This window comes from Lactuca saligna, chromosome 1 (assembly GCF_052625555.1).
Source record: "Lactuca saligna cultivar CGN05327 chromosome 1, ASM5262555v1, whole genome shotgun sequence".
In the NCBI taxonomy this organism is placed as follows: domain Eukaryota; kingdom Viridiplantae; phylum Streptophyta; class Magnoliopsida; order Asterales; family Asteraceae; genus Lactuca; species Lactuca saligna.
The window spans coordinates 9,033,980-9,178,158 of NC_136417.1; the positions used below are offsets into that span (position 1 = coordinate 9,033,980).

Consider the following 144,179-nt stretch of genomic DNA (forward strand, 5'->3'; position numbering starts at 1 on the left):
TGTAGAAATTCTTATAGATGTGAGGGTAACGATGAAAATTAAAATGACGAAAAAGGGCTAGTCTATATACAAGAAATATATTATTTATTGAAATGGCAAGGAGAATTGACATTTCAGGAATCAATATTGGATAGATGCTTTGTTGTGCTAGGTCACTGACATATCATTTTTTGTCTTGATTTTTTCCCAAGAATGGATTGGATCGAAGCCCTCCTTAGGTAGCCACCGACCTATAATTATCCTTAAACTTCTGTTCTTGGTGGAGAAGAAGCGAACAAAAGGTACGCTCGGATTTTGACGCATTAGTAGGATTCATTATTTTCTTCTCCACAGATACCGAGATCTATCCTTAGATAGACACACTAGAAAGTTGAACAAGAAAGTTGAGACTGGCTTGTTCATGAGGTTGGTTCAGGAATTTCTGGTTGGGTAAGGGACGACCACTCAGTTCAGAAGCTCATTGGCATTTGGTGATAGTTAAGAGTAAGCATTCAAAGTGTGTGGTTAATTACTTTGGTTACAACATCAAATCCTTATCAACTTGATAGAGGGAAAGACATTGTATAAACTAGAAGTGTTTAAAGTTTGATAAACTAAACTAAAGGGATCAAAAAGAAACAATACGGAAAACCTTGATGTGCTAGCTCGTTATAGTTATTTACTGTAAAATCAAATTTGTCATGTTAATCTAACTTCATCTATTTTAGTTTGCTGTAAAATTCAACAAATTTTGTAAATATCTAAGATTTCATATATTTCTCAACATATTATTAAATCATGTTTTAGTTTTTTAATCCTTTTTTTAAGATTAATTAAACTATAAACATTAATACAAAACTATAATAATAAAAAGTTGTAAAAAAAATGTTTTATTTGTGAGGATTGTTATAAACGAGGTGGTCAACTTGCATGCAACTTCTCGGAAGATCACAGCAGACAACCTTTGCTTTGGGTACGTCTTTCATGACGCATTTTGCCAAGCAAAAACCATGAAACTTCAGACGTGGCACACTTCTCACCTTCTCATTATTTAATCTATAATTTATTTATTTATAATATATAGAGTTGGTTAAAAGAATATTTAATTTTTTTCAAAGGTTCTATGTACAATTGTTTTTTTTTTTGCAAAATGAGAATTCGGATCTAATTAAGTTTCTACAAAATAAAATATAATTTTAATTTATAATTTTAAAACACGAATAAACATTCAATTTTCTGTTCAAAAGCTATAAAAACTTCAAAATATTAGCATAACTCATAGCACAAAATGATAAATGATAAACTGGTAAATGGTAAAAGATATAAAATGACAAATTTATTCTTTTTAATATTGAAAAAAAAAATCAAGGGAATATAGGATCGAATCGGATCTTGATCCTACGATCCTACCTCAAATACGATCCGACTCGTCTTTTATATCTAGAATTGTAGGATTTTTACGATTTTGACAACTTTGATTTTACCGTATATACATTCTATTTAGTTTTTGAAATATTTTTCCTTATATAGAGAGATTGATCAAAACAAACCCATTATTTTACCTTTTATATAGTATGGACGTGTTTGGCACAGAGCTTTTAGAAGCGTTTGAGAGCTTCTAGCTTTTAGCTTTTGACAAAACGCTCTAGTTTAAACAAAAATCTTCGTTTGACAGTACGAACGTTTAACTTTTAGTTTTAACAAAACGCTCCGATTCTAAAAGCTACTTCATGTAGCTTTTAACAAAACGCTTCGGAGATTTTGAAATCAATTTCCATAATTACCCTTAAAGATATATTTATATATTTTTTTATTTTTAATCAATTGTCCTTTTATGTAATTTTATATATTTCAAAAGCTTCCAGCTACTTTTGTCAAACATTCATATAACAAATAAAAGCTACAGCTTCCCGCTACCAGCTATCAGCTACACGCTACCAGCTACCTGCTACCAGCTAACCGCTACCCGCTTCCAGCTAATGGTAAACGACATCGATCTTAGGATTAATAATAATAATAATAATACTTAAACAAAAAACTTCACTTATAAATTTTAGTATGTTTATCATTAAAACAAACATACAAAAACAACTTTACCTATAACGTACATAAAACAATATTATTAACTTTTATAACATAAATAAACTTGTGATTCAGTTTAAATGGAAAGTGATGTTTGCGTCTTGAAAATGTTTGTTGAAATTAAATAATAATATATAATTATACCGTCTTTCTATTTTTAACGTGACTTTATCATCCATTTTCCAATTGTCATAAATATACAACAATCGATGCCTGCAATAATATTGTTCTTAAAGTTAAAACTTGTCAGATTTAAACTATTTTTAACATATACTTATGAGTTTGCCGATAATATCTTATCTTAATCTTAATATTATATATACATACTCCAATGATCAAAAATCTCTTGGAAAATCTCATGCCACATGCCTTATAAGATTCCTATGCTAAATCGCATTTAACTAGATTTGTAAAGTATTTTAAATATTTCATTTTCGTATATTGATTTTTAATCAAAAAATAAAATGAAAACTAGGATTACTTGGTAGTATGATACTTACGTCCACATAAATAACTAAATATTATTAAATAAGAAATTTATTACAAAAAGTATACAAAATATAGACCTTACACTTTGCTTTATCTACAAGTATTTATTTCATTTTGAAGTTTTCTTCGGACTATATTATATTTATTTATCAAAATTTAAACTAACACTCATGGGGAACTTAAATTATATACATGTAATCGTCATCTTTAACATTTCTTATCAACTAGTCTCAATCCCAAAGACTATATAAAGGGACATAAAATGTTCTTAAAATAATAGATATGATCTCCATTACAGAATTAAGACAACATTTATTTATTTATTTTGATCTTCCTACTAACCAAACAAATATTAAAAAGCAATTATCTATGATGTGACAAAAAGGTTATATTTTCATTATTTATTGCTTTATTTTTTGGATTTTTATTATTACTTCACATCCAAGTAATATTACTCGTCATCATGTTTTATTTATATATCAAGTTATGTAAAATGTAAATGGCAAGATGTATGTTTGGGGTTCTGGTATCTATTATGATATGTTGGTGGGGATAAGTTGTAAATAATGTAAGGTATAATCCAATATAACGTTGCAGTGGCACATCAAGTAATTTCTATATAAACCAGGGGCATTCATTTATCACATGTTACACCCTATTCACTCTAAAAAACTGCTCAGAGATTATCAAAAACCCCGCGCTTCTCTTCTCTATTACATCTCACAATTCTCCAACAATAACACACACCTATAGATACACATATACATATACATGTATATATTACAATAACATACACAGCAAAAGTGAAAATGGAATTGCAGAAGGGATTTAAGCTATTGCTTCAACAATACAAAGCTTTGTTCACGAAGAACTTGCTGCTCGCATGGCGGAACAAGAGAGCCACATTCCTTCAGTTATTTTCATCAATATTCTTCATTTTTTTGCTTTTCATTATACAAAAAGCAATTGAAGCTCGATTCGGCTCTTCCACTGCCTTCAAGGCTGTACGAGATCCTGAGCCGCTAATCGATCCTCCGATCCCTCCGTGTGAGGATAAGTATTACACTAAGCTTCCGTGTTTTGACTTTGTTTGGAGCGGCAGTGATAGTGCCAGGATAGGATCGATTGTTGATCAAATTAGGGCTAATAATCCTGGTAGGCCTATTCCTTCTACCAAGGTAATCATCATTGATTTTCAGAATTTTACTTTGTTCAAGTAATTATTTGGTCAGAGTTATTCTGTACAGGTTTTCAGTAAGAAACTTTCTAGGATTTAGAGATCGTCGCTACAACATAGGCATTTTTATCTTCAACAAAGATAGAATCATAGAATAGAATGGCATTTGTTCTCATTGAAATGGCATTCATGATCTTGTGAATAGGTCAAATCTTTTCGATCAAAAAATGACGTGGATGCATGGTTCGTTGCTAATCCTATGAAATGTCCCGGAGCTCTGCATTTTCTAGAGAGAAATGCTACTGTAATTAGTTATGGTTTACAGACAAACTCTACACCCGCTGCAAAACGAGGTGATTTTGAAGATCCGACATTCAAATTCCAAATACCACTCCAAATTGCTGTTGAACGCGAAATCGCAAGGTCATTAATAGGAGGTATACAATATCATTGTTTTGTTAATCCCTTTCTTGTACTTATGGACTGTCATCTCTTCTTCACTTCTGGAAATAACTGAGCACCATTTCAAAAAAATGTTGCAGATCCTAGTTTCAGTTGGGTTGTCAATTTGAAGGAATTTGCACATCCGGTAGTTGAAACATTCTCTTCTGTGGGCACAGTAGGACCAAGTTTCTTCTTGGCCATTGCCATGTTTGGTTTTGTGTTACAGATTAGTTCCTTGATCGTTGAGAAAGAACTCAAGCTTCGCCAGGTATTTAGATTTTCTATTTTTTTATATTCTGTTCTGTTTACATTATATGAAGTTATATCTCAAATTCTGTGGTGTTACCTTACAGGCAATGTCTATGATGGGCCTTTATGACACGGCTTATTGGTTATCATGGCTTACATGGGAGGGAATCATCACCCTATTTTCCTCTCTTTTCACAGTTCTGTTTGGAATGATGTTTCAGTTTGATTTCTTCATGAACAACAGCTTTGAAGTTGTGTTTCTTGTGTTCTTTCTCTTCCAATTAAACATGGTAAAAGTCTTTCCTTTTCCAAGTTATATAAAACAAATTCCATTCCATATGTTGGTGGATTAACCTTTTCTAGCTTTTGCTGACAGATCGGTTTTGCGTTCATGTTTTCATCATTCATCACAAAATCAACTTCATCTACAACTGTCGGTTTCTCCGTGTATATAGTTGGCTTTCTGACACAGGTAACTTCATTATTAATTTCATTTACCAAACACTATCATTTTTCGGATTCAAGATTTAACTTTTTTCTTTATGCAGGTGGTTACTGTATTTGGATTTCCCTATAGTGACAGCTTCTCTAACACATACAGGACCATCTGGTCTTTCTTCCCACCTAATCTTCTTGCTAAAGCCCTTCAGTTGCTTTCTGATGCTACTTCCACTCCTGAAGACCCTGGTATCAGCTGGAGCCGTATAGGGGAGTGTGCACCAAATGACAATGACTGTCTAATAAATATGGTATCTACTTATTTGATAATCACTACTTTTTCATTCTTGATATCTCCACTGTGCAAAAGACGAGAATGCCCTCCTCATCCTCATCATAAAAAATCACCCTAAAAAGTTTGTTTAGTCCCATCCTGTCCCGTGTAACAAACTCATCCATACTCTTTCCATTTGAAGTTGACCCATTTCATATTTTGTATGTTTTGCAGAGTGATATCTATATTTGGCTTGTATTAACATTTATTCTGTGGGTTGCCCTTGCAATATACTTTGATAATATCTTCCCCAACTCATCGGGTGTAAGAAAACCAACTTTCTACTTTCTGAACCCTGGATACTGGTCAGGGAAAGGTGGAGACAGGGTGAGAGGTAAATGAATGAACCTGTAACTATATATTCTTTCTACACTTGCAATGGCTATTAACTTTACTAAAAAATCTTAATCTGTGTTTTTTCTTAAGAGGGATCGATTTGTAGTTGCATGCGGTCTGTTCCAACATCAGAACATACGTCTCCAGATGATGAAGATGTACTCCAAGAGGAAAACACTGTGAAGCAACAACATAGAGAAGGTGCTGTTGATCCAAATCTTGCTGTTCAGATACATGGGCTTGTGAAAATATATCCTGGAAGAACTAACCTTGGTTGCTTTAAATGCAAGAGAAGTGCACCTTATCATGCACTCAAGGTACAAAGCTTACTGTTTAGGCTCTGTTTGATTGCAACTTTTTCTCCCACCAACAAGGTGGGACATGACTCGTTTTTGATCTCTTGTATGTGAAAAGACTCGAATGCCCTTCTCATTCTCATCATTGAAAATAGCCTTCAAAAGCTTGTCCCATGTCCTGTATAAGAAACAGAGTCTTAATGGTCGCCATGCTCTTGTACAAGTGTTTTGTGTGTGAATAAGCTTTAAGTTATTTTCAGGGGTTATGGGTGAACTTTCCAAAGGATCAGCTTTTTTGTCTTCTAGGACCAAATGGAGCTGGAAAAACTACTGCAATCAATTGCTTAACAGGAATTACACCAGTCACTGAAGGAGATGGTATTCTGTTCTTTTTGTGTTGATGTTTACCTGTTGCAGTTATTTATTTATTTATATTAAATGAGATTACATTTGTTTAAATGTCTTATGTTTAACAGCTCTCATATACGGACATTCCATCCGAAGCTCTGTTGGCATGTCAAATATCCAGAAAATGATAGGTGTTTGCCCCCAGGTGAGGGTGACTACTTTCTTTTTGTATCAGTATTTCATTTGAAGTAATTATTATTAAGGATGAGAATTGAGAAAGTAAGAATTTGTGTGTGTATGGATCTGTTTTGCAGTTTGATATTCTTTGGGATGCACTATCTGGTCAAGAACACCTCTATCTTTTTGCCAGTATCAAGGGTCTCCCCCCTGCTTCACTTAAAACGGTGCGCCCCTAAAAACCACACATGTGTGTGTTTCTTTTTTACTTAATGCAGAAAGAACGACTTAACATAGGAATTAGGGAAATGAGGGCTTCCCCGCTTTTTACAAATTTGCCCTTATCCCGCCACGCGTGCCCTCATTATGCTGTAAACATCGTTTACTAAGACATCACTTTATCCTGATATTAAGGTTAAATATTATGTTCATTCAAGTGAATGTTAAATTCAGACAAAGGGTAAAATGGTCATTTTCCATTGGTATACAGGTTGTGCAAAAATCATTGGCAGAAGTGAGACTCACGGAGGCAGCCAGAGTGAGATCTCGAAGCTACAGTGGAGGAATGAAACGCCGGCTGAGTGTTGCAATAGCTCTAATTGGTGAACCAAAATTGGTGATCTTAGATGAACCGGTAAATAAACTTTATTATTATCATTTTTTTTTCCACAATCATTGATCATCTTTCCATTTTGGTCTAAACTTTATTTCTTCAGACTACTGGTATGGACCCCATAACTCGAAGACACGTTTGGGACATTATTGAGAATGCAAAAAAAGGGAGAGCCGTTATTCTAACAACACATTCAATGGAAGAAGCTGATATTTTAAGTGATCGAATTGGAATCATGACAAAAGGTAAGCTTCGTTGCATTGGAAATTCAATCAGGTTGAAGTCAAGATTTGGTACCGGTTACATTGCTAATGTAAGCTTCTTGGCGACCAATGATAACGTGACACATCATGAGGACGTGAAGCTGTTCTTTAAAGATGTACGTTACATTATGCAACTTTTCTCAATTGTAATAAAAAGAAATAAGAATAGGATACCATTATACACAAATAAATAAAAATATGGTTGCTATTTCTTGCATCTAACTTATCCAACACTTATTGCCATAATCAAGTAAATGCTTTAATAAAAAAAAAATTGAAAGTAGAATGGTGTAATAGAAAGAAATAAAAGTAGGATGCAATAATACTCAACAAATAAATGAAAATCCGTTGCTATTTCTTGAATTTAACCGTGTGATATTTTCTAAAATTTGATGTTGGGATTGTTTTTACAGCGTTTAGATGTCATTCCAAAAGAGGAAAACAAGTCGTTTCTCACTTTTGTTATCCCACATCACAAGGAGGGTTTACTAACTGTAAGACTTTTGATTTTGTTGATTATTTTTTATAACCGTTCAACCGATTAATAACATATGTGAATAAATTATGTTCTAATTCAGATCTTTTTTTATTAGAATTTCTTTGAGGAGCTAGAAAATAGAGAGGAGGAATTCGGTATATCAGACATCCAACTCAGTCTTACAACTCTTGAAGAAGTCTTCCTCAACATCGCAAAACAGGCAGAATTCGAAAGCGCTGCAGCGGAAGGTAGATTCACCACATTGACTTTGACCTCAGGAACTTCTCTTCAAGTAAGTGTCTTCCACAAATTTAATTTCATTGAAATTAAAATTAATCCTATGTAATCCCTGATTAATAAATATTATGATGATCTCTTATATAGATACCGGTTGGAGCAAGATACATAGGAATTCCAGAAACTGTTTCAACAGAGAATCCACATGGAGTTATGGTGGAAGTTTATTGGGGGCAAGACGATGCGGGTGCACTGTGTATTTCAGGGCACTCGAATGAAACACCGATACCATCTCATGTCCAATTACCCGATGCCCTTTCTTCTTCACATACCTCTCGAAGAACCTTTTTGGGCCGATCTGGGCCTGTCCATGGAATCGTTATTAATCCTAATGAAATTGATACATCTTGATGTGATTTATGTTAAAAGATCATATAGGGGAGGAGGGGGTTCGACAACTTTTGTTTATTTGTTCAATATAGTATGTATAAATTGTTTTACATGTATTTACGTAGTATTATCACACCATATCTTTCATACAAAATATATTATCCTTTGTTCAATATCCACATTCTTACAAAATATATTATCCTTTGTTGAATGTCCACATTCTTACATACCAAAAAAATCTTACATAATGACATTATCGCAAAAGGAGTTCTATTATGTGCTTCTCTATAAAATACATTCGTCTTCTTTGCCTTAGATGATCCTGATTTTTTTTTTTTCCAAAAAATACATTTTTGCCATGAGTGCACAGCTCACTTCATTTAGTTTTATATTTAAATTTTATTTTAAAAATATATACATATCAGCTAAATATCACACAATACGTCATATATAATATGAACCTATGCCAACTCGGGAAGAATCAACTTGCAAGTTATTTTTTTCCAAAGATATAATATTTCAATAAGTTAAATCACCTTGTTTGCCATAAAAAACATCATCAACAAATATATATATATATATATATATATATATATATATATATATATATATATATATATATATATATATATATAGTAGCAGTGTACCCGCGCAAAGCGGCCGGGCGTGTAAATTCTTTCGGTGATATGTTTCATTTACAAAAATGTTATGTTACAAAATAAAGTACATGTTGAAGACAAAATAATCAAACTATGGTGTTATTTGGAAGATGAAGTCATTTTTTGTTCCTGTATGGTGGGTTTTATAGCAGCATGCTAAATTTAAGGATATTTGAATCAACATGCTAAATTTAAGGATATCTAAAAGGGTTCAAAATTTGAATGAATCTGAGATTTGAGGAAACCATATCAAATTGCTGAGAAATATAACGAGATTTGATGATAAATATTTGAATTCAAAATGTGGTTAAAATTTAATATTATTTTATTCATGGTTACTTGTACTATCAGCTTCATCATTTGGACATCTTAAAAAAATATTATTATTATAATCAATTTATTTTTAGAAATAGTTAGATTTCTTTTATAAGATAGTAAAGATATAAAGGTTTGTTATTGAGGATGATGTTTGGTTGGTTTAATCGATTGTCTTGTTACCAGTTTGTTCGGTTCGATTCAATCGGTTTTTTGACAAAGCAAAATATTAAGTGAAAACGAACCAAACAAGGTTCGATTTAAATGGTTTGGTTTATTTGGTTCAGTTCTTGGTTAAATTCAAAAAATAGATATCAATATTTCAAATGTATTAAAAAACATGAATATAATTTTAAAAAAAAATAAAACATACGACATAATATTAATATTTTTAAATTTTTAATAAATATGCAACAATTACCCTTAAATTTTTAATAAATATTAATATTTAGGTCCATTCTAATCAATATAGACACAAAAAATAATAATAATAATAATAATAATAATAATAATAATAATAATAATAGTAATAATAATAATAATAATACCCTTATTTTTATTATGTCAACTCAATGTTATTTCTTTTCACTCTTCTTGAGAATATGATCACCCTTCGACCTCGTCTCATTTCTATATATTAATATTTTTAAATTTTTAATAAATATGCAACAATTAGGTGTTGAGAGAGAGTGTGTGTGTGGTGGTTTTGCTTCTCATGGTTGAGATTGCCACACTCCTCTAGTCTCACCCAATGGTGTAGTGTTCCCCCATCTCACCATTACACTATGTCACAAATGCATATCACACTTCCTTCACTTGTACTTGGTAGCATAGTCTTATGGATTGAGAGTTCCAATAAGATTCTTTCATTCTCAAAGAATTTAAAAATAAAAAATTTGTTTGTTTTTCATCCTCATACCAATCCCTTTTGTATTCATCTTCTTACAGGTTACAGTTTATTGCCGATTTGTTTTGGGAAGCAAGCTGGTAACCCTTTTTGTTCATCTCCATTTCTTATAACCCAACGCATGAAAAAATACTAAACAAAGTTCTCCTTCAATTTTTTCATATTCAATCAAACGATTTAATATGTATTCTTTTAAACATGTTTACAGAAAAAACTATTTGTCCAACCATTTTGCACAGATAACTAATGTTATATGCTTGAAAACTATAACCGCAACACAAACGCCACTAAAAGTTGGTGTTGTACGATGCTCCTTAGGCTGGAGGGAGTGGTGCCACCGAAACCGCACTTCCTCTCCCGCCACGTAAGCGTCATATCACTTTTTACCACTCAAGTGTGGTTTCTTGCCACACCAAGGGTGTGGTGCCACAGTTTTACTTTTATTTTTTATTTTTTGTTTCTTTTTTTGTTTCTTTTTTGTTTTGTTAACTATTTTAATTTAATAAAACTTATTTTTTTAATAAAAAAAACATAATTTTAAAAACATAATATTCATTAATTAAAATACGAATACCATACATTACTTAATTAAAAAAAAAAAAAAAAAAAAAAAAAAAAAAACCTAAAAATTTAGAAAAACAAAGTAGAAACATAAAACCTACAACTTAAAAAAAAACATACAAGAAATCATTAAAAACTTGAAAAAAAAAAAACTAAAAATTAGCCACGATTGATATAACGGTTTTTCACTTCCTCCTTCATCGCCAAAACCACTTCAAGCTCGGCTCCGGTTATATTGGACGTGTCCATCGCTAGTAATCGCATGTCGCTCTCCTTTTGTTTTCGAAGCTTTCTTTCAGAAGCAATTTTCAAAATCTTGTCCATTCTGTCTTTTATACACTTCATGTCGGTTCTCATTTCTTTCAAATCATCTGAATCCGACGCTTTGCCTTTGCCTTTGCTTTTTGATTTGTCTCTTCCCAATGGTCGGGAAGGTGGTGAAACTGGAACAGGTTCATCTTCGTTCAGGTCAAATGGAACACGAGCATCTGATGCAGTGTGGTCGGACTCAAATGTTCTGCTGCGTTTTGACCCACTGTCGATATGTTGGTCAGATGTTTTGCTACTCAGGCATTTCCTGTTATCTTTCAAAAAATTCCAAACTTCAAGAAACTTGAAAGCCTTTAGATTTTCTTTTTGATACACTTTCAGCGCACTCTTCAAAATGACTTCATCGCTTTCTTCACTTTTCCATTGACGTTTCATGTTGTTCCACAAGTCATTAAACAACATGACTTCCTTGTTCATCTTCCCCCATTTTTAGCACACTTGATGTTTTGAACGGTATTCTCCACGGTTCATTCTTTTATGGAACTTGTGTAAAACGCGAATCCAAAAACGGTCATGCTTTTGGTCTTTTCCAACCGTTGAGTCTTCTGAAATATCGATCCAAGATTGTGCCAGCACTAACGCTTCCAAAGGTTCCCAACATCTAACATCTGCCTTCTCTTTTCTTTTAGTCGCTGCTCGAGTGGGCTGAGTTTCTGTAACGACTTCTGATTCAGAATCAGAAACGACCATTTCTGGTTGTGTTTGTGTTTGTTGAACAAACTCGGGTTGGGACAAAAAATCAAATGGATTAAAATCCGAGTCGGGTTGTGGTAGTGGTGGTGTTTGTGGTTGTGGTTGCCCTGGTCGTTGTGGAAAATACGGAAACATACTGCCGTAGTGATAATATGGAGGTGAGAAAATCGGTTGATCAAACGATAGTAATGGGGTGTTGGTATTTCTGACTGGAGTTTTTTCATTGCTAGGTCGTTTGGAAGATGACATCTTCCTCTCACTCTACACACTCAAGATCGCTAGGGTTCTCACTTATAGGAAAAGTAGTCGCAATTGAAGGTCATAAGTTCCTTTAAATATTGCTCGGGCCCAAAGATTTAGGGTTTCTGCTAGCAGCGCGGACTCGTCGAATCGCCTCACTGACTCGTCGAGTCCATTCATTAATCTGAGTCATCAGTCGCGACCTTACTCGACGAGTTGAGGCGTCAACTCGTCGAGTCTCTGTTGTTAACTCAAAAGAAAAATACTTAAATTATGATACCTGGAAATCCGGATGTTACATTTTGTTTTTTTATTTCATAGATTTCTTCATCAACAAATGTTGCTACAATTAAACAAAAATAAATAATTTTGCTAAAACATAATACAATAGGAAGTTTGTTCACATTTAGTCATTGAACTTTTTAGAGGGAAACGAACTTTCGATTTTCTTCACATTTAGTCACTAAACTTTTTTTCGTTATCTATTTGTCACTAAACTATTGAAACTGTTCATATTTTACCCTTATGACCGGTAACAGCCGGTCATAAGGGTAAAATGTGAACAGTTTCAATAGTTAAATGGCAAATAGATAACGAAAAAAAGTTTAGTGACTAAATGCGACAAAAATCGAAAGTTCGTTACCTTTTCAAGTCATTATCCCTTTTATAAATTGTAATAAGACGCCTTACTCTAGATGTTTTACATTTGATACCCCTGTATAATCTTACTATATATTGTTTCTCTCCCTTGGGTCTTATGGTAGGTTAACACCAACAGTGCCACCCGAAGATACAATCACTAACCAACTCCGTCGTACTCAGAAGTGAGAACAATGAATCAAGAGGCGGGCGGTCGCAATCGAAAGCGTAAGAGGAGAAACAACCACCGGAAAACTGAAAACCCCTCAAAAAAGCAGACAGCCACCTCCACCGCCACCGCCACCGCCACCGCCACTGCCAGTTCGGCTGTCAAACAACCGCCTCCAACCTGCACTGTAGCTAAAAGTTCACCGAAACCATTATCTTTTCTCGAAAAGGTGCCCCCTATCTCGTGAACTGTTTCTATGTATTATACCAGATGGAATATGATTATTAATTTGTGTATTTCAGATGAAAGCTAAATTAGCAGGAGGCCATTTTCGTATGATTAATGAGAAGCTTTATACCTGCTCGTAAGCCCTAAAATTTCCCCTCGTTTTATCGTATACTTAGAATAAAACCCTATGTCTGTGTTCAGAACGTTTATCTTGTTGATTAGGTTTTTGTACTTTGTAGCATGGATCATATTTATATGAATTATCAATGGCTGTATCTGATAATTGATATGTATGCAGTGGAGATGAAGCCCTCAACTACTTTAAAGAAGACCCTTCATTGTTTAACATGGTAAGATGTTTTGTCCCAGATCAGAGAACGTTCTTACAGCCTTTCTTGCTACATTGAATCATGAAAGAGCAAAATACAACTAATATTCAACTCACTGGACCAGTATCATACAGGATATCAAGAACAAATGTCACGTTGGCCTGAACAGCCAGTTAATATCATCATGAAGTGGCTAAAGGATCACACCTCTTCTTTAGTTGTCGCTGATTTTGGCTGTGGTATGTACATCTGTCACATTTATATTTAAGGGCTAAATGCAAGAAATAACAACGAACTTGCTTTCATTTATTTATTTATTTATTATGCCTCCCAATTTTATTTCTTTTTGTATTGTTTCTTATCAACACATTATACTTAATAAATCTACCTAACTAGAGCATTGTACTTCCAATTCTTTTTCTCATTAAGACATTGTATTTTGATTTTTGATAATCATAGCAGTGAAAATTGCTTTGAATCTGGATGACATTGCAACAGTTGGGTAGAATTTTCAAAGTACAACGCTTTAATAGGAATAAATGAAAGTAGAATGCCACAATAAACAAATAAATGAAACAACAACAAAACCCAAAGCTCACAAGGATATAAGGTAAGGGGAAATAAATAAATAAATGGAAATACATTGATATTTCTTGCATTTAATTTAACCCTATATTAAATGTGAAATGTTTGATTCATTTAAGTGTAGTTTTTAGCTAATAATCTACAAGTGTTATATGTACAACAGGGGATGCTCGTCTTGCAAAAGGTGTAAAGAACAAGGTCTTTTCAATAGACCTTGTCTCAAAGGATCCTTCAGTGATCGCTTGTGACATGTCCAATGTAAGTCTCGTAAAAAATGCTTCAAAACTCTGAAAATTTCATAGATTTTAAAATAGTTTAAATGACAAGATTTAAGAACACATGTATTATGTATGTTTCCTTGCAGACACCCCTTGAGACTTCATCAGTGGATGTTGCTGTTTTCTGCCTTTCACTAATGGGAACCAATTTCCCAAATTATCTTCAAGAAGCACACAGAGTACTTAAACCAAGGTACCTCATCATACCTTTTTATAATCCTTACCTGTTTCATGAAAATAGATCCCAAGTTATAATTTTTTTTTTTCAAATAAGTAATAGTTTTGTGTCTCAGTGGTTGGCTTTTGATAGCAGAGGTGAAGAGTAGATTTGATCCAAACAACGGAGGAGCCGATCCGGATACGTTTTGTGAAGCCGTGTGTGAACTAGGGTTTACTTCTGTATCAAAGGTTTGTTTATCTTCTCTTGATACCTTTTAGTAAATTATAATCATGTGTCCATGTTAATATGTGTGTCCATTTTTTTTTGCAGGATTTCTCAAATAAAATGTTCATACTTTTATACTTCAAGAAAAAGGTTTGAGTTCGACAGCTTTGTTTGGCTGATATTCTTTATTTGCGATTGTACCTTTTTCAAAAGAAGTAAATGATTGCAATAGGACTTGCATATATAGCTTAAGTCAAAAGGAAAAGTTATATTATAGCTTAGTGGGTTAAGTCTTGTTCTTATGTTGAAACTTTTTGCAGCCAAAGAACAAGGCGAGCAAGGGGATTAATTGGCCTGAACTGAAGCCGTGCTTGTACAAGCGTCGCTGACCTTGCCACAAAATCCTTTGACCGAGGGATTTAAACATATGGGATTTAGTTCTTAGCATTTCCTCCTTGTTAAAATATATATACTCAAATCCTATTTTAATCTTAGATTTCACAAGTATTTGTCTCTTGCTTGCCCATCTGCAACTCAGTCTTGTAGTTATGTTTGTTTTTTCTTTTAATATTTGTGTTCTTCATTGACCATGCTGCAAAAGAGATCTTGTTATGTTCTTAAAAAAAAGATGCTATGAAAGTAGGAACTTTTGCTTGGATTTTTTTTTTCTTTTTCTAGTTTTTCAACATAAAATCAAACTTGATACAAGAAAGTTAACATTTGTGTTTTGGAAATTGTCGAGCAGACTTCTTTGACCATTTTTGTTACGAACAAACAACTTTGTATGTGTATGTGAAAACAAAAAAGAAAAAGAACAATATCACATCGCATGAATGAATCATTTAATATGAACGTGTTAAATAACTAGATCAATTGGAGTTAGTTAGAATGTTTTCCGTTAGAAAGGGCATTTTTGTAATTTTGTTAATTATTCAGTTAGATTTGTTTCTTTTGTATATGTATCGTAGCAGCTTGTAGTCTTTATTGATTCAGTTGAAGAAATAAGAACAGCAAATCATGAATCTCTCTCTCTTAATTTTACTTTCTCATCTTTAACATGGTATCAGACTTATTGATCTGCTTTTCTGCATTTGTTTTTCAATCAATCATTTGTTCTTGATTCTTCAATCAATTCTTATTTTCTTCAATTGTTACTCTATTTAATCGATTCAATTTTGGGGGTTTTTTTTTGCAACGATGTCTTAATCTGGTAATGCATCAATTCAGTCCAACATCATTGATATTTCAAGTCCTTTTTATGTTGGATCATCTGACAATCCAAGCACTGCTCTTGTTACTAATGTGTTTAATGGAACCAGTTTTTCTGCTTGGAAGCGTTCCATGACTATTGCTCTCTCTGCGAATAACAAATTAACTTTTGTTGATGGAGCAACACCAAAACTTCCCGCTGGTTCATCATTATTTGCGAATTGGTCCTGAGTAAATCCCATGGTGATTAGTTGGATACTCAATTCACTTCATTACAGTATTGTTGAGAGCTTAATTTTCCTTCCAACCGCTGCTGACATTTGGAAAGAACTCGATCATCGTTATGAACAAGCAGATGGAGCTCTTATTTATCAAATTCAACACCAATTGTATTCTTTATCACGATCAGACAATTTCTCCACATATTTCATGAAATTAAGCAAAATTTAGAATGAAATTTGAATTGTTCAAAGCATTCCTGACTGTTCATGTGTTGCTGCTTCATTTATTGCTATATACCTTGATGATCAACGATTGATTCAACTCCTCATGGGATTGAATGATACTTTTAAAATACTTCATGGTCAAATATTGATGATGAAACCACTTCAAAGCTTATCCACTGTTTATTCTATGATTGTTCAAGAAGAAAGACAGAGAGAAATCTATATATTCCTTCAGCTGTTAATCACGAGACAATTACTATGAATGTTTCACATGATTCTTCTTCCAATTTTTCTAAGAAGTCATTAACCTACACTCATTGTAAAAGACAGGACACTCCAAATCCTAGTGTTACTAATTAATTGGATATCCAAGCAATTTCAAGTTCACAAAAGCAAAGAAAGAGGGGCCAAAATCTACTACTCAACTTGCTACTTATATCTCAAGAATAGTATCATCAACTCTTGCACCTTCTCAATCAACATACTCTGCCATCATCCAGCCAAGCAAATTCTTCTATTCTTCAAGAAGCAATGCCATCTGATGGTAATGATTTGTCTTACACTCATTTTGTTGCAAATATATACAGATCTTCTACATTCCTTAAACCACATCTTTCATTTATCATAGACACAGATGTAACTGACCATATGTGTTCCAATCCTCAACTTTTCTTGAATCTAACTCCTTTTACACATCCACATTCGATTGGGCTTCCTAATGGCCATTCCTTGTTCGTCACACATTATGGTGATATTCAAATTCATGCATCAATCATTCTAAAAAATGTGTTGTATGTTCCATCTTTCAGATACAATCTTGTGTCAATCTCCAAGTTAACTTCACAGATGAAAACTTTTATCTTATTTATTGATGAGACATGTCTCATGCAAGACCCATCGTTGAAGAATATATTAGCTCTTGGAGTCATTGGAAAAAGAATAAACAATCTCTATGTGTTTGAGTATCATGAACTCAAACAACATTTATCTTACAGTTTTTCTGTTTTCAGTCTAGTAATCAGTTCCCCTTTTCCATCTGTTTCTCATGTAATTCATAATCATTCTGATTCAAATGTTATGATGTGGCATAAACGTTTGGGACATGTTGCTATAGATAAATTCAAGCAATTCTTAAATTTGCCTTTGAAATACACTAATGATGATATTGCATCTTTTTTAACTTGTGCTCAAGCTAAACAAACATGATTGTCATTTCCTCGTAGTACTTCAGTTTCCATGGCTTCCTTTGATCTTATTCATGTTGATGTGTGGGGTCCTCATAAACACAACACATACGATGGTTATAAATACTTTATCACCATTGTTGATGATTTCACAAGACACACTTGGATTCATTTGTTAAACAACAAGAGTTATGCCTTCTTTATAATCCAAGCCTTTGTGAATCTTGTTAAAACTCGGTTTCATAAAACCATCAAGTGCATTCAAAGTGATAATGCTAAAGAACTTGGTTCTAGTCATGATGGGGTTGCTTATTTCAAAGAACAAGGTATTATTCATCAAAAGTCAACGCCACATACACCTATGGGCTTGTTGAAAGGAAACATACACACATTTTGGAAGTGGCTAGAGCATTATTTTTTCAATCAGTAATAGGAGTACAATACTTGGGAGAGTGTGCTAAAACTGTTGTTCATATCATCAATAGGACATCTTCTAAAGTTCTTCAAAATAAAACTCCATTTAAAGCTCTATATGGTGCTAAACCTAATATGCATATGCTAAAAGCCTTCGGATGCTTGTGTTTTGTTTCTTTAACAACAATTGCTAGGGATATGTTCATGTCTAGAGCTCATCCATGCATATTCCTTGGATATCCATTTGGACAAAAGGCTTACAAAGTTTTGAATATTGTCACTCAAAAAATACACATTTCACGAGATGTTAAGTTTTTTGAACATCTTTTTCCCTTATATGCTCTTAACTCCGTTGAAAATTCTATCCCCAACACTTCGTACATTCTAAATATTTCAATAGAAGATCATGTTTCAAATGACTTTCCTTCCCCTTTCTGGCCCAATTCAACCTTTCAATCCTTCATTTCCATCAAATTCCCAAAATACCCTTTTCTCACCCGTATAACTCATAAGATCTTCAAGGAATCATATCCTTCCCACACATCTTCATGATTATGTATGTAATGTTGCAATATATTCTGATCTGAATTGCCCTCATACCATTACATAACTGAACCAACTTTTTATCATCAAGCCAAGGGCGTACCTAAGTAGGAACAAGCTATGCAACATGAATTAATTGCTTTAAAAGAAAATGAGGCATGTGACATTGTTAAACTTCCTAAAGGAAAAAAGGTAATTGCTTGTCGATGGGTCTACAATATTTAGCAACGTTCAGTTGGGTCTATAGAAAGATATAAGGCTCGTTTGGTAGCCAAATGATTTACTCAAAAACAAGGGATAGATTTTCATGAGACTTTTTCTCCTATGGTCAAATTCACAATTGTTAGAAGTCTTGTTGCTATTGCAGTCAAACGAAGATGAGACATACATCAGTTTGATGTAAAAAATGTCTTTTTACATGGTGAATTACATGAAGAAGTGTATATGCGATTACCACCTGGTCATGAAGCTTCTTCTTCCCCTTCTCTTGTTTGTAGACTAAAAAAGTCTCTTTATGGGTTAAGACAAGCATCAAGGTAGTGGTATGCTAAACTGTCCACTGCATTGAGATCTAAATGATACTCTCATTCTCCAAACGATTATTCTCTTTTCTTAAAGAAATCAAATTCATCAATTACTATTATTGCAGTTTACGTTGATGACATTGGAGAAATACAAAGCTTAAAAAAGTTCATAAGTTCAAATTAAAGATTTAGGTCTTTTACACTTCTTTCTTGGAAAAGAATTTGATAAAATTGATCATGGCATGGTCATAAATCAAACCAAATTCGTAACACCCCAAAATTTAAGGCCAAAAATTTTGTTTTTAAATAAATTATAACATAAAAACCATTGATATAAAAACGTTCATAATGATATCTCATGTCCCAATTGTAACACTCGTGTTTCTTGCCTAGGCATTTATATTGAGGTGATAGTCTAGGTTAACCTTTGTAACTCATTTTGAAGAAATTAAAAAGGAATTATGTGAATATTATGTGAATTATGTGTTTGTGTTTTATGATTAATTATTAGGGTTTAATTAATTAAGAAAAAAATGAGCGTCAAAAATAAATATTAGATAAAACTGATATCTTTACATAAAGTTGTAGTGGTCGAAACAAGGATTTCAGGGATATAAAGAATACCAAAATCCGAATTATAACGAAGAAGTTATGACATGTCGAAGTGAGTTTTTGATAAACTACTTTTTAGCCTTAGTGATCTAAACAAAAGTCGTAGTATTCGTTAAACCGAGAAGTTCGATAAAAAGAACGCCCAAATCTGACTTCGTATGAGGAAGTTATGATTTTTCGAAGTTTCAGCTTAGCAGTAGACAGCTAAAAACTCGAATTTTAGATCGAGTGATTTTTAGCCGACACAACATAAACGAGAAAGGTTCAGGTTTTGCGACTAGACTCGCCGAGTCCAAGGCAATCTTCAACAGACTCGCTGAGTTGTTCTTCAACTCGTCGAGTCCACTACTCATGTTTATACAACTCCCCAAGTACACCCATGTGACTCACTGAGTCTATCAAGCTCTCAATCCATACAGTGGCTTTTCGATCCATGCAGGGGCTCCAACCCATAGATCCACTGTTCTAAAGTCTAACCCCTACGTAAAGTTGCAAACTTTACGTGAAACCAAGGAGCTAAAGGCCCAAAACACTCTAGGGCTAGGGTTTAAGATAAATGGGCTTCACCACTAACTCACTTATTGCTGCTTTAAGACATTCTGGACCATCACAACCCTAGATCTGAAGTATCAACCTCAGATCTAAGCCCCAAACCCAAAATAGATCTCAACCTTACCAAAATAGCCCCAAAATCTCATTCAAGAATAGATCTAGATGAAAAAGGGTGAATGTAACAACTTATTACCTCCAAGATGACCTCTTACTGAAGAATAATCCAAATCTCTGTGAACCCCCTTAACACAAGCTTCTTGATCTTCAAGATATCTTCACAAAAACCACTTATCTAAGCTCCAAATTGCTTCCAAGGACTCTCACTCACGATTTACGGTTTCTGGATCTCAAAAGGGTAGTAAAGAGGTTGGGGAATGGATGCAATGTTCTTTAAATAGAGCACAACCCCCAGGATTAGGATTTTTCTCATCCAGACCAAACTCGCTGAGTCCAATAGCCGACTCGCCGAGTCGATCACTTACTCTATGCCTCGGATCCCGCTCCGACTCGTCGAGTTCCTCCATGGACTCGACGAGTTGACTCTTGACTTAGAGCTTTTCCTTTCTTTTCTTGGTCTTTCTGATTCTGGGTGTTACACAATGACCCATATGGAATCCACCCCCTGCGCGATCCTGGGAAGTTTGTGTTGGGTTATGAGCATTCTAACACTCCTAAGTGTACATGCAACCCTAAATACCTTGGATCTATGTTTTCTCTATTATACATGCAAATATGAACATCCAAGGTATTATCCTAATCTAGCATACAAAATAATGGATATAACAAGATAGAATACATACCTCATTGATAGTGCTTGTCTTCATGAAGCTTGAGTGCTTAGTGCCCCAAGTGTGACACCTCAAATGGTTCACACAACACCATAAGCACTTGGAATAACTTAGAGAGAAATTAGAACACTTCATGAAATCGTGTAGCCCTCATACATACACATAGTGTTAGTCATAGTCCCGATTTCTTGAGCCATGGGTTTCTTTTATATGGTGGCTATTAGGGTTACACCATGTAACTCATGACTTTACCCATTCCTTATGCTCCATGGATTTTAACCTCCATGGAGTATCCATGGGTCACCCCATGGACTTAGTCCAACATAAGGAATCTTGGATCACAAGCCCACATATATAAGAATGAATGATTTACACAATCAACCCATATATTTAATTAGTCTTCTTTTGATCACTTAATTAATTCTAGATTAATTCTTGATCAATACTAATTAAATAATCTCATTATTCTTATTATTAATATACTAGAACTTATAATATATTAATAACCATAAGTGTCTTATTTCTCTCATTATAGTCTATCCAAGTGCATGATGCCATGCAACCCAAATGGACCATGCCGGGTCGGGTCAAGTCTTACCAATTATAGTTATGGACTTAGACATTAATCCAACAGTCTCCCACTTGGATAAGTCTAAAACTATTATTGCGTATGACTTCAGGAACCAACTAGCAATCGTAGCTCTCAAAAGCTTCTGTCGAACTCTGACCTTGTAGATGAACTCTGATCTTTGTCAACGACTTTTCCATTAGATAAGGGATCATATATTCCTCCATTCTAGATATCATATGGACTGAGACATGGATTATAATCATTCTCTCTGTCCATTTGTTGTTTCCCGATTTCCGATTTATGACGACTAACTAATTGAACAAATCAAATCAGTCCTGGCCCGGCCGAGCACTTCCATTTGTCATCATCAAATCATCGAGGGGCCCACAGATATCGCTTTCATCCCGAAGGTAAAAGGAATGGATAAACTTCGACTCATATGGCTTGTTCTACTACTTGTTGAATCATACACAAAGACACGTTTTATAGCACCGAGTTACCAAATGCAGTTTCGTGCAATCAATGTACAACCAACTCATAGTAACAACTCATATCTCTAGGTTTGAAGAATATAAGATATTATCGTCTCATGATCACTCGTGATAAAATCCATGAAGTGATTCCAATGAGCGCGGGTTGAATCCAATACTCAGAACTTATGAGCACTCATGAGTGTTGTAGCCATTTGTCCAACAACTTAGACCTCTACAAGCCAACTCATGACAGTCTTAATTCATATCTACTTCCAACATATGACCGACTGTGGATGGTTTGAATAACTTAGTCATTCCGGAAGAATAACCTAGTTTATTCGGGAAGTCAAAACATGCAAAGTGAAACACAATAATAATTGAATCCAATATGGTCTCAGAACTTATGAATATAAATAAAACTCCTTTTATTTATCACCATATGATTACACATTATTCATTGTATATTGTTTCAACTATCAACATTATTCTTGAATTTAAAACAATAGTTGTCCCATGCTCCAAGCATGCACACTATGTTTTCTAAACAATAGTCATGCCATACACCAAGTATGCATAATATGTTTGACTATGATCTTTATTTTGTGAACTAGATCAAATGAACATAACTTCAATGATTCTCTTTTCACACTCCCAAATCCTTACTGCAAATGCAAGAATTCCAAATTCATGTCATTTACTGAAATCTGTTAGATTCTAAACTTATATGCATCGATCCTCTTGTAATGATTATGCACAAAGTCAAAAAAGACTTAACAACAATCATTACAGAGCATTCCAAAGGAGATCAACTCCTTGGAACCATCCTTCTTGCATTAAGTTTCCTTAATCTTACACAGATTGAAAATTCTAACTTTGAAACATTTCCAGATTCCATTTCGACTATCACTTCTGAACAAGAGTTGCCTCCTTACAGATTATGTCAATATGGTCCTTCCAGAATTATCACTATACTTCCAACTGTCCTTGAGTAACCAATCTTTGGTAAACCTTAGATTGTCCTCGACAATTGTTTAATCCTTTTAGTCATATCCAGTTCTAAACCTTTTCCATTCTTAATGCCCCAGGCATTTGGAAATTTTTAGAAAAGATGAATATAGCACATGTAATCGATCCTATATCCGAAGCATATGGGACACGATTCATGATGTCTCACATAAAGACTAAACCAGTCTTTTGCTATAACATTTCAGTTTCAATTTGCCAAGTTCTCATAATTCAGATTATGAAAAGGGATGCCGTAATCATAATCGAATTTAAGAACGCAAATAATGGACCCATATACAGAATTTCCTTATGTTGAGCCATTCCAACATGAAATTCATATATATCCTTGACTAAATGATTAAAACCTCACGATCTAAGCTTATAGATTTGAGATGAAGTATAATTTCCTCTCCCTTAATTATAGCAAAACAACTTTTTCCCAATTGAAACCTTTTGTTTTCTATAATTAACATTGCTAGCATGCAATACTTATCGTAATTATCATGCTCCCACTAACATGATGATTATTAGCATAACACTTATGCTCCCACTAGCTTTGACATGTACTCAGAAAGCTCGACTTCTAGAAATCAATACTTTATTGACTTTCTGACCAAAGTTCAGATTTCTGATACTAGATTGTTTTGATAAGACTTTATCAAAAAACATACACCTTCCCTTAGATAGCACATTTGTGTGTCTAAACAATTATGAAGAGGGATGCCGTAATCATAATGGTTAGACCTTTTTGCTACTTCTCACAAGTCCAGGTTAGTGTGCCGGTAAACCACACACGCTCCACTAACGACTTTGAGAATGCAAATATCACAATTGCTATCTAGCTAAAATCTACTTAGTGGAAGTGTTTCCTCACCATCATTTTCATGAATCGGAGAGAAACTCTATGACACTTAGATTTAATGGTGTATGTGTTCTTATCCACGTGAATTGTCAAAACCATAGTCACAAGACAAGGATAATGACAAATCCAAACTCATATGGACTGAACTCAATCTTAATTTCTTGCCACCTGGTAGCTCAAGGGCCTACCATTGCTTCCAAGTTGTTGTGCAACACATTGAGAACTCTAAGAACTCATATGCAAAGCCAACTTTAACTAGAATGGGCACAGAATATGTCAACACGATAGGTTATAAACCTCAAGTCGTGTGCTAGTGAAGAACTTCAGGTTTCATTCTTGATTAGTTCTTGAGACTTTCAAGACCTTTAAGACTCCCACTGTCCTCTTGACCTATAAGACTCCCTTGTCAAACATCCAAGAGATAGTGTGGTTTCTAATCAAGACAAACACTTCACACAATTGGCCTTAGTTGGTCTTTGTTTTATCCAAAACATCACAACTTACCAATTTCAAATGTACAAGAGTAGAAAACTTTTACTCTTACATTTGACAAGTGTTTTAAACCTTCTTTGAGACATGTCACTCATGTTACAATCTTAGAGTATAACTCTAAAAATTGTTGTGGAACGAAGTATGATTCATCTTCTTGATTTAACCATTTCAACAATTCAAGATCCCTTCTTCCTAGTCATAAAAAATGAACTAAGACTTCATTAGAGAACTAATTTTTGATATGGTTTCTTAATCATTGAGATGATCACAAAGCTGATACTAAAGTACTCTCCCATCTTTTCAGATTTGAGAGACTTTTATCCTTCTACCTAATTTGATTCTTCTTATCCGCTCTGCCATGCATTGGAACCTTTTCCAATGTCTCAGAGTTACACTTAAGCTTGTAAGTATAATCATATTTACTGAGCTTTAGTAAACTATGACGAATAGGCTTACATCTTTTGTGGTGGACTTAATCAGTGCACATGACTATGTGCTCGATCCCTTAGTCCATTACTTGACTCACACATCCATGTGAACAAGTAATTAGTCTTAATTTTTCCAATACTTGAAAGTTCTCATTCATCATGCTATACAACTCGCATGATTCCAAGTCCCGGTCCAATTGAGACTTTGGATGATGAGAATCTTTCCTTATTTGGTAAATTTTGACATTACCACAAATGAAAGAATCAATTTCATATTTCCACTCTTGCTATTAATGGAATCATATAAGCAACAAATTTTCCTCAAATGCCATTGTAAGGATATTTTTTAGATAAAATCAAAAATTTTCCTTTTATTTTAAAACTATGCGGAAAAACTTATCCTTACAATCCATATGAAAACTTGTTGTTATCTATTCCTAAGCAATATCTCATAACTCCTAAGAAGTAGCTCAAGAATCCGATTTTTCAAACTACGCGATAGAAATCCATCTATGCGATCAGATTCAGCATATTCTTTCTTTAAGTTCCTTTACTTTTCTTTGATTCTCAAAACATTACCATGTGACCCAGTCACATCATGTATCAGGAATCTAAAAATAGAAACTTAACAGAGTTAGATTAGTGGACTTTTACCTGAAGTAGAGTCAATCTTATTGACTTTAACATCCTTAGGTAAATTAGGCAGCTTCGCAACTAATGACCCCTACTTTGGCAATATAAACATATGGACTCTTTGATAATGGTACACGGGACTATCATAGACTTAGTTTTTCTCTTTACCATTTGTTCAACCGAGTTGACTATGGCCGATCCCTTTCCATTGGGAAGAGAATGCTTTTTCTGTATTTCCTGTGTCACATTGTCAATGTCCATAAAGTTTCAGGAAGTTGATCTTAACAATAGATAAGATCATTAAGGGTTTTTTTTTTTTTTTTTGTCATAGTCTATTTCATAGGTGTTCCAAAAGAACTCACTATGTGACTTAGAAAGTGATTGAACCACCAACTTTCTCAAGACTTTGACACCCAACTCTCCCGGCTTGTCAATATGTGACTACATCTCCAAGATGTGATCACACCTAGACCTTGTCTTGCCAATAGGGTTCGAGTGACCTTAAACTTTTCAAGAACTTGTGGGTTAGGGAGAATAATTGGAGGAGGAGAGAGAAGTATGATATCCATGGAACATCATCTTCATTTAGGAAAGCTTGTTTCAAGAGATTTGGGAAGATCATAAATGTCTAATTCAGACATGTTATGGGAGATATTCAAGATAGTTGATCTTTGAGTCCTTAATATGACACCCAATATGAAATATTAAGGCTAGGACCCAACAAACTATTTTATAACTTAGAAGAGGTATGCCGTAATCCAAGCTATAAAACAATTTGAAGGTAGGTGAATGACGATTCACCAATTTCCACCAAGATAAACGAAATGTATTATTAGGTTTTAATTGGTTTTGAAACTCCTAGATCTTTTGAGATTCATTGAACTGTTCAATGGCATGTTTCAATCTCGAGTGTGCCCTTCAGGTTTTGTGACTGGGATGCCGAGAATCACAAAACAAGGTGTGAAGTAACCATGCAAATTACTGGGTACCCTTAAGTGTTTATCCCTCAATCGATGTGCCGGTTAACCACACACGCTCCATCGATACTATGATAAACATTAAGTTACCCTTTGCCTACCTTGTTAAATACGAGTTAGTGTGCCGGTTAACCACACGCGCTCCACTAACCGACTCAAACAAAGTGCAAAGTGTAATTTCGTGGATTAGCACCTTATTCACATTTTTCTAAGTAACTAAGATTGGGTATTATTAAAAGTTTAGTTACTTAGTATTTATCATTAATACTTTTAATGAAGGGAGAATTATATTCATGTCAAACCCGTTCGGCTAACGACCCTCCACCAGTCAAGCGAGCGGTGGGTGAGAGTGAACACCCATTAAGTTGCCATTTTATAGGCAACAACCTTATACCCACCTTATAGACCGGCTTCGTGAATGAGGCGTATTAGCGGTAAGACCGACTTTACTCTTATACATATAAATATTATTAACTTATAATATTATAAAGTATAAGGGTTGAATTTTAACTTTTAAAATTCTAAGGGCTAACTTGGAATTAAAGTATTCATAAGAGAAAACTTTACAAATTCCAAAACTTGAGGGCAAGTTTTGAAACTATTCAAAACTAATTAATTCCATAACTTATGTATTTAAAGTAGTTTTAATCCAAAAACTCTTCAAGTTCCATAACTTGTGGACAAATTATGGAAGACTTTAAACTAATAAAGAATTAATCTTTTCTTTATTTTATAACTTATGGAATTAATTAAGGTTACATATTTTATTTATTTATTTATTAATGAAGTGACTCTTGAACCTCCATAACTTAAGGACAAGACTCTTCATCCTTTTGTAACCTTTGCCAACTTTATGAGTTTTATGAGTCTTTAATGTGACTCTTCATGTAACTTAAGGATAAGTTACACAAACACATTTTATACTCAACTCTTAGATTAATTTGGATTGAAAACAACTTTTTCACTCAACTTTTCTATTAATCTAAGCAACTCATAAGAACAAGATAATTCAAATCAAACTTTTTCATGTAATTAGTCTAACCTTTAAACTAATACAAAACATGAATCTATTGACAATTATCTTTGAAAATGGATTAGCATGAACATTACCACATTTAAAAACAAGTTTATAAGTTCAAAACAACTTAGGGTAATGTTCCTAGTCCATTTCTAGCCAAAAACCTCGAAGATATGCTGTCTGGGGTCCAACTCGTCGAGTGCATGAACACAACTCGGCGAGTTGGATGCATTTTGCCTTGGACTCGTCGAGTCCCTTCATGGACTCGGCGAGTCAGCTGGGCTGACAGCATCAAAACTCGATTTTTTCAGCTTCTATTGCAGGTATAACAAGAAAACAAGCCTAGGCTCTGATACCACTGTTGGGTTATGAGCATTCTAAAACTCCTAAGTGTACATGCAACCCTAAATACCTTGGATCTATGTTTTCTCTATTATACATGCAAATATGAACATCCAAGGTATTATCCTAATCTAGCATACAAAATAATGGATATATCAAGATAGAATACATACCTCATTGATAGTGCTTGTCTTCATGAAGCTTGAGTGCTTAGTGCCCCAAGTGTGACACCTCAAATGGTTCACACAACACCATAAGCACTTGGAATAACTTAGAGAGAAATTAGAACACTTCATGAAATCGTGTAGCCCTCATACATACACATAGTGTTAGTCATAGTCCCGATTTCTTGAGCCATGGGTTTCTTTTATATGGTGGCTATTAGGGTTACACCATGTAACTCATGACTTTACCCATTCCTTATGCTCCATGGATTTTAACCTCCATGGAGTATCCATGGGTCACCCCATGGACTTAGTCCAACATAAGGAATCTTGGATCACAAGCCCACATATATAAGAATGAATGATTTACACAATCAACCCATATATTTAATTAGTCTTCTTTTGATCACTTAATTAATTCTAGATTAATTCTTGATCAATACTAATTAAATAATCTCATTATTCTTATTATTAATATACTAGAACTTATAATATATTAATAACCATAAGTGTCTTATTTCTCTCATTATAGTCTATCCAAGTGCATGATGCCATGCAACCCAAATGGACCATGCCGGGTCGGGTCAAGTCTTACCAATTATAGTTATGGACTTAGACATTAATCCAACAGTTTGGTGATGAAGTCCATGGTGATATCTTCCCATTTCCACATGGGAATATCCAACGACTGCATCTTGCCGTGTGGCCTCAGATGTTCGGCTTTGACCTTCTTGCAGGTCAAGCACCGCTCCACATACCATGCTACGTCACGCTTCATGCAGGGCCACTAATAGTCAAGACGAAGATCCCTATACATCTTCGTCGCCCTGGGATGGATAGAAAACCTGGATTTGTGCGCCTCCTCCATCAATTTATAATGCACGCCTCCATGATATGGGACCCACACCCTACTGTGGAGGGTCAACAACCCTCGGCTATCATAGTCGAAAGAGGAAACCTGACCCATAATACGCTTGCTCTTCCGATTTTCCTCCTTCATAGCCTCCTGTTGGGCCTCTCGGATCTGCTCCAGCAACAGAGTCACCACGGTCATCCGCATGCAGATATCCCTAATCGGTGCTGCCTTGCGGCTAAGCGCATCGACCACCACATCGGCCATCACTAGTCTTAGGAGGAGGTTTAGGGTACAAAGAAAGGCCAAAGCTTGATAAAATCGAGAACTTTATGTCCATGAGAGCCTAAAGGAGTCCAGATCTGAACTCTTCACTTCAAAATGTGCTCAAAACTAGAAATGCCTCGAGAATAAGCTAGAAATGACCGTAAACATGAATGCCCAAACGAAGTAGATAATGGATTTACAAGCTCCTTCTCATTCCAAGCTTTTCAATATTCAAGTCTCTTCAAGAAATGCACCAAACACACACTCTTTAGCCTCACAGACACTAAAAATAGGTGTTAGCTCGATTAGGGTTTGTTTATAAACATGAAGGTGATAAGGGAGGCTGGAGGAAGGACTTAATATCCTTTAAATAGGGTGCAAACCCTAAAAATTAGGGTTTTCAAGCATAGCCTCAACTCGTCGAGTAGGTCCTAAAGCTTACGTGGCATGATTAGTTTCTACACAACGAGTTGGGGCAGCCAACTCGTCGAGTAGATCTAAAAATATGAATATAAAAGCTTCAAATATATACTTGGAAGTCGGGATGTTACATTTCATGGCTAAGTCATCTTCTTGATGAATTAGGAATTGAAGAATTTACTCCTATACCCCTTAAATGTGACAACATGGCTGCAATATACATTGCCTCAAATATGGTATTTCATGAGTGTACGAAACACATTGAAATTGATTGTCACTTCATACGAAACAAAGTCCAAGAAGGGTTAATTTGGGTGTCTCATGTTGATACTTTTAAACAGTTAGCAAATATTCTTACAAAACAAGTTCCAAGTTCTCGACATATACAAGCAACATTCAAGCTTTGTTTAATTAATGGTCACAAGCTTGAAGGGGGTGTTAACTAACAAGATCAGTTGGAGTTAGTTAGAACGTTTTCTGTTAGAAAGGGCATTTCTGTAATTTTGTTAGTTATTCAGTTAGATTTGTTTCTTCTGTATATATGTATCATAGCTTGTAGTTTGTATTGATTAAGTTGAAGAAATAAGAACATAAAATCATGAATCTCTCTCTCTCTCTCTCTCTCTCTCACACACACACACAATTTTACTTTCTCTCACCTCTAACAGAACGTGAAAGAAAACGACAATAATTTTGCCAACCTATGTACAAATCTACGCATGTTGTGTGTATGAAAAGGTGGAACTTTACCACCCGAAACAAACATCTGACCTCCCTTTGAAAAACTCTAAATAGAACATTTGAAATTAGAAATATGAATAATATTATTTCAAAAAAGAACCCTCACGAATCCCGTAAACAACTCCCATGAATTGGCAATATCACTTTTTTCAAAAATTAGATTCAATAAGTTTTTAGATAATGCCAACCTTTCATCGTGCAAATTCAACAAATAATAATCGTGAAGTGGCCTAGTAACATGTTAAATGGTCAAATTTAGATAAATAATAATAATAATAATAACTAGATATGTTGCCCATGCTCAGTATGGACCGTATGCATCTGATTTGAGTGTTGTTTTTGTTTGTAGATTAACGGGCGTCGTTGTTGATTCTTTTATTTGACTTTGTATTATTTTTATATAGATAAATAGTCGGCGACGGATAGATAAATGGTAGGAAAAAAACAAAAAGTTAAATATGAGAACCAATATACAAAAAATATACAAAAAGAAGAAAATAACAGATACAGAAAGTGCAAGGATGAAAACAATTAAAAAAAAACGTGATTTTCACTATTCCTAACTCGTTGTTAACTCTTTTAGCGAAAAAAACCCGGGCTTTGCCCTAGGCCATTTTTTTGTGTTTTTTATGAAAAAATGTAAAAGTTTTGACTGTAAGGACCAAAAGTATCAAAATGACTAAAAAATTAAATGGGTTGGAATTAGCAAGTTTTAGAAAATGGATCAAAAGTTTTACTATTCTTAACTTTAAACATCTTTAATATATATATATATATATATATATATATATATATATATATATATATATATATATATATATATATATATATATATATAATAATAATAATAATAAAATTATGATGACTTTTTAGTAGGAAAATAAAATTATGGGTAAAGGATGAAAAAAAAAAAGTTATGTCTAAAATGAAATATTTTATAAGAGGGTAGTTATTTCACCGTTTGCTCTTAAATATTACTACATATTTTGGTAAAAGAATATCACATAACTATATATTTAGTCTAAAAATTACCTGTATGCCATAAAATATAGCAAAAGATGAAATTTTATTATACAAACAAATAAATTATAAATACTAGTATTAAACAAACAATTGTCTGTGTTTGTGAACACCACGTGTAACTTTATGCTATATCACTTGTAAAAAACGTCATAACAATCTTATTTTATAGAAACCTATGTATGTCTTTGTGTCTAATATTTTATAATAAAATCATAAAAAATTAAAATAAAAAACAATCAATTCAAGTCTCATACGTGTTAAGCAATATGTGGAAGACTATAGCAAGAGAAAAGGATCTTGTCAATGTATGCTTGTAATGTGTCCAAATATGACAGTATGACATGTCATCGTGACTCAAATTAGCCACTATTTTCAGCCTTGATTTACCCGATACGCATCGTCATCATTAATTATGCACTTTCCATTACCAAAACCCTCTCGCTGCTCCTACAAATCACTCTCTCACTCGGGTTTTTGCAAGCAGAGGGTTTCGAGTTTACACAAACAGATCGTCAAGTCAAAGAGAAAATGTCTCTACTTCGGCTCTGCAAAGGAGTCAACCCAAATGTTTCTCGTAAAACAGCTTCAGATTATTTTTCTTCACTCAGATTCTCGAGGTAATGTCGACATTTAATTTTATTTCAATGATTGTTGCATGCGATGAATACGTTTTTTCTCTTTCTCCCTTTTTTTTTTTCTATGGATTTTGCGATTTTAATAGTCCGATTGTATTCTGTTTCTTTTTTTTCCCTATCAATGTGATTCGATAATCGAATCTGTATTCTTTCGTGGACGGCATTTTCAGTTGTAGTTCGATCATCATGTAGATGTATATGATTGGCAAATTAGGGCTTAAACTGAGTACTATAGTATATGTCTGGATACACATGGCAGGATTATGATTTAACGTTATAAAGCGTTGGTGGATTACTTGAGGGCTTGGTTGTTTTACACCTTTTCTTTTCTGAATTAAAGCTTTTTTGAAGTATTATCGTCCATTGATTTTCTTAGGAGTATTATTATTTATCATGGGATAACTTTTGGATATTATGAAAGCGCTTTTCTGAGAAAAAGTGCATACATTTTTAAATTTTTTTAAAAAAATTAAATTACTTTCGAGCTCTACTTCTGTGCTTGCTTTTGTTCCACTTGGAACAATGTACTGTAGTTTCAAAGAGTAACATATATTTTGTTTTAACCATTCCTATCTATTTGACTGTATTTTCTCTTTTTGTGTTAAGAATGTTCATACGTGTTAGTTGTTATGCAGACTCATTCATTCACTGGGATTTACAACCTTGAAAGCTGAAGAGATTTCTGGTTCTCAGCCTGCTGAAGTACAAAACTTGGGTAAACACTTCAATTTTGAGTAGCATATCTTGTAGGTTTTGGTTTAAAGTTTTATATGCCATGAAACAACAAGTGTAATGATTTAAAAACATTAGTTTTGATATAATTAGTTTTTAAAATTATACTTAAGCATTTGTGGTGTTAATTAGAGCAAATATTTTGTGTGGCATGATGCTGTTAAACTATGTCTTGAGCAAGTAGTTTTGATTGTTATTTCTTATTCTTGTAAACCATGTAGTTTCAGTCAGACATAAGTTGTCAAAAGGTTTACATAGTTTGTCATGTTTCTTCCAGTCCAGGGCAAATGGATTAAATCAGCTAACTGGAATACAATCGTGGATCCCTTAAATGGAGAATCATTTATCAAAGTCTCAGAAGTAGATGAAAGTGGAATCCAGGTATGTATCTTGATTCTTGAATGTATTAAATGTACTTTTTCTTCGTATGCCCTTTAGTTGTCTTATCAGAAGATATATTTTGACTTATTAGTTAATAAATTATGCAGCCTTTTGTAGAGAGCTTGTCCAAGTGTCCAAAACATGGCATGCACAACCCATTTAAATCCCCAGAAAGGTTTGCATCCTGTCCTCTGATTATCAATGTAAATTTAACATTTATCTGATTATATTTTTTTTACAGATACCTTTTGTATGGGGACATATCTGCTAAAGCAGGCCATATGCTTGCTCTTCCTGAGGTACAGCATTTATATTGAGAAAACAAAGCGCATCGATATTTTCCCATTCAGTTTTTCTATGTGACTTGTAAAAAGCTTAATTAGTTTATAATGATTTTGCATTCTTTTTTCTATCTATCCAGGTTTCTGATTTCTTTGCTAAGTTGATACAGAGGGTTGCACCTAAGAGTTACCAGCAGGCTCTTGGTGAAGTGTATGTTACAGGGAAGTTTCTAGAGAACTTCTCTGGTGATCAGGTACATTATTGTTATCTATTCTAGGGTTTGAAATTCTTCTGGAGATATAAATGGTTCATGTAAAATCTTAGTGTTTTATCATCTGCATTTATGTATTTTCAGTCATGGCACATACAATCTTCCTGAATTGATTCCAAATCTCCATGTTTAACATTAACAGGTACGTTTCCTAGCAAGGTCCTTTGGAGTTCCTGGGAATCATCTTGGTCAACAAAGTCATGGTTTCCGCTGGCCTTATGGACCTGTAAGATTTTCTTTTATTTATTTATTTATTCATTTTTTAGAATCTCAAATACATGGGCTTTGAAAATGTAAAATCACAATATTATCTCTTTCAGGTGGCAATCATTACACCTTTTAATTTCCCTTTAGAGATTCCTCTACTCCAATTGATGGGTGCACTTTATATGGGCAACAAGCCTGTTCTTAAGGTTGATAGCAAGGTGGGTCCTATCATTTATGACATATCTTTTGGATAAGTTGACTTATGTATAGGAATGTGCCTTGTCACTTTTTAGCACCCTTTCTTGATATTTATAAACTCTTTTATTTTTTTATGAGGGCTTAGTTTGTATGCAAGTCTAAGCTAACCGAAAACCCTTTTCTGAGTTTAATCTAATACCTTTTTATGAACAAGTTAAATGTTTAATGAATGTCATTATGTATGTTTTTTTTCCTGATATATTGAAGCATTTTTGTAGGTATGCATTGTTATGGAACAAATGCTTCGGTTACTCCATGACTGTGGGATGCCTTTGGATGATGTTGATTTCATCAATTCTGATGGAAAGACAATGAACAAGCTACTGCTAGAGGTTGTTTTTTTATGGTGCACATTCACTGTTATAAGTAGCAGATCTTCCATTTTTTTTGTCTAATAATGTCTTTTGCCCTTGTAAATTTATATAAGTTTGTGACACCATATTCAGGCGAAACCACGGATGACACTCTTCACTGGTAGCTCAAGAATAGCAAACAAGTTGGCTGATGACCTAAATGGTAGAATCAAGTTGGAAGATGCAGGATTTGACTGGAAAATCCTTGGCCCTGATGTTCATGAGGTACATAAACATCTATTTTAAGTATGCATTCTGTGTGACCCTTGTTTTGGGTGCTTATCAGTTGTTTTTTTTTGTGCTTAAATTCACAGCATACTTCATTATAATACAAATATGTCAAAATTAGTTCATAACTGTAGTATTTTTGTTGATTGGCAGGTGGATTATGTTTCATGGGTTTGCGATCAAGATGCATATGCATGCAGTGGTCAAAAGTGTTCAGCACAGTCGATGCTTTTCATGCATGAGGTTAGCTGCCACATATGCTTCTGTTTCATTACTGTATCTTTCCATAAGATTTATCTCTTCTGTCCCGAAATGCAAGGAATAACAATGTACTTTTATTTGTTTGTGTAGTATAGCATCCTATTTTGATTTATTTCTGTTACAGCATTCTACTTAAAAAAAAAAATCTTATCAAGAAACTGTACATGAAAAATCTGTTGTCTACCCTATTATAGAATCGTACCTTTATTTTTATTTTTCTTGGAACTTTTATTTGGGTAGATTTTTTAAGAGTACAATGCTGTAACAGGAAGATCTGAAAGTAGGATGTTACAATAAACAAACCAACAAAAATAAAATTGCTATCTTTTGCATTTAACCCAAATCTTAAAGACAATCTTAGTCATGAGTAAATAATACAAATTAACTAGAAGTTGTTGAATCAATCTTTAAAAAAGAAAGGATAATTTGTGAACATTATTCATACTATTATATTTAGTGTTAGAATTCAAAATATGTGTTTTATTTTATACTGATTATTTGTAGAATTGGAGCAAAACATCACTCTTGCGTCAATTAACTGACCTTGCTGCAAGGAGGAAGCTTGAAGACTTGACCATTGGTCCAGTTCTTACTGTAAGTGTGTGCTTAATCTGTAATGTCAAAAAAGAAAGTTATCCATCTGTATTTAATCGATTATATATATATATATATATATATATATATATATATATATATATATATATATAACCACTACAAAATTGTGATGTTTTGATGTTTGCAGTTCACAACGGAAGCTATGCTAGATCACATGAAGAAATTGCTTGAGATTCCTGGATCAAAGCTACTGTTTGGTGGTGAAGAGTTGCAAAACCATTCTATTCCTTCCGTATATGGAGCTATAAAACCAACAGCTGTATTTGTTCCTATCGAACAAATACTCAAGCCTGAATATTACGACCTCGTTACAAAAGAAATATTTGGACCATTTCAGGTAATATTGTTGTTGTAAATGCATTGGATTGGATTGATAGAAACATTGCTTTTTCTTGATCTCTCTCGTTTGTTAAAAAGACGTGAAAGCCCTTCTCACTTGGTTTTGTTTGTCAGGTTATCACTGAGTACAAAGACAGTCAACTCCCACTGGTGTTGGATGTCCTTGAAAAGATGCATGCACATTTAACAGCTGCTGTCGTTTCAAATGATCCATTGTTTATTCAGGTTTCATTCATGGAATTTTCGTTCTGAAATTGCTTTTATTATATATATTTTTTATATGGCAATGTATTGTTTAATCTGATTCTGATGATGAGTTGTTGAACTTGGTTTCCAGGAGGTGATTGGGAAAACAGTGAATGGAACCACTTATGCTGGACTTAGAGCAAGGACAACAGGGGCACCACAGAATCACTGGTGAGTGGAGTAGAAATAAATGGAATTTCCTTTCCTTTTATAAAACAAAACAAAACAAAACAAAACAAAACAAAACAAAACAATGTGTGTTGTGTTCATCAGGTTTGGGCCAGCTGGAGATCCAAGAGGAGCAGGAATAGGGACTCCTGAAGCTATAAAACTCGTCTGGTCGTGTCACAGAGAGGTCATATACGACGTTGGTCCGGTCCCACATAAATGGCAAGTCCCACCCTCCACTTGAGAAAAGACATCAATACCCCTGTGCATTGCATTGCATTCAGTGATGACCCAAGTTGACCACACCTTGACTTGTAAAAGTAGGTAGTTTTCAAGGCATCAGATATGTATGTAAGAGTCTTTTGCAGACGTCTAAAGTATTGGGAATTTGGGATTGTATCATGGACATGGTAGTAGTATGTAAGCAAACATGAAGGCATCCTGATAATAAAACATCACCCACCCTCATTCTATTTCTATCTGTATTCTCATTGTTGATTTTGATTACATGACCAGATGCATTTGTAGTGCTATTATCTATAATCAGTGTCCTGTATGGGAAAACTAGCTGGGAGCTGATAGTATACATGTTGATTTTGGTTTAAAGCAAGTACATCAGAATCCATGATCAAGCAACAAACCCGTGCACATGAGATTTTAAAAGTATGCATAATTGGTTGTTGGATCAATACAATATATTCTCTCATTGCATCACATCTACTTGAAACTATTAGTCAAGCATCTCATATACATTCTATCAGTTCAAAAAAATATTCATATTACTATGATTGTTTGTCTATATCAACCGGTCTCACAACCAACATGGAAAAGATAAATCACAATGTTTTTGAAACAAAGAACATGATGCCTAAAGTGAACCTAATATATTGTTTATAATTCTCATCTCTCTAATGACCATTAAGATAGTAATAAAAAACCATTCTAATGGTTATTCAAATAGTAATATGGTGAGAATTAATATTACTAAATCTTTTTATGGCGAGAATTATTTTTTAAATCTTCTGCATATCAATTAAATTTACATAAATTAGTTGATGACTTCAAATATTTTTGTTAAAGATAAAATATAAGAATACATTAATGATCAATGTTAGTAAATAATGAAAGCTAATGTAACATCAAAACTAAAAGTTATCATATAAAATATTATATGTTTCAGTTTGTTATCAGTTTTTTTATCAATTCTGCACCATAATTTTTTTTTTTTTTTTTCTAATTTATCTACAAAAATTGACAAAATGGTAACACATAAGATGTAAATACTGAATACATGATAAAATGATAAAAATAAAATAAAAAATAAATATGGACGTAAACTAAATCGTAGCCCTAACCTAACTCCTAAGGCCCAACTGGAGCCCTGCCCATATTTCACGTTAACGTTGCTTACGTGCTTCTTCTCACAAAGTGAAAGTCTCCACTCTCAGAGCCCAAAGCAGAGCATTCCTTTACGTTGTAGGCTTCAAAACCTTCTCCACAGTCGCCGACTCTCCGCAGCTCCGCCGTCCATAAACCCTTCTTTGTCTCAAGGTTTGTGTCTCTACGACCTTTATTCACGATGTCTATGCTCGAACTAATTACCAAAGCGTCAGCTGCACACGAACAGCTACCTTCAGATTCACAATACCCGATAGTTCTTAATCCAGACCCTATTCTGCTCAACTTGAAACCTCAAACCCAAGAATCGAATGACGCTTCGTTCGTTAAACGTGTTGAAGGATGGAAATTTTCTCAAACGGATACGGAGATTATAGAGTTAGGGCAAAACTTCTACAAGAAGTTGAAAATTAAGCTAAAAAACCTGAAGTCGTTCACTAAGGTTGAGTTCATTAGCATGTTGACTTCGTATCTGAAGAAGAACAGCGAGAAACTCGGAATTTCAGTAGTGATTGAACAGAAGGACGAGAGTTATACCAAGGCGCTTGTAGTTTCAGTAGCGATTGAACAGAAGGGCGAGGGTTATATTAAGGCGCTTATACAAAAAATAGGTTTTTTAATGGGTGAAGCTGTTGTAGGTTTAGTATTGGAGGCTTGTTTTGCATTCGAAATTTGGGAGATATTAGAAACTCTGATCGTTGGTGGTCTTATTGAGGGTTCGTGTTCTAGGAAGTTGGTTCATAATTTGATTGAGAAAAAGAGATCTGATTTGGTTTGTTTGTGTGTCAAGCATGTCTCTGATCTTCAATTTTCTGACATCCTTTCCGTTTTGAAGTTCTTCCTTTCTCCACCTAAAGATGCTTACGACACCATGGCTTTCATAAGGAAAGAATGGGAGACCGAAGCTTTGTCCGCCATTGAAATGGCAAAAGACAAAACCCTTGCTGAAAAGACATTCAACTTGGCAAAAGATGCTGCTATTTTACTCATGATGGCTCATGATGAGTTTACAACCAGTGAATTGTGCTTGCATTATCTTCTTTCATCCCCAAATCTTGATGATGTAATATTCTCAGCTTGTATCGGTAACTTAAATGGTTCAGAGATTATGGGTTTTGTGCGTTATTTGAAGAAATGGTTGAAGAAGTATCAAAAGTTCCCACAAGCATCTTCTTCTTCAATTCCTAAAGCTTCATCTTTACATTGGCTTAAAGCTTTTGATTCAGTTCCTTCACTTGAAAATGTTACCAAGTGCTTTGGGTTTGTTCTTGATGAACATTTCTCTTCATTGGTATTGCACCCGGAGTTTTGCGAGGAGGTGAAATCAATAGAATTGGTTGTGAATTCTTTGGCCTCAGAAGCAAGGATTTGTTGCAAGTTGGCAAATTTGAGTAAATTGATGTTGAAGGTGCGTAATATTAATTTTCTTGCATTGAAATTGTTCTTTTCATTCACAAATCATATTCTCGTAAAGCAATGCACTTTTTAATCCATTTATGGTTAGGTTTGATGTTTCTTGTATTATGATAACCAATTTGCAGATATGAACCATTAGGTTTCTGAAGCAAGTATCATCACAACAAACAGGAGGGTATAAACGTCAGATGGAGCTATTTTGTGTTTTGGCCATACAACTTTTTTGTTTGTATTAGTGAATTTTGATGAGAGTTTAGAGTCACAGAATGTAAAATGGAGAACACAATCGATTTTTTTGTCAAATTTCTAGATTTGTATCGAGGATTTTTCAAAATTGAAACGTTCTTTCCTTGCCTTTCTTTGTTAACAAATTCTGATATGAACCCAAAATTTGACCTATTAAACCTGCTACAGGAGGTAATCCAGGTATTTTCTGAACATTTAAAGTTATTTGTTACCTTTTGATATATATATATTTCTTTCCCCCATCTTTTTTTTTAGCATTATAGATAGTTTGTTATCCTGACATCGACCCTTGAACTGAAGACTAGTGGTGTGCTTGAAATTGTATTGACATAAGTTTCGGCAACAAACATATGATTATTTAACAAAAAAGTTGTTAATATTTTTCCTGTCTAAAAGAAAGCTTCATGATTTATTAGTACAACCCTCCTTTAGAATTTCATTTATTCCATTTTCAATATTATGACGATTACCTTATGTTGGTATGAGATCAATACCAAGTTTTGCTACCATCAAGGCTTAAATCATCATTTAAAAATTCTAGAAACCAGATCCACTTTTGCTTGTTTTCCACATCCAATAGCTTGGTTATTTTGCCTTTCTATCTACTGTTGTCGACGTATCACCCTTCCCTTTCCTTTTTGGAAAACATCCATCCAGACCAATTACTCTTCTACCCATTTCTTTCCATCTAGATGTATTACACCAACCTTGCAAGTATACCAACGGTCTAATCTTAACAACTCATGGGCATACTCTTATATCCTTGCATAATGTTAACTTTCCTTCTATCAACTATTTGGCCTATAGACACATCACACCTAAACTTTTGTTTGATATATGCAATCATCTACCTAAGTTTAATCTAAGGTTTATTTTCAATTAGACGAATCTTCGCGCATTGCGCAAGAATATATATTTATATTGTATTTTTAACGGCAAACACACATCTACATAATTATTTAATCCTTCTCCTAATTTTGTAAGTTGTGATTTAATATTTATAAATGAAAAAACAATGATAATAAATGTATATAAAACATATATTGATTTCTATATATAACGAATAACAAATAGTATAAAAAATAAATATTTGATGATTTTATTGATCATTTTAAGGTTTGTAAACTGTATATAAATTGTATGTTTAATTTATGTATTTAATGAGTAACAAATATATGAAATACATAAATACTACAACTTTTAATAACATAAAAACACTACAATGTCTACTATAACATTGTAACAAAAAAAAACCTTATTAAACACTCATAAATCATACAAAAAATATATAGAAGACATACACGCTACTAAAATAATCATATCGCATTTATTAACTTTGAAATAATTATATTTATATGAAGTTTATATAAAAACTTATTATATCATGTTTGATGCCTTTAAGGCTTACAACAAAAAATTATTTATAACATTAAACTATTTATAAAAGAATACTTATTGTCAAAGAAAAATCCGCATAGTAATAACCATGATGTGACAAAACATTATTTTTTTCAACTTTTCATATTATAATTAAAAATATCTTAAAAAACGTGATTGTTTGCGAAAAAACTTATTTACATATTACTAATATGGATACAATGTATATAAATGAGAGAAAAATAAAAAGTCATTATTAATTACTAACCATAAGTTACAAAAACTTTTGAGTTGAAGTGATTAAGTATACACTAATTAGAAAAGCCTTTTGTTGTTGTGAAAATTTCAAATGAATTTGATTTAAGTAAATTTCTCGTGTTGAGCAGAGTATATATATATATATATATATATATATATATATATATATATATATATATATATATATATATATATCATTACTGTATATAAAAGCGTTGTTCTTGTGGTGTCTTCTGCATCAATTTTAGAGGGTTCTTATGACGCAACGTAACCTCTCTGTTTTTGAACGACGCCATAGACATCCAAACTTATTCCCACCGCCTATGTTAACTATGATGCATCTATTTATTAGTTAGAATTTTTTACTTTGAGCGAAGAGTTGAGATGGATTTGGAATAGGTGAAGTGCGAATAGACACACCTTTTTTTTGAGATGGTAGTTAGATTCGGATTTGGTGTCGATTCCGCTCTATATAATGCGAACCCTAATCGTGAATTTACATCTGAACGTTTGATCTATCGACAACCCCAACATTTTGCCGCCTCCGAGAGTCAGACTCCTACCTCCCCCGTTTGCGATCCCAAATTTACTAATCATGAATTTTGTTTTTAAGGAGGCTAATTAACCCTTGTGTCATCGACTTCTCCTTGGTAATCTCTCATTCTTCACCAAAAACTTAAAGCAACCCACCATCTTTTTCTTTGGACTCTTGGTCTGTTTTGTTTTTCAAGATGCTTCACCTGTACGATCTCTCTCTCTCTCTCTCTCTCTCTCATACACACACTCTTTCTCTGTAGAAGTCACTCCGTGTCTGATTTGGAGGTCAATTTTGTTTTCGTGATTTTGACTTAAAACTCTTAGCTGGATTTTTTCCTTTTCAGGCCACCAATACTTCGTGAAATGCAGTAGGATGAGACAATAAACCACTATTAAATTCTTCAAACTAGACCAATAACCAATATTGTTAACAGGTTCTTGATATTTAAGTCATTAATTCTTAAACCAATTAGAAGAATAACAAGATCCTTACCTATTATCCAAGTAATCCCTGTTTTAATATATAATGGATCCGTGTTTTAAAAATCAATGATACTATATCTCTATTTATGTATTAATGATCATTTTTTTATTGTTATTACAATTTTAAATCTCTTTAATTAATTTTGTAGTTTTTTGGGTTTCTTTTGTCATGATTAAGCCTATAATTAGGATCTCGTTTGCGCTCCTTGTTTCTAGGGTTGTAATTCAATTTATTTACATTGATACTTTGTGTATTCTCCTCTTACATCCTAATTCTTCCATAAGTACACTTCTTCATGCAGTTTCGTTGGATAATAAACCTGATCAAGTTCCCCTTGTAAGTCTAATTTCGTATATTTATCGATTAGATCAAGGATGCAATTTAATAATCCATTATTTTGTAGATGTCATCTATCATATAATCATCAATTTTATTCTCCAAGACAATTACTTCTCAAGCCTATCAGGATTAAACAGTGAAAAACTAGGCTGTGAAGGCATGAATTCTAGGAACAAAAACAGCAAAATGGCAGCAACTCTTTGATAGCATCACCAAGTGATCTGATTGGACTTTTTCCATGTCTGTTATTTTGTAGAGATAGCAATCTACTTAGGTTGTAATTTCAAATTTTTAACATTGCACTATTGATGCATCCTGGGATGATCATGAGCATTATGACTTCACTTTAACGACTTCTAATTTCCGATCTTCAAGGGTAAAATAATTAGTGAACATCACTTGTTAACTATCCATCGGTCTTCGAGGGTAAAATGGTCCGGGTTACTTAATAGTGGCAAGACCTTTAGATGTACTCCAAAATGCTAATAGTAATAAGAAAGTTGATCTTCATGAAGACAAAGTCGATGTGTCAAGACTTGAAGCTTAAAAAATCTGCATATAACTTTGAAAAAACAGCAAGAGATAACAGTGTAGGTTTTTCTTTTTCAGTCATTGTAAAATGAGAGCAAATGTGTTTGTTCAAGAATCACACAATGGAAGGAAATACCCAAATTACCTGTCATGGGTCGTGCTTAGCACGAGCCTTTTTTATTTGGAACTAAGTTGAGTTCTTTTTGTAATTTCTCTCAATCGTTCCATTTTTGCCACTGATTTTACTAAATGGTTTAGTTTTTTCTAAAACAATCTTACAATTGGCAAGGGTTGAAGAAGAAGGTTGTCGTTGGTCAGACTAGAGAAAAATGTAGGGTTTTTTGCAACTAAGTTGAATGGAGTAATCAGAGCTTATTGCTTACCCTTGGCATGGTATCAGTTCCATCTCCATCTCTATGTTTGTTTGCCACTATATGATGTACCCCACACCATAGTTGAACATTTCTACAAGTTTTCATCTTGTTGGAATATAGGATAGTTAATGCACTTAATTGTTGAACACGACTCTTTTATATGGGAAACAACAAGATTTTTATTAAGACACTTAAGGAGAACTTACACTTTGTGAGACTACTACACACTTTGCTTTCTTTGAGGCTTTCTTGGATACTTAGATGTTGGATTGTTTGGAGCAAATGAGCTCCACACCTATTTATAGGTGTTTCCACCTCCTTATAGGAAGTTTCTAGGTCTACATACATTCATGGCTATTCTAGAACTATCTACCATATTCTATATCTATTACAAACTTTTATATGTTTCTAGAATGTTCTATAATGTCCTAGATAAGTATAGACATTCTTGTGTCTTCCATAGTGTTCTAGAATGTTCAATAGCCTTCCAGGGTCTTCCATCTCGTTCTAGAGTATTCTAGAATCTTTCGGCATCTTCAACACTCCTCCATCGTATTCCATAATGTTCTAGAATCTTCCAGATCATTCTAGAACATGCTAACTTCTTCTAGACAATAACATGATTCTATTGGGCTAGTGATGACCTTCAACACTCCCCCTCAGCACTAGCCCCTATTCGTTGTACCATGTTGAGCTGATAATTAAAGCCCTCATATTTGTCAGTACTTAACCCTTTATGAACTCCATTTGCTACTTGGTCGTTAGTCTTGATATGTTTCATATTGACTTCTTCCTTGAGAACTTTTTCTCTTCCACATGTTTTGTTTTTCCTTAGTTGTTGCAGTCGTTGCTTCGTATATTGTTTACATAGCTGACAATGACATTCGTGGTTGCCTTTTGTTGCACCATTCCTTTCGTTGCACCATAATTTTGAACTGTCTTGTGTAGTTTCTTATGCCTCCCTTTGAGAAACTTGTAAGCATGTGAGTTGTCCCTTTTACAAGCCTTGGAAAATTCCCACAATATTAACATGTTATGACGTGATCCCTTATTGATCTGCTCATCTCGTTTAGATGTTGCTCTGTTGAGAAATTCTACTTTGCTCTTATGAATTAATGTGTTTTTCTTCTTTTCCGCCTTATCCAGTTTCTCCATCACATGTTCCATTTTTCGTCTAAGATGAGACTTTTTATGCAACTCTGGTGATGTCATGTTATTAATCTCCTTTGGCGCATCCATCTTCGAATGAACATCTTCCTCCTTCAAGGTTGTCATAAACTTTGTCTCGCTCTTCTTGATACCTTTGTCGAGTTTCATAGTTGATAGCATTCGGGATCCAATCATATTTCTCTTCAAGGGTACAATGTGAATTATTGAACCCTTAGTGATACGTATGGTATCATCTCTCTCAAATGACCAGGGTCGTACGTTGTCTAGGAAATCCATTCCCAATACCATACAATAGTCATCCATATGCACCACTGTCAAGTCTATGGTGCCTTCCCATTCTGCTATCTTAAGAGGTACTCCATATACAACACCAATGATAGGCTTGGATAAAGAGTTGATGACTTTCAACCGGCCTGGATTTTTGGTGTATTTGATACCCAACTTTTTAGCTTCATCTTTATCAAGGAAATTATAGGATGCACCTATATCTACCAATGCCTTGGTGTATCCTCCATTTACCCTGGCATCCATGAACATTAGCCTTCCTCTTTTAGTCTTATTCTCTTCTATAGCACATAGTGCCTCAACATCCCATTCATCCTCTACTTCCTTTTTGGAAGTTAATATATTGCTTTCCACAGACTTTTTCTTTGACCAACAATCCTTGGACATGTGGCCCCACTTTCCACAATTGTTGCAGTTGCCTTCAAACCTCCTCCCCCGAGAACTCTTATTGTCGGTATTTTGAGATCTCCATGGTTGTGAGGTTCCTTGCTGACTCTTCCCTTTGTCAGCATTTTTGTATCATTCTTTAGAAGGTGGCTTGAAATTCCTTCGACTTTTACTTGTGTAGAGTGCTTCTTCTTCACTTTTCAGCGTGATGCCTCCCATTTGCTTAGCCATAGCTTCTTGGATGGACAACAAATTCTCAAACTCTACAAGTGATGGTTGAGCAGGCCATCCTTGTACAGCAGTAACAAAGCTTCTATATTCCGGCCTCAGTCCATGGATAATGATCCTCTTCATTCGAGCTTCTGCAATGACAGATTGCGGATCTAGTTCAGTAATCTCCCGACATATCGACTTGACCTTGTGGAAATATTGAGCAATCGTCATGTCACATTGTGAGATTGGTAATAGCTCGTTCTCAAAAAGTTGTAGTCTTGTATCATTCTTCTTTAAGAAAAGCATCACAAACGTGTCCCAAGCTTCTTTCGGGGTGTTCTCATCCCGAATATGCTCCAACATCTCTTCTTCAATTGTCGTCTTCAAGGAAAACATTGCTTTGCCTGCTTTGATTTTCCATTTGCGCAAAGCACCATTAACGTCTTCCTCTGGTGGCGTAGTTTCGCTTCCACCAACGACCTTCCACAGATCTTGTCCTTGTAAGTAGGACTTCATACATGTTTCCCACGTTTTGTAGTTGTTGTTGTTGAGTTTCTTGATTCCTCCGAAGACTTGGAGATCACCCATCGTGTTGGCAGTACCTCGGTAATACCAAACAAGCTAGTTTCGACACTAAACTTAAAGAGTCACAAACTACTCACGATACAACAAGAATCACTTGTTCTCACTATCAAGAAACCTCGCTCTGATACCAGATTGTTGAACACGACTCTTTTATATGGGAAACAACAAGACTTTTATTAAGACACTTAAGGAGAACTTACACTTTGTGAGACTACTACACACTTTGCTTTCTTTGAGGCTTTCTTGGATATTTAAATGTTGGATTGTTTGGAGAAAATGAGCTCCACACCTATTTATAGGTGTTTCCACCTCCTTATAGGAAGTTTCTAGGTCTACATACATTCATGGCTATTCTAGAACTATCTACCATATTCTATATCTATTACAAACTTTTATATGTTTCTAGAATGTTATATAATGTCCTAGATAAGTATAGACATTCTTGTGTCTTCCATAGTGTTCTAGAATGTTCCATAACCTTCCAGGGTCTTCCATCTCGTTCTAGAGTATTCTAGAATCTTCCGGCATCTTCAACACTCCTCCATCGTATTCCATAATGTTCTAGAATCTTCCAGATCATTTTAGAACATGCTAACTTCTTCTAGACAATAACATGATTCTATTGGGCTAGTGATGACCTTCAACATTAATGACATCAATTGCCATTGGGTACCATGTTTGAAGAACATGTTGGTGTGTTTGTTTAACACTATGCTGTCATGGGTTCTTGAATCTTGAAGCCCTAATTATAGTTTTCAGTCTTGAACTTATCTTATTATCATGTTTTTTTTTCTTTTGTTTTGTCATCCACAAAAAAAAAAAAAAAAAAAACCCAAATTTTGCAACCAAAGATCTCACCGATTCATCTTTGCGGATTGAGGATTTATTGGTCTTCCTAGATTCTTCTACATAATTGCACATACTTAGTCAACTTTTGGATGTTTTTAGAATGTTGTCTTTCTACTTAACCATAGGTGTTTACTATGTGTGCACAATGGTCCTGCTATCTCAATTCATTTTTCTTATCATTAGAAAATAGATAAACAATTTTTTAATATTTTGTGAAGTTTATGGATTTATAATGTGCATTTTCATGTTTTTTCTTGTGGTGATGGTGTGAAGGAAGAATTTGTTTTGAATATGATTGATGGAGAAAAAAAAAAAAAAACTTCCTGCAAAACTCATAGTAATATACGAAATCCAAAAGATATGTTCTTTAATTGTATTTGTTGTTTGTAAACAAAAAGGTTGTATTATACTAATTATAACTCTCAGTTAATTTTATTGTTTATTATTTTATATAAATATAAATTACATAATTAGTTATGTATTTTGTTGTTTGAATGCTAACATAGTAACTTTAATTAATGGATATAATCGATCAAAATGAAATATGTATTTAACTTTATCACCTTAAGTAATCGGAATATGCTATTACACAATTGATTCAACCAAATCCCTCTTGACCACTTTGTGATGATTTATTACATTTCATTCATGTATGCAAAGTTTATCACTGTTAATCTGCATACAGGAAAATATAAAGAATTCTTTATGGTTGGTACCATTAAGCTATGGAGCAAGAGAATATAAACATTAAACAATCATCCCTTCCAACGGTATATTGTACAAGTTGGTCGATTTCTTTCGTATTTTTTTTTTTCTATTTTGTGTTTTGGTTAGAATTTTTTATGTAAATATAAGATGTTTTTAGATGATTAATAGTCAAATGTTGCTCCACTTATTTAGATTGATGAAAAACACAAACATTTTTGGATATCCAAATTGATTCCGTATCCAAAATTTTGGATACAGATTTGGATATCCGAGTCAACTATCCAAAAAGTCCAGATATCCGAATTTTTGGATATCGGTTATTACATCTATTGGTGGATGTTGACATGTTAAACAATTTTATTCATTATCTGTAATACCCTGATGGTGAATCAGCACGACCTAGCAATATAGCTTATTGAAATGTATGTTATATTACTAAATTTGTTTTTGATATATTTCTTGTTTGGCTTTGAACATTTCTTTGTTTTTTAACCGATATCATTAGACCATCATTTTTTGATTTGTCAAATACTAAAACTTGAAGAAAAAAAAACATGCCATATGTTTCCTCCGTTCTAAAATTATTGTTCACGTTTGATTTTTTAAATCTCTTTTGTTTAACTTTGACCTTAAATAATATACTTTTTGTTATATAATTTTTTTGCAGGATATATAAATTAATTGTTTTTTAAATATATTTTCATTGTTATAAGTTTTATCAAAAATTATATAACACAAATAAAGTTATTTATGGTCAAAGTTGACATGAAAAAACTTCAAAAGTCAAATGTAGACAATAATTTTGGAACGGATCGAATATAAACTAAAGATTACTTAACCATATAAACATGCAAATTATCAATGTAACAAATTTTATACCTATGAATGATTACAACGATCATGCAAAAAAAGAATAAAGAAATCCGACTTTCATTTAATTGTTGATTTAATTATATACTTCTATTTTCTTTTTCTTATTCATGCTTTTACATTGAAAATCCAAGCATAAAAACATACATAACAATACCTAAATTACTCTTCATGGGGTCGTGCTTAGCACGGGCTTCAAACTTTTCTAGTATATATATATATATATATATATATATATATATATACACACACAGACGTACACGCTATTAAAATAATCATATTGCTATTATTAATTATGAAATAATTATATTTATACGAAGTTGATATAAAAACTCATTATGATATGTTTGTTGCCTTTTAAGACATAATATAAAATATTATTAATAATATTAAACTAATTATGAAAGAAACTTTGTTAAGCTCGTAAACTTCTCATTTTAGGTCACTTCATATAAGATTTGTACAACTTGTTATAACGATGGATTTGAAATTAAGCTTTTATAACACAAATTATGGAGCATGTCAATATACTTAACATGTATTCCTTTAATCAATTACAATATATGGTTCAAACAATCTTTTATACATGTAGAAATGTAAATATAAAAGGAAACAAAAAATTAAGAAAAAACAAAACATATTGAAATATTCATAACAAAAAATGAAGAGATAAAAACAAATAGGCTAATGATGATGTTCTCACATGTAACTTCGAAAATTGCAAACCACAACTCGAATTGCACATCATTACTGGAAAATAATATAACACGATCAAACTATGAGTAAAAAATGATGCATTCATCCACAGCCTTGACGTATAGAGTTCTTTTAGGGACTCCATCACCGCTAATACGTTCTAAAAGAATTGTAAATATTGAAATTTTTTCTTTTCATTTTCTTATAACATCCTTCTTACATGTAAGAGTTCATATAGCATGTTTGGTGTTTAATACTAAATCAATTACTTAAAAAACATTTGAAAAGTTATTTGAGAATCTGAAAAGACAAAGGAGTTTCAAATTAATGTGGTGATTAGAAATATAGTCATTTGAGAATATGAAACGACAAAGGAGTTTCAAATCAATGTGATGCTTAGAAAAATGTTTCTATTATAAGATATATAGATATAGATATAGATATAGATAGATTTCAGTCATGTAGTGTTTGCTAATTAATTTAAGGGAAATAATAGAACCAAGTTTAAATGGTCTACTACATACATGGGTATCAATAGCCGTTTATTTGAAATGATTATTTGTTGTACTTCCAAGCTACATACAAACTAAAAGGCATATGTTGGCCTCATTCATCTTTCAACATCTTGCAACAACCCACGTTTTGTCAAATTTCTCAAAGTAAATCTCATAACCGTTCAACACAACATAATTTGTGAACAAAATTTAAGTAGTGCGGGTGGCTTAAATATGTCATTAACCTTTGGTAGCATGTTGTTCCATCTGGTGCTTGGATCATACATTATGTATTTCATTTTTACTACCTTCTCAACCTTTTTATGACTTTGCCATTTCGTTAGCATGGTATATTTGTGCTCTAATTTCGTCATACATACTTGATTGTCATAAGTTTTTATCACTGAGTAAAATATTGAGGATGATGTCCTTAAATCCCATGAAGCTTAAAGTCCATTTCGTCATCTTGTTCATTGTACATGTAAATCCCATGAAGCTTAAAGTCAATTTCGTTCAACCTAGAGAAAAAGGTTCGTGTATAAAAGAAAATGGGTCGTTGCAATCATTTTTTGATGAAGTCAATCAGTCAACCGTATCTCCTACATAAATTGAACATTTTACAAACATAATTTATTTTGTAAAAAATTAATTATGGAGTCTACGTAACTTACTCTTTGAACACCAATATTCACACAATAAATCCAATTATCCAAGATATTGTTTTCTTCAGTTGTATTAATCAACTTTGTAACCCTTTTGATGTTTCAAATACCCTATTTTTGTGATGATGGTGTGCATTTGCTCAAGAATTAAAGCAAGCGTACATACATATTTGGTGAGAAATGATATTTTCGAACTTCTCAATGCAAAACGTCTCCAAACGAAGACACGTGAACATGGTTAAAGGGTTTTAATGGTCATGTAAGCTTCTACCATGGCCTTGGTTAGCTAACCTGATAAAAGACATCTATGGCAAAAGTTTGTCAATTATTGGGCATTAATGAACATAAAAATGGATTTATATAAAATTGTTAAAAATGACAAATTAATGAATTATAGGCCTTTTTTGTGGGTATCCTTTTTGAAAGTTATTATTTAAAACACCCCAAATATAACTTGGTAAAAATGGGGATGATTTCGTCAAAAGTAGTTGGGTTATTATCATCAAAACCCTACAAACTCTTGCTTGTGGTTTTAAATGGTCTCTGGATTTTTATTTAGAAATTAAATTACCTCTTACTTTTTATGCCTACAATTATTCATACCCAATAAAATATTGACAAATCACCATTCAATTTAATTTTATTTGATATACTCCTAATATAGCCTTAATGAGTTTGTTAAAAAAATATGGAATGATGACACTTGTCATAATTTGATTGTGTAGGAATATTTGTAGGCATAAAAAGGAGGAAGCAAATTTTTTTTTTTGTGCATTTTAAGCCATTGAACTATGAAATTATACACCAAAAAACGATTTTGCAAAAGTTGAAGGGGTCTTCGTATACACAAAGATGATGTGGGCTCAAAAGGCTTATGTGCACTTTGACCACGTGCAAGTTGATGTGGACTCAATCGAAGGGTAATGTGGGCTTTGATCTAAACTTAGCGTAAGAGCGTCTGTAACATCCCAAATTTTACTAGAATCAAATGCAATCATCTCAATCAATGTATCAAAATGTAGAATCATAAAAATCTGCAAGTCGAAGTGTACGGTCAAGCCTTCTCCTTTCCGCGATCATCCGAAGTACCCGAAACACAATAATCCACAACTTTACGCATGAAGCTTAGTGAGACATTTCCAAAATATCCATACAAAACATCATAACAAACAATTATGGGTTATTAACAACCCCCTGGAGATTATCAACAATCCCAATTGTAACACACGGTTCCAGGTAAACACCATTTTAGAATTTCGGCTTTACTTCTTAATATTAAACCCTTCTCATATTGTGAGCACTGAGGTATCATGACGTGAGCTCAGTTGGACGAATCACATATATTTCGATTCTCATAATGTGAGCTCTTGTCGGTCACGACGTGAGACGCGACTGCGAGGAAACCCTAATTTTAGTGATTTTATTTCGTATTTAAAGGAAGTGAGGGTTAGGGTTAGCCCACCCTCAGCCTCCATCACCTCCTTACTTTCCCCTTTTAAACCCTATCACCCATATTTGATCTTGAGCTCATTTGTGGTGATTCTAGCCAAGAAGAAGAAGAGAAAGAGCATCCACTTCATCATTTTTGCATTCAAGTCTCACCATTAATCATCTACACACCTTCTGGACCTTTGTAAGTATCAAAGTTCATTATTTTTTAGTCTATAAGCTTAGATCTAAATTTTTATGCTTTATCCTTCATATATAAGATGATATAGTGTTTAGAATCCATAAAGTTGCCAACTTTATGGATTTGCAATGTCCCTTGGGTAATATAAGTGCTAAATCTATAGTATGGTTGAGTTTTAAGACTCTTGCATGAGCTTCTAAGGCCATTTCTTCCTTTTGTGTCCTAGTTTGCGTTTGGGACATGCATGTCCAAAAAGCCATGATTTTTATGATATTCTGGCGTACATAAGACATTTTGGAAGTTTTGGGTGTTTGTCTAAAAAGGGTTAAAAGCTTAATGCATCTAGTTGTTCAGAACATTTCTCACGACGTGAGCATTCATCGCTCACAACATGAGAATGGGTCACCTCGATTATTTTTGTCTCATTAGGTCACGACGTGACAGCAGGCTGTGAGATTTTAAATATATATTTTAACCTTTAACCATTGACCAAGTTTGACCTAGGGGCATTTTGAGTATTTTTTTTGTTGTAGATTGAGGTTTGGCCACTATTTTTTGGATACGTGACCTGTAGAGTTGGCTTTTGGAGCAACATTTGTTTTTACTATCTTTTCAGACTGTAAGGTGAGTTTTCCTCATTGTACTTGTGGGTCAAAGGCACCAATGCCGGCCTAGTATATTGTGTATTCTGGTTTAGAATGTTGCTATAATGTAGTGATATGTTAAGATATGCATGATTATATCTTTGATGTTATGTGTTTTATTTGTTATACATGTCGACATAGTGTGGTTGGGTTGAGGCTGTATTGCTTTGTGCTGCCAGTCAACAAACCTGGGCAATCCAACCGGGAGGTTGTGGGCCAAAAGGGGTTAATCCAACTAGAAGGTTGTGGATCCATTATGTATTATTTGTACATGTTCTATTGTGTGGTATTTGAGAGAACTCAATAAGCTTTGGCTTACAGTTTAAGTTTATGTTTAAGGTACTTCAGATGATTGAGGAAAAACAAAGGCGTGATTGTACATATCCTTTGGTAACATGTTTTGGAGATATTATGATGCACTGATTTTGGAACATTTGTATTTGGTCTTGGGTTTTATGATACAGGTTGATTGAAAACAATGATTTCTCTTTATTTATAATGAAAAAAAAAACTATTAGGATTTTGGGATGCTACAAGTTGGTATTAGAGCCCTGGTTTGAGAGAATTGGACGAGCATTCATGTGCATCCATACTTAAACTAAGGATCTATAAAAGTTTTCAAAATGTTTTTCAAAATTGTTTTCAAAAGTAAAAGGACAAGATGTGTACGATCAACCGGAGCAATAAAGTACATTCCAAGTTCCCAACATTGTTATTTGATTATAATAAGAATTGCATGCTAGAGATAGACTAGGAATCTTTAGGAATTGCATGATAGAACTGTCTGATGTAAGATACATGGCAGCCTTGGAAAAAACTTATTGTATGATAAATAAAATTGTCATCATTACTATAGTTGCTTCGTGTGTGCATCATAGTTGTACATGACTAAGATTTTATAGCATGAGAATGTTTGATTTAGCCTTATTCTTGTTCCTTGTCTGGTTGTGGGCTTAGGGTAGAATCAAGTATTCGACTGTCTATGGAATCTAGCGTTATTTATGATTAGCCTACACGAGCAGCTGCAAAGTTGGTTTGAAGTTTCAAGAGTGGGTATGGGTTTAACAGGCCAATTGATGAATGATTAGCCACTCTCGAGAGACTAAGTATAGGATGTATGTGTATCCTAGTTGTGAGCTTGTTTTCGGGTAGTTTGTTATGATCTGTTAAGACAAATATGGGTAGGTGTGGAAGGTAGTATAGGCCCGTACTACTGAAAGCCCAACACCCGTATGCATAACAAAAAAGCGTTCATCGTCATTAATATGCTTGCTTTCGTCCACTCAGCCATCTTTCCCAATTGAAAAAGATAATTACTATGTTACATTACACATCAACTAAGGATTAACAAAAGTATTTCTTTCCCTTATCGGGGATCCCTGGGGAAGAGGATCAAGTTGGCCCTTGCGAACAGCTTGGATTCATGGAACAGGATAAGGATTTCACATTCCTTAGCCAGAAAGATATGTGGCCATGAAAGGCGAAGGAATGCTGGAATGCCAACAAACGTCTATTATTGAATTCACCCGACCCGACATGTGGGTGTCTGGATGACTTCATTAATCCACATACAAGTAAAAGTATTAATGACCCACTAACTTGCTATTAATATATTTTTTCTTTGTAAATAAATATATTTCTAAATTTTGTTTGTATTTATCATCTCCATATTAAATAGTGACAAGTGTATTAAAATATTATTAATTTCATTAAATGTGAAACGTATATTTAAATGGATAAAAAATTTAATGACTTATTAACTTGCTATGAATACATTTTTTCTTTGATATATTAAATATCTTTCTATATTTTGTCTTCATTATCATCCTATCCATATTAAATAGTGGAAAATATATTCAAATTTTATTAGATTTATTGAATATGATACGGGATAAAAAAATTTAATAGGAACAATATATAGAAGAAAATAGTTTTTTTAATAGGTCTTGATTGCACAAAAATTAACATAGCGACCAATTAAACCCAAAAACCTAAAAGCAAGACTAATGGTGTTTCTCCCGAATTAATTTGACAAGAGAAGGGCAAGTTTGTGCTCGATTAATGTCATCACAACCTGTTGTCAAATAGGCATCCTTTTGCTCTTCTTCTGTTTCCTGGAACCCAGGGATTTTCATCGTTGCCGGTACCAATTACTCATAATTTTCTGTAAGCTGATGGATCATTCATGGCGTCCTCCGCCTTTGCCACTAGTACCAGGTAACAACGCCAACATCTGCCCAATCTGTTCAACATCTCACTTCCCTTTTTGCCCTCCTCCCCCATTCATCGAAAACCCCAGATTCCATTACTCACAACCACAAAACGATTACTATCATCAACGACCCCGTTTTGATCACCACCATCCATTCCCGAATCATCAGAGTTCGTTAAGTTATAATCATGATTATAATCCTATTAATGGGCATGTAGGTAGACGACCTATGTGGTATGGTAGTAACCCTAGCTTAGATATGAGTCCGTATAATGCCGTCGTCAATCCTCCTATGGTTAATGGAAATTATAGTAATCATCATACGGGTGGTGTTGGCTCTGCTGGTTATGGATATGATGGCTATGATAATGGCGGAATCAAGAGAATGAAAATTGAACCCATTGATAATAACAAGGGTCCTAGAGGATCCTTTATGGGTGGTGAAATTGCAGATACATCAAAGTCCTCATCTGACAATGAGAGAATATTGAAGTTGATTCATGATCATGGCAATGCTGCCAATGGCGGTCTTCCTAAAGTAGGCGCAAATTCAACTTCGGAATCCAATGGTGAAAATGGCAATATATATGCACATGAGAAATTTGGAGAAACTCGTGAAGTTAGGGATGACATCGGATTCAAACGGAAACGGGAGATGAGTGACTTTCCAAGTAGCAGGGAAGATCATGGAGTAGTGTATGCGAAGAATAATGTGCATTTTGATCAAAGACATGAACAAACACAGGATCACCATAGAGGAGCAGCTCCGTATCATTCTGTTTTGCAGAGAAGTGAACTGAATCAGAAATTGCATGATCCAACTACTGGAACTTTACAAGAGAATCATCACAATTTGCAGCGAACAACTCAGATTCAGTTGCCAACACCTCTTTATGTTAATAAACCTAGTTCTTTTGGGACAAACTTTGGTCCAGTGGAGGTTCCTCATGCTTATCGTGGCCAACCTCCTCTTCCTGTTTCCCCTCCACCACCACTACCCATAGACCCACCACGGAATCATTTTTTTGAGCCATTCACTTCACCACCAGTACAAAAGCCCTCTTTGTTTCCTATTGGTGTTAGTTCTTCAGCAGATTCGTTATCTTCATCATCATCATCACGTTCTGCAATTCCTGAACACCAATCATCTACACAAGTTTATTATGCCAATAACGCAGGTCACCATGCTTCAACTCTTTCTTCTGTTGAGGTACGACTAATGAAGTTTTTCTTTTTTATGAAGTCTGTGTTTTCCTATCAGATGTTACTGTGACATTCCTTCCTTTCACTGATAACCAACATTGTGATTCCTAGGAATTTTACACCCGGCAATCTTCATCTGAAAAACATCTGAGAGATGTTCAACTGTTTCCATTGCAGCATATATCTTCAGAGAAGCCAAATGTTATTGATGCTTCTCGCATATTTAAGCAGCCACATCGAGTATCTCGTCCTGATCACTTGGTGATAATCCTACGTGGACTTCCAGGTAGTTTTCTTGATCATAAACAAGTCTTTCAATCATCTCAAGTTTACATCTTTTTATAACTATTATTGTTCGTGTTGATGTCCGCATGAGGCAATTAAGATTCACAGCTTACATCAATGTTTGCAGGTAGTGGAAAGAGCTACTTGGCAAAGGTGCTGCGTGATATTGAGGTTGAAAATGGTGGGGAAGCACCACGCATTCATTCAATGGATGAGTACTTCATGACTGAAGTTGAAAAGGTCTATAGTTGACTTCTTTTCTTTTGTTTCTAGTATATTTTATATATCTCTATACTATATTTAAGAAACTTTAGTGACCCGACATTCTGATTTTAAGTATTGTACCTATTTTATAGGCTGAAGATAGTGAGTTGTCAAAGTCTTCTGGTTCTCTCAGAGGCAAGAGACAAGTAATGAAGACTGTGATGGAGTATTGTTATGAACCTGAAATGGAGGAGGTAATTTTAAGTACTTATCCATATATAAGGACCAGAATTGAAGTTGGTTTGGTACTTTACCTTATTAAAAGAGCTCTATAATTCTAACATTGGTATATATATTTGCATAGGCTTATCGAGCAAGCATGCTGAAGGCATTTAAGAAGACCCTTGATGAGGGGGTTTACTCCTTCATAATTGGTATGGTTATTTGGGACACAAGTTCCAAACATTTAGTATACAAGGGTTTATATTTTGTCTTTATCTTATATCTTGTTATCTGATGTCAATCCTTTAGTATTGCGAGTAGTATTCTTGTTTTCCCCTTTATCCACTTGCTTTTTGTGTTATAAAACTCTATGTGGTTTAGTACTGAAATGCTAGCATTTTAGAAGTCTAGTGCTAATCTTGGTAATGAATGCTGCTTTAAAAAATAAAAAAAAATGGTATTGATCAGACTAGCTTTTGATAGGTAAGAGTGATTGTAGAATAAGTGGCTCAATTACACTAACCAGCGATGCAGTTTGTTTTGTTTTTTGAGCCAATTGACTTATTTGTTGCTGGTATGTCATGTGTGCCTCGTCTTAGTGGATGACCGCAATCTGCGGGTAGCCGATTTTGCTCAGTTTTGGGCAACTGCTAAGGTATACCCTTACCCTCAACTCTCAACTCTCATACTCATACATACCTTCTCTGTAGGGATGCTTTACTATTTGCAGGTTTTAATGATACCATAATGTGTTTAAGTTTCAAGGTATTTGTCTTGATAAGTTATTGGGAAGTATGTGAGGGGATTCATTTTAGATATGCAAACTTGGAAATCGTTTATGAAAATATGTTGATGTTATGGATTCGTTAGAGAGCATCCTATATTTATCTATTTTGTGAAACTTATTGGCAAGCTAGCATTTTATTTTTGGGTTAATTGGAAAAAAAACAACATATTTTTATTTCTTTGTTTTTTTATTTACTCCAATTACAACATTTTACTTTGAGTTTTCTAACCCTATTGTAGCGAAGTCATCCAAATACTAATTAATTTTCACGGTAGTTAAGAAGAAAAAGTTGAAAGTACAATGCTAACGTGAGGTAGAAATTTCAAAATACAAGGTTTTAATAAGAAAAAAATTGGAAGTATAATGCTATAAACAAATAAACAGACGTACATTGTTATTTCTTGCATTTAGCATTTTTATTTTTGACCAAACTTTTAAGCCTGTAATCCATTCAATTTAAGAATTTTAAAGGGGTTTAAATTTGTGAATCAAGTTGCTGTATAGATTTTATATTAATAATTTTATTTTCGAGCAAACTCCTGTATCAGTACCAGCACCTGGGAGGCTGGGACACACATCGACAATTCAAAATAAAATTAGGGTTTGTGCCAAATACAAGCAGAGTAGCTGGAATTGTACTATTTTTGTTTTGAATCGTATAATTATGTCAGGTGTTTCAAGTTTGTTATAGAGGCTTGTTTTCCCCTTGGATAGTTGGATTTATCAACACGTATATCTTTTATTTTCACTACTATCTGAAATATTATTTTGATGATACAGCATTCTTTGTAATTCATACATCTGTGCTTTGACTTTTCTATGGAATTTATCACTTCTGTTCTTTTTTTTGGGGGGAGAGATTTGTCATTTGTGTTGTTATGTTTAATTAGCTGTGTTGTCCTTATTGTTTCCACAAACTAATCATAATAATATACAGATTCTATGTAATGGAGTTGTATTAGACAATAATCATAATAATATTCTCTCAAACTACTTCATGCTATTCTATTGCTTCATCTTCCCTCAGATGCATACATGGAATGTGTAAGCCTTAAGCTTAGCGAGAGCAATTATGGTTTCATAAATATACAGAGTTCGTAAAACATATAAATAGAATGCATGAGTAAACAATTCAATAAGAAATAACAGAATCTGGAGAGTGGAGTCTGATCCTTATTATTATTTATGTTTTGATGGCAATCTGGAATTTTATATAGTTGTATACACAAGCATACTTTGTTGTTACCTATGTAAATGTGGCAACTATCATGCACACTGTATTTGCTCAGCCATGGAATCTTTCTGTAAAGGTGATGACAGCGGGCCTATATACGAAATTGATCTTTTTTTTTTTTTTTTTTTTTTAATTATTTATAAATCAACACTTATACTGTTTTAACATTGCATGCTCCAGTCCACTCTGGAAAGTGACCATTGCACTTGTAAATTGCAAAACAAGACCACTGAATATTACAAATTCTTGCTTTTTGACCAAAAGTTATCCAGGTTCCCTGATTGTTTTGTGACTAAGTGACAAGTTTGGTGGTAAAGATTGCAAGAAATTGCAACATTTACTTTTATTAAGGATCGAGACCATTTGCATTATTTGTGATGTTTGTGACATGAATATTATACATCTATCTGCTGTTATTCATTTGTTTCCTGTTTTTTATTGCAGAGATCTGGTTATGAAGTATACATAGTGGAAGCCTCATACAAGGATCCAGCAGTGAGTTTAAATATGACATAAACAAGCCTTTCTAATTCTGAATACTAAAATATTAAACATAATAAAAACACAAATATGATGATTATTATTATTATAAGGAAGAATGTTTCCCTGAGGGGATCTGTTTGTGATTTGTGATAGGGTTGTGCGGCTAGGAATGTGCATAACTTTAGCCTGGATGATATACAGAAGATGGCTACACAATGGGAAGAAGCTCCATCATTGTACTTGAAAATGGATGTCAAGGTTTGTTTTAACATCTATGGATGGATCATCTAGGACTCAAAAAAAAAAATTATTGAAAAGTTGATTTGATATTATACTTTGCAGTGTTTACTCCATGGAGATGGTTTTGATGAAGGTGGGATTCAAGAGGTGGACATGGATATGGAAGATGAAGATGATGCTATAGATGGTAAAAGTCCACATGAGAATATGAAAGAGCAGGTGGATGATTTAACACCTCATGGTGATGGTATGTATGCATAATTTAATTATTAGTAATTATAATACAAGACATTTGGTTGAAAGGAGACAATAAACATATGGTTTTGTGAGTTGCTTAGATGATGATGATGTGAAGAAGAAGAAGAATGATACACCAGAAGTGAAACATTTGAGTAGAAGTAAATGGTCAAATGATATGGATGGAAATGAGTCCCATGAAGAAGAAGCTACACAAAATGGTGGTGCTCTTTCGGGCTTAATTCAAGCATATGGATATAGTAAGGAAGGTAAATCTGTACGCTGGGGTGATCAGGTGTGTATTTTAATAAATGACGCTTAAAAGATATTTCATAAAATAGAAGCAAATAAATAAATAAATAACTTTTTGCAATTGAATCAAGTGTATCAAGTCAAAAAGAAACCACACCTTTGACTTTTGTTGTTTGTGTTCAGGGTGGAAATGTTGGGTTCTCAATAAGCGCAACAAGAAAAGGAAAAGCAACCACAGCATCATTAGTTATTGGGCCTGGTTCAGGTTACAACTTGGTAAGTTATTGTTGTTGTTCATATGGATCTTGCTGGAGGGTATATTAGACAATTCATTATTAATTGAAACCCTCAAATTTTTTAATTTGGCATTAATAATGTTAATGTAATAAATAAATCAGTTATTGATTGTTGCAGAAATCAAACCCATTATCAGAGGAAGAGTGCATAAAGGGAGGTGTTGAGTCAAAAGGTCAAAATGTATTCCAAGAGCGTATCCGGGCAGAACGTGAATCTTTCAAAGCTGTTTTTGATAAAAGGCGACATCGGATTGGTGGGTTCAACTTCAATGTGGATGAAGAATAAGTAATAGCTTCAATCTTTATGTTTTTGTTGTATCTATCATCTACTAAAATTTTGTAGCTTGTTGGATTTCAAGTTCAAAACTAATAAATATAATTTTATATCTTTTTGTTCACTATTGCAACGAGTGATGCGACTTCTTTTTATCTGGTCCAGATGAAGTGTTTAATGCAAGTAATAGGAATCTACTTTTCTTATTACAAAATTATACTTGGTGTTATTTAAATACAAAGCAATAATTCTTATATATATATATATATATATATATATATATTAAAGATGACCATCTTTAGGAATAGTGCCGGTTTGCCGGTCATTTTATCCCCACACTTGTAGGTAATCGATCCTTCCAGTTTCTTCCTTCCACCGTTCCTTATCCAAACCTTCTGTTCTTTTTCCTCTGCTTCCCGATCCTTCCACTGTCTTTCCTTTACCCTCTGTGAGGGTTTCTCTTTAGAACCAATTGAGCACCGCCATCACGTACTAACCAGTGCACTGTTCCTCCGGTAGGTTTTCTATTCTGATTTCTAGCCTTCTATTCTTTGGCTCCACCTGTTTTTTTTTTTTTTTTTTTTTTTTTTTTTATTTTTTTTTATCGGCCAATAGGGAAGACGAACACAAGACAAAAGTAAGGGAAAAGAGAAATCGGGGGTAAACCACAGTCGGTATGTGAATTCGACACTTCCACCGTCGAAAGAGTGATACATCGTCGGACCAGTCACCAACACATAATTTTTGCATAGCTTCATCACTTCAACCTCACTTCACCCACTCTGTAAGTCGATAAGAATTTGTGCGGTGTCTATGACCCTTCTTGCTTAATCCTTAGCTTTTGGTCTTTGCAAATGAGTATCAGACACCTTACCTCCATCGACACCTCCTTCCACTTTCTCCACTCCGGCACCGGGGCGGATGAGGGTCAGGCCTGTTCTTCCTCAATATCTTGACCACAATCGTCGACCACGAGCCGGTCGACGACGCTGAGCAAAGATTGTTCCTCTTTCCTTTCCTTCTCTTGCTTTGATTCCAAAATTGCACCTTATGATTTTTTCTTTAATTAGTTTTCATCTTTTGTCGTTGTTTACATTATGGATTCTTATTTATTTATTTTATTTGTGGGTATATGTGGATGGTCAATTGAGGAATTAGGGATTTGTGACTGTAATTTTTTCATGGATTTTCTTTCATATTTCTATATCCCAACTGTTGGATTGAATACCTATAAGACTTCACTACATGTTTATCACAAGTATGTTTTGATTTTTGAAGGATTTTTAAGACAGTGATAGGGAGTAGGTTGAAGCCCAAGTTTAGGCTGATTTCAAGTCAGCAACCGTGTTGATTTTAATATGTAGGAGCAATGATGGCTTGCAATTATACAACAGGTACAGCTACTTGATTTTTATCTTTTTGTGATTGCAATTTATCCTTATTTTAAAGGTTAATACTGTGTGCACATCAGGTGTTTGATGAAATGTGTCAAAGAATGTTGGATGTATATTGTGGTGTTGTTTTTTTTTTTTTTTTTTGAATTTTTTTGGTTAATTGATGTCCGGTTATGAATTGTAATGTAATCACCAAGTTGAAGTGGTTAGTAAGATGATAGAGGTAGAGGTTGGTAATTTAAGGATATTGTAAGGTATGTGACATTTCCATCTTTGGTGATTATTTTTTAAACCTTTTTTCCGAGTCAAGATTACTAACTGAGGGTATTATTGTAATATGTGATGCCCCATTTTAAATATTATTTAAGTGTGTATGTAAATACATACAGTTATTAGGCATGAGAATCAGAAGCATGCATTGTGTTCATGTAAACAATAACGTTGGGACTTTGCATCCATAAGATGGATAGGAGTGGGCACCCTGGCTCACGACTCACAACGCACACTGTGAAATTAGATTTTTTTTTTTTTTTTTTCTGTCATTGCTTTATTCCTTCTTTTCCATCTTAAAAGACATAAAAACTCTTACTATCATTCCTCACAACCCATTCAATTTTTTTTGAAATAAATACAAATTAATTAATACCATAAAAACTAATTTACATTCGGCACCAAAGTTTGAGGCTAACAAATGATAGGTTGTTTTGAGATGAGATGAGCAGGAAAAGAGGTATAATTTGGAAGATGATTTATTATTTTCAATTACTTTTACAAAAATAGTTTACCATATTGTTTGTTTGTTATATTCAGGCTGAGCTAATACGCATTGAAGAACATTCTTTGGAGATTGTCCGGATAGTGTGCTCTTTAATTTGTTGATTGTGATTTGTGAGTATTGAGATCATACTGTACACATACTCTACCCCTCCCCCTTCTTTTTTTTATATATATTGTAATCTATTTGTTCATATTTCAGTTTTGCTGCAAGACCAATCTGTCTCTGTACTCAAATATGCCAGAGCGCAGTAAAATGGGACCAAGTATGCATGTTTTTATGTTTAAATCGAATGCAATTTTTTTTTTTGTTAAAATTGACCGATTTTAGCAGTAAAAAAATACACATATTTTTTTTAACATTAACAGTTTTGTGACTAAACTACCCATGTGTACAGTTTCTTTGTTCATATTTAAATTTTGTTGAAAGATCAATCTGCCCCTGCACTCAAATATGCATCAGTGCAGTAAAATGGGACATTGTTTACAGTTCTTTTATGTTCAAATTGAATGCAATTTTTTTTATTAGAACTAACTGATTTTATCAATAATAAATAACTTTTTTTTTTATTATCAATAGTTTGTGACTGAACTGCCCTTATGTAATTTTTTTTGTTCATATTTCAATTTTGTTGAAAGACCAATTTGCCCCTGCACTCAAATATGCCACAGTACAGTAAAATGGGATAGTGTGCAGTTTTTTTATGTTCAAATTAAATGCAATTTTTTTTTTTAAATTGATTGATTTTAGCAATAAAAAAATACATATTCTTTTTATCATTAACAGTTTTGTGACTAAACTACCCTTATATATAGTTTTTTTTTTTTGTTTATATTTCAATTTTGCTAAAAGACCAATCTGCTCCCGTACTCAAATATGTCACAAAGCAGTAAAATAGGATAGATTATGCAGTTTTTTATGTTCAAATCGAATCCTTTTTTTTTTTTTTTTTTCTTTTTTTGGTTAGAATTGACTGATTTTAGCAGTAAAATAAATACATATAATTTTTTTATCGTTAACAGTTTTGTGACTAAACTACCACTATGTACAACTTTTTTGTTCTTATTTCAACTTTGCTGAAAGACCAGTCTGCCCCTGCACTCAAATATGACTCATTGCAGTAAAATGGGACAGTGTTTGGAGTTTTTTTATGTTCAAATTGAATGCAAATTTTTTTTAAATTATTAAAATTGATTGATTTTATCAATAAAAAATTACTTTTTTATCATTAATAGTTTGTGACTGAACTACCCTTATGTAATGTTTTTTTTGTTGATATTTCAATTTTGTTGAAAGACCAATTTGCTCTGCACTCAAATGTGCCACAGTACAGACTTTAGTTTAGTGGATACAAGTTGATTAAATTCAGGGAAATAGGTCAAACTGGTGTAGCAAACTAAATCTTAATAAATATTATTATATTTATAATAATTTTGTTTTTTGGTGTACCAGGTGGGCCCGACAACATGGGATTGGATATATGCTTATGAACATCTTTTGGGGGGGGGCTTGGAACCAGTGGCTTCACAATGCCAACCAATTCAAATGGTAACTAACTTATTTACCTATTATTTAATCTGTCAACATCATCATTCATATCTCACAAATAAACAAACTCATATATTTTTCATTTTTTATAAATAAAATAAAAAAGTAGTGCCTCCGGAAGAATTGTATGCTACACAACTGACACAACTACAAGAAATGGGATTCTTTGACACACGTGAGAATCGTCAAGCACTGACAGCCACCGTAGGTAATGTTCATGCCGCATCTGAGAGTTTATTTGGAATTCTTGGTTATTGTCAGATATGGAATACTGATTAAGTAATTGATGTCTTTTAGTTTATCATTTAAATGTAAGGTTACATTTTAGTGTATGATTTATATGGATGTTTTTTCCTAGAGGAAGAAGAGCAATGTATTTGCAAACTTGCAGGTAAGGCATTACATGCAATTGTTCTTCCTTTCATTGTTTGCAATTGTGTCCGTTTGTATCTTTCTACATTCGTTTTTTTGGTGGAACATCTTTTTTCCATGTGCATTCGTAATACTTTGATTACACATATTTCCTTTTTTTTTGATCGTAATTGTTGAGGTTAGTGATGCAGTTTTTAAGGTGCTTTCTATTTCTGGAGATACACATCTTGGTAGTGAATAGTAACGGAAAAAATTATCGCATCCGAACCTCGCAACGCGGGGGTCCCCACCTAGTTACTATTATAAGTGAACATATTTTTTACAATCTAAAAACTACCAAATTCTTTCTAGTCAAGTGGAACATTTGATTTCATGTTGCAGTTCTTTGGTTAGGAAGTTCCAGAATGTAGAATGGTCTTTGTTGATTTCTAACCTCTTATATTATATGCTAAAAGATTTAGGGCCGTTTGGTTGAATGGAATTAAATGACAAAATAATAGAACAAACATGTTAATGGAATGGACAAGGTAATGGAGTGAACTACTATGATTCCATTTTGATGTTTCATTGTTCTATTGGAGTGAAATGAATTATTAATCAATGTTGTTTGGTATGAATAAAAAGACAAGACAAATGAATATATTTAATTGTTAATGATAAGAATGCCCCTATCCGTAGAATGCATATAATTTACAATCCTTTACAACACTATTCAATAAAAAACTATATTTTTATTGTAATAAATACATAAAGAATACATAAAAAACCGTAATTATTTCAATAACATAAATAAATAAAATAAAAACAATATTATTACAATAACATACTTTAAATGCATATAATTGACAAGAATACTCTTACAACCGATTTTTCGTAAAAGTTGTTCATTGTTTGATGATTTGACAAAAAACATACTTTCTTTTTATAAGTAGTTGGTGGTTGGGTAACATATTGTTGTATGGTGTAATCAAGCATCTAATCATTGGAGTTTTTCTTCGTAATCACCACTCACATTATCGTGGTGACACATGTTTTTGGATTATTAGGTGAGAGAGTCTTCTGCCTAGTTTCTTTGTAGTCTTCCTTCGGATGGGAATAGAATTTTAGACGGTCTTCTTTGTGTGAAGACGTTTCCCACTATGTGGTTACGTGGTAGGCTGGGGGTGGAGGGTGGCGTCGCCTCTGATTCCTCATTGTTGATTGGCTCCACATCACCCATAGATTCGTGCTCCTTAGATTCCATGTCTTCATCTTGCTCCTCCTCAGGGTCCTCTTCCATGTCTTCTTCCAAATCCTACTCAGGATTCTCTTCTGACCCACTACTTTCTGCAGGTAGTGGCATGTCCCGTCCAAGGGAATTGGGTTGTCCTCCATGGGTATGTCGGGAAAATATGGGTCACCAAGTACAAGGGGAATTACAGACTCCTCTGCCGGAGGTTCGATCATCCTCCAAAGTTCATCCATCATAAAAAGAAAAATAACTTTAAGCTTGTTATTATTTTAATTCACATATAAATCATAAAATTTTAGAAATGTGATCATGGTGTTTTGATGTGTGATTATGTAATATGTTTCTTAAATTTCTAAGCTTTTAATTTACCAACTATATTTAGTTGTGGTGTGACCTATGTACTGTAAAACCTAGTTGAGTATCTGATTTAAAGTCTGGAATTTAAGTTATTTTTAGTTATTACATAGATGTTCTCATCACGGTTTCGAGTTTTATACAACTCTGTATTTTGGTGTTGTGATTATGTATTTTATTTATTTTTATAGGTTAAGGAATATCCTAAACCTAAAAGAGTAAACCCTAGACTATAGTTGTGTTTTCCTAGAAAAATAGTTAGTTAGCTCTGATACCAATCTGTCACACCCCGATCGGCGGTGGAAACGTGGAGGTTGCGATGCCAAAGTTGGATCGCAGTTAGCATACACATAATTAATAGTACAAAACTTTAAACAATATTACATACTTCCATTAGTCTAAGTTCAAAAGCCATATCACTTGTAGACTGTGAAAATACGACATTCCATATACTAGTTCAACAAAACATAACTCAAAATAATATAAAGGCGTGAAATATTTTAAAACTAAAAAAATTGAACTCGAGGCCGTTGACACTCGTTTTGAATTCCGTTAAGCATATACAACAACCTATTAAAATAAATAATTTTATACCGAATATGTGTTAATCATACTCACATGTAACAAACTTTTTTATATTTTTGTTCAAATATTTTAAAAATATAAAAAACCAAAATATCAAAACACCATTAAAAATATATCCTAACAAAACATAAAAAAAAAAAAGCTAGACAAGGTATTAAAAAATTTTCAAAAAATGTAAGCGAACAAAATATAAAAAACATTAAAAAAATCTTTTTGAATAAATTTTCAAAAAAAATATAAAATTTAAAAAATATAAATAAATAAAATAAAATGTAAGCGGTAAAATATAAAAAAATTAAACAGTTATATATATATATATATATATATATATATATATATATATATATATATATATATATATATATATATATATATGAAAAAACAAAAATAAAAAACAAGGATAAAATGGTCTTTTTTAATGGATTAAGGATATACAATGCACTTTATTTTAACTAGAGGGATGCATCTTGTCAAAATTTTAAAGTTTAGAATGAAAGTGTGAATCTAACCAAACCATAAGGATCAAAACTTTAATTTACTCTTTTCATTTTTATATATAAAAGATTATATATGTTTTTGTCAAAAAATACATGTATAAATCAAGATTTTCAAAGCCTATTTTTTTGGTTTTTTTATTTTTATCGTTTTCATTTAAAATAATGAACCGTGTGGTTTAACTTCTAGATTCAATATTGTCAAGGGTGCTACCACAACTTTCATTTTTCCAAGTTTATTATAGTTTATCCGAACATGCACTCCGCATCTCCAAACTGGTATTATAGCTAAAGATAAATCCAGTTTATCTCGAGTCAATCACAATTGTACTAAAAGACTTTGATAACTCAGTCACCAACAATTGAAATTTGGCAGGAAATCATGCAAAGACATTGGTCAATCTTTGGAGACTGAATCCAACTCTTTAAACAAATAAAACTAATATTTTTGACTTTTAATTATTTTAAACTTATGGGTGAACCAAGAAAGTTATTTACATCAATAACTTAAAATCAAGTGAATGATCTACCAATTCCAAATATGTGGATGTAATAATACAATCCACGTCTGAAATTTTCTTTGAGTCTCTATTTAAATATGAAAATTTAGCGGATAATTAGTTCTGATGAATTAAAAACATAAGTAGAACGGATGCTATGTCGATTTACATATAATGATTAGTTATCTATCATATTTCTTTCAAATTTTCATCAGGTCAACTTGACTAAAAAGTCTTTAAATTGTTTTATTAGAATTAACAATTTATTGATGAACAACCAACCAATAGTTTCATGAACATTTATCATAGAATTCTTATTTTTTATCTTAAAATATTTGTTCAATTTTAAGGTATAATGTCATAATTAAAACCCTTAAGTTTGTTAGGAATTTACGGTTTTACCCTTTGACAGAATTTAGGTTCATTTATACCGCAAACTTGCAATTTTTCTTGGTTTTACCCTTTTAACAGGTTCAACCGGTCAACCGCATACGTGGCATGCCACGTGTTTGATGAGTGGACACTTCCTGCTGACATGTCAGCCGGAAATAAAAATTGCAAGTTTGCAGTATAAATGAACTTAAATTCTGTCAATAGTAAAACCGAAAATTCCTGATAAACTTAAAGAAACCTGATTATTTCTTTTAAGACGCTCAATTTGAATGTTACAAATCAACCTCAAACTTAGTAACGCGGCATGTATAACAACCATACACTATTTTCTCCATATCTTTAATATAATGGCTCACATCATTATCGTAGGCCATGATCTTTTAAATGGTAATGCGACATTTGTGGGGTATAGACATATCCAAGGCCACAACTTTTATGGTTGACTTTCTATCAACGTCAAAATTAGTCGAAGACATTTTGACTTTAAAAGGTTGAACATCCTTAATAAAATCACAAAGATTCCCATGTTAGTAATTCATTTCTCATATATTAGTTTTCTTCTTTTTGGATTTTAGCATGTTTAAAAAACAAAAATAGCAAAAAAAAAAAAAAAAACGTAAAAATTTATCTTATAGAGTCAAGGAATGGGAGAGAAGGGAAAATGGCAAGGCAACCGAAAAGGAAAAACATGAAAAGAAAGAGAAACATGAGGGCAGTGAGAATGGGGGCCAAGAAAAAGGCACGAAAAAGGCTAAAGATTAGAAGAAAACGAAGAACCGCAACAAGGTTGGTGGTAAGGGTGGAAAGGCGAAGAAGAAAAAGAATCCTCAAGATAAAAAGGATCCAAAAAAGCTAAAAAGTCGAGCCTGAGAGAAATTGATATGAATGATGTCCACCTATGTAATCGTATAGTTAATATTAAAACAAAGTTGCAAACCTTACAAACCACAATATGAAAATGGTAATTTGTATGAATATATGTTGATGTTTGTCCTCATGATATCATGTAACATGTAAATTAGGTACTAATGCTCATAAGGGAACCCATCCACATTGTAATTTAATCTCTCAGCGCCTATAACCTTGTATAAGATGTAGATATGGTAAACAAGTGTCTAAAACCCATTAGATGGCCGACATAACTGCTCAAATCCCATAAAAGCCCAATCTATATTGGAATTGAAACTCCACACCCCAAAACTCGAAACTAGTTTATACAAAGATATACCACCTTGGAACCAACTAACATGAGCATAGCATATTGCTTAAATTACAAATCTACGACTTGGGTTCAACCAAGGGATGTATTAGAACAAATTAATGACACCATGGTCTACTCATTAAACTTCTAGATGAATTCACACAAAAATCTTGCATTTTTATTTCATATTTTCATAAAAAGATGAACCCCATTCCCGAACATCCCAACAAGCAAACCCCACGGCCGATATTATTTTGTTTTTTTCATGGAGACTCAACCAAAACAAACATATAAACTATAGGCAAACGAATGCAAGAAACAAAACCATATACATATACTTGCACGATAAAGTTCCAAATAATTAGGTGGTGGCGGAACCCTGAAGAAGTCCATCACGTATTTGATTAGCGACCTCACGAACCGCACCCGGTCCATGAGGGATAAACACAGCCGATGATTTAGAAGATGCACCAATGTCCTTCATTGTGTCAAAATACTGAGTCACTAAAACCATGTCCATAACATCTTTTGCAGTCGTTCCTGGAACATTCACCGAAAACCCCAACACACTGTCTCTCAAACCATCCACAATCGCCTGCCTTTGACGGGCTATACCCAATCCCGACAAATATTTTGACTCCGCCTCCCCCTCGGCTCTCTTGATTTGAAGAATTTTCTCCGCTTCTGCTTTTTCAGTAGCTGCCATCCTAAATCTTGCAGCTGTAGATAAAGCACTGTATGTCTGAATAAAGTGTTGTCTGGATAAATGATGGTAAAAAAGTATATGACAAATGACGTCACACTTGGAATATTGGATATTGTGAAATTTGTTTTTTGAAATGTAAGGATGAAATGGTTTATTCAGTCTAGAAAAGAAACAGACGTTATGTATACAATATTTTATCGAGATAAACATCATTACACATTCAACAAATATATTATGGTTCAAAAATTTACCTGCGTTGATCTCATTCATTGCTTTCTTTACATGCTCATCTGGTTCTATATCAACAATCAATGTTTGAACTATCTCGTATCCATACGCAGACATAGCCTGCAATCAAGATTCAAGAATCAGGATTCGGATTCATCAATATTAAAATATGAAAAACCGACAATTCTATATATATAAATTAAAAAACCTTTTCAAGTTCTTGCTCAACAGCCTTGGCAATTTCGTTCTTTTGTTCAAAAGTATCATCCAAATTGTGCTTTGGTACAAAAGCTCTTATGACTACAAGTCAAGAACATGCCATATTAAATCAATCACAACAATATAAAAATATATTATCTGAAATTTGATGAAGGTTTGTACCATCAAAAACATAAGCCTGGATTTGGGTCTTTGTGTTGCTGAGTTTATAGAAGGCATCACTTGCCTTATCAGCAAGAGCACGGTATTGTATTGAAGCCACAACATTCACAAAAACATTATCCTGAAAAAAGAAAACAAGGACACTATTTCAGTTACACAAATGGGAACCAACCAAGATCCGAATATATTCCACAAAAAGGTTATTCTTCAAGCAACCACATCATGTGAGATGTAAATAAGGTACACAACAGTGGCCCACTAGATAGCTGACATCAAAACCCAATGCCCACAAGGAAATATAAGTGAAGGCATGAGCATATCAAGATTTTGAATGGTTTTAAAATAAGGGGAATTATGGTATTGAAGAGAGGGAATAAGACCTTCGTTTTGGTCTCACACTTTACATCCAACTGTTGAACTCTAAGAGAAAGATGACCAGCTAGTTGTTTTCCAAATATCCAAGGAACACAATGACATCCAGGCTCCAAAACATCATCAAATTTCCCAAATGATTCCTTGATAGCAACAGTAGATTGGTCTACTTGAACCAAACACAGTAGGTTTCCCATGATCCTACACCAAAGCCACTATAATTAAGAAGACGCCTTTGCAGCCTCTACTGCACAGAAATTTCTACAAACACCTTAGCTGCGAATACAAGGTTTCTCAATTCAAGACCAAAACAAGATTTTAAATGATAACGACTCAAGATTCATCATTTAAACTCATCCAAACACCTAAAACCAAGCCATTAATCTAATGGGAAAATACATAATTGTGGCAAACGAAGATAGTAAAGAAACAAATCAATGAAAACGAATCTTGATGGGGATATATATATATATATATATATATATATATATATATATATATATATATATATATATATATATATATATATATATATACAAACAAACCCGAACGGGTTTTCTTTAATTCAAATTATGTTATCAATTAAGCCCAATAAACAAGTAAATTTCGAAGCAATCACTCCAAGCACATAATATTACATATTTCTAGTAATATTCTTGATAACTTCCAGCAACACAAATCATCAAAGTCAAAAGAACTAATGGCATTAAAACGTTCAGTGACAAGAAAATCAAGAAACCCTTTCGAGAATATCTTTGTTCATATCAAAACAGAAACCCAACATGCTCATGGGTGCAAACATAAATCTATAATTTGTATACATCAAGAAGAAGGTCATACCGGGAGAGAGACGTTGAAAAGATGGAAGGTGGTAGCAGAAGACAGGGAACTGTTACGCGTAACGAACGACAAATTTATAGAAGTAAGATTGAGAGAGATACAAATTTTACAAAGTACAAACAAACATCAGAACATCAGATGCAGCTGGCTTTTTAGTTTTTAGTGGACGAAGAAATCGAAAACTATGTCCACTTGTCCACTTCACTGATATTTTATAAAAGTGGTCCTCGTATTTATTGACTTGTCCAATTCAAGTACACACTTTGATTTCTAGATCAACAACATAAAGTGGCCCTACGTTTCTAATAAATCCCATTTATTTATCCCTAGTCCTTAAATATTGAATTTTTTAGCAACCGAAAACGGCCCACACCAAACAGTCCTCTTGGCAAGATGTACCGTTATAATAATTAAATTAATGGAAAAAAATATGATACCGAAAAAAAAAGTCAATAATTTTATAATTTGTTTTTTTTTTTGTCGCTCTAATAAATCGGACATTCTTGTAGTGTAGGTTCGGTTATGGTATTTTACATCCTGATTGCTTCTTCATAAATTTACATGTGAAGTTGGATTAGAAGTATATTTTGTTCTGGTTTTACGATTAAATTACAAATATGATATTTTAAATTTATTGTTTGAAATTATATTGGTTGCTTAATTATAGGTGGGACATCAACAGACAAACGGAACATAAAACAATCATTTTGCAGTTACAGATCTTTGTGTAGACCCCTGATATTAATTCATCGATCTTTGAAGTTGTTCAAGTGTAAAAAGTTCTTCAGAGATATGTTTTTAAAAAGGAAAACTCTGATGTTTTATTTCTAAAATGCAAGTTGACAGACCCAGGAATTTTGGTGTTGAGTTGCAACCTTTCTACTAAAAGTATTTTTGTTTTAATGGTAAGTACCTAGAGTCTTGAATGTCATAGATCAATCTATAGCTTAAGGTGTTCCATATAAAAGTTTATATGCAAGAAGTGATAACTTACATTCATTTATCTGTGTATTATAACATATCCTACTTTCATTTTTTTTTTTCTATTATAGTATCTTATTTTGAAAAATCTACCATGGTATAACAACATAATCCAAATACAAAGCAATTTATTATTGCTATAATTGATCTTACTTTGACTTTTTCTCATCATGGCATCTGATAAGCATTAAGGTAGAATTGCCAGAATTGATAGACTCATTTCTATATGATTGAATCAAAAGAGATGATTACAAGGTTTTCTTGGCTTTTGAGAGGCCAAGTCTCCCCAGAAGGGCGACTTCTACTCAATATGTCAAAGATAGATGACTGACCAACCTAAACTTATGTTTAAGCTAAGCTAAATCGAGCCAACTAGGAGAGTTATCAAATTGCCCCTTCTCTAATCTTTTATTACATACCTGGCACTTCTACTTATTTCCCTTAGAGCTACTAAGAAGTGTAACAACATCCTACTTTGAAAAAGCTAAAAATTACAATGCAAGAAACTAGGAGGCTGCCATAATAAAAAAAGTAAACAAATAGGTTGCTAATTCATGCATCTAGCGCTATATCTAAAAACAAGAAAGACATTGCTATTTCTAGCTCATGAACTGCTTACACTAAATGAAAGTACATTGCTATTTCTTGAACAAGTGGTGTCTATTAGTGTAGAAGATCTCATACCCATAAGCTTAGAGACTTCATTAACATTAGATTTCTTATGGATAATTTGTCTGGTGTTTTGGTATAAACAAATGCAAGTCAAGATCTGTTGAAGAAGATGACATCATTAAAATATTCGAAGTGTTGGAAAAGTTGCAGGGAAGTTTGTATTGATAAATAAGGATGTTATTGCAGCAACTGCTGAAGCTGTTAAGTGTTAAGGTCTCGATGCACAATTTATTGATTAAGAAATAATATTCGTCTGAAAGACGGGGATTACGAAAAGATAACGAAATGACGTAAAGAGAATGCGTAATATTCAGCATCAGCGGTAATGTTTTATTTAATTTATGTGTGTTTTAAACCATTTGCTTTAGAAATTATCTATTTAAAATTCTGTTTATATGAGTTATTTTGGGTTGGAACTTGGGTAATCAGACACATGTTGATATAGAACCTAGTTTTACGATTATAGTCATAGGACCATATTGTGTGTTTTTTTTTTAAATCATATCACCTTCTCTTTCGGTGTCCATGTTGAAAAAACCAGCAATGATTTTTTTTTTTTATAGAATTCATCCTTAATTAGAATGACTTTTATATCATTTTCCTATTTCAATTGTCTAATACCTTGGTTGGTGTCAGGAAGTTTGCATTTACACATTTCTAGCATTAGACAATTGAAATAGCGACTCTCTCTGTTAATGTGTTTGTGTTTTAACTATTAAACGCCTCACCTATATGGATATATCAAAATTATAATTTTATTATTGACATGTCAAATATGGAAAATAAATAAGTAGAATTACAATTTAATGGTGTTTGTGATTAAGTTTTGAAACTTATTAGTTTTTCAAAAAGTCTAACAAATTAAAAAAAGTATTTGCTAAAAAGTCAAATATGGAAATTATTTTTTCTTTAATTTTTCTTATTTGTGAATTGAAGCATTAATTTATTATTATTATTATTATTTTGTTTTGTTTTTTTTAATGCCGTTACGGTTCATTTTTTTACTTGGATGCTCCATAGTTAATCTCGTTAGCAATTTTATGTTTGCACTTATCATTATCTTATTTCATCTATATTTGTTATAATTTTAATTAGAGTATATTACAATTTTGATGTTTAAGTTTTTTTGGTTTTCTATTTTTTTTTATAATTTTGGTTATTTATGGTTTTTGTAATTTTTTTTTTTTTAAATTTTGATTCGCGTAAATAAAATAGTTATATTTACAAATATAAATAAAGAAAATAAACATAATTTTTTTATTTACACAAATCAAACTAAAAAAAAAGTTACAAAAACCATAAATAACCAAAATTATTTAAACAAAAATGAAAAAAAAAAAAAATCAAACACCAAAACTGTAATATACTCTAATATATTCATACATTTTACACTTTTAAAAAAAGTTCTTTTTTTTTATCAAATTGATGAAAATAAAACGAATCAACAAAAAAAGTAAAAAAGTAAAAAACAGTATGAAAAAAATTAATAAAATAATATGAAAAAATTAATAAAAAAATGCAAAAAAACCAAAATATATGAAAAGTGTAAAATGTTTTAATATATTAGAGTATATTACAACTTTGGTGTTTGAGTTTTTGTTTTTTTGTTTTTCTATTTTTCATTATTTGAAATAAATAAAAACAATAAATAAATAATGAATAAGAAAATATAAAAAAATACAAAACAAAAGGTGAAATAATGATAATGATAAATGCAAACATAATGTTGCTAACGATACTAACTATGGAACATCAAAGTAAAAAAAAACCGTAACAACATAAATTAAAAAAAAACATCAATATTTCACTTCACAATTAAGAAAAAAACATTTCGATGTGGTTTATCGAATTTAGGTTTATTTACTTGAATCAAAATAATTAAAAACATTAAAAAACCATAAATAAATAAAATTATAAAATAAGAATAAAAAATAAAATGAAAAAAAGATAAAAAAAGTTATCTAATTGTTGAATATATATATATATATATATATATATATATATATATATATATATATATATATATATATATATATATATATATATAAATACACAAATGGTCCTTGAGGTTTGTAGTGTATTGTAATATTGGTACAATGGCAAAATAGTTTTTTTCATTAACATCTAACAGATGAAAAGTTAGATTTAACGGCATTAGGACCTTTCACATAATTTTACAAACCACAAGGACCAATGCGTGACTTTTTGCTAGGAAGTCCTCAAAGTGCGATATTATGTAAACCACAGGGACCAATTATGAAAATTTGTCTAACTTATTTAGATAAAACGACTATAATACCCCACTAAATAAACCAATCATCTTTATACAAATCTTCCACAGTTCCACCCTCCATTCTTGAATACGAGTTCACGCCATTGATTTTTCTTCAAACATATCTTTCTTTGTCATTTAATGTATATAAATTAATACAAACACTAAAATTTTTATTTATTTATCAACCTATAGTTTTTTGTCGGCGTTAAATAAGCAAATCCCAAACATGGCTTGTATTATTTTGACTCACATAACATAAGCCAACTCATTTTGCTTTGTTTTGCCATCTTTAGCATTAGATTTTGCATGCAGTTGTGTTTCAATTTGGATTGCAACAAGTCGGGTTTGGGGTTGGTATTGAGTTTTTAAGATAATACATCTTTGTGCATCTACGTACAAACAAGCAAGCGTCAAAGGTCCCTTTAATTTAACATTACAGGGCTAATATATAGATTGTGCATTCAAAGTATTGATATCTGCCAATCCTTTAAAGTAGTATCATTCGATTTTATTGCCAAACGCCCAAACTATTTATCAACCAATTGTTTTTCAATATGCAAACAGTAATTTTCACATCCTTGGGTAGATGACTTCTCACGTTTAAACGTTTAAACTCTCCTGCCTAGTGCCTTCTTTTTCTGGCAATATCTTGTCCCTAAATACCTATCATGTGCAAGGCACATGACCATGACCTTATCTTAAATAATGGTGTTTACAAAATTATTGACTACATCCTTATACATCAATTATCTTGGATTTCAGCTACAAGATCCAAACATTTAAAATAAACCTACTCTTAGACAATTGACATTAGTAAATATTAAGGCATTTAAAATAAACCTACTCTTAGACAATTGACATTAGTAAATAGTAAGGCAGTATCATGGGAAATTTGAGTAGGTCAATAGTCATGCATGCTTGAACATCTTCATGCTAAGAGCATTCATAATGGTGAGTTTAATGGAAGAGTTGAATGAGGTGGCAAGTCTATGTATCATTCAATGGATGAAACTCAACCATTGTGAGATGCTACATTTACATTTAATGGATTTGGAGTTTAATGGCCATTGATTTCTTCAATGGGAAAAAAGAAAGTTTTAATTCTTAAATATTTACTATAAATTATATTTTGTAACATTCTATTGAACTTTGTAGAGTTTAATGCACTGTAGAGAAAAATATAATAGAGTTGTATGGATTGTAAAATGATGATGTGACAATCCCGTGAACTCTATGTAGTTCAATGCATTGTGGATGCCCTAAGTCAGTACAATTATACAACAACCACAAGCACCGGAAGTGTCGAAGGCACCAAGAAGCAATAATACCTTTTGTGTTGCATCATCAGAAACCAAACCTTGGGATTTAATTATTTAAACAAAAAGCATGACATGGTAGCCATACCATACCTGCCATTTTGTATTGCAAAGATAATATCCGAACGAGGGACTGGTTTGATATAATGCAGTATAAAGAAAACCACCAAAGAAAGTCGACCCAAATATAACCAAGAATTCTCCCCAAAGCACTCTCTCGTTGCCACTTATAAATCCTGACATCATCATCACATAATTAATTCCCCAACCAAAACCTACTTCCTGGAGAAATATAGAAATGATTTAATATATGTAGATTACATTGAGTTTCATTATTTATATGGGTTAGATATGATAAATTGTAAAGGGCCGGCCCAAGGGGAGTCTATGGGGCATAACTTTAAGGCTAGTTATTGCTGTTATACAGAAATTTTGTAGCCCAATCTCGTCAATTCTTGGATCCCGAATGCAACAGCTATTTTATTTGCGACTGGGGAGGAGGATTCAAAGGCGGCAAACAAAAAAATAGGAGGGAATAGAGATATCTTTTATACCTCAAAAGTCTTTTATTTTGGTAAAACGACTTTCAAAGTAGGTTTTTAAAATGTGGTTTGGTTGGTATGTAAAAGTGAAAAGTCTAAAAAAACATAACAATGCGCGTCTTTTGTCTGGCCTATATTTCCTTCTTGACCAAAAATTTAAAATGAAAAGGACTTTTTCAATCTGCTTTTTTAGGATTTTTTTCCTTTTGAAATAGATAAAGTCAAAAATTGTTTAAAAAGATATCTAACACCCTAAAAATTTCCATCCATTGCGCCGATTTCAAGATTCACAACGACGCCATTCATCCTGCCCTTTTAATTAGCGAATCAATTGACAATCTAAGACTTCATTCGAATGGTAACTTCCCATACGCCCTTACCTGCATCTACGTTTTTATCTTCGCCTCTTTGGCTTTCAGTATTAATCGAAATCTCAATTTCATCACCTCTCTCAATTTGTTATTTTGTATCTAAGCTTTCATCGTCTGATTCCTCAATCCTCACGGTTGTGCGATAACTCACTCTTTGTAGAAAGAAATCAAAATCGCCCAACTATTTCTGCTTCTTCTCCATTTAATTTCTATTTTGTTAAAATTGTATGCTTTGTGCTTTGCAAATATTGTTTTCTTTTCATATCATCATGTAATTTCTTGTTTATCGAATGTTCAGTAAGTATTGACTAAATGTTTATTTTATAAAATGTTTAGTGAACTAGTTCTTATTTTGCTCAATGTGTAATTTCTAATAATATCATAAAGGAACTCTTTAGTTCTTTAATGTCTATTGTAATTTGAAACTGATATTCCTTGAAGGAATGCATAAATTTACATGCGGGGAAAAGATTTCAAAGATATAACTTCTGAATGAAAATCTGTACAGTGCTGATGTAGATTTTTCGTCATTTAGTCCATAACCAGATAAGAGGGATAGATGTACTTTTATTCAAAGATATTCACAGATTTTAGTCTAAGTAGACGAAACTGATGTAGAGTTTTGCAATTTCTGATTTTCAATACAAATCTATTTCTTAATTTATAGTTTCCTTTTGTTTTCTAGTTGTTAAAAACATTACATGAACACTAGATACTAAATGCAAGCAGAATCAGTTTCTATGTATGTTGGTTAGCTAATGTTTATATGGTGTGGTTGGGTTAAACGAACATTAGATGCTAAGATGCCTATTCACCTACAGAATAATCTGTTTAAATTTTTTTTTTATATCAAATAAGTTTTTATCTGTATACAAGAAAAGGTTATAAGATTTTTGTAGTATTTTGGTAGAACAAAATTATAAAGGCATGTCTTATAAGTTAGTAGCCCACATCCCTTTTTATAAAATGTAGGTTGAAAACTTAGGCCACTAGCCCACATCCCTTGACCTTTTAATTGACTATTTTGTGAATTTGATTGTATTATGATCAAATTTTACCAGTGTCATTCATATTTTAATTTCTGTTTTGTTTGTTTGTTTTCCAAATTATTTTGTTGCAACTTTCAAAAGTTCTAATTTTTGATTAGCAACTGGACACAAAATTGATGGATAATATTTGTTTATTAAGCTATATATTTGACAAGGCGTGTTGTTAGAAATATATAAAGGAGAAATCGAAGTCATATTTATGGACTACTATAACTCAAGAAAGATCAAATGGGTTAGCAATTTTATCCACTGAGAAATTGTTGTAGGTGATGACAGCAACTTAGGTTGTATAATTCTGAATTTTTGAAAGCATAAAAAGTGCACCATTTTTATTTTATAAACTTATGTTGTATTTGAGTTCCATATAGGGGCATATTTAAGTTTCTTCGCGGGAGCATTGAAAATGTAAATGATCTTGGTGGGTGACTAATTTTAATTAAAATTTGATGGTGATTTAGCTAAAATGTTAATAAATGGAGTTTCATTTTAGCTCAAAATAATTAAGTAAATCAAATGAAACTTGCTTAGATGCATCCCATTATCCCAACTATCTTCGTGTGTCAATTTCTCACAAACCCAACAAATATTATAAGATTATGTGAAAAAAATTGTGTAGTGACCTCTTTTGAAACAGAATCAATCAATAATTGTACAGAAATCTCGAGCGTTTAAGTTTATATGAATCAATAATTGTACTATAAAATGAATTAAAGTTATAACATAGTAAAGTAAAATCAACAGATCTCACATTCCTACAAAAAGAATTTACCTTGATGTACTGAAATGTAGCTGATGACAATAGCAGGTAGGAATGGTGATGGTGAAGATGGTCGGAGGTGGAACTAGGGATGAGCATAGGCGGGTACCCGTCTCATTTGACGAGAAGCAGAACCAGAACACGAACTGACGTTTCCTAGAAAGTTAGAACCAGAACCGGAACCGTTCTAGGCGGTTTTTTAATTTTTGGAACCAGTCGTGGAACCGGCGGTTCCGATTTCGGGAGCGAGTAACCCGGTTAAATTAACTTTGTTAACTTTTGTCGATAAAACCGCAACTTAGTTCGATCCAAATCGAATCAAGTCGGACCAAAGAGGGACAAAATTGGACCAATATATTCTAAACCGGTTTGAGTAACGCGCGCGCGCACACACACACACACACACACACACACATATATATATATATATATATATATATATATATATATATATATATATATATATATATCAACCGATTTCAGCGGGTACCCAACGGGTAGCGGTTCCGAAAAAATGAGAACTGGAATCGGAACCGCTTAAGGCGGTTCCATAACTTTAGGAACCGGAATCGGAACCGGTACCGTTTAAGGCAGTTCCAGTTCCAGAACCGACAGTTCCGAGACGATTCCGGTTCCAAAAGCAGGTACCCAGTTCTGATGTTCATCCCTAGGTGGAACACTGAAGACGGAGACGATCGGAGGTATAATTGGCGAAGAGGACGGAGGTAGCAGTGGTGTGAAGACAACGTCAGTGGTAGGGAGTTGCGGGTATGGCCATACGGTGTCGCGAGATCAAAAATGGAAATTGAGAAAGTGAGGCGGTATGTTTTGAGATTTTGAATGAAAAAGCTTAGCAACACACGCAAAAGTGTGTGTTTCTAAACCTGTATTGTATTTATTTTTGTTTGAGTAAATTATAGTTTAAAGAAATTAGACTGCACATCCTAAGTTAATTTAAAAAGACCATTTTATTCTTACTTTTATATTTGGTTTTTCTTAAGGTAAATTACACCGATCGTCCCTAATGCTTGTTCCCAAAAGTACGTTTGGTCATTATTTTCAAAAATTTATTCGGATCGTCCCTCGTTTGGTTAAAAGTTGCACGTTTCATCTCTTGTTGGTTTAAATTTGCATGCTTCATCCCATACGAGACATAAAATGACTATTATGTCATTTTATTTTCTTTTCCATTTAATTTAATGTTATAATTATTGTTATTTATTTAAAAATAAAAGGAAAAATAAGGCAACCACCATCGGATCGAGCACACCACCTCCATCTTTCAAACACCATAATTTCATCGCCACCTACCCAGTTCCACCCTTATTCCACCTTTCTTCCTCAAGCAAACACCTTATACCACCTTAAAACCCACCATAATTTCCTACCTCCTCCTTTGTCGGGTTACACCACCATTGGAACACTCTTGTCGCACTCGTGTATACCGTCATAACCGCAACCAACACCCACTTTAAACCTAATATGGATATTCCATCAACAATTCCCTTTTGATGCAAAATCATACACTAAAAAGCATCCACCTCTAAACCAGTGACGGAGCCAAGGTCAAAGTAAAGGGGTATCCCGAACCCATTCAAAGGTTTAACTTGTTGAGAATTGAGAAGCTTGTGTTGCTTATATACCAAATGTATACGGGCTATGTTTCATGTTATGACTGATGTGGGACAATTTTAGAATTATAAGAAATAAAGTTGAAAGGATATAGGCTAGAAACTAATAAACAAAAAAATACACCCATTTCAATGCCAAGATTCGAACTTCCAACCTCTAAAAAAACACCCTACCACCATAACCAACTGAACCAAATAGAGCTATTGTTATTTTCTCGCAAAACACATTTATATTAAGAAACACAACATAAACAAAAAATTTCGGAAAAAAATATACTACTGAAAATTTTTTTAGCGGCATCCCGGGATACCCCGGGATCCAATGTAGATCCGCCAATGCTCTAAACACTTCACTAACACAACCGATCTATCCCTCAAAATCCCTTTCTAAACTGAAGAAATTTCTCCTCCCCAACAAACTCATATCTCGCATCGGATACGTACCGGGTGGCAGACTCGATTTCTTCCAACTTGAAACTTTGTAATGAGTTTGATTTGGCACAAAAGCCTCTGGTACCACTGAAACTAGGGTTTCAATTGGAGGCGGAGGCGGAAAATAGCATATTTGTTCTTCCTTTTCTGTTAAATGAGGGTGATGGTGTAGATGAAGGGTGTTGGCAGGAGTGTAGTTGAATGGTGGTGTATAGACGATGGGCGATGGCGGTGATGGTTGCTCCGATGAGTACCTTGCACCTATAGTGGCTGAGATAGGGTTTGTGCGATGCACAAAAAGAAATATAGGAGACGTGTGGTCGTCAGATAGGTTGTAGAAGAGAGAAGACTGTGGCTGAGTAGATTTCGTTGGTGGTTGCTTCATGGTTGTCAGCGGCTTCATGGTTGTTGTCCGTCGATAGTTAGAGAGGAAAAGGGGGAAACGAGTATGGGGGAAAGAAAAGGCGGAGGGAGGGTGAAGATACTTTTTTTTTTCTTTTTTCTTTTTAATGTAAAACTAATAAATGAATAAAAGAAAATTAAAAAAGAAATTGTTAAGGGTAAAATAGTCATTTCATGTCCATAGGGACTAATCGTGCAAGAAAAAACAAACTCAAGGACAGTACGAGTTAATTTTTGAAAATAAGGACTAAACACGCTTTCTGGCATACGCACGAGGGAAGATTGGTGTAATTTACCCTTTTTCTTATATATATATATATATATATATATATATATGTATATGTATATGTATATGTATATATATATATATATATATATATATATATATATATATATATATATATATATATATATATATATATACTAGATAGGTTGAAGGCTCGTGCTAAGAACGGACCACAAAAGCACAAACAGTTATCGTGCATGGTGCAGTAATGTTATATATGTAATAACATATATATATATATATATATATATATATATATATATATATATATATATATATATATTAGATGCTTGATAAATGTATGTTAATGTGTAATATCCCAAAAAATCATGACCAAAAATTTCGTTTTTAATTATTTAATAAACCATAGTTATCGAATCATTCCATCCAAAAACATAAGTTATGGTATCAAATCAAAGTATCATATCAAAACATCATAGTGAACATCCCAGGCTAAACATCGTGGTGTGTGCAATGCAATCATCCCGAGCTCTTCACTTAGGCTCTGAGTTGAGCCTTTTTATTGGGCTTTGGTGATTGGGCTATTAATGAGCCATCCAAAAACAAGCATATGGACTAGAATAATTTAATGGGCTTTAGGGTAAGGTCCCTGTAAGGGGTTTGAGCCCAATTTGGAAAATTAGGCCATAACTGGGCCTTTATGATTATGAGATATTGGACCATTATAATGCCACATGTTTGGATTGGAATAATTGGTTGGACCTTAGGGTAAGACCATGAAGAGGTTTGGGCCCAATTTGGAAAATTAGGTTATATGTTGGGCTTTGATTCATAGTTTAACTTTTGGGCCTTTGGATTGGGCCTTGAGCTTGAATCAAGGTAAGATAGGGGTAAAGAAGTCTTTTACCCCAAGCATGGACTTATGGTTATGTGTTGGAACCCAATTATTAATTGGGTGTTATTTTGATGTTGACAGATTTAGGAATCTGTCATCCAACTGTTAGGGTTTTGTCTGTGGGACTTCAGCAGTGTGAGGTGAGTTTTCCTCCAGTAGGAACGGGTCGAAGGCACCAATGCTGGCTCGTTTATATATGTTTGTATATGCTGGGCTTTGGCCCGATGCCGGGGGTATCCCGATGTAGCTTAGATGTTCCGGAATTCGGTCCGATGCCTGGGCAAACCCGATGAATGTTTGTATGCTTGATGTCTTCGTGATTCTTGCATGTACTTGTTTATGTGTTCCATACTTCGGTCTGATGTCGGGGCAAGCCCGATGAAGGTTTAGCTTATGTGTTATGTGTTTCAGACTTCGGTCCGATGTCGGGAAAAGCCTGAGGAAGGTTTAGCTAACGTGTTATGTGTTCTGGACTTCGGTCCGATGTCGGGGCAAGCCTAAGGAAGGTTTAGTTTATATGTTATGTGTTATATGTTTCAGACTTCGGTCTGATGACGGGGCAAGCCCGAGAAAGCTTTATATGTTTATGGTCATGTGTTATATGTTTGTTGCTATGTTATATGTATACCGGAATTCGGTTCAATGCCGGACTTCGGTTCGATGCCGGGCAAGGCCCAATATATGCTCTTATGTGTTATGTGTATGGTATGTGGTAGTTTGCAAAGCTTACAGTTTTCAGTTTTGGTTTCAGGTACTTTCAGTAGCAAAGGGAAGAGCACGGGATGGTTGTAGTGCACAGATCATTTGTCTAGCCTGGGATGTTTATACTCTGATATATTTTGACAGATGTTATGATATTTTGAGTTACACTATTTATGATTTCTATATGATGTTTAATGACTATGGTTTTCTTAATGATTTAAAACAAAATTTTTGGACTGTATTTTTGGGATGTTTCAAGTTGGTATCAGAGCCTTGGTTTGAGGGATTCCAGCACACTTTCAGGTATGTTTGAACTCAAACTAAGGAATTGGTATAGAAATTTTCAAAAGAAAACCATGTTTATAAAAGTATTTTGAGAAAAGAAATGAGTTTTAGAAAAGCAAAAAGAGTTTTGAAAAATAGAAAAGGGTGTGGTGCATGCAATCAGCCAAGCTCAAGTAAGTGCTCCCAAATTATCAATACAAGTTCATGATATGATATGCTTGTGAGAACTGCATGCTAGATTAGGACTAAGGATCTAGGAATGATGCATTATGTGCCTACTATAAGTGTATTAGCTTTATGAACTGCATGTTAGTACAAATTAGTTAGTATGATGGTCTGATTAGAATATGCTTGATTATGTGTACTCAATGCTAGAATGTTGCTTGCTTTGTGCTTTTAGGAGTTATAGTTGTCTTTTACTAACTAGTAAATGAATATGTTAAGTTACATATTGTGAGGACTAAATAATTTCAGAAGGTTAGGTCTAGCTCTATTTCACAGCTCTTGTTTAAGTCCTACAGTTGTAGGATAGGATCTCTCATTTGAAGAATTATCTAGTCTGAGTGATATGTAATGGTATTTGTGAGCTAGTTAGGGGAAGAAAGCAGGGAATTCTTATGCAGATGATGGCGGAGAGTGGAATGGTGATTACCCTAGGGAAAGCCTAGGATGAGAGTAACGCGTGCAACATTAGTAGTAAAAGGGACTTGGTGAAGTCAAGGCAGTTCTTGAGGAAAGTACGGATAGATGTGGAATATAGTATTCACGAGGTTGTCAGATAGTGATAGAGTGTTGTAAGTCTGTGGGTGTAGCCATAGCATTCACAAGGTTGGCACATAATGCTAGAGTGTTGTAAGACTGCGGGTGTAGCCGTAGCATTCACTAGGTTGGTAGATAGCATGGGAGTGTTGTTAGATCACATAAGGAATAGTAGTACCCACAAGTTCGGGTGTAGTAGTGAGTGCGTGGAAAATCCACAGATTGGTTTATGGATTTCCCGTAGAGGGATTAAACCTGGTGGAGCCAGGGATAAGACTGTCGGAACGCCACTACAGTTATGAGATCAAGGAAGCAATGGACAGCTTAAGGTTGTTTGTGATATAAGGCTACCATTGGTCAGGTAGCAATCACTTTTAGCCTTGGAGTTGGTGACATCAGTACTCGACGTATGGACTCGATTAGTTAGATAAGAAGGTCGTTTAGACTCCATCGGCTAATTGTGACTTTATTTTTAAAGTTATATTTTTAACAGGCCGGGACATGATTAGTCCGTTAAAATCTCACAACTTCTTCATCCGATGTCCATTTTTGTCTCTCTTTTTATCGGTACGCTACTAATAATAGATCTTCGATTCTCGTTTAGGTTGTGTCGGCTAAAAACGCTCGATCTAATACTCGAACTTCGGGCTGTACACCGCTATACCGGAACTTCGAAAAGTCATAACTTCCTCATACGATGTCAGATTTGGGTGTTCTTTTTATGGACGCTCTCAGGTTAACATATTCTACGACTTTCATTTAGATTACTAAGGCTAAAAGTCAATCTATTATAAATTCACTATTTACGTCTTCCCGGTGTCGTGTCGGTTCCGTCGCGAAACTTATACGGGTCATAACTTTTTCGTTATAACTCGGATTTCAGCGCTCTTTATATGTACGGAAACCTTGAGACATATCATACAACTTGGTTAAGATTATTTATTCTAAATAATATTTTGTCAAAAAGTCGTTTTCGACCCCTATTATCTTTAAATTGACTAGCCCGGATCTACGGGTGTTACATTATGTCACGTTTGACGATCGTTACGTGAAGAAGCTTCAATCAAGCGAATATCCATTGGAAGATCTCTTTCCTAAAACAGGTCATGTCACAGTTCCTATATCCAATCTGTTTGAAGAGTACATGCTGCTCTTTGATGAACCCAAAAAGGACATCAATTCTGAAGCAAAAGCAACAAATAAAAAAGTCGATGAGATCAAGAAGATAATCGACGATGCCACTAAGGAAATGGAAAGAGAACCTCCAACATCAAGAAAACCTCCAACCTCAAGTGAATCACCAGAAGAATGCACTCCATTGCAGGGGGGGTTCGACAATGACAAACAATTCAGATCCGCCTTTCCAGGGGGAGAACCCATATCCAACCATAAACCACAAAATTCCACCCGAGGAGGAGAATTCTGAACCAGATGTTGAAAAAGTCTCATCATTCGAGGGGGAGAATCACAATACGAATGATGAATCAGATGATCAATCAGAATTCGAAGAAGAAGTCAATGCTGAACTGGATCCTGCCTACGATCCAAACTACCCTCCTCTCACTAAATGGACAATAGATCATCCAAAAACACAAGTGATTGGTGAATCATTTGAGGGTGTCCTTACACGCTATCAAATCAAAGCGAAGGAAACTTCTTTATTCTCTCAAGTGTAATATTGCATGTTTAATTCGTTTTTATCCAAAATAGAACCAAAAACTGTCAACACTGCACTCGATCATTCTGATTAAGTACAGGCAATGCAAGACGAACTCAATGAGTTTGAGAGAAACCGAGTTTGGAGATTGATTCCTACACCAAAGGATGCATCTGTGGTTGGTTTAAAGTAGGTGTTTCGCAATAAAATGGATAAAGAAGGCAACGTCATAAGAATCAAGGTGAGACTTGTGGTGAAGGGATACAGTCAGGAGGAAGGTATTGACTATGATGAAACCTTCGCTCTAGTAGCAATGTTAGAATCGGTGCGAATCTTTCTGGCATATGTTACACATAAGAATTTTGAAGTTTTTCAAATGGACGTCAAGTGTGCTTTCCTGAATGGGGAGTTAGAAGAAACCTATATGTTGAACAACCTCCATGTTTTGTGAATGATAAATATCCTTATCATTGCTACATTCTGGACAAGGTAGTTTACGGTCTGAAGCAAGTCCCTAGAGCCTGGTATGAAACTTTAACTCGCTTTCTAAAAATGTCTAAATTCAAACAAGGTTTGGTTGAACCAACCTTATTTCGCAAGAAAGAGGGTGACCACCTGAGGATAGTTGAAATTTATGTCGATGATATTATCTTGGGTTCCACAAATCCCAGCCTAACAGCTGAGTTTCGCAAGTTGATGGAGACTAAATTTGAGATGAGCTCAATGGGTCTAATTAACTTTTTCCTTGGGTTAAATATTAGACAGTGACCAAAAGGAACTTTTATCAATCAAGATGCTTATACAAAGGCATTACTGGTGAAGTTCGGCATGATGGGAGACTCAAGAATGAAGGTTCCAATGGCATTTGGAACGAAGCTAACTCCATCTTTGAAAAAACCAGCTATTGATATGACTCTCAATCGACAAATGATAGGATTTCTAATGTGTCGACGTTGTTAGTGCTTGTAATATAAACCTTTGGCATCGATGGACTTCATGCCTATTCCTTAGGATGAATCCTTAGTAATGAGTGATAGTTGATTCTTATGGTAAATCCTTACGAAATGAATAAGATAATAGGGATTGGGTAATTGGGTTGACTGTTTGATGTTTAAGCATAATAAATTTATTTATTGTGGGGTAAAAACCCTATATGCTCACCAGGCTCCCAAGCCTGACCCACTCAGTTTAATTGTATCACAGGTATCGATACGAAGTTGCTTTACACTGAGAGATTAAGGAGATGTAGATCACTAGTGAAATGAATGTAAGTTCTGTTTATGCTTATGTTTTTGTATTGACGATGACATCCCAAATGTTTTAAAATGAATAAAATACGTTTCTTCGAAAATGCTTTGATAACATATTTATCATGTTTTTCTGGGAATAAATTCCGCAACATTTATTATTAAAAGAGGTACTCTGATTTTCATAATGCATAAACAAAATCGTTCTTTTCTGGCCGTGAAATTGGGGATGCCACATATTTAGTTGATCATTCTGGGACGTAATCATCCTAACGGGGAGATAATTGTAACGCCCATAGATTCAGTCTAGTTCATTTAGAGATAATAAGCATCAAATTTTTTTGATCGAAGATTATAGAATAAATAATCATAACTAAGTTATAGTACATGTCACAAGGGTTTCGTACATATAAAGAATGCTAAAATCTGAGTTATAACGAAGAAGTTATGACCCGTCGAAGTTTTCAGAAAAACCGGCACGACATAGAGAATCGTAAAAAGTGAGTTTACAATAAATTACTTTTTAGCCTTAGTGATCTAAACAAAAGTTGTAGAGCACATCTCCACCTACGCATGGATATAAAGAACGCCAAAATGGGGCTCGTATGCAAAAGTTATGATCTTCCGAAGATGTATATGTGTAAGGGCATGACACGTGGCAGAAACCCTAGCCGCCTCAAGTCCACAACATGAACATTAAGTCCACGACCTGAACTTACCCAGAACACCCTATAAATAGCAAGTTCGACCCTTTCATTCCTTAAACCAAACCTTCTTTCCTCTCTCTCGTTTGCTGAAGGCGTTCCACGTTACAAGCCCGAAGATCACGAACCGCTGACCGTTTCTAGTTAGAGTTTATCAAATCTCGCTACTAAAGTGACTGTATAGTTCCTTTCCTCTTACACATAGATATGAAGTATTTAATATAAATTACGTGTTATGTGTGCATATTATCTGTGTTCTTGATATCTATGCTGGATGAACGATTTATACATGTTTTAAATGATTTAAATACTTCATATCTATGTGTAAGATTAAAGTAACTATGCACTCACTTGTTAAAGTGATGATTCCATACTTGGGCAGCGCTTCGCTTCTAACAATTCTATTTTGCTTCGACGAACTTAATATCAATACCGCTAGATTTTAGTCTATTATTTATTACGACTAATAATGAGTGATATTGTTTTATAAGTGTTAAACAATACTTTCCAACTAATGTATACAGACAGGGGACGGACATGAAACACCCGAGAGCAGGATCATTTTGGCATATAAGCACTTCTGAAATCCAACAACCCTACACGGCCCTTCAAAACAAAATTCCCGTACCGCGAGTAATTAAAAGATATTATAACAACACTTTAGTTTTTATAATACTTAGGACATATATTGTTTATAGGTTCATAATAACGACTTATGACTATAAATATAAGTTACACCAAAAACATAATAATGTAGTTAACTTACCAAGCTTTTACCAAAAACCGGGAAATTACGCAGGCAGAACTCTGACTCTAAAAGCTTCTTTCATCGACTTTTTGATGACCCGGAGTTTCTCTTTCACACCTTAAGTCTAGGAGAAATTGAACAAGAAAGAAAGAAGGGTTCTTAGAGAGAGTTTAGAGGAATAAAGTAAGGAAATATGAAGTATTCATCTTCTATTTATTGGGGTTTGATCATAAAGTAAGCCCTAAGTTTCGTCCATATATCCAGTGTACGAGATTCGTTTTCTACGTTCTTCATATCTACATGTTGATATTTAAAAGTACATCAACTTTCATTTAAACCTCGTTGGTTAATTCTCATTCTATCTCAGATTTACGAAACTGTATCGAATTTATCGCGCTCGAAGAGTAAGGACTAAGTTTCGTCTATATTTTTAACATACGAGCTCTGTTCTCCACGTTATTTACCACATGTTGGTATTTATGAGTGCTAAAACTTTCATTTAGACCCTACTAATTCTCATTCTATCTCATATTTACAAATTTGTATCGAATTCGCCACACTCGAAGAGTAGGGATTAAGTTTCGTCCATATCTTTCGCATACGAGCTCCATTTTCGAATGTCTTTTTATCGTTGAAATCCTATCAATGATATCTTCATTTGTCATTTAGATTATTTTGGCTAAAAATCGATCGATCTAAAATTCGATTTCCGAGCTGTACACTGTTACGCTAAATCTTAGAAAAATCATAACTTCCTCAAATGAAGTTAGATTTTGACATTCTCTATATGCACACTCTCGGTTTAACGGCTACTATGACTTTTGTTTAGAATACTAAGTCTAAAAAGTAATTTCTCAAAATTTACTTTTTACGATACGCAGAGCCATGTCGGTTTATCCGTAAAACTTTAATGAGTAATAACTTCTTTGTTATAAATCGGATTTCAGCGTTCTTTATATATCTGGAATCCATTTCAAGACCACTTCAACTTTCTTCAAGGATATTGGGTAAAATTTTCATTCTAGTTTTGACGTATATTTTTATTATTATTTTACTATATCATTATACGCACATATGTTGCACATAAATCACATAATTCTCAAATAATTCCCTTTCATTACTTCAAAATAGGTTACAATCGTTGATCCTAACTATTACATCATTATGATAATGCTTAGACAGAAACGTGGGTATTACAACAACCATTACTGGTTTTAACAGATGAAGATCAAGCATTAAAGCAAGCCATTGATTCAGCTTTTATCAGTAAAAGCATAGATCGTGCATGTGACATATCATGAAGAAACTGCCAAAAAGGATATTTTTTTTTGTATATTTTTGCTTATGTTAGTCATATATGATTGAATCTATTTGGATATATAAATGATTATAATCACATATGATTTTAGTCATATATTCATTAAAGGTTAATACATTTAAGATTGTTAATAAATGTTATTTTGTTGTAACAAATTCTAATCGCATATGATTAAAGTGCACTATTTGTTGTTTTATGTTTATAATAACATGTGATTGAATCATTTTAAGTTATGAGATGTTATTATTACCTTTATATTTGAATATTAATATGTGAATCACATGTGATGTGGAATTTCTTAAAAGCACCGATTTTAAGAAAAGATTCAATAAGCTTGTTTGAGACATGTATATTGAACATGATGTTTTTAAGTGGAATTGTGAACTGTTGATGAAAGAATTTAATGGTTCAAAGATATTTTTGAAAATAAGGAAGCATGGGTACCTGCATGTTTCAGTGATTTTCCAATGTGTGGGTTGATGAAGACAACATCAAGGTCTGAGAGTATAAAGTCCTTTTTCATTACAAACACAAAAAAGGAAATTTTCCTTCTAAAGATATGCAACCAATTTGGAACTATGGAAGAAAGAAACGCAGTAGTCGTGGTCCTGTTTAGCATCATCCATGGAGTACTTACTAGAAAGATGATGAGAGACGATGCTTTGGCTTGGTTTGGGTGTGAAACTATGAGTTGGATTTTTTTCATTAATTTTTTTGTTACTCAAAGAAAAAGGCATATCACTGGATATTATAAGTCGTAGGTCTTGTTTTCACAGGTTAATATGAAATTTATATCCTTAAAGTGCAAAAAAAAAAAAATAACATTAAGGATCTTTTAAATCAAAATCGATTAATTCATAGGGCTACAATGACATTTACCCATCTATAATTTCATGAAAATTATATTGCACTTTTATTATTTATTGTTAAAATGTTTCACCCTTAGTTATTTTTATTTCTCATGACGTTGAAGTCTATTTTAATAAAATGAAAAGATTTTATATTTTATTTTTTTTATTTATACAAGTCGTTTTTGAGAGGAAACATGTAATTATGTTTTATTTTGAAACAGATGGTGAAAGCGAATGCTTCTCCGATGTTCATTGAGGATGTATATAATCACAGAGAATCATTTCGGGTTGGGTAAAAACTTTCGATGTGAGGATGAAATCCTGTCAACCCTGATCACATCCTGTCTCTATTCGTTCTTCAAATTGTTCCATTAAATCAGTTAATATCTAATCTTTAGCCTCTTCCGATATACGCAACATTTGTGATAGGGCTTCAAAAAAAAATTCGATCGAGGTAGGGGTAAACGAAAACAATCTATGTAAGTAGAAGATATATGAGAAGATAATCCAAATTAGTGAAGACACAAAAGGAGAGAAGACATACACAATTAGGGAATGAGCAAACCTAAACATCGTCAAACCTAAGCCGAAAGCCAACCATCCTTATTCGGCTCCATGCGGAGCTGTTCATAAGCCACTAAGCCACACAGAGATTAATATCATATAATACTTTTAATCAATTGAGATCAACTTGTATAAATAGTTTGTGTCTGCTATATACATTAATAAAAAAATATTATTATATAAACTAATAATATACACTATTATATTTATATCATTTAAAAATATAAAAAATGAAGCCAATTTTAAAAAGCCTTGTTATCAAGTAAAAGGACAATTTAATATTATAAAATATTAAAACCTAGATTATGATTATAAATATATAGTTTCGATGAGTTTATATACATTTTAAAGACAAAATTGCAAAAATGGTCTTTATGTAATGCATTTTTTTAGAGGTTTAGTCCAAACCACAGTTTTTTTTTTGGCTTCATGATCCTTTTAAGCTAGTTTCGTTGCGTTTTTGGTCACTCAGAAAGAAAACTGAAAAGACTAAAATGTCATTCTGATACATTTTTATGGTTTTTTCTATTTAATTTAAAGTTTTATTAATAAAATTATAGGGCCCACCTCTCGCTCTCTCTCTCCCTACTTTTCTTTCTTTCTCTCTCTCTCTCTCTGTCTCTCTCTCTCCCTCTTTCTCTTTCTTTCTCTCTCTCTCTCTCTCTCTCTCTCTCTCTCTCTCTCTCTCTCTCCCCCTCATCAAAACACACACTTAACACTATCAAGAACATATACACTCAATCTCAAGAAGACCTCCACCTCCATCTCCACCGTCTATCACTGTTCACCGCCACCACCATCCGCTGCCAACCACCTCCACCCTAATCCCACATATCTCCTTTCTTAACCCGGGGAAGAATTGATTTTCTGGGTTTGTTTCTAGAATTGAAATCAATTTCTGAATCTAAAAAAACTTGTAGGTAATGGGTTTTCAAGTGCTCATTTGGTTTCTGTTCTTCAAGGAAGGGGTATCAGGTACAATTCTCATTCAACATTTCTGAATTTCATTCGAGTCCAAGATACATACCTGTTTTCTCCATCTTCACTGGTCCTTCTCTATCTCTCTCAGTCAAATACAAGGCTATAACCATACCTTCGACACTGATCTCTGTGAGTCGCCACCACCATTCGTTGCCAACCACCTTTATCTCCTTCACCCTAATCCCACATATCTCCTTTCTTAACCCGGTAAACAATTGTTTTTCCGGGTTTGTTTCTAGAATTGAAATTAATTTCTGAATCTAAAAAAGCTTGTGGGTAATGGGTTTTCAAGTGCTCATTTGGTTGTTGTTCTTCAAGGAAGGGGTATCAAGCACAATTCTCATTAAACATTTCTGAATTTCATTCGAGTCCAAGATACACACCTGTTTTCTCCATCTTCACCGGTCCCTCTCTATCCCTCTTAGTAAAATACAAAGCTATAACCATACCTTCGGTGCTGATCTCTATGAGTCGTATCCACTCCCTACTTCGTCTCTTACTGCTCACAGTTGCACAATCTCTTTGTCTTTCCACTTCGGCGGGTGGATACCTTTTGCTCCTCTGTGACTCTGACCTCCATCTGTCACTCACTCATAATAAGCCTGGTTAGAATATGATTTTTGTTCAGATCATTTACATTTTTGCTTTGATGTTTTTGGTATTCTCTCGTTCAAATCAATTCTACAAATCGGAGACGATAACTTGCATGGATTGTATCTAAGTGCCATTGATGAATACCTTCAGGTCCCTGACACTTTAGTAAGCTTCAGTTGATGCGTTGTTTGGTTTTGAGATGAAGCTTGAGGTCGTCAGAGCCACAAAAAACTCTAACTCCGATTAGGGTTTTGCCGCCGCTGCTATGAAGATTCGATTAGGGTTAACGCTGACACGGAGTGAATGTAGGCATGTCTTGTCGCTATTTTTCACTCCCGGCATTCCCCTACAATCATTATCACACCTCCTTCCATATATGTGAACTGCAAACCATGTTTTCTTGACGTTTTCGTATTCAGATGAAAATATACATGTGTGTTTATATGAGAAATGGAATCTAAAAACTCCATGTGTTCATATGATTTAGAAATGTGTATATGTTTTCATCGAATATGGATCGGGGAAGATGAAGTAGTGGGTGAGGGGTTTGACTTTCTTTTTCTTTTTCTCTTTTTGAGAGAGAGAGAGAGAGAGAGAGAAAAGAGAGAGAGAGAGAGAGAGGTGGGTCCCTTTTTAAAATTATTAAAATAATTATTAAAATAAACAAATAATTATTAAATTTTAAAAAACGAAATGAAAGAAAAATGAAAAATAAATACCCCAAACTGAGGGACAAAATCCGCAACGAAACTAGCTCAAAAGGACCACGAAACCAAAAAAGTCGATGTTTGGACTAAACCTCGGAAAAAATACATAGCACAAGGATATTTTTTCAGTTTTGTCTGCTCAATCCATATTTCTTAACATAAACCATGTTGAGTTTACAATTTAACTATATATATATATATATATATATATATATATATATATATATATATATATATATATATATATATATATATATATATATATATATATATATATATATATATATACTTTTCCTCTAACAAACTTTAATTCTCTTTTCATTGCTTTTAAGAATAAGAGTTGATATTGGAGTTGGCTTAACACTTTCTTTAATTGTCCACTAGAAAAAGAATCTATATAGAGTCGTATATACTTGTTTTAATATTAAAATAAGTTTTGGTTGATAGTTATAGTTAGTAGCTAAAAATTGAAACATCTAGGGATGAGCGTTTGGATCAGGGATGTTATTCGGTTCAGAACCGAAAAAAACCGTACCATATCCGAATAAACCAAAAACCGGACAAATTAAACCAATACAGGTCCGATTCAGTTCGATTATTAATCAATTCGATCCAATTAACACCCGAATAAACCGAATAGCATTTACAATATGATTAAGTACCGAATCGAACCGAAAAGAACCGAGTAAAACCGAAAAGAGTTGAATAAATTAAATATTAGTTTAAAAAAAATAACTTTAATACCATCTGTTTATGAGCATGTATCTCATTGAATATATAATAAAAAAGAGCATGTAAACTATGTAAACATTAGTTTAAATTGTGAACTACAATCTAAAAAAACATCAGACAAATCGGACAAATAACAAAAATGCTAGGACAATTCAAATTTACTATAAAAATCTCTAAACATGATCAGATAGTAAAACTCAGTTTTATCCTTGTTTAAGGGGTTTCTATCTAGTTGAATATATAAAAAAAAATAGCATATAAATTGTATAAACATTGTTATATTGTGACTATAAGCTACAAAAAAAACTAGATAAATCAGACAAATAACGAAGACATTATGTCTGTTCAAAGTTGCCATAAAATTTCACAAACATGTTGAATTTAAAAAAAACAACAATGTATAGCTTATTCGAGTTCGGTTCCTTTTGAACCGATTACACAGTTATTCAGGTAACCTTAAACAAAGTATCCAACAACCGAATAAACCTAAAATACATTATGTAATTTTTATTTATATATAAGTGTTTTGATAAAATCTTATAAATTTTAAAACTGTAAAATTATTTAAAATGATATCCAATCAATGCTCAAAATGAAACATAAAAAGCTTTGTTAAAAGCTTTTAAATAGCTTTTGAATTACAAGTATCTTTTTTTAAAATAAAATTTAAAATTTGTATCACAAAATTTTGTTTTTCAATTCAATTTAAGAAAGGGTGCTACTATATGTATCTCACTCTTCACATAAATCTTTCATATCATAAGATATACAATCACTATTACATTTATATTGGAGGTACACAAAGTAATTGGAGAGATACATATAGAACTTCCCTTTAAAAAATAATAATAACTAAAATTCTAAAACCTTTTGAAAGTGCTTCACCAAATATATCCTTAATGTTTTTAGTGTCCAGTAATCAATTTTAGCCTTATTGTTTTCTGGAAAAGTATATTATCATTTTTTTATTTGAAAATATAATGTTAATATTTAAATATAAAGATTTTTTTGAATTACAAAATATCTTAGTTATCATCATACAACGAGTGAGATGTCAAACATGCAACAAACTGCGCTGATAATCCTTTTTGTATGGTAAAACCAATTTTTTTGAAGACTACATCGATAGATCTAGGGGATATAACATTGCTATGCATGATCTATTGTACTCTATTAAGAAACTCCACCGTAACCGGCACGAGTAAACAAAACATATCAAATGCAAATGGTATGAACATGTGTTAATTTTCCTTATACAATTTCTCATGTTTGGTGACCTTATATGTATTAGCTTTTAAAGTAGTCTGTGTTGTCGTGAAACCCCCAACCCTCAAGCCCACGAGAGGGGATATCCTTGTAAGGTCCACACATGCGTGTTTCCTTCAAACCCATTCAAAAATTAAAACGACAACCGGTCTAAGGATATGACTTTCCTTCTGTCGGGCCAATCAAGAAATTCACAAGAGCCACTTTCTTGGTGGAAACCCCGACACGATACGGTTAATGGTGTTTTGTTTGACATATTTAAGCGTTTCTTTGTTGTTAATGCATGAATGATCTATGTGTTATGAGATTGTTTGCTTGTTTAATCCTTCAATCATATGAAATCAACTTCCTATGATAATCTTAAATTGATTTGAGCAAGAAATACGAGATCGTAAAGATTAACTTCTGATCACCATCTGGAAAAAATCCCATCATGTCTTTTAATGTGTTTTCTGTTGCAAACCAAAAAGGGTGAGCGACGAAGATGGCGAGGCTTCTGGCTAAACCCGTTATCAAGTGGTTCTCCGTCAAACCCATGTTGTCAGAGGCTTTCGGTCAAACCTAACATCTTGTTTGAGGATATATGAAAGTTGGGTGATGGTGGAAATCCGAATTCCTTGTGGATTGTATATGTTCAGTTTCCAAAGTGATATTTCCACTATATGTCAGGGTTATAGGAAATTCAGTATAAGATAATCTAAATGGACACTTGTGTATCTAGGCACAAAAATACAAACTAAATCACAGGGAGTTCTAAGTTTCGTTTAAAAGAAGAAAAACTATCAAAAGAGTCTCTATACGGCTCAAAAGAGGACCCGTATATATACATGATAAATTATTGTTGATCTTCTAAATTAGTTATACAACTCTTGAAATTAATGACATAATCAATGGTTACCAAACTAACAAGATTTGTCAAATTTACCATAATAACCCACTAGAATTTATATTTTTCATAAAGAAACTAATTCAAATTTCCAAAGACCTTTTGGAAGATGCCCCTAGGACCCTGCAAGGGTGCGTGACCCTTTGACCCACGCTTTTTTGTTGTACCAAGTTATAATTTGATATTATATATACATGCACTTTGTATTCACCACACATATAATCTCTAAATATTATTAAAAGAGAAACCTTATGACATCATCTAAAACAATCTGGACCGTTCATTGTGTTTTTTTATAGGTTTTACACCCTTAGATCAATTTGCTTACGTCACCTTGATCAAATAAGAAGTCAACCCGTTATATTAGGAAATTAAATGTAGGAATTTAATGAAAATCATACTTGATTTCTTTCCAAACTTACAACTACAAAATTGGTTCCTTATTAATGTAAACCTTAAATTTAGGCTCTATTTCCATTCAAAATTTCTTTCCATATTATATTATATGTTGAAATTTCGGAAACTATTAATTTCAAATTTCAAAAGTTTCAGATATTTTTATGAACCACTACACTTTCAAGCATGATATCTTCTATTTTAAGTTTAAATGAGATTTCAATTGATTACCTGCTAATTTTCATCATATTGACTTTTATATATATTTCAAACCTTTTTAATAATCGATTTACAGAAACATTATGTCATAATTCCCACGTAGAAAACAAATCTCTAAATATTATTAAAAGAGAAACCTTATGACATCATTTAAAACAATATGGACCGTTGATTGTGTTTTCTTTATAGCTTTTACACCCTTAGATCAATTTGCTTACGTCACCTTGATCAAACAAGAAGTCAATCAATTAGATTAGGAAATTAAATGTAGAAATTGAATGAAAATGATACTTGAATTCTTTCCAAACTTACAACTACAAAATTGGTTCATTTTTAATGTAAACCTTAAATTTAGGCTATATTTCCATTCAAAATTGCTTTCCAAATACATTATATGTTGAAATCTTGGAAACTATTAATTTCAAATTTAAAAGTTTCGGATATTTTTATGAACCAATACACTTTCAAGCATGATATCTTATATTTTAAGTTTAAATGAGATTTCAATTGATTACCTGCTAATTTTCATCATATTGACTTGTATATATATTTCAAACCTTTTTAATAATCGATTTACAGAAACATTATGTCATAGTTCTCATGTAGAAAACAAATGCAAAAAAAACTTCAACCTTCCCATCAGTCTGATTAGTCGAATAAATGTATGTATTTCTTCCTTAAATCATTTTAATCTGTAAGTTTGATATTGTTTTCGAAATTATATGTTTTTACTCATTCCTATGGTTATTTTTTGAATACTTATAATTTGGATGTATAATGTTTTTTTTTTTTTTTTTTTGATGTTGTGTTCGGTTCTTGGTCCCATCTTTTTAATCGGTAACTATAATCCTATTTTCGAAAACAGTAAACTCAATGTTAAAATTAGATGTTATGTATAATGAAATTATGATGTTACATGTGTGTGTATACCTTTGTAAAAAATCAATAGACAAGATAAGAGATGACATGACATAATATTAAAAGACGGGTTGTACAAAAGACATGAACGCCCTCATTAGAAAGTTTTTTTATGTCTCCGGTAGTGACAGAATAAGAATAAGAAATATACCTTCTCAACAATTGATGTGACCTTTAAAGTTAAATATAAGCATGTAGTGAAATATGAAAATAGGCTCCCGTATTCTTTTTTTCAAAAAGAATCGGTACTACACATGGGTAGGTACGAATGCACGGTATAATAGAAGTGTGCACTCAACTAGAGTCAGCATTTGATCCTGAAATACCAAAAACGCCCCTCAGAACCTTCTGAATAAAAAACCAGGTATACTCAGGGACCAAAAATGTAATCTACTCTAAACTTAAGTGTATATATATATATATATATATATATATATATATATATAATTTGTTGTTATGCTATATGTTTTTTTAGTTTTGGTTCAAAGGCAAAATGGTGATTAAAAAAAACTAATAGTTCGGCTGTTTACTTAGGCAATCATAAAAGTTCTATGAAACAATGAAACAAGGTCCAAAAACTACAACCTGATTCTTTTCGGGACCAAAACCAAAAAAATCAACTAAACACAGGGACCAAATATGTAAATCACTAAAAATAAATGAAAAAACTTTTGTTTATACTGATCCCCCCCCCCCCTGCGTTTTGAGTTCATGGTGGTAGATTGAGCTTCATCACTTCTGCCCTTAATTTTGCTCTTTGCTTTATAGTAAGGAATGCTCTTTACTACCACTGGATCATTTATTGCACGTTCAGGATCCATTGATATAATCCTTATTGTATTTCAAATTCAATAACAAAATTGTAATTAATTAATTTTTCATTGAAGTTAATAAATTATAAATTTATCTCACTTCCTGCTCATCCAAGTTTTCTCATTGCTATAGCATCACGAAGTTGATCATATCGCATATTTTTCTAAATAAGAAACATTAATATTAACAAAAGAAGCCATTTAATTTCGTAATAAAGTTGAATTAAAAACTAAGTAAATAAATAAATAAGAAATAGAAGAACCTTGTATTACCACCATATTTTATGTTTGACCTCATCACCATATTTAAATCCTTTCATAATTTGAGGCATTGTGATTAACCAAAATGCAACAATGCTTGGATCTTTCATGTTATCAATAATATGCTGAAACACAAAAGTAGATGTTTTGAAGTGAGATAATAGTTACAAGAGGAAAAGGGGTAGAATCATAATTAGCATTTACCTTACAAGGGTTTTTTGTTTTTTTCATTATGTTGTAAGCTTTGCATGGAGGCTCGATAATTTGCAAAGTAAATAAAACTAAAGGGGTGTTTCTTTTTTCCTTCATTAAACTCTATAGTGAATGACTGTATGGATAAAGTGTTCTATACATAAAGATTGTAGATAAAGATGGAAAATAAAACGCAATGGATTATGAGAAATCACAAAAAATAAGAACCAAACCTAGGAACCAACATCGAACAAAAACCCTACTTTCTTTACTTAAAAAAAAATCAACATACCTGCACATACTTAAAACCGTAGAAAGAATTTCACAAAAAAATATTATTTCATAAAAAAAGGAGCCTGAAAAAAAAAGATGGTGGTAAACCGAAGAAGGCATATCAAAATCAACAAAAAAAAACGAAGATATAAACTTAAATGATGGACATGATAAATGATTCTTGTTATATTATCCCTAAAATAAAAAAAGAAGTCATCAATGAATCTTAACATTGTCGATGATAGTGACAATAACTCAGATTAAGGAAAAAAAGATCTGATATTAGAGATGAAGTGAAGGGAGATGATTAGCTTCGTTGCAGATTTATTGGTTATAGTTTCTTTATATTTAATATTGTGGAGGGTTTTATGTGGTTCATTTTGAAGGAACATAAATAAGTTGCTATTTTTTGAAATAAACAGTTATATTTCACAATATAGCCATAAAATAACAATGTATTTTGAAAGTACATTGTTAAATGTTGGATTATACTTGTGTAGACTCATTTTCACGCATGGTTGACTATATATAGTTGTTTTCCGTGTCACAAGTAAAAAATATTTGAAGGTACTTATATGTGACAAACAAGGTCATTGAACTAATAAAACAAAAATATTGTTTATAAAGAGGTCCTTCAACGCTATATATATTTATCTATTTTAGTGTAATTTTTACACATTTCAATAATACCAATAACCTTACTTTTTTTTTTTATAATTATTTTGTAATATCTATATAAATTTGCATTTTATTTATGTGTTCCCCGCGTTTAACACGAATCATAATCTAGTATATAGTACAAACGATAAACTCTTAACTCATATATCAATTCCAATTACACAAAATATCAGATGACATTAAAATCACCAACACATCTCAAACCAATTCATCTTCTCTTCTAACAACAAATCACCAACACATCTCAAACCATTTCATCTTCTCTTCTAATAGACTTTTGACACGACCAGCCACGTAAAAAACTAAAACCATAAAAACAACTATATAATAATTCCATAAAAACAACTATATAATAATTTTATCGTTTCCTCATAATGATATATTTGAACCACAAAACCAAACATGATATTTTATAAACCTTCTTATCTTCTTATCATTGATGTTTGATGATTTACTCCTAACTTGATAATCCCATAGATGAGATATAAAACCGACATGGTTTACTTTAAAATTTCCATTTAATAATATTTAATACATTATAAGATCCGCAGGGTGGGGAAGTATGCTATAAAAAACGACATTCACTGCCCTTCCACACTCCCATAGTCTCATCCAACCAAAAGGAATCCCACCTCAGGCTCAACTGTTCTTCCCCTTCTTCCTCTATATTTTCAATTCCTTCCATTACCACAATCTCAATCTTTATACCATAGGAAAACGAACCCTCTTTCAAATCTGCTTCCTTTCTCACTATTTTTTTTTTTTTTATAATTTTTCTGTTCATCTTTCTTTAATCGGTTTCTGGCTTCACGTCGGCGAGTTTTGGCTGTGATGGGTGTGAGCACCAGGTGTTCCCATACCTCCCATATCACCGAGATCATCATCACCAGCTTCTTCCGCCACAAGATTTAAACAAAACCCATCTACAGAATTCGATAATATCAAGTTTTTTATTAACCCAAGATTAAAGAAAATCGGACCAGGTATCTGATTTTGAAATCCCATAAAAATTTATGGTTGATTTGAGTGGTAATTCCTAAGTTCTAGTGGGTGTTCTTCTGGTGTTGAAGCCATGGCAGCTCGAAGCTATCTCTACGGTGGTGTTTCCGGTGGTGAAGCTGAAAGTGGTGGCTCTGTTCTGCTGACAAACAAAAGGGTTCATTGTTCTTCTTCTCTTAACCCTGTTGATTCCTTCTTCGTCTCCCGATCATCTCCTTTCCAGGGTAAGATAATTATATCCATGTTGACTTTTTTTATATTGACTTCATTCACGTTGCCTACTTGCAGATCCAATTGTGTGTTGGAAAATATAATTGATAAGGTGTTTGATTGTTTCATGATGATTTCTTGTGTCCCACTTCTCAAAGTTCTTATCTTCATGATATTCCCACGCCACAATTGAATTCCCTGTTGATTAATCATTTCTATCTGACCTTTTCGTACAATTAATCTGTCTGAAACCTGATCAATGCTCTATGTACCCTATTTTTCAGAAGATTAATGTTTGTTTGCTCTTCTATTTACAAAAATCGACAAAATTTTCGTGTCCCAAGATGAATTAAATGTGGTTTGACTTGCAAGAAGCAAAAATCTTGAATCTTGATGGTTGACTTTTGTGATCAATATTTAATTTGACCATTAGCTTTGTCGATATTTCCTGATCTTCATATGTAAATGCAAAAAATAATAATAATAATAATAATAATGATTTAGATAAATTGGGTTTCTAGATTAGAAAGTATCCGACGATATAAAAATCTTGGAAGGTTTCTATCGATCCATGAATAATATTATATCATATTTTCGATGTTTCCTTTCAGGTTCTCGATCAATGGTTAGCTTTGAAGATAGAGGGAACGGATCCGGTGGGCAATTTTTTCAGTCATTTGATCATGAAGACAATGGAGATGATGAATACGATGAATACTTTCAGCAGCCTGAGAAAAAAAGACGGCTCACGGTTGACCAAGTACGGTTCTTGGAGAAAAGTTTTGAATTAGATAACAAACTGGAGCCAGACCGAAAGATTCAGCTAGCCAAAGAACTCGGTTTGCAGCCCAGGCAAGTTGCCATCTGGTTTCAAAACCGACGTGCACGTTGGAAGACTAAACAACTAGAGAAAGACTACGATGATTTGCAGGAAAGCTACAATAAACTCAAAGCCAACTATGAGAATCTTGTAAAAGAGAAGGAAAAACTAAAATCAAAGGTAATAAACCAAAACATCAATTACATAATTCTAGCCACTAGGGCCTAGTGTATGTAGTACAAATGGTTCGGCACAAGTTTCAATTTCAATGTAGATTAGCAGGGCGTCTTTCAGATTTACATCTCACATGATATCATACTCGGGGTTGCTGGTAGAAAAACACTTTTTTTTTTTTTTGGAAACATCGTTTACATGATTTCTAGAGTTCATGCAAAAAGATAATTTTTCTAGCGGCCCTAAGCTGGCCCACATCGTCATATCCCAAAAATATGATCATGTAAGATGTAAATGAAGTACACAAGTAGTTGGCAAAAGAATGCAATGCCTATAAGGTGCTAAATCCACATTGGAATTGAAACTCTCATATTGGTTCTTCAAGCATACCACCCCAGAACCGAACTATAACCACTCAATTACATGATTTTGATCCTTTTTATTCTAAATCCGATTCGAATTTTGTTTATAGGTTGATGAATTAAGTGATAAGCTGATGATTCAAGAGAAAGGAACCTCGGAAGCATCGAGTACTAAAAGCCCGTGCGAGCCACAACTGTGTGAACCGGTACTTGAGGAAGATTTATCGAAGAACATGAACCCGGCATGCGGGCCCGAAGGGGATTTAAACGTGGTGTTTGAAAGAGGCGATTCCTCTTATGTATTTGAACAAGAACAAAGTGACGGGTCGTTGGATGAAGAAAATGATAACTTTGGGAAGATGTTTCTACCATCAATGGACTGTTACACATCGCCAAAGATCGAGAATGTGGACCCACATGCGGTGAACTCTTATTATCTTGGGCTTTCGGGAGATGATCAAGCATTTGGTTTTTGGTCTTACTAAATCAAGTCAGTGGGGGCATAACTCGGTTGTTATTGAGGTTCCATTAACTCTGGAAGGGAAATAATGGCCTGAATCCAAGGAGAATTGGTGTTGGTTTGTTTTTGGTCTGTTGTCTTCTATATTTTTAAAGTTTGTGTTGTCTGGTTTTACCTTTTATAAATAAGTGCCAAATGTTTTTGCATTTTCATTGTAAGTAAATTGCTTCATAATATTATTTGTAAACAATGTTACTATACTCAACTTTTTTGGGAAACGGTATATGAAGAATCTATATTTGCTTAGTTATTTGAGTTGCTTATCAGTGGGTAATCGATCAAAAATGGATGATGAGTACCTGGATTCGTGAAGCAGCCTGAGGCTGGAATGTAGATTGAACCCTAAAGAGTCTCCGGTTGGGACTTGACTTTGTAGGAGAGTGTAAATGACTAAGGCTGGAGTGTGTGCCACAGAGTGGTATTCAATGAGAGAGAGAGAGAGAGAGAGAGACAGAGAGAGAGAGAGAGAGAGAGAGCTCATTTTCTACCGCAACTCGAAACTGCACACCCCAAACTGCATAGGGGGGTACACTGCGGTTTCACATGCCATATAGGTTGAAAGCCGCACTCCACTTTCTAGTCTAAGAGCCAATGACAAAAGTATTAGGGTTATATAGGGATGAGAATTTGGCCCGAAAACCCAAAACGAACAGAAACCCGAATCGAACCGAACCGAATTAGGCCAGAATAAGCAATTCGATTCGGTTTTTGGGTATCTATATTAAGCTTATTCGGGTTTCGGGTTATTCGGTTCGGGGTACTCGAATAAGGGCTTATTCGGGCCAAATGGACCGAACCAAATTAGAAAAGTCACATAACTCAAATTTTTTCCCTTGATCGATAGCTTATTCGGTCTTGTAATTATATACTTATATATAGATTTTGGATGTTTTGGTGTTTAATGTTTAGTGGTTAATATGTTGCTTCATAACTATATCTTAAGGTTTTGGTGTTTGTATTTTACATTTTAATCAAAAATAGTTAATCCATGTTTATATTCTTAGTTCACAAATTCTAACTCTTTTTTGCACCTTTGGAACAATTATATATACTTTGTATTATTTTTAATTAACAAATTTGTTTCTTTGAAAGATTTGTTATGAAATCATAAAATACAAAAGTCATACAAAATACAATAGTTATAATCACATTATAAATGTTATTTGGGTTATTTGGGTTATTCGGGTTATACAATAATAATAGGTCATTGTACATGTTATTTGAGTTATTTCGGGCGGAACCGAATCGAACCAAATAAAACCCGAACCAAACCGATCCGTATTGCTTATTTGGTTCAGTTTTTGATTCATACAAATACCCTTATTCGGTTTTCGGGTTATTCGGGTTCGGATCGGTTCGGTTTAGTTCTGGCCCGAATAACATCCTTAGGGTTATATATATATATATATATATATATATATATATATATATATATATATATATATATATATATATATATATATATATAAGGCATGGAAGTTGGGAACGGTAAGTACCTTGTATGTCAAGATTAGGATTCTTGACAACATATGTGTTGTAATAAAATTGGATAGTGATCATTGGCTCATCGGCTATACCCTTTACTATTGGAATATGGAGTCGGCTTGCATGTGGCTGCCAAACATGCCTAACGCCTTTTGCATCCCTTTCATCCTTTGCACCTAGTAGTCCTGAAATACCAGAAGGAAGTGGTAACTCATTACCCCCTAAATAAATGATATGTTTAGAGAATTTTTGTACGAATTTATTTAATTAGGGAAAACTTGATAGGTAAAATACTTTCTGAAATGTACATTTTTTTTTTTGTAAAATAAACTCTTATATTTTATTTTTTGTAACAATGCAATCCTTGTGACCGATTATATCCGGTATACCGGTCATATACGATTTTTTTTTAAGGAAAATGACTTGATAGGGTAAGATACTTTTTGAATTGTACACATTTAGTCATTATTCCTTTTTTTTTTGTAAAATAAACTCTTATACTTTATTAATATGTACACATTAGGTCATTTTCACCGGATACTACATGTTTTGCTTATGTGAAAGCACAAGTGTCACTAAATAGCAATTAATTAGCTTAGTCACCGGAGGTGGGTGATTCTCCAGCAACAAGAAAAGGGCGACGACCCTTCTCTTTTTCGTCTCTCTTCCTTCCGGTCGAACAGCAACAGCCAAACACCCTTTACCTGTTGTGTTTCTCCGATATGTCTCTCTTTGTCTCCATCTTTGAGATATGTTGTCAGAAAAAGAAGAAAGAATCAACGAAGGGGCTACCAGAGCAGCTCCTTGCCGCCAACTACCGTCTCTACTTCCTCCCCCCCCCCCTCCCCCCTTTGACCTTGTAGTTTTTGTCATCATTCCTCCTTGCTACCAGTGATATGTAGGAACACACAAAGGAGTCGTTGGAGATCGGGGTTCTCCTTCTTTTTCATGATGAATAAAAGTTGGAAAAATCTCGTTGTGGATATGTAGATGTCATCTGGGTATTTCATTTCAACAAAATAAAAGAAAGGGAAAATGACTTGATAGAGCAAGATACTTTTTGAAATGTACTTTTAGTCATTATTATTATTATTATTATTTTGTAAAATAAACCCTTCCACGTCATCAAAACTTGTAGAATCCGGTAAAAAAGGACTTAATGTGTACATATTAATAAAGTATAAGTGCTTATTTTTCCAAAAAAAAAAAAAATAAGGACTAAATGTGTACATTTCAAAAAATATCTTACCCTATCAAGTCATTATCTCATTTAATTATTACCCAAAGAAAATTGTGGATACCTATAGGTATATTAATGTCACACATCAGGTGTAGTTCGTCACATACATGGAATTTGGCATGAAGCTCGCTGAAAGCGTACGTGCGAAAGGTATAATTTGTCTTAAGACGGTGATCTCCCCAATTACATGTTTGGGTGTGCTAAGGAGGTTGAACCTGACTTTGAGCATTTTACTATGAACTTGTCTAGGATAAACAGATCGAACCTAGAAAAATTGAAGACTAAATGCCTCCTTTGAGGCGATCTGTGAGGATCGGTCACCTATTTGTGAATTGTCTTGCTGCTAGAAATATGTAGAGTGATTTCTTGCATGGGTGTACCCTATAATAAAAAAGTTTCACTTGTTTACTTTGTAAAGTTGTACATTTAAATTCTTTAATGAAACTTCACATAATGGTGAAGGCTAAGTCAAAAATGTCACAAAGGCAAACAAGCATTGTGTATGCAAGTAATTCCTTATAAGTTCCAACTCCATCGTGTCATTAAGAGTGCTTCTAGGTATTACATAAATATCCTAGGGAGAACTTGATGGCTTCCTAGGTTATAAAACAACATAGTTACGTAGCAGAAACACAAAACTATTATATAAGCACATGCAACCTAGATCTCTGACTTTTCTCATTATAGAACCACACTATGAAAACTAAGAACTAGTCTAGTTATAATCGAACATAGATTAGGATACATACCTTTGCAATAATCGAATATTGAAACCCTTTGATCTTCAAGTCTTTTTTGGAAAGATGGGAGATGAGGATTTTCATAATTCTTTTTGTGAGTATACTAGAACCGAAAATTCTAATGGTTAGGTTCCCTATTTATAATTAGTGGATCTTCAGGATAAACCATAAGTTGAATAATAAAATATTCAAAATTTATCTATTGAAGTCTGTATCCCTGTTAGCTATCAAGAGGCTTCCAGAATGCTTCTAGAACCTCTCCAAAATTGTCCATCCTAGGAAGTTTCTATAATTGCCTCTCTTGTTTAATTATTGAACAATTACAATTTAGCTCTTGTATCTTTAATAAATTCTAATTATTTCAAAATTAATTAGAGTTAGTTATGCTATATATATATATATATATATATATATATATATATATATATATATATATATATTCTTATGACCTTAGGAAGCAGTATACTATGGTGTTTCTGAATTTTGTCACCATATTTTCGTAAATTGACACTTCTAGCCCTTATCTTTTAACAAATTAGTCCCTCAGATGCTTTGGATATCCATATTGCCTATACACTGCCTCTTTCATCCAATGAGCTGCAACACCGCCTCCCTCAATTAGTACACTACTTCCAATATTCCCTAAACCCACCCAAAAACCGATCGACAATCGAAAATTGGTTGGTCGTTCTTTATCCTTCTACAAATTTACCTTTGTGTCTCACAACCATCTTTTTCCAATCGGATATAGGTTATACACACACCGCATTCTTTTTTCTTCATTCTTCACTGTTCTGAACTATATAGCAACTCAATCGAAAAAGAGAGGTTGAGCTTGATAGGTTAGGAACGGTTTGTTGGTCGAGGAACCATTCTTTTCGCTAGAGTACACCGCCTTCAGTAGTTGAAAAAATGAGAAGATCCAGAACCTTCCACAAATCTGACAATTTTGAAGAACCTTTTAGGGTTTCTAGAAGCCTTCAAATGATAATAAGAAAATAGATAATTAATTACATGATTTGAAATTTAAGATTTCTAGGGTTTCCAAGCAGCTATAAATAAGACCCTTGGGTTAGGTATTTTTTTCAACTCTTATACCTAGAGAATTTTGATTTCTCTTACTCTCATCCTCTCCCCTTTCTTGTATTCTAGATCTAGGGTTTAAGTGTGATCCATTAGATGCATCATCCTTTTGGTGCTAATCTTTCCATGACAAACAACTACAAGTGATTGAAGTGATTTTTTTACTACAACAAATCAAAGGTATGTAACCCTTATTTCATGATTTTGATTATATTAGGGTTCATCTAGTTTTGTTGTTCATATTATGTTGCCTTTAAGGTGTTATGACACAGATCCTTATAGGTTGCATGTGCTGCATCTTCCCTCTTGTAACAACCCGAAATTTTCGTTCGGTCAAACCCTAAAGTCAATCACTTCAAATTATAAGTCAAGTTCATTTTTAATTGTTTTTAGAAAATTTAAAGTTCGTTTGATTATTTTAATAATTATTCTTTAAACGAACGAGTGAAAGGAAGTGTCGTCTCGAGTCTTGAAATTCCAAAACCGAAAGTACAACGTACTTATGAAATTCACGGCCAAACTTTTATGTTTGGGCCGTAAATCCTTCCAAAACCGTAAACTCATGCCTTAAGCATGAGTTTACTCCCCAAAACACCTCAATTCTTACTTGCAATTTCAAGAGCAAACTCCAAACACTCTCAACTACCATCCCGTCTTTCACCCGATTTCCCGAAAACGTAAGTACATCTTGGCTTGATTTGTTGTTATATCATAACAACTAGTAATTATACATCATTTCATCCATTCAATTGTTGATTTTCATTAGATCTTCAAAACACCAAGAACATCAAAACACAAACTAGTGTTCTTGGACCTTAAACACCCAATCAAGCTCCGATCTTGTAAGTGCACTTGCTATAGCTTCTAGTATGCTTAGTATGATCCTTATAACACTTGAAAATCATCAAATGACACAAGAACAAAGGATTTTACGGCCAAGGATGTTCTTGGGCCGTAAACCCCTTTTTAAGTGGTAAAATGGACATTAGTCCCTTCCTATGCCTTGGATGCCAACCTTGAACCTTCCTAGAAGTGTTTAAGACCTTTAAAAACAATCAAGACATGTCCCTAAGAGATTTTACAGCCGTGAACACATAAGAATATGGTTATTTGGCCGTCAACTCCACAAGGTGGTCTTATTATGCCCCTAATGCTTTCCTAAGGCTTGGACTTGATCATTTGATGCCCAAACATGACTTGTAAGACCTCAAAACACAACTTGGCACTTAGTACCATGAGTTTACAGCCCTAAACTCATGGAGAAATGGTCATGGGCCGTAAACTCCATAAAGGGGTGGTTCATGGGCCATAAACTCCAATACCATGTCATATAACCCTTAGTTGCAACCCTTTGGTACCTATAGCACTTAAATCAAAGTGTTTCCATGACCTAGGGTGTCGTAACTTGATTAATTAGTTATTAATTGACTAATTAGATCACATATATGTTTATTATATGATAACTAGGACCATTGTGTGTGTTCAAGTCCTCACTTGACACCTAGCACCTTGTCCGACACTTCCATCCGATCCGCTTACTACAGGTGAGTTCATCCCCCTTGAATTAACCTTTTAAATGTTTATAAATGCTTTATGGGGGGATACAATTTAAATCATGATTAGTTATTATATCAATCACATGTGATTAATAACTAGCATGCAAATGGATTTACTATACGTTAGCTGTTTTACCAAACAGATTTCTTCAAATGACTTTCTTAAATGTTTTTATATGTTTAAAACTCTTTATAAAACCACTTTATAAATTGTATGTTTCTTTTCAAACTCTGTTACAAATGTATTTCAAACAAAGGTTTCCTTTATACTTAAACTGTTTATTCAAACAAAATACTTTCAAACCGTTTTAGAAACTGACATTAAGTCTAACTTTTCTTAGATATTAATCTTTTTCAACGGTTTTACAAAACTCCTTTTATGCTTTTATATTATCAAATACATGCCCATATATGTATAGTTATATAAGTAATGTTTAAAGGACTTAGGAAGGCTAAACTGCTTTATTTCCTTTTCCCCGTTGGGATGTGGTCTCGTAGGGTATCGGTAATCCATCCGAATCTCGTCTAAATATTATTTATATATCATGTATACATATGTAGACATAAAAGTGCCCTCAGTCAGTTCAGTACCTTTGGCTAGCAAAGGTATACCTTCATTGATACTTGTACATTTCTAGTAACTATTATAGGCCTAGTTAGGAGATACTACTTGCTATTCCTATTACAAGGAATTACACCAGAGTCAGTTCATTCATGAGTCTATACTAAATGCTATATGAAGAGATACACTTACTTGGATACACTTACTTGGATAGACTTACATGGATACACTTGCCAGGATACTTCTACATAGATACCTTGTTAAAAGCATGTATGTATATGTATAGTTATATAAATAATGTTTAAAGGACTTAGGAAGGCTAACCCGCTTTATTTCCTTTTCCACGTTGGGATGTGGTCTGGTAGGGTATCGGGTATCCATCCAAAGGTCGTTTGAATATATAGTTATATATCATGTGTACATTTACGGACATAATAGTTTTGATTAGTCAGTTCAGTACCTTTGGGTAGCAAAGGTATACGTTCATATATCCCTAGTAAACTATTATAGGTGTAGTTTAGGATTATATATGATTTAGTAATTAATATGGATTTCGACCTAGCGATTCGTTGAGGAAGTCACCTTTAGTTCCAAATGTAGAATAGGGACTACCAATCATATTATTACTTACTTACAGCGGGTCTCGTTAGAAGACTACTTACTTACTAGATGGGACTAACCATTCCAGCACCCAACTGTTAGCAATAGAGGTAATGAACATCTACGGATGCCTACGGTTAATACTTATACTAGGGTACCTTTACGGGACTAACCATTCCTACAACCTGCTGTTAGCTACAGAGGACAATGATCATCTACGGACGTTCAAGGTTAATACTATTTCGGCAGTCGCGATGTCGAGTTGATCCTAATACAAAAGGATAACACTTACATGGCTATATTTTCCTATTACTTTTATTTTGTGATACATTCACATAAACGACGAGGTAGACTATATATATTATTAATAGTAGTCATACAAAGGAAAGAACAACTTTGTTACTTTCAAAACAGGCTAGTCTTGGTAGAAGACTACTCTTTATACTAATAGAAATCATAGGGATTTGCTAGGGTATTCAAACGCTTTCAACTACTTTCAACCAGTTCATACTTATACAATCTTTTTCGAGATGTTTACAAGTCTTTACTTTATAGTTTTACAAATCAAAGACACATTAATACTTATGAATTCACCAGCTTTATTGCTGCTACTCGCTTTCAAAATACTTGTATTCTCAGGTCACAAATAGACAGGTACGACGATCAGGTTTTGTGAAGACAGAGAAATCAAGACTCCTCTTTTATTTTGATTGTTCATTATGTTGTCTTATACTATGAAAGAACACTTGTAACTAAAATTATACTATTAATGCAATGGATGATGTTGTTGCTTGTTTACTACTTTGCATTGTTGTGATACATTACATGACGTCCTCCGCCCCAGAACGTCTCCTCCGTTCCAGTTTTGGGGTGTGACACCTCTTAATTGTTAAGTGTTTTTTCGTATTATTCATGTATTTATAACCTATAAAACTCATCACTGGTATTAGAGCTTTCTTTTTCTCTAACATTGAAAGTGCGTGAAATGAATTGAGCAAAAAAAAAAATTAATAATCTGGTTTGTCACGGCATGAGAACAGTAAAAATCTTATTTTCGGGATTTTTTTGCCTAATATAATTAGTAGGGTTATTTTTAGTGATTATCTGGTTATGATTTTGTTGATATTTGACTCGTAAGTATATACGACCACTATCTTCTGCTTGGAATTTTTCCAAGTCACTGCTCCAACGTTCAATAGGAGTACCCATTCGGATTTAGAACAAAAGTTATCTTACCTCATAGATGCTCCCATAACTATGAACGACTATGGAGATTTAGAATAACCTAGTTATTCAAGTATTTAAACACGCTAATATAGAGCACAACAATTATTTAATGAAAGACTCATACCCAATATATCATTCATTACAATATATGTTGCTTGTACAGTTCCAATATCCAAATACTAAACTTCAATCAAATATATTTACTTATATCAACAAGGCCCTATAGCACCAACTTAACTTTCATGCTTTAGCTAATGAAAGAGCTTTGTTAAGTAGATTTGACAAACTCGATTTGTATAAACTTTGCGAATACAAAAAATTTCAGTTTTATATATATATAACTCATATATAAAGAAAAACTATTAATAATGTATTAGATGCTTAAATATGACTTAGATACCAATACTTGTGTGATGAGATTACTCATACTCATAATGAAATATACATTAAGCATCTTTATATGTGGTTCTCCAAACTACAAGGTACTCTAACTCTGATGTGTATCTATAATTAAAATCTTCATGGAAATACTATCCATGTAACTTTCTCTTCATTCATAATGAGGACATGCCCGAGTGTGACTAAGAGTCCTCTCAATCTATTTGAAAATTTAGCACATGTGTAACAACTTTAAACATTACTTTCTTTCAAATACTCTTTATAATAGGAATATTTCTCTAGTTCTCGCAAGTAATTTAGAATGTTCCTATAAGTCACACGATGACTTGTTCTCGGATCATAATGGTATCATTCGACATGCTCTAAGCATACAACTTATTTGGCCTTTATACATAATCATGACATATATGATTAATCCAATTGCACCAGCATACTGAATACAATCATGTTATCTATTTCAAAAACATTTTCACTAGGATTTTGGTCAAAATCATTTCATGTGGTTTTTGACAAGATAACTCTCTCAGAGTCCTTTATCTTATGCTCTTTAAGATCCTTGACAATCAACGTAATTTTACTTATTCCTTTAAGTTACCATGATCTATATATATATATATATATATATATATATATATATATATATATTCCAAGAGTTAGTATTTTGACTAAATACAGGGCTAGGAATGTTACTGTCCTCCCACTAGCTTTGTAGAAAAACACAAGAGTCATCTTGATTTATAATCAAATCACACTATATAATTATCTTATAAGAAAGAAGACTCTTACCTTGAGATGTTAGCTTAAATATGGAAGGATTTTCATTCATATATGTTTTCTCCTTTGAAAACTCACTTACTATTTATAGTTAAACTATATCAAGGTAGATTAATCAGTCTCATACTTGATAATCATACATGAATGCATCTCTATGTGTTTTATTAGTTTTTGATCAACTATTGAGAAGATTCAACAATATTTGAAAACTTGTTAGTTCTAAACTATAATGCATTTAGTTTATGAATCTTTTGCTCTTAAAGTTCCAAATCGCTCCCACTTAGAAAGAGAAATTTCTAAGTACTTGTCTTCTTGAATGACAATTAGTGGGATTAGTAAAAACTTCATCCTAAACAATCATTTATGATAGTATACATAAATGCAATTAGTAGATTCTATAGTGGTTAAGCTTATTGTCTAACATGAGCTCAATGGCTCCATACCTTTTAGATAAGGATAAACCATTACGTCCTTAGCCTAATGAAAGTATTTAATCCACTAGTTTGGTTGGAAAAATATTTTCAATATATATTTGTTGTAGTGAGCATAATTCCAAAATTTTATAAAGTAAATAGTTCTTTTAAAACATCATATAATAGACTACAAGGTCTATTTTTTGTTGGATTAGTGTCTAAGCCTGTAAGTATATTTGGTATGTACTTGACCTGGTTGTGCATGGTCCTTTTGGGTTGCCTTCACCAGAGAAATTTGACAAGGTTACTTAGGAGAGAGAGAGAGAGAGAGAGAGAGAGAGAGAGAGAGAGAAGATATGTGACAACTCAAAATTTCTATTTGTACAAACCCTACATTTCAATCTAGTCAAACTTACTTCTGCTAACTTTTAGCACAGTTTAGAGTCTATTTGAGCATTCTAAACTTAAGTCATCAAAAGAATAAGTGAAAGGAAGTGCCAATTGAAGATGTAATTTATCAAACAAGCCCTATCCATCATTGTGTGGAGTTTACGGCCACACCATGTGGTTTTACGGCCGTAAACACATGGTGGTCGTAAACCCCTAGTATATATATGACACATAGTCATTTTCACTCATTCTTCACGCTTCTAGCTAGAGAAATCGGATTCTCTCCCAAGGATCTTCAATATTTTCTTCAAATATTCACATATGTAAGCAAACCCTTCCATCTATGTGTTGTTACATCATTTCTTCTTGATTCATCTTTGAATCCATCCACAAATTCCATCTTTTGATCTAGATCTTCAAGATCCTCAAGAACACCAAGAACACAAAAGTGTTTTCGGCTGAAAACTCCCATCTTTAGCCTTCAAATTGTAAGTCCTTACCTCCTTTACATGTTTATTAGAGAGGATAATGAATTAAGGACTTGAAAATAACAAGAATCCAACAACAAAGGGATTTTACAGCCAAGGCAATCTCCCTTGGCCGTAAATCCTAATAATGGGTGCAATGTTCCCTTAAAATCCTTCCTAAGGCTTAGAACTTGGTCTAGAACACCTCCCACTTGAACTAAGGACCTGAAACATCAAAATGGTACAAGTCACCATGGGTTTACGACTATAAACCCATAAGGGCCGCAAACCCTACGCCGTAAACTCATGGAGAGTTTACTCTTGGACCGTAAACTCCAATGCACACCCCTACAACCCTTAGATGCAACCCTATGATCTTATAACACTTGAATCAAAGTGTTTTCCATGTTTCAGGGTGTCTTTAATTGCTTAATTAGTGTTATAAGCACTAATTAGATACATTTATGTGTCTTTATATGTTAAATAGGATCAGTGTGTGTGTGTGTGTGTGTGTTCAAGTCTTCACTTGACACCTAGCACCTTATCCATCACTTTCATCCAATCTAATCACTACAAGTGCGTTCATACCCCTTAATCAACCTTTTTAATGATTTTAAATGATTTTATTGGGGGGGGGGGAATAAATGTTGAAACTTATAGTTATTATATCAATAACATGTGATTAATAACTATCAAATAATGGATTTACTATACTTTTAACTGTTTTTATCAAGCAACTACTTCAAACTGCTTATCAAACTCTTTACTAAACTCACTTTTTAAGTGGTAAAAGTGTGTAATAACTATTAAACAATGGATTTACTATATTATGTATCAAGCCTATTCTATTACAACTTTCAAACTTATATATTGTTAAAACCATGTCTAATACATATATAGTTATATAAGTAAGGATTGAAGGACTTAGGACTGACAACTCACTTTAATTCCTATTCCTTGTTTGGTTGTGGACTTAGAGTACCCTATTGTTTTTCCGAGTGTCGTTGGATCCTTAGATATATATTATGTATATATGTATAGATATAAAGGCTTTTATCTCATTTCAATACATTCAATCATACAAACAATTCTACTAGTAAACTATAATAGGTATAGTTTAGGGATATACTACTCATTATTTCTTGTTCAATGAAGCATACAAAGAGTCAGTTCATTCATGAGTCAATACTTACTATTATGAGAACTATACAACGATATTATTATGAGAAACTACACAAAATACTATGAAGAGAAACAGATAGAGAATACTATAATGAGAAACAATACATTCAATACATCTAGTACATACAATACATATTCAAGTATACCATAACATAAATGTGAACCACTGCTTCGGGGCATGTCATTACTAGTATGGCCCGATTTGTAGCCAGAGTCTCCTGGAGTGAGAGCGTGAATTTGCATATAGATCTATACAGGATTGACTATCCTACACCTTGTTGCTAGCTACAGTAGGACCTGCAGGTCTTCGGGTGCCAAATGTCATTACTTCCGACGTCTTTCATCGCCGTATTTATAGTCGATAGTATGGTACAATCAAATCACATTATACCTTAATAAAAATCTGGTTTTAAGGTAGTTAGTACAGTAGTAGTTACTATAGTACAACACTACAATACTACTTTATTTTCCCTTTTGCATTCACTTTGTGATCATTTCACATAAACGATAATGTATAAACTATATTTTGTTAATGATAGCTACACTTGGTAAAATTACACACTTTTACAAGAAACGAGCATACAAATCAGTCGGGCCTAGGTAGAAGGCTACCTTTAGTAGAAAATATATGATTTTCTTGGAGTTGCTAACATTTACAAACATTGACATACTTTTACTACAAACAATTACAAACTCATACTTCAAACACTATTACAAACATTTTGATACAAACAATGACACTAAAACACTTATGAACTCATCAGCTTTAAAGATGATAAACTCTTTCAAAATAACTTGTATTCTCAGGTCATCAGTAGACAGGTATCAATGCCAACATTTGAGAAGATGGAGCGCGTTCAAGACTCATCTTTTATTTTGATTCATATTTTTGGTGTCTTATAAACTATACATAACACACTTGTATTACATTATATTATTAATGCAATGGATGATATTGTTTGCTTGTTTACTATTATTCTGTGTTGTGATACTATACATGACGTCCTCCACCCCCGAACGTTTCCGCCGTTCCGGTTTTGGGGTGTGACAGATTGGTATCAGAGCATTGTTTATAGTGAATTGAGTACATCAACCCATAAAAGATATACAAACTATAAACACAAAAGGATTAAAATACTCTGACCAAGAGTTTATACTCTTAAATAGTAAAATATTTTACTAAGTATACATACCTGCATTCATACTAAAATTAGTGTCACTAGGACAGAACAAAAGTATTATGATTGTTGAATGTCACAAGTAGGCTTGGGTCATGTATGGTCAGTTCTGGGAGTGACATAGAGATCAACTATGTTGGTCCGAGAAGTGATTAGCATATGCCCGAGAATGGTTGTGATATGGCAACAAGTCTAAAAACTTACCAACACTACTACAATGATAACATTAGAATAAAACATGAAACTAAAATACTACAGGAGTATTTTGTGTTACTATAATTACTTATCTAAGAACTAAAAAGGTCTTTACTAGTAGGTCAATAGTTGCTAAGTGGATACACTAAGGTTATATGAGATTAAGGTGTCATAGACTTAGAATTTGTGGTCTTTGCTTTACTTCATGTTCCTTGTTTGGTTGTGGATTTGGAGTTAGGATTACTTATTCGAAGGTCTATCCTGTTTTGATTTCATATAACTGGTATGCACTACACAAGTATTGAAGTAACTTGTAAGGATCGTCTTATAATTATCTTAAGTAGTACGTCTATTTATATTGTATTCTTATACCCCTTTTCTAGCATAGATAACATGGTTGGATTCCATCCCCTCGGCGACCCATACTTCCCAAACGTAGGCAATGTCGGATGGCTGGAAGAAGAGCCAGAAGATGATCATCCAATCCCTTTGGATGATCACCATGCTGAAGGCTTTTCCAATGATTCTAACTCTAAGCCTGCGAGAGGATTGGGTTACGGTTCTGGAGCGAGTGGCCATGATAGGCTGGGTTTAACTGATGATCAGATTTAGGAGATCATCGCCACTAAGTGGTTGTTGCTGTCTGGAGGTCTATGCTGGAGAGTTTTGGTTCTATTAAGACCGATATGAATGAGCTCTTTGTTCATCGTTACGCTGATCTTATTGAGGCTGCTGTTGATATAGCCACCACAGGTTTTATGCCGTAGGGATTCACGGGGATAGATTTTTTCTGTACCAGGACTTCGATAATACGAAGCCCTTAGGGTTCGATGGAGTTCAGGATCCAATTATGGTGATGAGGTGGCTATCTGACGTGGAGGGTTATTTCTTCACATGCTCCTTCCCTACTGACCAGAAGGTCAAGTACCCCCTGAACCTTCTCCATTCAGGGGATAAGGATTGGTGACTGACTCATACAAAAATAAGCAGAGGGCTGCTATGACTTGGGAGTAGTCCCCTAATATGTTTCGCGTGAGGTATGTTTTGTTGGTTGAGAGGGAGAGGCTGGCTCAGGAGTATCTAGATCTGAGGCAGAGGACTGAGACGGTGACTGGGATCACTAAGATATTTACTGAGAGGGCTCTTTTCTAACCTGAGTTTGTTGCTTTTGAGCAGGCTCAGATGGCCCGGTACTAGAGCATGCTCAAGATGGATGTCCGCCGGTTTGTGTCCACCCAGTGCTATAGTATTGAGCTATAGGAGGTTGCGAGGAGGTGGGAGATTAAGATAGAGCTCCAAGCGAGGGAGATAAGTCAAGATTCTGTTTAGTCTCAGCCTGCAACGAAGTGGTCCAAGCTCGCTGATTCGAGATATAGGCGAAAGGGGGGACCACACTTGTGGTAAGTGCGGTAAGATTCATGATGGTTCTTGTCAGTCTTCTTCAGGATGCCACAAATGTGTCAAGGAGGGGTATATTTCTAAGGATTCTCTAATGACTCATACCTAAACCTTAGAAAGTTTGAGGCTAAAGAGAAGAAAGGAGATGGAATGAGAATTTTCGGTTCTCAATCTTGTAGAAGGATAAACGAAATTATAAACCCTTAGGAGGGTTTATAATTGTGGTAAGTGCGGCAAGATTCATGATGGTTCTTGTCAGTCTTCTTCAGGATGCCACAAATGTGTCAAGGAGGGGTATATTTCTAAGGATTCTCTAATGACTCATACCTAAACCTTAGAAAGTTTGAGGCTAAAGAGAAGAAAGGAGATGGAATGAGAATTTTCGGTTCTCAATCTTGTAGAAGGATGAACGAAATTATAAACCCTTAGGAGGGTTTATATAAGTGACTAAGGGAACTAGGATAAGACATGTTTCCTTAGATAAGTCTTATCCCCTATTCTTTCTCCCTAAGGACTCCTAGGTTTCCTTAATGCCTAAGAAAACCTCTAAAACCATCAATAATCTCGTCCCACTCCTAGGGAGGTTCTAGAATTAGTCAATGTTCAGCTTTTAAACATTGTCACATTTAGTCCTTTCATTTTTAATTAATCCAATTAATCACAAAATTAATTCTAATTAGTTTTTGATTAATTCTTAATTAAATAATACTATTTCTAATTAATATATTATTCTTATAATATATTAATAAATTGTTTATTTTTATTTCTAATTAGTTTATTAATTATATAATAAATTAATAAGTCTCTCTCTCTCTCTATCTCTCTCTCTCTCTTTCTTTCTCTCTCTCTCTCTCTCTCTCTCTCTTTCCAAATAGCATTTCAGTCCATTACTAGGTTTAAGGACAATTCAAAAAAAAACTTTGTTAATAATTCAAGATTATATTAATTTAGTTATTGACCTCGACATTTAATCCAACAAATACAAGTTAGGGGTTTATAATAAAATATGAAAACCGACTATATGATTTCAAAAATATTTAAAAGTTAAGAATAATAAATATGATATTTAGATTTTAAGTTAGACAAATATAATATTTTAAAGCTTAACAACGATATATATATATATATATATATATATATATATATATATATATATATATATATATATATATATATATATATATATATATATATAGAGAGAGAGAGAGAGAGAGAGAGAGAAAGAGAGGAGGGTTCAATTGAGAAAAAAAAAGTTGAGAATGGTAGAATCATTCTCAGCCAATCATTTATTTTTGCTGCAAAACCCTCCAACGTACCGACGAAAATGGGAAAGGAATGCACATATGTTTTCCAACAAAACATGTTTCCTTAAACTATGGTAAACATTACCTTAATATATACAAAAATATAGTTTTTTCATTTTTTTTAATTTTTAAGAAGCTATTTTAATCGAAAAATGATTTTAAATCTATCAAAATTCATGATTTTTTATTCTCTACAAATAGACATCCATATTGATATAGTTTTAAGATAAAATTAAAATTTTTTTTTTATATTTTCAGCTATCGTTATTCATAAATGAATAAAAATGAATCTTGTTTTTACTACAGTACATTCGTTATTCCCTTATGAATAAAAACTACGATTAATTTTTTTTTACAATTTAAGTATCATTCATATATGAATATAACATATACTAAACATAGTATATTCATATTTAAATATTAGACGATGCATTCACTAGTGAATATTACAAAGTATATTAACTTGTAAATGTTAGATGGTATATTTATGAATATAATATGATATTTTCATATGTGAATATTATATAGTATTACATGGTATATCACATGAGAATAATACATAGTATATTCACTTATGAATATTAGATTGTATATTCATTAATGAATAATAGTTGGTATATTCATATGTGAATATTGCACAGTATATTCATATATGAATATTACAATGTGTTTTCAGAAATATATATAATTTTTATATGTTATTCACATATGAATAACGTACATAATTGCATATTTATTTTGTGTTTTAATAATCACATATCGATTTAGGTGAGAAAATATATTCATATGTGAATATAACGTGCTAATTTAGTTTATGCATTTAATCAAACAGTTAGAGTGCATACAAGTTAACTTTTTTAAAAATATGATAAATATGATACTTTGACTACTTAAATCTTACAAAATAGTAGATTGGTAGAGAAATATATGAAAATTTCAAACAAAAAATGATTTGATCTTTTTCTAACCTTAATTTCGATATTTATTTGATGAACGATGGTGAATGAATGATACGAATTGAATTTTTTGTTAATTATCGATAATGTTGTTCTAATGATGCTGGGAGTATAATTAATCATGGATGTTGATAATATGTTCGTATTCAAACAGAATTGAAGGTTGGATTGAAAGAGCAAAAAACGAATGAATTTCAACTGTTCGTATTTGTGATTGAATGCTATTATATAATATTTACAAGTTTATCACCGTGTCTTTTATGTTAGAGGCTAATTAAATGAGTGGTTGAGAATGATTCCCCCATTCTCAACCTTTTTTATTTTCTCAATTGAACCCACATATATATATATATATATATATATATATATATATATATATATATATATATATATATATATATATATATATATATATATATATATATCTTCCAAAATTTTATAAACCATTATTCTTAAAATAAAATTAAAAAAAAAATTCTTATTCCTTCAAGATTGGTGATAACCTGAAAAATTGACATTTCTAATCTTTATGGGACCTACCTATGGGACAGGTACCTTGTCCTAGTGTTGAAGCAAGTCTTTCATCATATTCTGGTGTTTTTTTTTTTTGTTGGTTTCTAATTTATTATTACAAAAAGAACAGATTATTTCATAAATTTTTGCTTAATGGTCCATGTGTAACGTTTTCATAAGTACAATGATTGACAGGCATACAAGTGTCAATGGACAACAAGGCTTTTGTCAATAAAAATGATATAAAGTATTTACATGTAATAAGTATATTAAGGTGCTTTTTGTTTTTTCTGAAATAAAATATTTGCAGTCTGCGTACCACATTTGTACACTTCTGCAGTAGAAGAGGTGCATCAAACGTCTGCAGTCTGAAAAAAGAAGATTATTTGTTTTATTAACATCTGCGTGTTATTAAAATAAACTGTTTTTTTTTTAAACTTCAAAGTGATTTGTTGATATTTTTATGATTTTGTTATAAATAATTAACGAATCTAGATCAACTTTTATGCATTATTGTATAAAAAATAAAAATGGTATGAATTAACGTATATATTTGATAAAACCAATAAATTTGGTTGCAAAGTTATAACTAAACATTATAATTAGTGATCAAAGAATTTTGATACATAAATGGATGAAAATAAACTTCTTGTCAATTAAATCCATTAAAAACATACCATAAATATTTTCTCGAGAAATTAACGATACTGTATTAAATAATGTTTTACAAAATTTGACAAAAAAATATAAAAATATATTATGATTTTTTTTTTTCATATTTATATAAACAACTTCAATGATTATTATTGTAATAAATCTTTATTTATAAATTTATCAAAAATATCATGTTTATATTGCCGAACGGTTTTTTTTTTTTTAAGTTTTGTAGTTTGTTTTTTCAAACTATTTATCATTAATAAAGTTGGAAAAAATATAAATTAAAAAAACAAAAACTTGAAAAAAATAAAGATATATATGTTTTATTAGTCTAGAAGATGTCTGAAGATGTTAGAAGACACTGGTCCACATCTGCGCTAAGAAGAGGGCGCGCACACATTTTTAGGCCGGCAGTCTTCAATAAAACAAACAGTCTGCTAAGGCTAATGTCTGCGTGTGATCTGCACGACGCAGACAGAAGATGTCACACAGATCTGCAGACAGAAAACAAACACTACCTAAGTGGGTACTCCCTGATACACATAATACGTTGAGCGTACATAAGGGTACGTTGAGCGTACTAGGGGCGTCCTAGTGGGCGTACACTCATGTGCATCGGGCGTACTAATGTCTGGAGCAAACCCTAATATTTAGGGTTTGGGGACTATATAAACACCCTTATCGATCATTTCCTCTAATTATCTTCAGCCTCCACAACCTACATTCGTCCTCCCCAAACCCTAACTCTTCTTTGTGGGTGTAAGCTTGATTGGTGTGTGTTTTGGAGTGTTTCAAGAGAAGAACATTGCATCCAAGTGTTGGAGAAGAAGATCAAGTTCATAGATCTGAAGTTAGATTGTGCTCAAGAAGCTCCTAAAGGTATAACGTTCTAGGCTTTATGCACATATGCTTAGATCTAATCATTTTACTTTCTTAGAAGCATCTCTTGACCCAAAAGCCATAAAGTGGTGTATTTTGGGGTTATGGACGTAAAGAGTTGTCCTTCTAGGCTCTTGAAAGGACTTTGAGTGATAAAAATCAGGTCCCGTTAGCTATAAGTGTACCATGCAAGAGGAATAAGGTCTTAATGGATTAAGACCAACCATTTAGGACTTTACGGATGTCCAAAATGAAAAATGTCGTGACTTTATGGACCCTGGGTACGTTAGGCCTCTGGATCTGAGATTAGAAGTTAAGTGTTTAAGCCATTAAGCACTTAATAAGGTTTTGTCAAGAGACGGAATACGCCCAACGTAAATTCTGTACTCCCAACATACTGGGTCAACCACCCCGATGGTGGTCAACCTCTGGTCGAGTACACCTCGCGTACCAGAGGAGTATGCCCCGCATACGACCTCTGTTGGGCCATTGACATTTGGGCTTCACGTTTTGGGTTGTCTTGTGGACTAAATGAGGTTTGGGCCTTGTTGGCTTAGCAAATAGGATTTTATGGTCCATTTAGTGGTAGTGGATGATAGGTTTAGGCCAAATAAGGAGGTTGGGCCCAATTTAGTGAATTGGGCCAAATAGTGGGTTGTGTCACGGACCTTCAAGTTAGGGATTTGGTGTGGGTGTTCAGCCCAACAAAAAGGAATAGACTTAATGAGTAATAAGGACACTTAGTTAAGGAAATGATGTTGGGTATTAACCAAGTAATTTCATTATGTAACAATTCGTGATTTCCAGTGAGACAGCATCCAGAGATTTACAGTATTTCAGCACTACTTGCGATGTGAATTTCCTCAGTATACTAAGGGGTCTAAAGCACCAAGGCCGGCCCAATGGATATGATATCCCAGCAGTTGGTAATATGTTGAGTATGAGTCAGTATTATATGATAGTTGTTATGGTGGTTAGGAAGATCTGTAGGACTACTTGTGTTACTATGTGTTTATATGTATGCGCATTAGTTGTGTTATATGTCGACATATTATGTAGGGTGGGTTAAGGATATTGCGTCGTGCGGTAACCAACAAACGCGGGAGCTTTCCAGATACAAGTTGAAGGCCAGGTGGGGCATGCCAGACTCGTACTGTGGGCTTGGTGGCAATCCTGATGTGAGCTGCGAGCCCGGAAAGCAATCTAAACTCACATTGTGGACCCACGGGTAATCCAGTCTGCAAAGCTGTGGACCTAGTTCATGTTGTTATTTCTATATGTGTTATGTTCAGTGTATCGGTATTTTGGGGGACTCACTAAGCCTTTGGCTTACATTTTCAGTTTAGTGTTTCAGGTACATCAGGGGATCAAGGCAAGGCGAAGGCGTGATGGTACAGCTCCTCATGACTTGTTTATGTTTCTGGGAAAACTTTGATGTTAGACTATTTTTAAAAACAAGTTTGTATTAACTATTGATTTTAAATGTTTTGAAATGTTTGAAATTGGCTCGAATTTTATGGTTGTTACAAGTTGGTATCAGAGCCTTGGTTTGAGCAAATTAGAGGAACACTTGTGTGAACCGAGTCTCAAAATAGGGGAAAAGGTTTTCAAAATGATTTTTTTTAAATGGTTTTCAAAATAAGTAAAGGAGGATTCAGAGTGTACGATCAACCGAAGCCAGTAAGTAGACCCTAAAATACCATACAGTTATTTTATTATGTGATTTGTTAGAACAACATGCTAGTACTAGGCTAGGGATCTTCAGGAATTGCATGATAGAATTTCCTGATTACATGATGCCTTCTAGCCTAGGGTTTTCCTTATATGAAATTGATATCATTACTATAGATACTTATGCATGCATCACGATTATACATAATTAAGATCTTATAGCCTGAGAATGTTTGATTTGGCCTTATGTTCTGTTCTTGTCTGATTGGGAGCTTAGGGTAGGATTGGATATTCGAAAGCCTATAAAGTCCAGCGTTATGTATGACTAGCATACTCTAGTGTTGTAGGGTTGGTGGAAGTTTCATGGATGGGTGTGTTGTGTGAGGCCAGGAGGCCAGTTTTGAGATATTTAGCATTCCTCTAGGTGTGAGGATTAAGCACTCCCTATAATTATATATGTATATGGTTAGGGTATTGTGGTGATACTTGAAACACATATGGGTGGGTGTGGAATGTAGTATGGGCCCGTACTACTGAAAGCACAAGTTCCATATGCGTAGCAAGGAAGTCACAACCCCTAGGGTATAGTCAGGAATTGGTTCCCAGCTACTATGAGAATTATGTAATATTGTTTGGTTTGTTTTAGAATGGTGACGACGAGGCGCTTTGTGACGGAATCCGGTTCAACATCAGGATCAGGAGACAGAGGCCAGGAGGGGCCAACAACACCTAAGCCTGTTGTGTAGATGGGTATAGAGGAGTTGGATGCCAGGATCCGAGAGATCCTGCATGATAAGGTTGCTGTTATATTCCGGGCACAGCTGTCGGAGATGTTTGGGTCTATTAAGATTGCTATGGTTGAGTACTTTGATGAGCGCTACACAGCCCTTGCAGAGACGGCAGCCGTAACAGTTGCATAAGCTGTATCCGCAGTAGGGAAGGAGCCAGTAGGGGTTTTCAGTACCGGGACTTCACTAATACAAAGCCCCCTACTTTTGATGGGACGCAGGATCCCATCAAGGATATGAGATGGATCTCAAATATGGAGGGATGTTTCTTTCCTTTCTTATGTCCTACTGACTAGAAGGTCAGATGTGATCGGAACCTGCTAATGTCCGGGGCCAAGTACTGGTGGAGGTTGGCGACTGGGTCGTATACTGATGATCAGAGAGCTACTGTTACTTGGGAGCAGTTCAGGGATATGTTCCGCGCTCGATTCATTCCCTGGGTTGAGAGGGAACGATTGGCTCATGAGTTTTTGAGTTTGAGACAGGATGGAGAATCGGTGATGGAGATCACCCGGATGTTCACTAAGAGGGAGATGTTCTGCCCGAAGTTTGCATTAGAGCAGGCTCGTATGACTCGTTATCGGAGCATGCTCAAGACTGACATTCTTCAGATTGTTGCCACATAGCGATGCGATACTCTACTGGAGTTACAGGAGGCCGCTAGGCGGCGTGAATTAGAGATTGAGCTACAAATGAGGGAGCAGCGGCGGGCCCCTGTACATTCTCAGCCAGCTTTGAAGCGGCCTAAGACCGATGATTCTAAGGTTAGGAACCAACAGAGCCGCCTTTGTAGGAGGTGCGGCAAGGGCCATTTTGGATTTTTTCGAGCAGGTAGTGGATGCCACAAGTGTGGCAAGGATGGACATTATGCAAAGGATTGTCGCCAGCCCGCCACAGTTCCGAGTATGAGGTTATGTTATCACTGTGATCAGGCTGGCCACTTGATGGCCAACTGTCCGTCACTTGTTACTAAGCCGGCACATGCTCCCGCTCCAGCTACATTGAGGATTACAGACTGGAGAATATGTAGGGAAGAGCCCCCGAAGGCTCAGGGGCATGCCTTTGAGCTCACGGCAGAGGAGGCCAGGGCAGCACCGGATGTGGTTGCTGGTATATTTCTATCATTTATCTCATTTATTATATCTGTGGTATGGTTATCTATCTTACTTGTGCTTAGGTACGTTTTTAGTGAACTCCTTTTCTGCTTTGGTTTTATTTGACTCGGTGGTGAGTCAGTTATTTGTATCTCGGACGTTTAGTAGGGAGTTAAGTGTGTCGGTAAGCGAGCTAGAGTTTCCGTTGCAAGTCTCTATCGCTAACGAACACGAAGTTTCTGCTTCCTCGGTCTACCAAGGATGTGAGTTGAAGATATTCAGAGTGTCCTTTCCGATAGACCTGGTTTCGATTCCCATGCAGGATGTATGCATGATTGTGGTGGTGGATTGGCTCAGTCGATTCGGTGCCCTGATTGATTGTGAGGGTCAGCGGATAGTAGTTCAAACCCCAAGTGAGGGAGAACTGATTGTATATAGCGAGGGCACTTGAGTATGATCAGGGTTTTGTTCAGCTGCCAAGGCTCGGCAATATACTCAGAACGAGTGTGCAAGTTATCTAGCATATGTGGTGGATACACGGGTCAGTGATCAGCTTTCAGTTGCAGAGGTTCCAGTGGTTAAGGATTTTGTTGACGTGTTTCCGGAGGAGTTACCCGGAGTGCCTTCGAAGAGGCAGGTCGAGTTCGGGATCGACCTAGGGCCAGGTGCGGCCCCTATTGCTAAGGTGTCGTATCGATTGGCACCGCCTGAGATGTGGGAGTTTTCATCCTAGTTGTAGGAGCTGCTGGGCAAGTAGTTCATTCGACCTAGCAGTTCTCCATGGGGAGCACCGATACTCTTCATGAAGAAGAAGGATGGATCACGCTGGATGTGCATAGACTATAGGAAGTTGAACAAGTTGACGGTGAAGAACCGTTACCCACTTTCGAGGATAGACGACCTATTTGATCAGTTGCAGGGGCATCGTGGTTCTCTAAGATTGATTTGAGGTCTGGGTACCATCAGGTCAGGGTACGGGAAAAGGATGTGGAAATGACCGCGCTCAGGACTTGGTATAGACATTACAAGTTTGTGGTGATACCATTTGGATCACCAATGTGTCGGCTATATATATGGACCTGATGAATCGGGTTTGCAGATCGATGCTCGATCGCTCGGTCATTGTGTTCGTCGATGATATTTTTGTATATTCCAAGACTCGGGAGCAACACAAGGAGTATTTGCGGGATTTATTGGGGGTTTCGAGGAAAGAACGACTTTATGCCAAGCTCTCAAAGTGCAAGTTTTGGTTATGAGAGATCCAAATTTTGGGGCATCTCGTTAACCAAGATGAGATTTTGGTCGATTCGGCCAAAATTGAAGCAGTTATGCGGTGGGAAGTTTCGAAATCTCCCTCGGATATCAAGAGCATTTTGGGATTGGCAGGGTACTACCGGAGGTTCATTTAGAATTTCTCTAAGATTATGGTACCCCTCACTCGTCTGACGAGGAAGAGGGTGGATTTTCGGTTGGGCCCTGAGCAACAGAGGGTGTTCGAGACCCTCAGACAACGTTTATGCGAGGCCCCAGTTTTCACTCTTCCCGAGGGAATGGATGACTTTGTGGTATACTGTGATTCATCCATCATAAGTCTGGGAGCGGTCCTCATGCAGAGAGGAAGGGTGATACCCTACGCTTCACAGCAACTAAAGTCGCACGAGACGAGATACCCCACGCATGATCTAGAGTTGGGAGCAGTGGTTTTCGCTCTCAAGATTTGGAGACATTATCTTTATGGGGTCCGTTGCACCATTTTCACGGACCACAATAGCATGAGATATATTATGGATCAACCGAACCTGAATATGAGGCAGCATAGGTGGCTGGATGTAGTAAAGGACTACGACTGTGAGATCCTTTACCACCCTGGTAAAGAGAACGTGGTCGCGGATGCTCTGAGTCACAAGACAGTCGGACCTTATATTTTAGTGACATGCATGAGGATATCAATGGATACCCCACTCGTGGGCTTACTCAGGCAAGCTCGGGCAGAGGCTATACGTAGGGAGATTAGAAAAATGGAGAGGATTAAGGGTGAAAAGACCCGGTTTGTGCTGGATAGAAGGGGATTGTTGACCCGTTGTGGTCGGGTCTAGGTTCCGATGTCTGGTGGGGTTAGATAGATCGTTTTGGAGGAGGTTAATAAATCTCACTTTTCTATTCATCCGGGGGCCACCAAGATGTACCGGGATTTGTGTTTGAGTTACTGGTGGTCGTGCATGAAGCGAGAGATTGCTTGGTATGTTGAAAGGTGTCTAACGTGTAGGATGGTCAAGGTAGAGCACCAGAGGCTGCATGGCAAGATGCAACCTCTTGAGGTACCCATGTGGAAATGGGAACAGATCACGATGGATTTTATCACCAAGCTGCCAAGGACAGCAAGAGGTTTTGACGCCATATGGGTCACTGTGGATCAACTGACCAAGAGTACCTACTTTCTGGCCATTTGGGAGTGCTCATCGGCCGAGAAATTAGCCGAGCTATACGTCAGCGATATTGTCGTGCGACACGGGGTTCCGGTCTTTATTGTCTCAGACCGTGATGTTCGGTTCACCTCCCTATTCTGGCAGAAGTTCCACGAGGAACTAGGCACACGACTGCATTTCAGTACAACCTACCATCCGCAGACGGACGGCCAGAGTGAGCGGACCATAGAGACTCTTGAGGACATGCTGAGAGTCTGTGTTATTGACTTCGGTGGGAAATGGGACTTTTACCTACCCCTCGTTGAGTTCTCATACAATAACAACTTTCATTCCAGCATTGGCGCCCAGCCTTATGAGATTTTGTAAGGGAGGAGATGTCGCACACCAGTCTGTTGGGGCGAGGTGTGTCATACGGTGATGGTTCGGACTGAGATAGTTTTGCAAACTACCAAGAGGATTCATCAGATCAGACAGCGACTGCAGACCGCTCAGAGTCGGCAGAAAAGTTATGCTAACCGGCACTGACTGAATTGGAGTTTCAGGTCGGTGATATGGTGCTCCTGAAGGTTTCACCCTAGAAGGGTGTAATCCGCTTTAGGAAGAGGGGAAAGTTGGGTCCCCGATTTATTGGACCATTTCGAGTTATTACCAGGGTTGGCAAAGTTGCTTATAGACTAGATCTTCCAGAGGAGCTCAGCCAAATTCACAGCACTTTTCATTTTTCTCAGCTATGAAAGTGCATATTGGATGAGGATGCGGTAGTGTCATTGGATGATGTCCAGGTTGATGAGCACCTGAACTACGTGGAACAGCCGGTGGCCATTTTGGAAAGGAAGATAAAAATCATGCGTAGCAAGGAAATACCTTTGGTGAAGGTGCAGTGGCGACATCAGAAGGGATATGAGTGGACTTGGGATCCAGAGTCCAAAATGCAGGAGCACTACCCGGATCTTTTCGCTACAGCAGACTTCGGGAACGAAGTCTAGGTCAAGTGGGGGAGAATTGTAACATCCCGAACTTCGCAGGTATATTTCAAATCCCTCTTCTTTTGCAAGTTTCCAATTGTAGCCCCTGGGATGTTTGAGTTGGTACATGAGAAGTATAAGGACTGAAGTTGCCACTTTAAGTCGGGAGAAAATACACTCAGATAACCAATATCTGAGGCGCGGGAAAATTTATGCCTATTATAGTAAGGATAGATACGTTTAGAGTTAAACATCGTCTCTCATCAGCTTGTGTTCCTTTTTCCATGTAGGAAAACCATGCCTCCAAAGAAGCGTAACCAATCCGCTGGCAAGAAACCGACTCTCCTATTCGATGAAGACACATTTCAAGCTGCAGTCTCGGCAGCCGTAGCAGCTGTCGTGGCTCATCTGAATGCTAACAACGCCAATGATAGCAGGAGCCCTATCAAGATTCCCAATCCTAGCAATGGACAACAGAAGCCAACACCTGCGTACCCAGCCAACCAGGAACCTCAACCAACTCCATTGAAGAGAAAGTTCAAGAACGAGGAGGAAAGTACCTTGGCTCAAGGACCTTCCGAAGGGCAACGAGCTGAGGCAGTCAACACCCCTGCCAACCCTTCCATCCCGACACCTAGAAGGCCATATCTAGGAAGCCTTCCCCGCTGTAGAAAGTGTAGCTACCATCATCATGGTATTTGTTGAGAATTCTTTTGCGCTAGGTGCAACAAGAAGGGGCATACCACTCGTACCTGCAGAACCCCAGTTGAGTTCATTACATCAACCACCAATGTGGCGACCAGTCCAGTATGCCATCTATGTGGTGAGATTGGAAACTTCAAGAGGGACTGCCCAACTGAAGGAAACGACAAGGGCACCGGAAGGGTATAACCCTAATGCCTAGGGAGAAGCATCAAGAAAGCTGGTAGAAAATTTGGTACGTCTCTCAATCCTAGATAACTAACCGAAAACATTAAAAGGCTAATTCTAAAGCTAATTACTCTCCCGTTAAGGAGAAAGTTGCAACACTGTTGTACAATTCAAAATTTCATCAGGTAAAGCTATAATGGCTCGATATAAAGCCATGTGTAATTAAGATGGATAGACCTCGAGTGAGTGATGATGCCTTATTTCATGTTCCTCGTTTGGTTGTGGATTTAGGGCGGAGTCGCTCACTCAACAGTCCTTCTCACCTTAATTATACATGACTAGTGTATGCTAGACGATTATAGAAAGGCATCGTGAGAATCCATTCATGAAAAGTACATTATTCCGAAACCTCAGGACCCTCTATATTTCCGCGTCGACTCTATCGGTCCAAGTATCCACAGTAGTGATACTACGGATGAAACCCGAGATGCCGAGAACTTGTGTTCCCGTTCAGCACATGGTCCTATCGACCTTCATTCCATCTCATGCCGATGTAGGTCAACTTCGACGCATCTATCAAATCACGGTTCGACTTAGTGCAACCATGTGTAAATTCCTAGTGACGTGTACAGAGAACTTTCACCATAGCCATTTCGGCAAATAAAAGTTCTTCCGTAATTAATAATAAAACCTAATGCAATCCGTCGGTCGTCTCTCTTATCTAAAACCTTCCGAAATAACCAGGAGAAGGGTATCGTGCGCTGTTAACCAACCCCTTCGTAGACAGATAGAACCCGAAGCGAAAGACACTGTAGGTATTCCAGAAGACGATAATCACCTGAAACCTACTCAGTGGGTTCCCCAGAAAGACGAGTAGCACCACACAACCAAGTTCGTGAACCAAGAGAAAGAACTCATGGGATTAACATACTGATAATGGGTATATGCATTAAAGTGGTATATAATTTAGATCAATAAGATTTATGATGTATGCTTCCTCCCTACTCCCTGTTCCTCGTTGGGTTGCATGTTTGGGGTGGGGTCACACAACTGAACATCCCATCGATCTCAATTATATACGGCTTGTACACACCAAGTATTAGTGATTAAGACAAGTATGAGCTCTACCACGAACCTTATAGTAAAACACTTCATCCTATCCCATAGAATAGGAGTTGGAGTCAAGAGAACCACTGCGGGTTGAGCTACAAAAATGACCACAAATTCGAAATTGTCACCATCTTGATTAAGCCAGCCTAGTAGCTAGCACCCTTAGTTAGAAAAATAACCCAAGACGTAAGAGTCAAAATCGTGACTGCGACCATCCGTCCACGCTTAATCCCACGAATTAAGCATCTCAGTAGAGATCCCAGAAACCCGGAAGCTACGATGGGTCAAAACTCTAAGAAGAGTGGATGAGGAATAAAAAGTTCCGAGTGAAGAAACCCTATACTCTCTAAATTTGATTTAGAATGAGGAAACTCAGAAACACCGGAAGAGTAGTTGCAAGGGATACACGCACACTACTCAGGCACTTCGTCCACCCCGTTACTGATGAGTAGTATCTAGGACGCTCCGCCTCCTCACGTGGAAGAAGTCACCGTCGTCTTGTTAACGATAGACTGAATTCTCTGAAGTGAATACTAGAATGCCAAGAACCACAGGATAATCTCCTCAGCCAAGAATACTTTAATAAAGTAGCGTTAAGCCTTATAACCCAGACCCCGAAGAGATTATAGACTCGACACCAGTCTAGCTGTTAGTCGATGGGTTATACAAGAACATGCGCTTTCTGCAACTGGAATAAACTGACACCTTAGAGAATAGGGCATGTCTTAGAGATTCATTGGACTACTAGGTGTTCCAAGAATACTATCTCACACAGAAATAGTAGAACCACCTCCCGAGATAGTCCAACACTTCAGAAAATCTCTAAGGGGTGAGTTAGCCCTGAATAGAGATTGTTATTCATGAAATAGCAAGCAAGTAAGAGCATGATTCTTTCTTGTTAGGAATCATATTGTGAAAGCGTCAACTAGACATTGATGAAAAGTTTAAAAACTTTCTAAACAATCGTCTGGTAAAACCCTATCTCACCGACCCTGAAAGTTTCCGTTAGAAACATCTCAAGAACCAGAAGTGCAGGTTTATTTTGCACTAGGTTGAGATAGACACCCTGCAACAAATAGATACTAGTAGATATCCAATTCATTCGATGATCCAGAAAACCTCTGAAAGCCAATCAGCTGGAAACACGGATCCAAGGATAACCCGAGCCTTCTAAGAACCAACCCGAAGAACTACACCCCCAGTATGAGAGGACGTCTAGAACATCAAAATGGTGATCACGCCAGTGATAATCTCACCATAGAAGTACATTATGTTCTAAGTACTAAAAAGCTCTATCTTTCCGAGAGCTTAGGACCATCCGATATTCTTTACAAAATTGGTCCAACCCTCGTCAGACCATGACAACTTTCGGAACTCCATAAGTTTCACCCCAAATCAATCCATGTCTTAGACTTGAAAAAGTGCTTGCCCAATGTAACTCTATGAATCCCACTTGTCTTGATAGAAATCATTGGGAACCCTAACTTCGTAGAGGAACCTGTAGGAATCACGAACCGAGCGATCAAGTGAACGAAACAAAATCCGCATCCCGCTAAGTGAAGGTTTGTTGGAACGTCAAGCGAAGGACGGAGCTCACTTGGGAGCGTGAGGACCAACCAAATAGGAAGTACCCTCATCTCTCTACCCGATAGTTCATGCCTACTTCCTTTCCTAAACCCTAATTTCGGGATGAAATTCCCTCTAACGGGGGGGATGATGTGACAACCCGAATATTTCATATGTACAATTTCTACAGTTAATCACTTCATTTGGAAGTCAAATTCATTTCCGCCATCTTCTAGCAAATTTAAAATCTGTTTTAGTATTTCGAGATTTTCACACTTAACGATCAAGTCTTAGAAAATAACCACTAAAGCCCTAACACCAAAAATCATGCCATAAACCTCATAAGATGGAGTTCTCGGGCGGTAAACTTTGGGCGGTAACTCCGGGGCAGTAAACTCACCCTATATAAGGGTTGAGTGAACCTCATTTACACTCTTTCCACTCTCTCTCTCTACTCTCTCTCTCTTTCTCTTCAAGACCCGATTTCTCCCAAGAATCTTCAAGTTTTCGTCCCCAAACTGTAAGTTCTCTTACCCTAGGTTATGTTAAATCTTATTACATGTCCATATACCATTGAAATCATCCAAAAATAGCATGAACAAGGTGTTTACGGCCCAAGAACATCTTAGGCCGTAAACCCTTAAAAAGGGTGTCAAAATGCCCCTAACTCCTTCCTTATGCTTAGAGACTATCTAAGATCATACCCTTGAAATGTTATGGACGTTAAACATTAGGTTTTGGAGGGTTGAATGAGAGTTTACGGCCCAAGATCTTCTTAGGCCGTAAACTCCCTAAAATGGTGCAAAATGTGCCCTAATCACCTCACCTAGCCTTGGACATTAACCTAGAATTATACCTCAATGAGTTAGGGACTTGAATCAATGATATGGAACTTCATGCCATGAGTTTACGGCCGTAAACTCATGGGGAAGTGGTCCCCAGGCCTTAAACTCCACACAAGACCATTTTTGGACCTTAAACTCACCCAATCTCTTGTTTAGGCCTTGGAGCACTTAACCACTTAAGTTATAGTAGTTTTAAGACTTGTTTGGAGACCCAATTGAGAGTTAATGGCCAGGAGTAAACTCCCCTGGGCCGTAAACTCCAACAAACATGGTCATTTGATCATACATTTCCATATAAAGCCATACACTCCTTTATTGCAACCCAATAGCTTCCTAGCACTTGACCAAAGTGTTTTCTTTGCATTAGGATGTTTATACACGTTTAATTAGTGCTATAATCACTAATTATATGTAAACATATGTCTTCATATGATACTAGGGTCATTAAGTGTGTTCAAGTCTTCACTTAACACCGAGCACTCAACCGACACTTCCATCCGATCCAATCGTTGCAGGTGAGTTCATACCCCTAAACCAAACTTTTAAATGATTTTAACTGTTTTTATGGGGGGGAATACAAGTTGAACTATACAGTTATTATATAAATCACATGTGATTAATAACTGTATAGCAAATGGATTTTTACATGTTAAACTACTTCATCTAACAAAAGGTTTTCCAATCTCGTTTTCAAATCTTGTTAAAGTATCAAATTATCTTTTAGATTATCAAAAGTATTCGAACGGTTTTCCAAAGGTTTTTCAAAGATTTTCCAAAGGTTTTCAAAGCTTGTTTTATAAAATGACATCAAGTCGTAAATTCTTATTTGTAAAGATTTTCCAAAGATTTTACCAAAGTTTCGTCTATGCTTTTATTTAGTTAAATGCATGCCTATATTTGTATAGTTATATAAATAATGTTTAAAGGACTTAGAACGGCTAGTTCGCCCTATTTCCTTTTCCTCGTTGGGATGTGGTCTGGTGGGTATCGGTTATCCGTCCGAAGGTCGTTTAAATATTAGTTATATATCATGTATACATGTATAGACATAAAGGTTTCCATCAACCAGGACATTCCCTTTGGGTAGCAAAGGCATCCTTCCATTCATCATTCATATACCTGAAACATTAGTAACTGATGAATGACCTCTTTGTAAACAATATTTTTTGATTTATTAGTTGGACGACCTTGTCACATATGAGTACCTTCAATACGATATATTTTTAATTTATATTCTTCTTAGGTCCGGGAACCAATGTCAGTTTTTTTTTCTTATTGGTGTATCAATTAATGCAATACAAATTGGTGCTACATTTGGAGTTTTTAGTGCTACATGAGGGTTGGGCGTCTTGTTTTGGGAGTTTTTCGATACTCTTTTTTAGTCCAAAAGGAAAGTTCCATTTTATTTTAGAGACAAAATTATAAAATTATTTGACCATTCTATTTTTTATGATCATACAGATAAATATTGACCACTTTTTTATATTATTTTACCAACTACTCAATCAATCTGAACTATGGATAACTCACCTAATATCTTTTGAAGACAACGTCTTTGTCTATTATATGGTTTTCTACAACTAAAAGCAAATACAAAAAGAAATATATTTAACTATCATATTACTTGTTACATCAGTAACAATATATATATATATATATATATATATATATATATATATATATATATATATATATATATACTAGCAGTATACCCGCGCAAAGCCGCGACGGCGAATAGTTACTTTTACGGCGATTAGTTGATAGTCGGCGGCATCAGTTAGTTTCCTTTCAACGGTTAGTTTCTATTCGAAGTATAATGGAGCACATAAATATTGTATATGAATTCAAATGCAAAGCAACGATTAAAACAAGGGAGAGGGACGGTATTAATCATATTTTGGAAAAAAAAAATTATCTAGTTTGATTTTATCCGTATGATTAGAATTCGATAATAATCAGGTTGGTAGATTAATCCGACCCGGTTTTGTTAGAATTCGGTTTTAAACTCTTCCAGTTTTCAAATTGGATCCGATCCATACCAGAAATCCAAATTTTATGGGCACCCCGGAAATCCACTTTTTATGTGCATCTCTAGTGATTAGTTTGCTATTTGATGCTTTCGGAAACATTTTGCAAAGAACTCAAAACTAATGCATTGATCAATGCTAGAGGTGAATATGTAGTTAGTTCACGATGGATGTGATAATTTAAGGACATGAACTCAAATCCAAGAAAATTTAGATATGAACTACAATAAAAAAAAAAAAAAAAAAAAAAGTTGTAGGAAATTGCAACATACATTACTCTTTCTATCAAAATAGGAAATCTACTTTACGTTTGCTTGTGTCCTCAATATCTGTTTGAGGTGGTTTCTTGAGTTGTAGTTTGGCTCCTTAATTTTCCAGTTGTACAAGTCAGGGCCTCAAGTAGTCTAGTTTTTCATACTCTCAAGTTTGAAAATCTTCAAGTCCATAAACGGAAGTTCCTAGTTTCTCTTCATTCCATGGAGTTCAAGTATTAGAGCAAGATTAGCATTTCCTAAGTTTCAAGTTCCATGTTAATTCCCGCCAAATAAGTCTTCAAGACTCAAGTTTTTCCTCAACTTTTAATGCTTTGTGAAGTTGTCAAATTTTCAAATTCAACTGTACATAAGAACTATTTGTTCATTGGTAGATATATACATGGCAACCTGATTGTGAGAGAGAGGAAAAGAAAAGGAAAAAAGACATTATGAGTTGTATGTGTGCGTTTGTCACCACAAAAAAGTGAAAGAGAGACTGGCCTCGGGTGGTGGAGACCTGAATACAATCCTTTGATATCAAAAACAAGATCTGCACCACCATAACAGTAACTTGCAAGTCAAACGCAAAATAAAACTCACCAAGCAAGAACACAAAAATAAAGTTCAAGCAAATAAGAAAAACATGATATGTCTTCATTAATTAAGGAAGAAACGTGAAATAGAAAAATAAGTATTTAAAGTATAAAAATATAAATTTAAAATACTTTAAAAATAATAAATTAAAAACATAATAAAATTGGGAGACTAATAAAACGATACGACTTGAAATGCTCGGAAACTCAATCATAATAAAAAACAAGAAATATCTACAATTTAAGATGATTAAAACAAACACTAATTTAATATTAAGACAATTACAAACAAACATCAATTCAATAAATCGGCTACTATTAATGATAAAGTTCTATAATTCCATATGAACGTAGGATAACTAAGTTCATTATATATTATTTTTCCAAAGTGGTCAACCTGGCCAAAAAAAAGATAAAAAGTAGAAAACAAAGATGAAATTAGAGCCACGAATTTGATATCCAATTAAGTATCGCACACAAATCAAAACCTGCAAATTATAGTCATAGTCCTACCTTTCAATGTTACAGCCATGAATTTGATAGTCAATAAGTATCGCATAAAATAAAGTTTTGAAGATGATGACGACTACATATGGTGATAGAGATGGTAGCGAGAGAGGGAGGCGGACTCGGTTTAGGTTTTGGTGACATAGAAAGGAAGAATATTAATGAATAGAACATAAATTTGAAATTAGAATTTTGAATCAACCCTATATCAATTTATCAATTCACGGATGCTTACTGATTCCTCGGTGTAGTCACAGAGATGAAAAGGGCACATCATTTCACTTCAGATCTATTACCTTGAATGTGGTGGTTATGGAGGGTGGCGAATCAAACGCTGGAATTGGTGGTGTTGCGCGTGTATGATTGTGGTTAGTGGCGGAGGGAATATGGTGACAAGTGAAAATGGTGGTTGTGAAGGTAGTGGTGGCATTGGTTGCAACAAGGGAATGTGGCGGTAGCTGCAAATAGTGGTTGTAGTGAAGGTGATCGTGGTGTTGGAGGGGAGTTGTAGGGGCGGCCGTATTCCTGGAGGGTGGAGAGACAGGGTTTTGAGAGAGAAGAATTGTTAGTCCGGGACTTTTGGTTTAATCTAACGAATGAGTCTCCTATTTAAATTTTAAATGAACCGGGAATCGTTCACTTTCAACTAACAAGAGGGGATTATGGAAAATTATGAGCCGGGTCTATGGGGTATTCATGTAACGCATGTAAATATGATTTCAAAGGCGGATAAAATTTCGAAATATAGCCGGTTTAAACTTTTAATATTATTTTAGTAAGAGATGATTATACTTTAAGTTTAGAGATTTGTACGTCTTAAAAAAATAATATTATTATATTCAATCTATTTATAGAAATAGTGAGATTTCTTTTATAAGATAGTAAAGATATATATATATATATATATATATATATATATATATATATATATATATATGTATATATAATGAGGGAAAAGAAGAAAACAGTAACAAAAATCGTATAAAATGCAAAGCAAGAGGTTGGAGTGGTGTAGAGAACAAACCTATGAATAAATCAAAAAGACGAACGCACTAACTGTGTGTGTATGCTGTCTTTCTAGTTTCTGCAACATATAGAAGTTGTATCTGAAGAAAGGGAAGGAGACGAAATAGATGGGTGCTTGCAGTTGTGATCATAAGATGAAACGGATTCGAGGTTACATAAGGAGGAATCAAAGAGATAAGATTATGGATTGTCTGCGCATAGAGACATGGAAAGAGAAATTGTATCTGGATTCGAGGTCGTAGAAGGGAGAATCGATTGAATCGTTGTGAAAGAAGATGTACGCATCATTGAAATTAGTGGGAGAATCTTTCTTATGTATCTTCCAACACCATTGATCTTCATATTTTCTTCCCTGCAATAAATTGAAAAGAAAATAATAACGGTGTTAGTGATTTTCAAACCAGAACAAAAGAAACGGATAATAAGGGGCGGGGTTGACCAAATGATGATGTCATTAATAAATTTCCTAATTTTAAAAATAATTTTATTTTTGGTGAGATTTAATTATTATTAATACATTTCCTAATTTTAAAAATAATTTTATTTTTTTGTGAGATTTAATTGTCATTAATAGATTTTCTAAATTTAAAAATAATTTTATTTTTTGTTAGATTTAATTGTAATTAATAGATTTCCTAATGTTAAAAGTAATTATCATTAATAGATTTCATAAAACTGGTGGACCAAAAAAAAGGTTGACCAAATGAGGATGTCAGCATAACGATCTAATGGTAGAAAATATATGAATGAAACACAATCAATGACCTTGATTGTTGAAAGTGATGTCACAAAGTTTCTCTTTTAATAATATTTAATGATGAGTAAAAATCGTTAAATCTTTATTTCTTAGGTAGACTGATTAAAAACCTAGTCAGTGTCTTTTCCGTATAGTTTTCAAGTTTAGTTTGCTCTAATGTCTTGCTAATTTTATTTTATTTATTTATTTATTTTTAATGTTATGATGTTTAAAAAAATGATAAATTTATAGGGAAAAAGAAGCAAGTTTAACAATTTATGGTGATAAATATATGTTATGGTTTATGTGTTTTTCCATATTTATAAGCATTTGAAAATATATACCGTCGTCATAATTCGTATAAGGTTGTGTTTGACGCGACACAGCTAGCTGATAAGCTAGCTTATTTTCGTGCTTTTTTATGTTGTCGTGTTTGGTAAGCCAAAAAGTAGCTTAAAAGCTAGCTTTTTGAAAAGCTACTTAGACTAGCTTTTTATGAGCTTTTTTAAAATTTTCCAAACACATAATCTTACATATCATTTTATATAATTTTAGATATTTCAGCTAGTTTTACCAAACATTATTTTTTATCAGCTAGGATTTTACGATAAAGGAGGCAAACATCACAATAAAATATTAAAATAATTTTATATATAAATAACATCGCATAATACTTATATATAATATTTATTTTTGAAAATGAAATTTACTAATATAAAGTTATCTTTATAGAAACTATATCAATCTTGTAAAATCAATATAAAAGCCATAAAATTAAGAATTTTAACTTAATAATTCACTCGTAACATGTAATAAACTCATATATATATATATATATATATATATATATATATATATATATATATATATATATATATATATATATATATATATATATTAATTTCACATATGTAAGTATCACTACATTGTTTATAAACTATTAGTATCTAACACTAACCGTACTTGTCTAATACATATATAAAAAATAACTAAATTAAATAAACAAAATGAAAAAAATTATATAGCTAAAGCAAAAAAGTTTCCATCAGCCATAGGCATCATTATCCTATGTAAATTGACATAGAAAGAAGTAAATAAGTATTGATACATTGAAAACAGATCTTGGGTTCTTATAGCCCTATATCGCTATTCTTCACATATTTTCAACTTACATAGATAAAGATATAACGCTAGAACAACAAGCAATCAAGAGATGGTGTGAGTCAAACATACATACTTGAGAGGGGAGCTCCTCCTAATAATCACAAGGACAACGTAGAGCGGCAAGTTCCGATGGACTAGTGGTTGGAGTGATCAAATTGATGGCCCCACTTGGGAGGCGATGGCAAGAGGTGGAGATAGAGACCGACAACGGTTAGGGTTTTTTAGTTTTAGACTATTTTATATTTATCTTTTAAAATTTTTGGGAGTTTTATAAAACTTTGATAGAGCCCAAATTGTTTTAAAATATGTTTGTTTGTTTAGAATAAGTAGGTTTGTTTAGATTACATACAACAAAAAATTTGAGTTGTGATAAAATCCGATTACTATTTGTTGGATTACGATTTTTTTTAATTATATTATTAATGCTTGAATATTTTTAATTAAAGGACTTCCCAAAACATTATCACACATACGGTGTCGTTTTTTATTAATTGAGATGCATGGGCAATATTATACTTTTAGTGTTGGCATATTGGGGGTGGCCGAGCAACGGCCTGCCCGGTACTCCCTCCACTGAGCTTTTCAGATATCAGTTAGTTTTTTATTGAACAACTAATTTTTCAGCCATCAGTTAACTTTTCAGGTAACAGCTAGCTTTTCAACTAATCCGTCAAACATAACCTAAAACTAATAGAAAACCTTTATTTAATCATAAAGGTTCGCTTTTATTACTCGAAGGGTCCAAAGCAAGTGGATAATGTTGAAATCTATATATAGAGTCATAATTGTTTTACTATAATTTAAATGGATTGGAGACCAATGGATACAAACGGGTTTAAGATGATTTTGTAGATTTTCAATAAGTTTATGAATAATAATATAAATAAGATAACCGTTAAGAATCAAAACATACCAAAATCATATTTGTCATCGTTATTAATGTCTCATGTGTATAATACTATAATATGCATATGAATAATAATTTTAAATAATTAATTGCTCCTTTTTCAATACTTGTGGTTGGTGTTGCTCCACGCATGATATCCCGAAAGCTTAAAATTCGTCTCTCACGTCGCTTTTGTGTAATATGATAGGTTATTAGGATGATCAATCTATTTTGACTTATTTAAAGTCTCAAAAGCTTCATGAGCGGACCTAATGTAATTCAATAAACATTTGAGGGTTAAATTCGATATAGCGGTAAAAGCATAGGGTTGCAATTGATAATAATCGGATAAGATGACAAAAGAAGGAACCCACAACATTGACACTTTGTCAAGTCTGTAATCACCTCAAGATACAATTAAGTGGTAGGATTATAACTTTCGCGTCGGCTATGAATGGGTGTGATATCAAAGTTCAAAATCAAATAGAATTTATTTTTTATTGAGAAAATTTGTGAAAGGATAAAAAATAAGTAGTTGTTTGAAGAAAACGATCCAGAATTATGAGTTTTTAAAAAATGATTATGACTTCCGTAGGGATTTTTGTAGAAGTCCTTTAATTCTAGGAAAAAAAACTCTGAAAAATAACGTGACGTGGGAAAAAGACAAAAAAAATATTATAAAATTTTTAATTCTACAGAGATTGCATCTTTCTGCAGAGATGTTCTTTGCGGATTTGTTCTTCACAGATACTCATCTGAAGAATTGTTTTCTTCTAAATCTAATGAGGTATCAACATTTAACACATATTAGTGATTCACAATAACAATTTAAAGTACTAAACTATGTTTCTAAGTCTACTTTTTCAACGATTTAGTCACGATAGACCATGTTTTAGTGAAAAACAATTCTTCAAAAGAGTACCTCCGAAGAAAAGATTCGCAGAGGGCATTTCTGTGAAATAATGCACCCTCTGAGAAATTAAAATTTTATAATATTTTTTGTCTCTTTCCCCGTCACTTCGTTTCCTTAGAAACCCTTTATGCGGAAGTCGTGATCATTTTTCGAAAACTCTTAATTTTTGGTCATTTTCTTCAAATAATCCCTCTTTTTTGGTCATTTTACAAACTTTCTTTTTTTAATTTATATAAATTAATAATATTTATAATCCATTGAAATTTTATTTTAATTCGTTGATAATAATTAGTTCTAACTTTTATATTTGTCTTTATCTAATAAAAAAAACAATAGAAACAAAATATACAAGGTTTTTCCATCAAACTTTTACTATTTCTACTACTATCCTACAAAGCAACAAATGTGGGGTATCATTTGATCATTTTTACCAATTTGGAGAAGAGAATAAAGAGATAAATGAAATAGCACTCTTGTCATTTTGCTATGTTAATAATAGACACGGTGTTTGCCATATTAAATAGGTGTCATACATAATTTGTGTCGAGCCACACCTTGAATCTTAGGTTTTAGAATATATTCACAATTATAGGTAAAACTTCATCTTCTTCGTTTTAAATATCTTTAGTATATAGTAACATTTCGGGTAGCTTAAATTTTTTAATTTAGTATGGGTAAAACTTCATCTTCTTCATTTTAGATATCTTAAGTATATAGTAACATTTCGGGTAGCTTACAATTTTGAATTTAGTCAATATCTTGAGATTGTCTTCATTTCTCTTGTAATGTCTTATGCAAGATTCATGAACTTGACTAGAAATGAATAGACAATATCAAAAACTAATGATCAAAGTTTAATGGTGTAACGATCAAAATTTTCAACAAAATTTGAACTTTTCGAAAGCATCCCAATTCATTAAGTTATTACAAAAAGGTTTTCCATACATTTATTATCAGAGTATTCCCAGATCCATATCATAAAACATAAACGCGAGGAGCAGTACGATCACGCCTTGGCCTTGCCACGGTCTCCTGAATAACCTAAAAAACATAAAACCACAACTGTAAGCCCGAAAGCTTAGTGAGATACCCCCAAAATACCAACCACATATACCATACACATAACAATTATATCATATCAAATCACAGAACAGCCATGCATATCGGGTCTGCTGTGGGACTGGTCCGCCGCGTCGGGCCTTCAGTCCACCTGGTCCACCCTCTGAGTCTAGTCATGTCCCTCGAGTCTGCAGTGTGGTTGGTCCGCCCGCACGGGGCCTTCAAACCACCTGTCCACTCTCTGAGTCTATAGTATGACTGTTCCGCCCGCATCGGGCCTTCAGTCGGCCTAGTCCACTCTCCGAGTCTATAGTATGACTGGTCCGCCCGCATCGGGCCTTCAGTCGGCCTGGTCCACTCCCCGAGCCTCGGCACGTCTGGTAAGCCCTCGTAGGGCCTACAGCCTATCCGGACCACTCGCTGGGCCTTCGGAACAACCGGTCCGCCCTGGGTAT

The 144,179-nt window shown here is 34.1% G+C and overlaps 8 protein-coding genes and 2 long non-coding RNA genes across 18 annotated transcripts; 8 read left to right on the plus strand and 2 right to left on the minus strand.

Annotated features, from left to right (window-relative positions):
- The first annotated feature begins 3,195 nt into the window (after window positions 1-3,195).
- Window positions 3,196-8,503, plus strand: LOC145047230 (ABC transporter A family member 2-like). The gene is made up of 16 exons (XM_078995507.1): window positions 3,196-3,728; window positions 3,933-4,164; window positions 4,270-4,439; window positions 4,525-4,710; window positions 4,797-4,892; window positions 4,969-5,169; window positions 5,367-5,526; window positions 5,619-5,845; window positions 6,085-6,202; window positions 6,301-6,377; window positions 6,487-6,576; window positions 6,840-6,983; window positions 7,066-7,341; window positions 7,639-7,719; window positions 7,819-7,995; window positions 8,088-8,503. The coding sequence occupies exons 1-16, from the start codon at window positions 3,360-3,362 to the stop codon at window positions 8,349-8,351; spliced, it is 2,868 nt and encodes a 955-aa protein (XP_078851633.1). The 5' UTR covers window positions 3,196-3,359; the 3' UTR covers window positions 8,352-8,503.
- Window positions 8,504-12,748: 4,245 nt separating this feature from the next.
- Window positions 12,749-15,152, plus strand: LOC145047320 (S-adenosyl-L-methionine-dependent methyltransferases superfamily protein). Its single transcript, XM_078995605.1, has 9 exons — window positions 12,749-13,072; window positions 13,146-13,207; window positions 13,370-13,421; window positions 13,525-13,639; window positions 14,149-14,243; window positions 14,350-14,456; window positions 14,557-14,671; window positions 14,754-14,798; window positions 14,969-15,152. The coding sequence occupies exons 1-9, from the start codon at window positions 12,869-12,871 to the stop codon at window positions 15,035-15,037; spliced, it is 864 nt and encodes a 287-aa protein (XP_078851731.1). The 5' UTR covers window positions 12,749-12,868; the 3' UTR covers window positions 15,038-15,152.
- Window positions 15,153-31,591: 16,439 nt separating this feature from the next.
- LOC145047401 (delta-1-pyrroline-5-carboxylate dehydrogenase 12A1, mitochondrial-like) lies at window positions 31,592-36,642 on the plus strand. Its single transcript, XM_078995698.1, has 16 exons — window positions 31,592-31,806; window positions 32,460-32,539; window positions 32,834-32,937; window positions 33,045-33,112; window positions 33,179-33,236; window positions 33,359-33,472; window positions 33,633-33,716; window positions 33,811-33,915; window positions 34,174-34,287; window positions 34,402-34,533; window positions 34,690-34,779; window positions 35,302-35,391; window positions 35,540-35,749; window positions 35,866-35,976; window positions 36,089-36,168; window positions 36,271-36,642. Exons 1-16 carry the CDS (start codon window positions 31,718-31,720, stop codon window positions 36,407-36,409), a joined length of 1,668 nt encoding a protein of 555 aa, XP_078851824.1. The 5' UTR covers window positions 31,592-31,717; the 3' UTR covers window positions 36,410-36,642.
- Window positions 36,643-37,588: 946 nt separating this feature from the next.
- LOC145047488 (uncharacterized) lies at window positions 37,589-39,334 on the plus strand. The gene is made up of 2 exons (XM_078995803.1): window positions 37,589-38,971; window positions 39,105-39,334. Exons 1-2 carry the CDS (start codon window positions 37,745-37,747, stop codon window positions 39,108-39,110), a joined length of 1,233 nt encoding a protein of 410 aa, XP_078851929.1. The 5' UTR covers window positions 37,589-37,744; the 3' UTR covers window positions 39,111-39,334.
- Window positions 39,335-45,099: 5,765 nt separating this feature from the next.
- LOC145002405 (uncharacterized) lies at window positions 45,100-45,768 on the minus strand. The gene has a single exon (XM_078961691.1). The coding sequence runs from the start codon at window positions 45,766-45,768 to the stop codon at window positions 45,100-45,102; it is 669 nt and encodes a 222-aa protein (XP_078817817.1).
- An 8,514-nt stretch (window positions 45,769-54,282) lies between these two features.
- LOC145047570 (P-loop containing nucleoside triphosphate hydrolases superfamily protein) lies at window positions 54,283-60,371 on the plus strand. 2 transcript variants are annotated; one of them, XM_078995970.1, is made up of 12 exons: window positions 54,283-55,740; window positions 55,845-56,019; window positions 56,146-56,258; window positions 56,375-56,476; window positions 56,587-56,656; window positions 57,044-57,099; window positions 58,910-58,960; window positions 59,102-59,206; window positions 59,291-59,435; window positions 59,527-59,694; window positions 59,861-59,953; window positions 60,092-60,371. In XM_078995970.1, the coding sequence occupies exons 1-12, from the start codon at window positions 54,493-54,495 to the stop codon at window positions 60,136-60,138; spliced, it is 2,373 nt and encodes a 790-aa protein (XP_078852096.1). In that variant the 5' UTR covers window positions 54,283-54,492; the 3' UTR covers window positions 60,139-60,371. The 2 variants fall into 2 exon arrangements, with proteins under 2 accessions (XP_078852096.1, XP_078852025.1); XM_078995899.1 differs by having other exon boundaries at window positions 54,285-55,740; window positions 59,527-59,720.
- Window positions 60,372-60,561: 190 nt separating this feature from the next.
- LOC145047697 (uncharacterized) lies at window positions 60,562-64,482 on the plus strand. Of its 4 annotated transcripts, none has more exons than XR_013682400.1 (7): window positions 60,562-60,762; window positions 60,863-61,641; window positions 61,719-62,371; window positions 62,452-62,529; window positions 62,618-62,681; window positions 63,869-63,964; window positions 64,071-64,482. It is a non-coding gene; the product is annotated as an uncharacterized LOC145047697 (long non-coding RNA). The 4 variants fall into 4 exon arrangements; XR_013682392.1 differs by lacking the exon at window positions 61,719-62,371 and having other exon boundaries at window positions 60,580-60,762; window positions 60,863-61,031; window positions 61,526-61,641; XR_013682366.1 differs by lacking the exon at window positions 61,719-62,371 and having other exon boundaries at window positions 60,571-60,762.
- Window positions 64,483-69,250: 4,768 nt separating this feature from the next.
- On the minus strand, window positions 69,251-71,777 carry LOC145047817 (hypersensitive-induced reaction 1 protein-like). Of its 4 annotated transcripts, none has more exons than XM_078996269.1 (6): window positions 71,622-71,777; window positions 70,790-70,982; window positions 70,410-70,530; window positions 70,237-70,328; window positions 70,052-70,148; window positions 69,251-69,814 (listed from the first exon to the last, which is right to left on the minus strand). In XM_078996269.1, exons 2-6 carry the CDS (start codon window positions 70,976-70,978, stop codon window positions 69,456-69,458), a joined length of 858 nt encoding a protein of 285 aa, XP_078852395.1. In that variant the 5' UTR covers window positions 70,979-70,982; window positions 71,622-71,777; the 3' UTR covers window positions 69,251-69,455. The 4 variants fall into 4 exon arrangements, with proteins under 4 accessions (XP_078852395.1, XP_078852338.1, XP_078852450.1 ...); XM_078996212.1 differs by having other exon boundaries at window positions 70,790-71,057; window positions 71,622-71,768; XM_078996324.1 differs by having other exon boundaries at window positions 70,790-71,042; window positions 71,622-71,752.
- A 5,791-nt stretch (window positions 71,778-77,568) lies between these two features.
- Window positions 77,569-79,961, plus strand: LOC145048044 (uncharacterized). The gene is made up of 2 exons (XR_013682702.1): window positions 77,569-77,765; window positions 79,630-79,961. It is a non-coding gene; the product is annotated as an uncharacterized LOC145048044 (long non-coding RNA).
- A 21,551-nt stretch (window positions 79,962-101,512) lies between these two features.
- LOC145048102 (homeobox-leucine zipper protein HAT5-like) lies at window positions 101,513-104,272 on the plus strand. 2 transcript variants are annotated; one of them, XM_078996607.1, is made up of 4 exons: window positions 101,513-101,924; window positions 102,012-102,164; window positions 102,762-103,150; window positions 103,617-104,272. In XM_078996607.1, exons 2-4 carry the CDS (start codon window positions 102,014-102,016, stop codon window positions 103,989-103,991), a joined length of 915 nt encoding a protein of 304 aa, XP_078852733.1. In that variant the 5' UTR covers window positions 101,513-101,924; window positions 102,012-102,013; the 3' UTR covers window positions 103,992-104,272. The 2 variants fall into 2 exon arrangements, with proteins under 2 accessions (XP_078852733.1, XP_078852672.1); XM_078996546.1 differs by having other exon boundaries at window positions 101,514-102,164.
- The last annotated feature ends 39,907 nt before the right edge of the window (window positions 104,273-144,179 follow it).

Coding starts and splice junctions, on each gene's coding strand:
- LOC145002405 (XM_078961691.1), bottom strand. CDS start 45,768: ATGGGTGATCTCCAAGTCTTCGGAGGAATCAAGAAACTCAACAACAAC.
- LOC145048102 (XM_078996607.1), top strand. CDS start 102,014: ATGGCAGCTCGAAGCTATCTCTACGGTGGTGTTTCCGGTGGTGAAGCT. Junction 102,165..102,761: donor CCGATCATCTCCTTTCCAGG/GTAAGATAATTA, acceptor GTTTCCTTTCAG/GTTCTCGATCAATGGTTAGC. Junction 103,151..103,616: donor AGGAAAAACTAAAATCAAAG/GTAATAAACCAA, acceptor TTTTGTTTATAG/GTTGATGAATTAAGTGATAA.
- LOC145047320 (XM_078995605.1), top strand. CDS start 12,869: ATGAATCAAGAGGCGGGCGGTCGCAATCGAAAGCGTAAGAGGAGAAAC. Junction 13,073..13,145: donor CATTATCTTTTCTCGAAAAG/GTGCCCCCTATC, acceptor TGTGTATTTCAG/ATGAAAGCTAAATTAGCAGG. Junction 13,422..13,524: donor ACCCTTCATTGTTTAACATG/GTAAGATGTTTT, acceptor TCACTGGACCAG/TATCATACAGGATATCAAGA.
- LOC145047817 (XM_078996269.1), bottom strand. CDS start 70,978: ATGGGAAACCTACTGTGTTTGGTTCAAGTAGACCAATCTACTGTTGCT. Junction 70,329..70,409: donor CCAGGCTTATGTTTTTGATG/GTACAAACCTTC, acceptor CTTGACTTGTAG/TCATAAGAGCTTTTGTACCA. Junction 70,149..70,236: donor TTGAGCAAGAACTTGAAAAG/GTTTTTTAATTT, acceptor TCTTGATTGCAG/GCTATGTCTGCGTATGGATA.
- LOC145047488 (XM_078995803.1), top strand. CDS start 37,745: ATGTCTATGCTCGAACTAATTACCAAAGCGTCAGCTGCACACGAACAG.
- LOC145047230 (XM_078995507.1), top strand. CDS start 3,360: ATGGAATTGCAGAAGGGATTTAAGCTATTGCTTCAACAATACAAAGCT. Junction 6,203..6,300: donor ACCAGTCACTGAAGGAGATG/GTATTCTGTTCT, acceptor TATGTTTAACAG/CTCTCATATACGGACATTCC. Junction 7,342..7,638: donor TGAAGCTGTTCTTTAAAGAT/GTACGTTACATT, acceptor TTGTTTTTACAG/CGTTTAGATGTCATTCCAAA.
- LOC145047401 (XM_078995698.1), top strand. CDS start 31,718: ATGTCTCTACTTCGGCTCTGCAAAGGAGTCAACCCAAATGTTTCTCGT. Junction 33,717..33,810: donor TCCGCTGGCCTTATGGACCT/GTAAGATTTTCT, acceptor TATCTCTTTCAG/GTGGCAATCATTACACCTTT. Junction 35,392..35,539: donor CCATTGGTCCAGTTCTTACT/GTAAGTGTGTGC, acceptor TGATGTTTGCAG/TTCACAACGGAAGCTATGCT.
- LOC145047570 (XM_078995899.1), top strand. CDS start 54,493: ATGGATCATTCATGGCGTCCTCCGCCTTTGCCACTAGTACCAGGTAAC. Junction 55,741..55,844: donor CAACTCTTTCTTCTGTTGAG/GTACGACTAATG, acceptor TGTGATTCCTAG/GAATTTTACACCCGGCAATC. Junction 59,207..59,290: donor ACTTGAAAATGGATGTCAAG/GTTTGTTTTAAC, acceptor TATACTTTGCAG/TGTTTACTCCATGGAGATGG.